At 46.4% G+C, this 144,179-nt stretch overlaps 2 protein-coding genes across 4 annotated transcripts; one reads left to right on the top strand and one right to left on the bottom strand.

Annotated features, from left to right (window-relative positions):
- Positions 1-56,199: 56,199 nt before the first annotated feature.
- LOC119661217 (lipopolysaccharide-induced tumor necrosis factor-alpha factor homolog) lies at positions 56,200-88,385 on the bottom strand. 3 transcript variants are annotated; one of them, XM_038070443.1, is made up of 2 exons: positions 88,099-88,385; positions 56,200-56,588 (listed from the first exon to the last, which is right to left on the bottom strand). In XM_038070443.1, exons 1-2 carry the CDS (start codon positions 88,257-88,259, stop codon positions 56,486-56,488), a joined length of 264 nt encoding a protein of 87 aa, XP_037926371.1. In that variant the 5' UTR covers positions 88,260-88,385; the 3' UTR covers positions 56,200-56,485. The 3 variants fall into 3 exon arrangements, with proteins under 3 accessions (XP_037926371.1, XP_037926369.1, XP_037926370.1); XM_038070441.1 differs by lacking the exon at positions 88,099-88,385 and adding an exon at positions 81,008-81,380; XM_038070442.1 differs by lacking the exon at positions 88,099-88,385 and adding an exon at positions 65,930-66,478.
- A 10,941-nt stretch (positions 88,386-99,326) lies between these two features.
- Positions 99,327-100,983, top strand: LOC119646788 (lipopolysaccharide-induced tumor necrosis factor-alpha factor homolog). Its single transcript, XM_038047373.1, has 3 exons — positions 99,327-99,782; positions 99,917-100,055; positions 100,520-100,983. The coding sequence occupies exons 1-3, from the start codon at positions 99,623-99,625 to the stop codon at positions 100,620-100,622; spliced, it is 402 nt and encodes a 133-aa protein (XP_037903301.1). The 5' UTR covers positions 99,327-99,622; the 3' UTR covers positions 100,623-100,983.
- The last annotated feature ends 43,196 nt before the right edge of the window (positions 100,984-144,179 follow it).

The following is a 144,179-nucleotide window of genomic DNA, read 5'->3' as shown; positions in this document are numbered from 1 at the left end:
GATATGAGGAGGGGTCTCCCAATGGTTTACCTGGCTTCGGAATAAGTATCAACTTTTGCAGCTTCCATTGCTCGGAGAATCCTCCTTCTCTAAGGGATGCCGTAAAAACTTTAGCGAACATACCTGGTGCTGACCTGGCTGTCACTTTCAGGGTGATATTCGGGATTCCATCTGGCCCTGGGGTCTTATTTTCAGCGAACTTCCTTGCTGCATCAAAAATTTCCTCTTCTACCACTACAGGAATTTCGTCGGGGTTTACATGGACATTAGGCAAATTTGTGTAGTTCACATCCTCTGGGAAGAGAGTGTCCACTATGTTTTGTAGCAATTTCGGACAGGTAATCGGTGGGGAGCGCTTGCTTTTCAGTGATGATATTACAGACCTGTAGGCGCCACCCCATGGATCAGAATCAGCTTCAGTACACATCCGCTTGAAATGTTCGGATTTGCTCTTCGGCGACCTGTAAAGCTGTCATCTAGAAGTACCTCCTTGAACATTTCTTCATCGAATTTGTTAGTTACCCAGCTCATCGTTATTCTTTTTGGTGGCTTCATATATGTAATTCCTACGCGAGGTTTGGAAGACAATAGCCTGATGATCGCTGTGTGTGTACTCTTCGCTGACATGCTATTTTTCATTTCGACACAGAACACGCATTTGGGTCGCATTCCGTCGCAATCCTTCGCAAAATGGCGTTGCTCTCCGCACTTGCGGCACAGACTAAATCTGTCTTGTGAGCTGGTACAGCCTTTCGCAATGTGACGAACTGCCAGCACTTAAAACATTTATGCACTTGACTTTGCTCTCCAATACGAACTTTACCAGCTGCTATCGTCTTTTTTGCTGCTTCGACAGGAAGCAGTATCCCCGTACGCCTCTCTAAGTCGTAGCACGTTGGCCTCGCTCACTGATTGTCTGTCCGTCTGTCTGTGCGTCACACACATTTTGGTGGAAATCGCACTATTTGTAACAAAGTAATAATACGTCAAAGTTGTCACTTCTATGCAAATTCAAGACTATAAATGTCAATATCATCCGAAAGTGGACATTCTCACATAATATATGCACATATTACGTGCTACGTACTGAGAAATACACAAAACCACTCGTACCTGAAGCGTCCAGCTTCCGGTTTCCCGACTTGTTTCATTCTTATCCTTAGTTCGGCGGCCCGGTCTGATTATGCTTCAGGTTAAAGTTGCATAATTCGGCAAGTCCTCACACGACCTCCGCGTGGTGGCCACTGGAAACCGTCTTCGGGCGGGCCAAGAGTGTGTAGGGCCGGGCTGGGAGTAGGCTCATCCAACTGACAAGGATCTGCTTGTCTGCCGGTCATGCGTTAGGGGCAAGCAGATCTGGCGGAGGGGATGGACTGAAGCAACAGCCCGGGGATCGTCCTCCCTGCACCGGAGAAGGTGCTAATAGGACCCCAAGCCAAGGTGGAACAGCATACGTCGAGGGCTGCGTGGAAAATGGGGGGCTTGGTCTTTAGTATGCGAACTCTGAATAGCTTGGGCACCTGCAGTTTCAAATAAGACCCTTACCCTGCACACCCAGCCAGGGTGGACATTCTTCCCGGACTACTCGTGGGACCAAGACATGGACTCAATTAGCAAAAAAACTAAAACGATGATAGAAGAGAAGGCAATGATGCCAGGCGCATCATCGAAGGGCGAGCTGCTGGCCTCCAGCCAGGAGACAGTGGCCGTCGAGAGCAGTACACTCGGTGCCAGCCGTAGCACCGTTGTGCTGAAACCAACCGCAGGGACCTCCCGGAGCGAGGCGTCAGACGGACTAGTGGCTTCCAGCCTGGAACCCACTGCCGTCAAGTTGGGTGTAGCGAGTACCAGACATAGTACTCCTGACCCGAAGCCGTCAGCGTCGGGGGATCCCTCGAAAGCGAAAACCGACAAGAATGTCGGTCGCCGGAAACCGGCTAAGAAGCGATGGTCCACGGGTGTCCTGCTCAAGAGCCAGTACCAGAAGGCCATGCATATTCTCGGCATGATTGCCAAGAATAAGGAGGCCGGTACTGTCGACGAGCGGGATGAAAAAGACCTCGATAAATACCAAGCGATTATTGATGAATACAATAGCAAACGCCGGGCTGACGAGCAGAAGGCCAAGCCCATCGTTCTAAAACGCAACCGATCTCAAGACGAGGTCGAACAAGATAAGAAGCGGAGCAGAGTGGGCAAGAGCGCAGACGCCAAGCAACATCCGAAAGAAATTGTACAGCAACCGTCAGCTGGCGGGCCACGTGCTGCGAAGCCCTTCAGCGACGTGGCCAGGAGTCACTTACGTGTAGCGCTGACGGATGGCAATTCTGCTAGCGGCAAACTAACGCTGGAGGTGTGGACCAGTGTTGAGGCTAGACTGTCGGGCATGGTCTATGAACCGGAGCCAAACACCCGGGACTCACTCCCTACTTTGATTCATCTCAGGTGGTCCGTGGGTTCCACGTAATAGCTTGCATGGACCAGTTCTTTAAGGACTTTCTCGGTTCATGTGTCGCTAAGATCAGCGACGCCTGGGAGGGCGTTAAGCTCAAGATTATCCCTTACGACGAGTTTCCCAGGAGTCCAGTCGCTCGCATCTGGTTGCCGAAGATCCGCATGGAGAAGGACATGCTTGTCCATTTCCTGCGCCTTCATAACCCCGGGATTCCCATGGAGGACTAGGTTGTTATCAAGGAGGAGGAACCTCAGATAAACAGCCAGCCCGTACTACTCCGCATAAACGAGGAGTGCCTGGAGGCACTGAAAAAGGCTGATTATAAAGTGTGGTTCGGAGTCAGGAATGCCAAAGTAAAAGTGTTCCGCACTGCAAAACTGGACGACGACCTTGACCCAATCGACGCCGCCAACGAGCTGTTGGAGGAGATGACGATCGACGGTCCGTCGGGGACTGACAAACCCCCCACGCAAGCAGAGCATGTTGAGGGTAACGCAGATAAATCTGCAGCACTCGAAGCCTGTCGATGGCTGGAGCGTGATTCGAGCCCCAAGCGTAACATAGCCATTCTGACCGACAGCCAAGCGGCCATCAAGGCCTTGTACTCAACGACGACATCTTCCCAGCTGGTGGGGCAGTGCAGAGACGCGCTCAACCATCTGGGCGGCACGCTCAAGGTTCCTCTCCTCTGGGTTCCCGGGCATAGCGACATAGAGAGGAATGAGCGGGCTGACGGATTGTCCAGGCAAGGCTCTGCTCTTGGCAGTCCCTCAGCGAATACAGTCGGTGTTCCGCTGGCGGCTGTCGGGGGCCGAGTCTACTCGCACTACCTAGCAGCCGCGGGCCTTAGATGGCGAAGGCTTACAAGCTGTGCCAAATCAAGGAGAATTTGGCCCGCTTATAACATAGCCCGATCACGAGAGCTCCTGTGCCAGACGCGTGCAAATGCATTCAAGATTACGGCGGTCTGCACGGGGCACTGGCCCATAGGAGACCATGCCGCTAGGCTCGGCTTACCCTACAACTCGCATTGCCGAAGCTGCGGAGAAGGAGGGGAAACCCTCATGCACTTTCTCTGCGATTGCCCAGCTCTGGCTAGAGTCAGGCTGCGGACACTGGGTAAACCATTCTTTGGGGACCTCAGCGAAATTTCTAGCTGCAGGGTGGGAGAGCTGCTTTCCTTCGTGAATGCTACGGGCTGGCTCTGAAGATCCGAGCCAGCTGGACTCTGTTTCCCTGTTCCTATAACAACAGTCACGGTCTTAGGAGTTTGTGGCATCAAAACGGCACACCAATAGCGCTAATTGGGCTCCTCGGAGCGGCCACTGATACCTACCTACCTACCATCCTCAGTTCAATTTTGGTGCAAAAGGCTCCCTCCCTTTTATTACATCATATACATCTCCATTTAAAGGACGCCTCCAAATATCCAAGAAAATGGCGTGCACCGTGGATTGTCCGGAAAAGAGAGGTTTCACTGTACATACCTAAATAATCAGATGAACGTTTCCGCCGTAAGGGTAAAAAAGTATACATAAATCTAATCTTTATATAAGGAACCTAAAATGTAGCACTAGCAACAGTAATTACACAAACTATCTATTTTAAACATTTTATCACATCCTTCCATCCATCCTACAAAATTGATTTCACTTTTCCTGATGTTCCAATATAACAACCGCAGTGCCTGCAATAATGATTGCGTTCGAACCCATAAGGCAGCCTGTCCTTCCTGAATAGATACTCTTCACCACTGGAAAGATAAATAATTTTTAGTTGTCAACCCTTTGATAAACAAAAATCTGACTTACGTGAAAATGGACAAAAGGATAAAGATAGAAGTTGCGTGAAGTCGTCCTATTTCGTCGTAGACATCAGACATCCCTGAATGACCGCAAGACGGACATGCAACCATAATTGCTTCTCGGTGAGTTGGACGTTCGGGAAGTTTAGGTACATTGTCATTAGCGGTCATCATTCTGTGAAGAATTCGAACTGTTTTCCAAGGTCCAAATAGATAGTAATGAACAGTTACGCCTGGAAAAGCTGCAGAATAAGTTTATCTAATTTTTTTACGCAAAGGTCGATGGTATACAATAACCTCCACTATTTTCTAAAATCTCTTCTTCAACTGTCTGTAACAAATAGTTCTAGGAACACCCGCTTCCTCCAGCCCATTACTATCATAGGTCATTTTGCATTAAAAAAATCTCTAAAAGTTAATCCTTGTGTCTTCACGGACATTCTCACTTTGTCCACTGCTTAGTGGGTCACATCTAGCTGCCAAAAATCTGCATGGGTAACGAGCTTGTGCAATCCCTGCATCCTCAAAACCCTAGGAACCCCATGGACGCCTGAGTGGTGATTAAGAAGGAGGGACCTCAAGGGGAAAAGCCAACCGTTTCTAAACTGCATAATTACGATTTGAGGAGTGACGGTCCGACGGAAAATAACGACCTCCTACGTAACATACTGATGGTTTCGCAAATAAATCTGCAGCATTCGAAGTGCGCCTCAACTATTCTCCTGGTCATCCCCCAAAATCAGAGGACTGCCTCGCCCACCACCCCTCCCAACAATCGCCCGACTGTGACAATCAGCACCGGCCTGACAGCCATCCGCGGCGGAGCCCGAATCGCCGTCACCGCCGGGTGCAAAATCATGCTCAAAAATCCGGCGAATCCGATGAACGATCCGGCAATTGCCTGCTGAAATTCCTGCGGCTTCTGAAGCTTCAATTAGTAGGATTTTGAAAGAAAAGGTAAGCTACCGCAAAATGTGTGCCCGCTGGGTGTCATACATGCTTTCAGAAATCCAAGACTGTGCTCAGCAGTTTTGGAGTGAATGCGACGAGAATACCGAAGACTTCTTAGACTCCACTGTTACGGGGGATGAAACGCCATTACGTTACTCCGGTCATCCAAATCAAAGAAGTTTAAGCAGAAGCTGTCAGCGGGAAAAGTCGTGGCAACGGTGTTTTGGGACCGGCGTGGTATACTGCTTATCGAGTTTCACAATAAACTCGATAAATTAAAAAAGCTCAGACAGACAATCCAAAATCGTCGTAAGAGAAAACTAACCAAAAGTGTAAGACTACACCATGAAAATGCGCGTCCGCATGTCTCGCCACAAACGAAGAACTTAATCGAGGGATTTGACAGAGAAGTCAGCCCATTCTACTTATAGTCCTGATATTGCACCCAGCGATTCCCATCTGTTTCTGAAGTTGAAGAAGCACGACGAGTTCAAGACGAAGTTTCCAGGTTTCTCAACGGGTTCGCGGTGAACTTCATTGAAGCGGGAATCCAAAAGGGGATTACCCGTCAGAAAAAATGCGTAGAAAAAAATGACGACTATGTAGAATCATAGTTTAAAGGTCAACGTTTCCAAAGGTGTATTCGTTTTTTTCTAATAAGAAATCCTTGTACCCGAAAAAAATGTGGAAACCCTATTTTTGAAACAACCCTCGTACAATATACTCTACGGCACAAGAGAGACTGACCAGAACAGACTACCTTTTTGAATCCAGGGTTGAGTACCAACAAGCTAAGCGCGGGAAAACTGAAGCAGGGTTTACGTGAATCGTGATCAACCCCACCAGAAGGCATCATCATCTAACGTCCATTATTGCAGTAGGAAAATATAAGTCTCATTTAGACTTATTATTAGCACAAACCTATCAATATACCATCTGTTAACTTCCCCAACTCGGAGAACTGTGACTGTCAAGAAGAGGTCCTTGATATCACCGTCTGACCAGAGATCCTTCTCAGGCCACTTGGATGCTTTCCAGCTGATAACTTGACCAAACTTTCTCCAGTCGACCCTTGTGGTGTCTAAAAAAGGGGAGGACACATTTACGCAAGATTTAGGCTGTAGATGTGCCCCACCCTTTCTAAGACCCCAGGAGGATCGACTGGAGAAAGTTTGGTCGAGTTATCAAGAACCAAATCTCCGGCCCTCGCAATGGTAACATTGGAACGACAGATCAACTGATGTCAAAAGTTGGGGCTCCTGAAAAGGTATTTGAAACCACCTTTAAAGACTCGTGGCGTGGTGAAATAAAGGTTTGTCCAACTTCCGGAAGCTGATTAGGGGGATCCCCTCCTCTTATTCAGGCACAAATGCATGGCTGCCAGCATTTATACCTGAAGAAGTACATTTCGATCATCCAGCCAGCTAAACTATTGTCGGAATGTTGAAAGTATAAGCGAGTCTGCGAACAATATTTTGGTCAAGGAACATATGAGCCCATTCCTCCTTTCAAAATCGGAAGGGATTTTCTGATTGAACCCTTCAACTGGAGCCTGAACATAGGACAAAGAACTAAGAAAGCCTTTATAGCCTTCTACGGCTATAAGAGGGTCGTTATAAAGAAATGGCATCTCCGACCGTAGATGGTTTTTTGAATGTAGCCGTGTTTCATCCCATCCTAATACACCGTTCTTTTGTGTGCCGGTGCTGAGCAAGAAATGCAAGAGAAGCAAACTTCATAGGATTCAAAAAACCGCGTGTACAGATGCTACTGAGGCTCTGTAGTCCTACCCAGATGATGCTCCTAATGCACTCCTCTGCCTCTTCCCGCTGGACCTGAACATTAGATAAAGTACAGCATGCAATGTCGTCGGCTAGATGAGTCCGGATGTTGAACAGCGAAGCCATTGGGCCTTAGTCCTGGTTGAAATAACTTAGGAACGGCATTTCTAATCGATTACGCGACGCAAGGTCTTACGGGTTTCGCCAGTGTATTCCAATCGGAAGTGCTGCGACACTAGAAACCTATCATTGGCTGCAGCATGATCCGAGCCAAAAGCCTAACATACCCATTTTAAAGAGCAGCCAAGAGGCCATTAAAATTTGTTGTCGTCTGAGTTTTCGGTCATAGAAGTATAGAGCCAAATGAGCGCGTAATCAGACTGATCACCGAGACTGGGCGGGGACAGTTTTCGTCCAGCTAGCGACTGTTGCAGGTGGAATATATTCTCCCTACTAACCAGCAACTGACTTCAAATAGCACAATAGCGGTAATTGGCCACCTTGAAGCGGTCACTGATAAGTACCTACCCCAAGCCTTAGAGTTAGAGATGAAAGCTGGGCTAATTGAAGACAAGCTGAAAGGCTTTCCAAGGCTAAGATAAAGGAAAAAAGCTGGTTTTGCTAAACCAGGGTGTCAAGAAGAGTCGAAAAATTTCAAGTGGCCAGGAGGGCTATCACCTTCCCTTGAGGTTTATACACAGCCTGGTCATCATGTTCATTGCAATGAAAGAGGCTGAATTTTATTAACAGATTTTGAACAATATTTTATCTATTGAACTGGAGCTTAAAAATAACCCCAAAGCATTTCTTACCAATCCGCAAATTTCAAAACTGGCTTGCCACCGAAACGTCAACAGCACCTTCTAATAGTGACTGTCCTCACGGCTACGACCTTTGGCTATCGGTTTATAGTTGGATTCTAGAATATGGTATGGTATCTAGGCTCTGACAGACAATTTGGACTGTTGCTGACGGGGAAACAGTCTTCTGGCAGGACCCAACCTACCAGATCTCAGCCCATATTAACGGGCATCACAATTATAAACTGCTACGCATCGACGGAGATTTTACATTATGATTTCTTTGAGCAATTACATGCAGTTCAGGAGAGGGTTCTTAATGGTAACATTGTGATCGTCATGAGTGATCTGAATGTCAGGATGGAGGAAGAAATGATCGCTATAACGACAGAGAGATATGAAATTTCAAATGAGCTGCCAACCCTTATGTGCACGTTTGCGAGGTTGTAAAATCTTGAGGTATATAGCAGTAGTTTTGTCAGCCTCACATGATTCCACAGATCAAGAGAAGTACAAACCATTAGAACTTCATTCAAGCTCTTCCAAAAGCAATCCTCTGAGGACCTTCCAGCCACAACAGAGCAGAGGAACCTTTAAGTATAAAAAAATAACTTTTGTATTGAAAATAACTTGAAGTCCGGTTATGAAAATGTGGCGGTACATCGGAGGTACGAACCGCGAGCACATCGCCGTGGTGAATTCGCCTCTGCTGACGCATGGAACGGCCACGGACACAGCTCCTGACAGGAAGCTGGGGCGAGAAAATGTCAACGGCCTGACACTCTCGAGATTGAACGGTTAGTTTCGTCTGAGATGTCTAATTTTGCTATTTATTTAACTTAAAATGCGATTATATAGTTGACGTAACTATTGTACATTTAGACAAATGAAGTGTTCATTCATAAGATCAAGAACAAAAGGCTAACGAATTGAGAGGAAAACTCAAGTAGCTAATGCAGGTGGAGGAAGTGCAACTCCATTATGAGTTAAAAGTTTGAAAGTCTAGTTGAGAGTTAGAGTATCAGACTTTAAATCGCGCGTTATCTTCCCGGCCCCTTTTCAGAAAAGGGAAGTCAAGGCTTTCCATAAGCAGGATATGGTTAGTATAGGTTTTTTGTTTTTAAGGCAAGCAAATTATTCCTTTTTCATGTTAATTTTATTTTATCCGATAAATCACATCACATATCAGTCGTCAGTTTTGAGTATCTTCCGCTTATAAGTTCCCAAATATTGTTTACAACTCGGACAGCTCTGGTCGATGTGAAAGAAGCAACCGCAACAACAGGGCAGGCAACAACATCTAGAAGAACGAAAAAGGCTCATTAGAATTTGTAAGTACACAATTGAATATTATTTCGTACGGATCATGCCTTTGGAAGGTACCAAGAAATCAGGGTGGGTACAATTCATCAGATATAAATTTATTGGAAGGACAACGTGGCTAGATTTGGGGAAATTGTCCAATTTTATATTGCATTGCTTCGTCTGCCCCGAAAAATGAGCCACTAGCTAACTTCGTCAAGGACCCAACATCAAATAGTTCCTTTTGGTACCAAGGGCCTAATTTAGGGTTGCGTATTATTTCTTCATGTACTTTCCAATGGCATGACCGAAAACATAAAATTCATCATTGTGTACTTACAGTATGGGACATAAAAGACAGGATAACACATAAGTCCAAGTAGTAGGTTTATAGTCAACTTTCGTTCTTACAGATTCCCCGCAATGTGGACAAATCACCATATGTGAAGATGGCCCTGTGGCGAAGTTCTTAGCTTTCGAATCTGCATTATTATCCATTTTGCCTACGTGATTCGAAAGTTTACGCATGTGTTTTTATATGTAGCAACTTGGTATCGCCTAATCAGGTTGTCATGACAAAATTCCAATATGACAATGAAAAGAGGAGAGACAAAATGTTAATGTGTATATTCTAAAGAAACGTTTACATTGCTTTTTAAGAAAATCCTATAAAATCGCATTTACTAATAGTTAACACAATTTATTCTGCTTGAGGAAGTAGTCCTACCCACTTAACATCAGGATTATGAGAGTATCCAAATAGGGGAAATAAATGAACCTAAAACTTATGGGCTGAGACGCAAATTTGAATGACATCTATTGTAGGTACAGAACTGTGCGCATTCGCACCCCTGGACCATAAGTTTTCTGTTGCTTTCGTCAATGCCTTTTTTAATCGAAAAAATTTTCTGACTGCTGTACTAAGAGCAAGAGGGCAGAGTCCAGTCGGCTGAGAACTTAGAGCCAGCCCATAGCATTCATGAAAGAAAGCAGCTTTCCCACCCTGTAGCTAGAGATTTCTTTGAGGGTCACAAAGAGTGCTTTATCTAGTGTCCGTAGTCCGGCTCCAGCTAGAGCTAGGCAGGGGGCAATGGAAAGACCTGACGGTTTCTCCTTCTTCTCTGTAGCTTCCACAATGCAAATTGTAGGGCATGCCAAGTCTGGCAACGCCGTCCCTATAAGCCAGCGCCACGTGCAAACCGCTGTAAGCTTGGATACACTTGCGCGCGTCTGACCCAAGAGCTGTCAAGGTCGGGTTCTATTGAAACCGGACCAAACCCTCCATGACTTGGCAGAGGTGGTAAGCCTCCGTCATCTGTGGTCCGCGGGTACTAAGTAGTGGGTAGATTCCTCCCTTAACAGTCACCAGCGGGGCATTGACAGTACCCACCAAAGGACCAGGAGCAGAGTCACGCTTGGCCAGTCCGTCAGCTTGCCCATTCCCCTATGACCGGAACCCATAGAAGGGTGGCCACGAGAGTTCCGCCGAGACTATTCAGCGTATTTCTGCATTATCCAATCAGCCTGGAGAATGTCGTCATTGAGTATAAGGTCTTAATGTCCACCTGGCTGTCGGTTAGAATGGCTATGTTACGCTTGGACTCAAAACATGCACCAGCCATCGACAGGCGTTTAATATTGCCAATACTTCCTTTTGGAATACACTGGCGAATCCTGGGGGACCGTATTACGTACAGTCTGTATATCTGAGAAATACCTCCCACCGACTCGACAGACCATTTTTCATCCGTCAATGATGAATACGGTGACATAGCCTTGCAACACGCCGCTGGTCTTCCACTCTGCGCTGATTGGAAAATCCACAGCGAAGTTTTTCGTAAAGTACGATTCGCGTGTGGCGTAGTCCGCGGGGAGTGACCAGAGTTCAAGAGGTGCTTCGTCTATGAAGTTACTATGGCATATGGCATCGCTGTCCAACATCCGAGCTCACGTAGGATGATACCACCATACTACCGCGTATTTAAGGTGAAGGTCTAACGGGAGGAGGTACTGGAGTATATTGAAAGCATTTGCCAGGCAGGGCTGCAGATCCCCGGTAAGACCTGAACAAGCTGCTTTGAATCCTTTTCGTTTTATTGTACTTTTGCTCAGCGCCTGCCAATAAACAGTTGAACCGGACGTTAGGAGTAACTACTGATTCTATTCTAATTTGATGTCAAATAGAATGTCACTTCTCAGAAATATACTGTACATTTGGTCCGGTTTGACATCAAGTGGATGCTAGGTTAGGTCTCCTAAATCTCAAAACAAAAATTGCCAAGCTCCGGCAAAACTTTGGTCTGAAATGTGGGCGTAATTATAGTCGATAAAATTCGAACCTATGCTGTGTTGAGCGAGTTATAAAAAAGAGCATACAAAATCTGCGAACCGCTCTGGTCATGCTGCTCCCATAGCGAAGGTAAGCCAGCGTCTGATGAAGCCATCTTCGTCCCTCTTTTAACTATCCAATCCATATTTTTTGGCCAATTTGGTAGGTAGAGCAGAGAGATGGATTACTACCCAAATAATTACACATATGGTTATAATCCTCGGATATAAACCCTGTGCTCCAAGTTTTGAAAATAAATGGTGTATGAACTGTCAAACAGTCCCGAAAAGAGACTGCCCAGTACGGCGTATTAGGTCCACTTGGTATTATATTACAAGAAAAGTTAACGCTACAGGGTCGCCAGCAGCTAAGTACAGCTCTATTAAATTGTCTCATGGACACGAGTTTACAAACCCCTTTGGTTACCTACTTCATTACAAACAGTGCCTCCTCCAATTCCTGGGTTGACCGAGGAGGGACTACCGAAGATCTGTGGACGAATTGCGGATAATAAGGCTGGACGACGTATTGGACGACATTCTGACCAAAGCCCTAAAGTTGGCTGCTAAGATCAGGCCGGCATGGTTTACAAGCACATTTGAATCGTGTATGGGGGAAGGAGTGTTTCCTGCCCAGTAGTTCTGCTACCGACGCCCAACCCCGTGAGGAAGATGTTGGAGAAAGTGATATACAACAGGTTGTTTCCGTTCGTCTAACTAGCGGATGGGCTATCGGGGCGGAAATATGAGTTTCGGAGATCGCGTTCTACGATCGATGCAGTTAGAGTGGTCGTAGAACTGGCTTGGAAGGCGTTGACCGCCGGTAACTAATGCGCGGTTATGACGCTGGTTGTCAATAATGCCTTTAATTTGGCAAGGTGGGGTTGGATTAAAGTCGCCCTGGCTAAACTGGGTGTTCCCGGATACTTAACTCAAATAATCGAGAATTACTTCTCGGAGGGACTTCCTTGGTACGAGACTGATGACGGCCGAAAAAATATGTTGTGACAGCACGTGTTCCCCAAGGCTCTGTATTGGGGCCCCTGCTGTGAAACATAATCTCTAATGGAATGCTTGTCCCTCGCGTGCCAAAGAGTAATAGGTAGTAGTTGCGAAATACCCTGAAGACGTGTACGGAAGTAACATCATTCACGCGATCAAAGCATGGTTACAGGTGATCAAACTGGACCTGGGTCTGACCGATAAGACGGAGCCAATCCTTATTGCCAACCACAGGAAAAACAATACTGTCAAAATCCGGGGAATTAGGAGATTTACGGGGCAGTTTCAAAATCGATCATTAGATACCTGGAAGTAATGATCGATGCCAAGTTGAGCTTCAAGAGGCACTTGGACTTCTTCTTCTTCTTTTTCTTTAGCCTTTGCCCCGTTCACAAGCAGGGTCGGCTCGTCGTGACCGGTTTCGCATTTGGACTATGCGGACGAAAAGGCATCCAAGACTAGTTTATCTCTAGCAAGGATGATGTCCAATATTGAAGAGCCAAAATCTAGTCGCCGGTTGCTTATCGATTCTCGCAGGGGGTAGTGAAATCCGTACTGCTATATGCCGCGCTAGAACTGGACAACACGGTGAACCAGAGGGTCGTCAGTTCGGCATACCATACTAAGGGTGTGCAGGGCATATATCATAGGACAGTATCCGGTGAGACAGTATGTGTTATCACGGGAATGATTCCCTTGGATCTTCTAGCAAATGAGGCGCTGGGTTTACCAGAAAAGGAGGGTGAATTCGCCCGATGTGCCTGCTAGCTTCTGAAAAGCCACTAGGAAGGACACGTACAGGAGAAGGCAGCAACAGTGAGGTAATTCCGAAAAAAAGCCGCTAAACTCATATACTGATTCGGAGGTACATCGAGCGAAAACACGGAGAATCCCGTAAGGAAGTGTTTTAGGCAGTACTAACACAGTTCCTTACGGGACACAGTGGATACAGAAAGCACTTGGATCACTTTGGATTAGATGAATCAACAGACCGTCCCGAATGCGCAGCTACACCCGAGAACCCTATGCTTGCTATTTTCCATTGTCCGAGATTCACGATTGAAAGAGGGAGGTTAGATGATGATGATGAGATACTGGGGTCGAAAGCAGACTGGAGCATGGTGAAAGCAGCAATGAGCTCTCTTGGCGAAGTAACGCTTCAATAAGGGCAGAAAATGAAAAAATAAAGGAATATCCGATCTCGTCCAGTAGTTCAATAAAATATGTAGGTAGACGGACAGCCCCGCAAAAATCACCCCTTAGCGATGCATAAACGGCAGAAGAGCCAATTTTGGTGAACCAAAGCAGACAAAGAAGGTTGATACCGTCTGGTCACCTCATCAATGTACTCGGAACTAACATGAAACGCCTGCATCAAGTCAGAGTATGGGGTCAATGGTTATGCGAGAAACATCACCTATGGCTATCTGACAAGTTGAAGACGGACATGCCAGGTGATCACAAAGAGACAACCCTGGCTGGTGCGTTAATATGTGTCTCATTTACGATCCACACAGCCTCTTCATAGTTGTATCGTTTTTGTTTCTTGTATTTTAATTTTTTGACATTCCCAGCTGTCACCTAAAATGATATCCGATGACAGAGGCAACGTTCAGCTCTTAGTGCTCTAACCTAACTTCACGAGGGAAATAATATTTCAGCATGGTTCCTCAGAAACGTCCCGTAATGCGGGTTTTGCAGTGTCAGATCTGCCAGAAAAAACGTAGACAGATCAGTAGGCGGAGAAGCAAACATTGAATCGAGTAGTAGTATTTACGTGACTCATTACAACCGATAACAGCTACGACGAGGTAATCCGCTATTTCAGCTGTTCCACTGGAAACGTCTCACCATTGGGTCAAAACTCCTACCGTGCAAGACAATGATTTTGCCAGTCCTCGTGTATAATATTTCTCTGGGTTCTTAACAAGAAAGATTGCGCTTTTGGCCGCGATCGAGAGAAGAATCCTCTGAAGAATTTTTGGCCCCCAACATGAGGATGAACGATTCCGCAGCCTCTATAACGACAGAAATACCATGATCGTCTGGTCATGAATAAAATCCGGTTCAATCGGTTGCGCTGGGTGGATCACTCAATAAGTATGGATGAGGATTATCCAGCAGGAAAATTCTAAAAGGGCAATATCTACACTAGAAAAAGAAGACGTGGTAGACCCTATCTACAGTGGAAAAATGAATTAGGCCAGAATGCCAAACACCTGTTATGGAGATCAAATTGGTGGACCTCGGCGCAAAACCGGAATGCCTGGAATTCCTTGCTAAGATAGGCCTAGAATGAAAACCGGTTGTTGCGTCGTTGATGATGCATATGTCTCACCTTTACTATTATGGTGTTCAGAGGTGGCGGAGAGGAAGATGGGGCGATAACCCTGTGGGCCAAACCAAAACCAAGTGGCCAAGGAGAACCTCCATAATGGTGGCACCGGGAGACGCTGTACTCACTTTGGTTTGCCGACCGTCATGCAGTAGCCGAATGCTCCAAAGGCATAATCAGGGCGATCAGACCCGAGTCTGCACGGGGACTCATCTGAAGTGGTAAATTGGTTACGAAACCTCACCAGGGGTATTCTGGTACCATGGGAACAAAGATAGCTCCTGGACTCTCATACTTCGGGTGAACTCCCGCTGTATGTAAATACAGCTCGGTTATTTGCGGTTGTCCCCTTAGTGGGAACTTCATGGGGGTTGTTGGTTATGCTCAAGCGAGAAGAGACCTTCGGGCCTCGGCGTGGTGTTGCGTTTCAACACGGGTGCCGTACTCCTTAGTTCGGTAGAGATTTAGGTAGGTCTTGCATCCACCAGTATGAATGCTAAGCGATGCACTTGGTATAGACTGGTACCGTTGTTGCTTGTCTCAGCGGGGCTCTGATTGTGGTCACAAAATCAATCCGTGTCTAAAGAAGACCGTGGGATTAAGTCGTCCAGACAGGTGCTCACGATAAACCCTCAAGGACTTAACCTTTACTATTTTGTGGGGCATACGGAGTCCACTGATTCTCTTCTTTCTTATTGTTATTTTACCAATTTTATTCTCAATGGTTCAGTAACTTGGTTTCATTAATCAATTAATGATATGTAAGTGATAAGTCTGAAACCTTGTACGGCTTAATATTATTATCTATTCATAACTGATTATAGTCCAATATCGTTTGATTAAGAAAAAACGTGAAATTCCCCGTTGATATATTGTTTTAATTTTATGCTTTTGGAGGACCGGAAATTCCATTGGTTCCATAACGTTTGATAATAAAGATTGCTACGCTGATCTTGATTTTATTGGATGGGATTATTTTTATCCGAATGCTTCCAATAATAGCTTTTCTCTTAACATGGAGGAGATTAATTATCGATAATCAAATAGCTAATTTTAGATATATTTACACCTTTCACTTCAAATTGTTCGGCTCGATCTAGATAACAGTCAACTCTGACAACTAAAGCCACTTGAAAATTCTTTCGGAACACAGAATTTGAAAGTGATTAATTGCAATTTGTTGGAATGGTCTGCTCCCTTGAATTCATACACTCGAAGATGCCTTTCTCGCAATTTTTCCACGATCGGTGCAATCCCATATCGACCGCAAATATCCACATTTTGCATGTGATCAAGGTGTATTGCACCTCTAGTCTAAAGCAACATCTTCGTCTCTATTACCAGAAGACGGCGTTCATTGTCTTTTATAGTCGGCCAACACTCAGAACCATTCTCATAACCACGAGACTAAACAAAATTATATTCTGCTCCTAATCGTGATGAAAGAATGGAATTAGAGATGGCCCAACGACTTATTGAGAAGGGCGCTGGTCAAAAAAACAGCCTGAGTGGCCGGAGACGACCAAGAGGGGAGAGTTAACCTAAAAACCTAAATAAACCGTAAAATTCCGCCCGCAAATAATGAAGTTCTATCAAAGTGCTCCGTGGAAATATGGTTGCTTCCCTTCTGCTAGCAAAGCTCGGGAATGTGGGAGCTCTTCCCGGTAAATTACGCCAAAGGACCCCCTTCGCCCCTGATTTGAACATATTGTGTTTCCAAGAAAACTTTCGCCCCAGCTCCGGATCTAACTTTTTTTCATCAGTCAGAAACAGAACAGAGTTTCCCTTAAAGCTCACATTTCGTATCGTGTAATTCGATAGAGTGTCAATAATCCCTTTGGCAGAGTGGCTAGGGTAAACGCCTAATATCACAGCTGGATAGAGTACATTTGACATCGAGATAGTGTGGAAGGGGGCGAAACAGTATGGTTCCTTTGAACATAAGAGCCAGATGCGTAGAAAAAAGAAGCCACCCCTTTCTTGTTCAATTAAAGAATTATGGCAGTCATCCCCCACCCCTTCCTTGAAGTAATTGTGCCTCCAAGTATGGCTATTTTCGCAACATAACGATATGGTTTAATTGTAAACAGGGGAAATGCGGGTATGAAGGGGAAAGTGGGAGATTGTCTTTTTCAAACTATGTTGAAAATTTGCGGCAGTCACGCCCTTCTTAAAAAGTTATGATGCTGCAAATGGGGTGTATTTTGAAATCTTCATGGTAAAGTTTGATTTACTAACATCAACCCGGAAAGGGAGAGAAGAGAAAGGAAAGGGTCCCACTTTTTCATCGCCACTCCTTCAAATGTTACGTCACTCGAAAAGAGGCTATTTTCGTATGATTAACAAGTTTGTTGATGGAGGGATGGACTGAGGGTCATAACTTTTCAACGAGGAATGACCGCCACCATTTTTTAATGGTATTAGAAAGGAAGAGCTGCTTTCTTCGTTCCCATCCCCCTCCCCTAGCATTTCCCACCCATCTATTAAAGGGGGGGGGGGGGGGGTTTGCATGCCTGGAAACATTGTTTGACTCACTCACGTAAGCTGGCATCGGGGAACCCCTGGAGAACACAGCCTTCATAAGGAAAGCAATCACATCGGGCAACGATTATTTGACTTTGTCAGCAGTAGAAGCATTGTCGTAAGCTCTACATGCTTCCCACATCAGCGCGGTCTAAGACAGGCCTGGAAATCACCAGACGCATATGCCTTCAACCAAATTGACCACGTCCCCATTAGTGAAAGATGGGCGTCCAGTGTATTGGTTCCACGATCCTATCGAGGAGCAAACTGCTATTCAGGCCATCATAATCGGGAATCAGCCCTACCAAAATATCCGTGGCTGTTTTTTTTTTATGATGATGCCAAAGCTCAGCGGATACCCTATGATGCTATAAAGCTATAGTGCAGCCTTAGCTAGGAGGAGGGAAGTTAGGGGCTCTTTGCCTTAACATCTGCATGTTGTAGTCAGATGATGGTAGTCAGTTCCACATACGTACAGTTCAAGATAAGAAGGATTCGTGGTATTTCACGGTGCGGCTAGCAATGACCATTAGAGTATGGGGATGGGCGGAGCTACTTAGCCGGGGGTTGCGTTTGGGAGAGGCTCTACAAGGGATAAGGCCTGATATTTCCCGGTAGCAGTGACCGTTATAACAACGATAGAGGGGAGAAAGACATTCAACATTTCATCTGTCCTCAAGGAGCTCAATTGGGGGGGGGGGTCAGATGGGGTCAAATAGTTTATTCGAAATGAGACAGCATTGGATTTTAGGAGCACTGAATTGGACACGATAGACGATATGTCCTCATTCAATGACTCAAGCATGTGCTCCCGATTGACATCCAATGTACCACGACGAGAGTCAGCCAGCAAATCAAACGAATACGCGAATACACGGCCGGAAAAGTGCTCGAGAAGCTCATCAGGGGTAGACTCGCTGAAGCGATCCGTGCTGCCGGGAACTTATCCGCAAGACAGTTCGGGTTTAGAACAGGGAAATCTACAGTGGATGCTGTTATGGAGGTCGTAGATGCGTGTAATCGAGCCGGGGCACACAGCCGCCGATCTCGACGGATAGTGCTCCTCATAACGCTTGATGTCAGAAATGCCTTCAATTCCGTAAGATGGACAGATATGCTAGGCACACTAGAGAACTCCTTCCACGTGCCAAGCTATCTCTTGCGGATATTGAGGGATTATCTGAAAGACCGCTCCCTGTTCTATGAGACGCTAGAGGGCCAGAGGAGGATGGAAATCACGTCGGGAGTAGCGCAGGAATCCATCCTAGGGCCGGACCTCTGGAACGCTTCCTACGATAGTCTGCTGAGACTCGATATGCCTGAAGAGTCGCGCCTGGTCGGTTATGCAGACGACGTTGCGGCACTTGTTGCCGGACGCACTGTTGAACAGGTGCAAAGCAGACTTGGCATATTGATGCGACGGGTAAGCGGATGGATGACTGCTCACGGTTTCAACCTTGCGCTGGAAAAAACCGAAGTAGTCATCCAGACCAGAAGGAGAATCCCAACCTTGCGTCCCATATCGATTGGCGAGTTGACTATAGAGTCAAAACCAGCGATTAAATACCTTGATTTAATGCTCGACTCGAAGATGACCTTCTTCGAGCAAATGAAAGCAGCGGGCAGGGCTGCAACAGGAATCGCGGCCTTGAGTCGGCTAATGGCGAATGTCGGCGGCCCTATATCAACTAGGAGACGTCTCCTCATGGGAGCAACGCAGTCCGTCCTTCTCTATGGTGCGGAGGTATGGGCTGATGCCCTTGACAAGGAGGTGCATCGTAAACGTCTCGCTCAACTGCAGAGGCGGGGAGCTTTGCGAGTGGCGTCTGCTTATCGCACCGTCTCCGAACCGGCTGTGATGGTGATTGCGGGAGTGATCCCCGTTGCCCTTCTTGCCAAGGAGCGCAAAGCTATCTATCGCCGTAAGGGCGAAAACTTAAGAGAAGTGGTTGCCCGTGAAGAACGTCAACACACCCTTAACGAGTGGCAACTTTCTTGGCAAAATGAGCCAAGGGGCAAGTGGACTGCGCGGCTCATCGACAAATTAGACCCATGGTTGAACAGAACGCACGGTGAGACTGATTACTTCCTTACCCAACTTCTAAGTGGGCATGGAAGTTTTCAGTCTTACCTGCACAGGGTTGGGAAGGCGCGATCTCCTGATTGTGTGTTCTGCAATAGAGTGGCGGATGACGCTGAACACACCTTTTTCTCTTGCGAGAGGTGGGACGGCCTCCGCCAGCAGCTTTATGCAGACACAGGGGAGTTCTCTCCAGACAACATTGTCAGAGAGATGCTGAAGAGCGCTGGCAGCTGAAACCGTATTGCGCATTATGTTCGGGCTCTTTTTACTACGAAGAAGATTGAACTCGACCGGCAGAGGGATTGGACGGTAAGGGGTTCCCTGAACTAGCAACTCTCTTCCTCCCCTCCCCTCCCGTTGGTGAAAGGAATTTCCCGACTTGAAGGCTCCCAAAGCCGGGAGAGCGAGAGGGCTAGCCCGAAGTAATGTGTCAAACGGTTCCAGGCTAGTTCTCTGATGACAGGGAGGTGTTCAGTTGATAGTCCGCCAGCGTGCTGTTGCGGGAGTCCAACACTCTGTGCGTAAACGCATTCACCTACCCTACTCCCAAAAAAAAAAACCCCTTGTTTTAACGAAGTCGAACTTGACCGACTTGATAATAAGGCAAGTGCACGAGCGGAATCAACATTGTGGGGTCGGTCTCACAATGGCGATAATACGGGGAAAATATTACATCCCCGCATTACAGCAAAGAGTTAAAAACTGGATTCGGCAATGTGTCAAATGCGTCAGAATGCGAGGGGTGGTGGTGCTACCGAAGATGGCCGATCTTCCTCTGGAGAAGGTTGAAACGTTGAAACGGATCTCTGTGGAACATTTCAGGTGAAAGCTTCAAATCTACGGACACCAAAAACTAGCCGTGTTTGTATGTATGGCTACAAAGGCCGTACATCTGAAGATATGTTCAGATTTTACGACGAATGCATATTTGGCGGCTTTCCAACGATTCGTGTGTAGGAGAGGTCAAGCTAGAATGATTCATTCCTACAATGGCACAAATTTAGTGGGAGCCTCGAAAGTGCTCCGCGGAGCGTGGCGAAAGGTGGGGCAAGAATGTTCAGAGTCCATGAGCCAGAGGCAGTTTATATGGTATCACAACCCCAATAGTGTTAGTCATTATGGAGGGTTATTTGAGACCACTATTTCAAGCAAATGTCCTCAACATCTAACGTATCTTGTGAAGTTTTTGTACCGCCCTTTATATTTGGGAGGCAATACTCAAGGGCAGACCGATGTACCCTTTGGTGGACAACAGTAGTGATTTTGTAAGTGTTGACTCCGGGTCATTTTCTGATTCAAAGAAGCTTATTATCTCCCCTGATGGGCGATTGTTTGCGCGAGAATCTGTCAGTTACAAAAAGGAGCTTCAAAGGCATTTCTAGGAAAAGTTTGAGACTGACTATTTGAAGTACTTACAAAAGCGGTACAAATGGAAAAGGCTGGGCCGGCAGATCGCTCAAGGAGATCTAGTAGCCATAAAGGAAAGTGGTCACAGTCCTCTAAGTTGGAAAATGGCCCGTGTAGTTGAAGCGTATCCGGACCCTAAGGGAGTTGTGCGGCAGGTGAGGCTGAAAGCAGCTGCCTGGGACAACGTTCATCGGGCTGTGCACCAGCTCGTCCCTCTTCTTAAGGAAGGGGAGAAGGAGCTACCCTCACAGGAAGAACTCGATCTAAAAGAGTAGGCTCCAGAAGCGTCTCATGTTCCTCACCAGCGTCGGACACGAGCTAGAACAAGAGCGCAACAATTGTCGTTATCGTATGCTGCGATGCTGCTATGTATGTGCCTCTTAGTCAATAAAGTCAGCTAGCTAGCGATTAGTAAAAGAGGAGACACGAAGCCATTGTAATAATTTGTAATATTCAGTTCAGGTGCTAACTGGCAATATTATCAAAGAATTAACCGAATTATACAAAGATAAAGGAGTCCAGCGGGCTCCGTTCGGACTGGCCTTAGCTTCCAGAGGGCTCCTGAGGCTAGGGGCCAAGTATTTCGTCAGGTTAACCAAAACAGGAGCCGTAGGTTATTTGAGCTATCGGGATATAGCCATTCGTAACGAGTTAGAATCAATGAGGCATCATCAAACAAGGATTGCTGCTCTGACGCTGTCAAACCTCGAATCTAACCAAATGGAAGAGCAAGTCAATAAGGTAATGGAGCAACAAGGAGAATCTATGCTTCGGCAGGAAATTATGGAATTTTCTACAGGTGTCAAGAGTCCCCCTACATGAGGATGGACGATTCTATAGCCTACATAACGACGAAATCTATGACCGATACCATGCCGTCCGGTTGTGGATAAAATACGGCTCAATAGGTTACGGTGGGCGGGTCACTTAATCCGTATGGATGAGGATGATCCAACCCAGAAAGTCTATAAGGGCAATATCTATGGTAGAAAAAGACGACGAGGCAGACCCTGCCTAAGATGGAGCGGTGGCGTAAGCCAGGACGCCAGACAGCTTTTGGGGATATCGAATTGGTGGACCTCGGCGCAAAACCGGGATGTCTGGAGTTCTTTATTAAGGCAAGCCTAGACCGGATACCGGTTGTTGCGCCGTTGATGATGATGATGTCAAAAGTTTCTAGGGGAAGTTGAAGCGAACCATAAGCAATTACGAAACCTTTGACCCACAAAAGAGTTGGCGGAATACGTGAACAAAATCAATAAGGTTTCTCACATAAAATTGCCAGAGTTAGAGGATTCGGGCAGAATCTTCGACGCCTATCCAATGGTTGTATGATTAAGGGACGGGCTGGTAAGTATCGATTATAGAATTCCTCTGGTTTACCGAGAGAAATTTAAACGCGTTCCAATCAGTGTAACTCCCCACAAACAGCATAACAACTGGGATCTTGGGGTGATGGGTCCTTTCCAAGTATTGTAAGTTTGTAGGACCCAGTAAGGACAAACTCTTCTTCGAGGAATAGACAGAGGAGATCCGACCCCAACTGTATGAGCTCAGGTTGATGCGCACCGGTCCGTCGTGTATCAGGAAAAATGTAAGAGGAAGTCGTCGGTTGCCAGGCTGGTGCTCTCTAAAGGAGTGGATCACAGATACATATATCGCTCTTGTTTCATCTAAAACAAGAGTGATCTTCAAGGGCCGGTTAGAAAGTCTACCGATAACTTGCAACGATGTTTGAAAAGAATTTTGATGTTGTTTCCTTTGATATTTGGGAGGTATCTCGCAACATTACGGAGAATTTAGCCGAAATGTATAGTGAAGTGACTTCGCGTTTTAACCTTTTAGCGATGAATTTCAGTTCATCTAACTCCGAAGAGCCAGGTATAGAAACCATGAAACAGGAGCTTGTAGAAGAAATTGGTAAGGTAGAGACATTGAAGCAATATATTCTACATGGTTGCGCAGGAGGAGGATTCCTGTTAGGGGTCTAAGAAGAAAGCAAGGAAGGGTGTAAAATCCTCAAAATTTATAACCTACCAATCACCTCAGGATCAATGACTAGGGCGTTGGCGGGAAGTAGAGTCAAACGGGGAATCCTAGGGACATGTTCATCGAACGTCAACGGCTTACCCTGCCTCAAGCAATGTAGTAACGGCCGATGTACATAGTTATTGTAAATAGCAACCAAATCCCATACCGATACAGAGGAACTAGGACGCCAACTCATTCGAGCATCAACGCCGGGGGTCTCAACATCGAATTCTTAGAAAGCTTTATTTGCCTAGGTACCAACCTGTCAAAGGACGCCAATGAGACTGACGGGATTCAGCGACGGATACAGCTAGCGAATAAAACTTTCTTCTTGATCTATCCCATAACGAAAACGGAGTATGTGCACAGAAACTTGAAGCTCCGCGTATACGAAACTGTCATAGAACCAGTGCTATGTTATGGGTGGGAAACCTGGACCCTAACCCAAGCCTTCGAAAATTTGCTAAACTCATTGGAATGGGAAGTCCTTCGGTGAATTTTCAGAGCAGTTTGCGGTCGTGGTGGATGGCACATCTGGTACAACCGTGAGATGTATGAACTATACGATGAGCTAGGAGTCTCGAAATTCCTTCAGTGGGCAGGACATGTTCAGCGAATGAGTCACGAACTCATGCCTAAAAAGGTAATAAATGGACAACGTGTCGACGGAGCGAGATTGAGAGGAAGACCGAGAGCACGGTGGGAGAGCATAATGTATACGGACGCCGAGCAACTACTAGGCTTCCGAGATTGGAGAATGCGGTCACGTGACCGAAATAATTGGAGAACAACGACCCAGGCGGCCAGGGTCCGAAGTCGAGCTGTAGTGTTACGATGTTGATAATGCCAAAACGTTAAGTATCTACAAATTGGGGACGCTCTAGTTGAAAAAGAAATATCCAACCGTTTTAATATTCACTCAAATTGTCTACCCACGGGGTAGTTTCCGGCAAGTAATTACTTCAATTGAGAATAAAGATTTCCCATCCACTTCTCCAGGCCAGATATCCAGACCAGATATCCAATACCTAACAATAGAATAAACTTTCGTGATTTCTAGACAACTGAACTTGAATCTCCCAGCACCATGGGAACTTCATGTCAATGGCTCCATCATGCTTCCCACCACAAACAGCGTCCAAAACATTTCTGATGTAGTTCGATCTATTCTTAACAAATTTTTGTGAATCCAAGGTAGATACTTAGGGGTTGACAGAACGACATTTTGGGTATGAAGGTCTGATTCAACGTCGTCCAATACAAATCGAATGGAACGGCCATTGACGATGCTTTCAATCCATTTGACAAGCGTGTCATCAAGACCAAATGCGAGACGTTTGGCTAGGAGAGCAGGGTGCCATACGCTGTCAAAAGACTTCGAAATATCAAGGGTACCAAATTTGGTACCTCGCCGTGATAATGAAAACAATGATTCTGAGAAGTGACATCTAGTCAGCGGTCGAGCGGATAGAACGAAATCCGTATTGCTTGTCGTTGATAAGGTGGTTTCAGGCAAGATAGGTCATTAATTTAGAGTTGATAAGTTTTTCAAAAACTTTTGACAGAATCGAAGTTAATGCTATTGGTGAGTAGTTAGAGGAATCACAAGTCTCTCCTTTTTTAGGTATGGGCAGGACATGAGCCATTTTCAAAGCCAATGGAAAGATATCCTGAGCGTAAGACAGATGAAAAAGTTTGCGCAGAGGTCTAGCCAGAGAAGAAGCTCAGCTTTTCGGGACTATAGGCCGGCAGCCCGGTATCCCGCTCCTTTCCCATACATAGCTATTTTGCAATCGTTTGTAAACCAAGGCGAGGTGGAAGATTTAGGGGTTTTAAAACTGTGTGGATGCATACCATTTTGAATTATATTATTCATGCAATTGCATAAGAAGTCCACATTCTTCACAGCGAACACCACAGACCAGTTTACCACTCTTCGGTATTTATTAAACGTGACCCAGTTACGACCCACTAAGCGCTTGGTGGAATAAAGGCGCGTTTTGTTTAGAAAGGTGGTCTTCACTATTGTGGAAATAATGCAGTGGTCCGAACTCCCTAAGGGCGCTGCTAAGGAGACTGTCTATTTTCCAGGGTGTGACGACATGAATTGATCCAGGAGATGGGCATTTTCACTTGGTTTATCAGGGATTCTTGTTGGCCAATCCACTAGTTGCCGTAAGTTATGAGCCTCACACAGAAGCTCGACATGCCTTCCCACCAGGCTTGTGGTAGCTGAAAATCTGAACCACTGTACATTATGCACGTTCAAATCGCTCGCAATGACGATTTCAGACAAGGGGAATTGTTGGGTCAAATTATCAATGTTTGAAGAAAGTGTGTCAAAGAAACGTACAACACTGGCATCAGATGAATTAGGTCTGCGATATGAGAAACAGAGGAATATGAGGTGCTTCGAGAGATTAATTCTAATCCAGACGTAAGTGAACTCGGGATTAGCGAAGCTCCTGGCTCCCGGTGCTGGCATATACAGCGGTCCCAGAGGAAAAACTATCACCTATGCTATACGACATCAGCAACGCAGATGTTCACGGATTCGGGGGAGAACTTAATGGCACCATCAGGAAAGTTGCAGGATACAAATCCTGGCGAATGCGAATTGACTGGTTTGACAATGAATGCAGAATATCAGTCGACGCAAAGAAAGAATCCTACGGCGAGTTTCGAATAAAATAATTAAACGAAAGAAACGGAAATATTTTGACGAGCAGTTGCTAAACATTAAAGAAACTTAGCTAATATGAACACCAGACAAGCAAATAGACTAGCGAATACAATTAAGAACGGTTATTAACCCAGGACTAGCCTCTGTAAGGACATGAAAGTCCTGGGGGTTTAACGTGAGTACCTGCCGTGTAGGCATAATCCCACGGTCCTCTTCGGACACAGCAGTTCTGGTTTATACTGAGTGCAGGCTCAGCATCATACCAGTGGATGCGAGGCCTATCTAACACCTCTACCGCAACTAAGGAGTACGGGACCCGAGTTGTACAGCGCAACTCCACGCTTGAGCTCCGAGGAGCTCTGCCCGCGATGTAGGCATAACCACAACCACCATGAAACTCCCACTAGGGGGCCAACCGCAAATAACCGGGCCGAGAACACATCCTCCAGGAATTCTCCTGGAGCAAATGCTCTCAGAGGGCCGTCCCGGTTTCCATGGTACCAGATAACCTCCGGTGAGGCTTCGTGGCCGAAGCCACTTCAAATGAGTCCCTTGCAGACTCGAGTCTGATCGCCCTTCTGGAGTACGTGGGGACGGAGCCTCTGTAAGGACAAAGACAGAAACATCATTAGCGATGCCGATAGCATCAACAAACGGTGGACGTCTTATTTTGAAGAACTTCTGAATCCGACATCTGGCACCCCATTACTTGTAGCCTAAATAGTTGGCGGTATTGGTGACCCTAGTTCCACTACACATCCTCCGACAGTGGAAGGAGTTGATTTTGCCGTACGGTTACTGAAATCAAAGAAAACACCAGGCGCGGACGAGATTCCAGCCGAGCTGTTAAAATCCGGTGGAACGAGTCTACTAAATGCGATACACCAACTACTGCTGCGAATCTAGAAGGACGAGAAGATCTCAGACGACTGGCGCATGTGCCATTCAGAAAAACGGAAATAGATTGCGTTGTGGAAACTACAGAGGCATTTCACTTGTCTGTTGGTCCTATAAATTACTGACGAAAATTTTGGAGGATAGAATAAGACCATACGCTGGAAGACCCATTGGCGAGTACTAAGGCGGTTTTAGGTCAGATTTCATCAAACCCCAACCGTTAAACTAATCCTACAAAGGTGCCGGGAATATAACATTGATGTGTACCAAATCTTTGTCGACTTAAAGCAGGCATACGACAGTATAGATTGTGGAGTACTGTACAACATAATGCTGCAATTTGGTATACCAGCCAAACTAGCACGACTAACAAAGAAGGGTATGACCAATTCCACCTCACAGGTCAGGATCCGAAACAGGTTGACTGATCCTTTTGAATCAGGGCGACGGAATCGAATACGCTTCCGAGCAATGGATACCAACACCAACGGGACACTACTCATCAAGTCGGCACAATTGTTAGCGTACGCAGATGACATCAAAATGATGTCCCGAAAACTGACCGACGCAGAAGAACTTCTGCATACTTTTGACACTGCTGCGAAAGAAAGTTGGACTATGCATCAATGGCAGCTGAATCGAGTATCAACGTAGGGAACCTCAACATCGAATTCGAAGACAGCTTAATATATCTGGGTAATAACCTGTCAAAGGAAACCAAAGAGACTGGCGAGGTCAAACGACAGATACAGCTAACGAATCAGACTTTTTTCTCGGTCCTTGTCATAATGAAATCCAAGCATGTGCACAGAAACATGAAGCTCCGCGTATACGAAACCATCATATGATCAGTGTTATACTATGGGTGGGAAACCTGACCGTAAAGCCTCCGAGAATTTGTTAAACACATTCGAAAGGAAAGTCCTTGGGAGCAGTTGGCGACCGTGTTGAATGGCGCATCCTATACAACCATGAGTTGTACGAACTATACGATGAGCTAGGAGTCTCGAAATTCATTAAACTACAAAGGACTTCAATGAGCAGGACATGTTCAACGAATGAGCTTCGATGGCATGCCTAAAAAGGTTATGAAAGGGCAACGTGCCGACGGAGCGAGACTACGAGGAAGACCGAAAGCACGGTGGGAGACCACAGTATATACGCACGCCGAGCAACTACTGGGTTTCCAAAATTGGAGGACGCGGTCACGTGACTGAGAGAATTGGAGGTCAACGATCCAGGCGGCCAGGGTCCGACGTCAGGCTGTAGTGCTATGATGTTGATAATGCCAAAACGTTAAGTATCTACAAATTGGGGACGCTCTAGTTAAAAAAGAAATATCCAACCGTTTCAATATTCACTCAAATCGTCTACCCACGAAACTCATACAAGGGGTAGTTTCCTGCAAGTAATTATTTTAATTGAGAACAAGTCAGGAAACCGGAAGCTGGGCGGTTCAGGTATGAAAATATGGTAATACATTATTATTAACTTAATTTGAACAGATAACGATTTGGAGAGTATTTTGAGACCTGGGCACCATATAGAGGCAGCTTCATGATTTTTTCAAATTTTTCGATTGTGTAGTTTCTGAGAATGGGTCCGTTCAAGAAATAATCACTTTCCACCCCTCTCACTCCCCGCCTTTCCAACAAATTTCAAAACTAAGACCAGTTTCGAAAAGTACTTATCGTGACCTTTAATTTGATACCCCACATGACTATATTCGGTGAAACAAAATTGTACACCCCCCTTTTACATGTATGTATGTACCCCCCCCCTAAATCTCAACGTAGGAGGATATCACTCACTGCATTTCTGGGGGTCTACAGTTCCCACCTTCTGACCAAATTTCGTGTCAATCGCTATAGCCGTTTCTGAGAAAAATGTCTGTGACAGACAGATAGACAGAAATATTGTCTGGTGGTCACCCTGGATGTGAGGAATGCATTCAACTCGGCCAATTGGAACCTTATACGAAAGTCTCTGGCGACGATTGGTGTTCCCACCTACCACGCCGCTATTATAGTTAGCTATTTGCGTGAGCGAACACTCTGGTATAATACCGATGGTGGACCCAAGGAGTACGTTGTACCAGCGGGTGTCCCACAGGCCTCTGCACTGGGCCCACTACTTTGGAACATCATGTGTAATGATGTGCTTAACCTTCCGGTTCCGGAGGAGGCCATGGTGGTGGGTTACGCCGATGATATAGCACTGGTTGTGGTCGCAAAGCATCTCGAGGATGCTGGGTTGTACTCAAGCAAAGCAATCAGTGTTGTTAAGGCTTGGTTAGAGAGTGTTGGACTGGCACTCGCGGAGGAAAAAACGGAAGTGGTCCTCATCACTAAACGCCACAAAAGAAATTACACCTGCATCAGAATCGGGAATCGTATCATCACTTCCCAACCGGCCATCAAATACTTGGGGGTGATAATAGACGGAAAACTCAATTTTAAACAGCACATAGAGCCTACTTGCAAAAAAGCATCCATCACGAGTACGGCTCTCACAAGGATGATGCCGAACGTAGGAGGACCGCGGCATACTTACAGGCTGATCATAGCCAGGGTGGTGAGTTCTATCATGCTGTATGCAGTCCCAGTTTGGGAAAACGCGCTGCAGGTTTTAGACAATGCATATAAACTGAGTACGGTTTACAGAAGAACAGCCTTAAGGGTGTGTTCTGTCTTCAGGACCGTCTCAGACGATGCAGCGTTCGTCATCTCGGGAATGATGCCGATTGACATCCTGGCAACCGAAATGATGAACATTTACAACACCAGGTCCATCTCTCCCTTATCGCAGGTGGAAAAAGCAGAACGAGAGAGATCCATAAGCAGATGGCAACAGCGATGGGACCAGTCAGAAAAGGGTCGTTGGACTTACAGGTTGATCCCTTCCATCAGGGAGTGGCTGGAGAGAAAGCATGGGGAGATCAATTATAATCTCACCCAGTTTCTCACCGGCCATGGAGGATACCGTCAATATCTGTACAGGTTTAAATTGGACACCTCCTAGAGGACCCAGCGCACGTATTCTTCCAATATCCTAGGTTCGTGGAAGAAAGTAGGAACCTAGAGGAAACTCTAGGTGAAGTGCTATCACCGGAAAATTTTGTCCGGAGAATGGTAGCTTGCCAGGAAGAGTGGGATGCGATCAATTCCATGATCACCCGTAATCCAGAAGAAACTGCGAAAAGCAGAAGAAGTAAGGAAGGCGCGATTACGAACCCCGCAGGAAGACGGAAGGAGACCTAGCTAAAGTAAACTTACCGAGGTCCCTGAAGAAGTCGCGGAACCATAGAGGCGGAAAGAACTGGATCAACCAGGGAAATAGACCTACTGCCCCGTGAAGAGCAGAAGCTGGACGACCTAGAACTTCTAGGGCTCGGGGTGGACAGCAACGCGCAGGACAGCGCCATGTCGGAGGAGGAGGGTGACACTCCGCCAGTGGAGAAGAGCTCCAAACAATAACGGAGCCAATGGCCAGGACTAAGATAGCCCAGATAAACCTCCACCATGCGAGAGCTGCATCTGCAGTGATTGCAAGGGCAAATTCCAAGGAGAACATTGGAATAGTGCTGGCTCAAGAGCCCTGGGTGTACCGGGGGCAGATTCTCGGTCTGCAAGGAGAAGACATGCAGGTAATTAGGGACTGCTCTTGTGAAAAACCAAGAGTTTGCATAATTCTCAAACGTAATTTAAAATACATATGTCTTTCAGAGTTCTTAACCGGGGACCTTGTGGCTATCCAAGTCTCATTGGAAGCCGGGAGGAGCACTCGAGAGGCAGTTGCAGCATCGGGATACTTCCCAGGAGACGAGAGCCGGGCTCCACCGGAACAAATCGCGAAGCTGGCGAAGTATTGCGAGGAGAGGGCGTTACCACTTCTTCACGGCTGCGATGCCAACGCCCACCACGAAGTGTGGGGAAGCAGCGACACTAATAGTAGAGATGAGTACCTTCTCGAATTAATTCTTAGCAATAAGTTAGAAATATACAACGTAGGGAACACTCCAACATTTGTGACCAGCACCAGACAAGAGGTACTAGATATAACTCTAGGAAATACCCTAATGAATGGGATGGTCAGGAATTGGAGGGTGTCGGATGAACCCTCAATGTCTGATCACAGGATAATCAGATTCGACATTGAGGGTAACTCCGAAATAAAAACAATAATAAGGAATCCCAAGAGAACAGATTGGGAATCCTACACAACGCACCTGAGCAACAACATTGCCCACCTTCAAGGGGGCGGTGACATCAGGAGCGAACTGGAATTAGAAACGGTGGTAGAAAACCTCAACACAATCGTCATTGACGCATATGAGGCTAGCTGTCCGGCCAAGATAGTCAAGTCATCAAGGGATGTACCATGGTGGAACAGGAACTTAGCCAGAATGAGAACGGAGGTACGAAAACTCTTTAACCGGGCAAAACGAACCGGGGACTGGCAGAGGTATAAAAATGCACTGACTGCGTATAGCAACGCGATCAGGGAAGCGAAACGGAGCAGCTTCAGGAAATTCTGTGAAGGGATTGAACAGATCACAGAAGCAACCAGGGTGTACAAGGCTGTAGCCAAAGAAGGGGGAATATCCTCTGTCTGCTTGAAAAAGGAAGATGGGACATTTACCGAGAATGAGAAGGACAGGGTACACCTGCTTCTCAGAACTCATTTCCCGGGGTCCTACCCCTCGGCGGCAGGCGACAACAATCTGCCTGACACCCCAACAACGAATAAAAGGGGAAGGAAAGAGAGCTGGAAACTAGCAAAAGAGGTATGATCAGAAGCTAGGCTAAGATGGGCAGTGGGAACTTTTAAACCAATGAAATCTCCCAGAGTAGATGGCATTTTCCCAGCACTTATCCAGAGAGGCCTAGGAATTATCTTAGAGTCTCTTCTGAGGGTGGTAAGGGGAGCATAGCACTGGGTTACATACCAAGGGCATGGAGACGGGCAAAAGTTGTCTTTATTCCGAAAGCGGGTAAAAAGGATCCTTTTCACCCTAAATCTTTCAGACCAATCTGCCTAACATCGTTCGTACTCAAAACGGTGGAGAAGGTCATAGGCAACTATATTAGAACTAACGTTCTAAAGCGTAATCCCCTACATCACTGTCAATACGCTTACCGGGCAGGACGGTCAACTGAAACTGCTCTGTATCAGCTGACAGAGGTACTACGGGACGCCATAGAAATAAAAGAAATTGCACTGTGCGCGTTTTTGAATATCGAAGGAGCATTCAACAACACATCGCACACAGAGATACAGGATGCCCTGAGCCGCAAAGGAGTGGGAAACACCCTGGCACTCTGGATGGGCAAAATGCTAGAAAGCAGACAAATAGAGGTACAAACAGGTATAAATTCTATTATCATGAACACCACTCAAGGCTGTCCACAGGGTGGAGTACTATCGCCGCTGATGTGGAGTATGGTAGTGGATGAACTCCTGGACGTGTTAACTAATACTGGAATACAAGTCCAGGGCTACGCGGACGACATTGTTCTAATCTGTAGGGGCAAATATGAAGACACCCTATGTGATAGAATCCAAACTGGACTAAGGGTTACTAGTGCCTGGTGCAGGAAGGTGGGACTGCGGATCAACCCAACCAAAACCACCATAGTACCATTTACTAGGAGGCGTAAGCTGGATCACCTGAAAGCCATAACATTACATGATATGGAGGTGAAACGAGAAACAGAGGTCAAATACTTGGGAATCACGCTAGACCAAAAATTACTCTGGAAGACACATGTCGGAAACACTTGTCGGAAAGCCACGAGGGCTCTGATGATTTGCAAATCCATAGCAGGAAAAAAATGGGGTTGCAGCCCGAAGATACTACTTTGGATATATACTTCAATAGTAAGGCCAATGATTACCTATGGAGCGGTAATCTGGGCACAAAGAACCCAACTCAGCATACAAGCCAGAGAATTACATAAGCTCCAAAGGCTGGCTTGCGTGTGTATCAGCGGGGCAATGAGGACATGCCCAACAGCATCCCTGGAGGTCCTTCTGGGATTAACCCTTCTCCACCTGCACATACAAATGCAGGCAAGGAGATCAATATTCAGGATGGCCGGTAGTATGAGTGAGGCGGGGAGCTGCCTAAATCGAAGGAAGATTGATATCCTTTCTAGGCGGTATCCCGAATTACTGATGCCGAGGGACAACATGACAACGAGGTTTCACTTCGATAAGAAGTTTGAAACACGTTGGAGTAACAAGGCAAACTGGGAGAGCGTGACTGCAACATACGGCTTAAACCAGCAACTGATTACTTGGTACACTGACTGATCCCTGACAGCAGAGGGAGCGGGTGCCGGTGTCATTGGTCCAAGGAAAATGTACTTTGAGCCAATGGGCAGGTACACTAGCATATTCCAGGCGGAAATTTACGCCATAGACAAATGTGCCTCCTTTAATCTGCAAAGGAACTACAGGGGGCAGAACAAGGCTATTCTCACCGATAGCCAAGCAGCGATCAAGGCACTTAGGTCCAACCAGGTGAACTCTAAACTGGTGTGGGAATGCCTTGAGAGACTGAATACACTCGGCTCGTCCAACAAGGTCTGGATACTTTGGGTTCCAGGCCATGCTGGGTTGGAAGGCAATGAGGCAGCGGATGAAATAGCCAAGAAGGGAGCAGGGATGCCTTTACATCGGCCAGAACCCTTCTGTGGAATCGGAAACGGTTTCATGGCTATGAATCTAAGAAATGAAGAGAAACGGTTGAGGGAACTGTATTGGTCGGGCCTACGAGGGATGGAGCAGTCCAGAGTGCTTATTGGGGGATACGAACCCATGCGTACAAAGGATTGCTTAAACCTCACCAAAAAGAACCTCCGAATCATAGTGGGAATTCTCACTGGTCATTGTCGGCTGAACTACCACCTAGGGAAGCTAGGGATATCTACGGACACTGCCTGCAGGTTCTGTGAGGAGGATGACGAAACCTCTATGCACGTCCTGGGACAGTGTCCGGCACTTGTGCAAAGTAGGTTGATACATCTGGGAGAACACTTAATACCAGATGCAAAGCTGAAACATCTGGAAATGGGGAACATACTAAAGTTCCTAACGGTTACAGGCCTGCTTGAGATAGTATGATCAACAGGTACACTGTAACCAGTAAAAGGGGCACAATAGTTCTTCAAGGACGCGGTGCGACTTTCCCTTAACAGAATAATAATAATAGCTAAAGTAAGCTAACTCCGCCCCGTGATGTAATACCTAAAAATGGTTCCGCGGGATAGGAGGGGGAGTCGGAGGTGGTTTTAGTGGGTAAAAATTCCACACTCTGGCGTGCCCAGGCCAGAGTCTTTTGAAGATTTACACCTCCTTAAGAAAAAAAGACAGACAGACAGACAGACAGACATACATTGAACCGATTTTAATAAGATTTTGTTTTGCCAACAAAATCTTAAAAATGATTCCCGAAATCGCTCTCTAAGACAAGATATCAAATACCGAACAGTAGAACAAAATTTCCTGATTTCTAGATGGCTGAACTTGAATCGCCCAGCACCATGGGAACTTCATGTCAATGGCTTCATCACGCTTTCCACCACAGACGGCGTCCAAAACATTTCTGATGTAGTTCAATCTATTCTTAACAAAGTCCAAGGTAGATACTTAGGGGAATAAATCTTAACGGAGACTTCAAAACAAAGGATGTTTCTATGTTTCGTTCATACAAATTTACACCCCCATCAGCCCTCAAACTTGCCTCCAATAACGTTTGATCTATTTTGGATGGGAAAATTATGGTCCATCAAGTATTTTTATGAAAACAGATTTTTTCGATATCGCAATAATAGAACTCCAAGCTGTTGTATGATTTTTTTTTTGCTCCAATTTGGACGTGGGCCAGTGGCCATAGCTTTGAATTCGAATTCGGAAAAAGAAGCAAAAATCATTTGTATTTATTTTCAGCTCCCGTTCAGTATCCACGACATTTTCTTCTAGTTTTTCTCCGGTTGGTGATGGAAACGATGACTCAAACCCGAAAATGAATGTAATTATTATTAATTATCGATGGTGCATGCAAAGCTCTAACCACAGGTGGAACACTTCCCAGTCTGGAGATTCGTAAGTCACTGGAGTTTGCACAAATACTCAGTTCACCACTCAAACCATTTTTCAAGGTAATCGTTGACTAATTGCTGCACGTATCCACTATTCACCCAATTACGGCATGACTACCTCCGGAAATAGCAGAATGGGGGCGTGAGGCGACTTTACAAAAATGCTTCTAATTTAGATACTCAAATCTACTTTTTTTTTAAATTTCTATTTTATTAATTTTATTATATTTTTTTATTACTTTGTTAATTTCAAGCAGCTCACAGCACGGAAACTTTTCACCAAGTTCGATGTCACGGTCCGACTGTGGCTTTTCTGCTTGATGCCAGGAAAGCATCATCACAGCCACTTTTCGGGAATCTCTCAGCGGTTGTCTCTTTAGAGACGAATCTTTTACAAAGCCAGAACTAATTTATTACCCACGCATGCTAATCAAGTTTTTGCTACTTTATTCAGTTGGATTTGCAGCGGATTTAAGCCTAGATTGCTCATAAGAAGACCTTTTCAACGAATCAAAACTACACTGCTGAAGAATTCGCTTATACAATAAAGATACAACGGAAGCATTTAGATACATAGAAAGATGCAATTTTAAAAGTGTAATCAAAATATGTAAAGTCATTATCAAAATGAGCCTTTTGTTGGTCCAATGTTCCATGAGCCAAACAGAAGTTTTGGATGACCCACTTTTTTTCTCAAAGCACAATTCAACGATTAACCGACAAATTCAAGAAATGAGTTCAGCTGGCGGAACAGATGTATCAAAACAATCAGTGGAAGACGTTCACGCTTCTGTTGTCGAAAGTTTACTTTTACTATTTTGGACTTAAAAATATTGGATTGGGGATATCAAATCTGAATAGAACTTCCAATATTTAAACAAAAAAAACAGATTCTTCAAAACAATGTCGCTGTCATTATTATCTATTTTTAAGGTTTTGTTTGCAAAACAAAACCTTATTAAAGTCGATTCATTGTCTGTCTGTCTGTCTGTCTTTTTTAAGGTTTTATGTGAAACAAAACCTTACTAGAATCGATTCGATGTCTGTCTGTCTGTCTGTCTTTTTTTTTCATCGTTGGAAGTTGGAAAGGTTCAAAACCTACTGCTGGCTCCTGCCATACAGTTATGTGAGATTTCTACTCACTAAAAGCACCTCCTTCTTCTTCCACTCTCCCCACGGGACTGCTATAAGCATTGCATCGTGGGGCTGGATCAGTTCTTAACTGCGACGCATTATTGTTCGCTCCCTTTCTTGATTTCTTCGCAGTTCTTCATGCCTTAGCTGTTGATGAATCATTTTCAGCTCAATTACCATTTGATTCGAAGCCTCCGTTGATTCCAATATAAACTCCGCTATATTTCCAGGTGTCAAGCGCCTGTCTGCGATCGCCTCCAGCCTAGTTCGGTGTGCTGTAAACCTTGGGCACTCAAATATAACATGCTCCGCATTCTCAGCCACGTTACCACATCTTGGGCACCATGGTGACTCGTCATGTCCAAATCGATAAAGATAAGCCCGATAACCTCCATGTCCACTTAAAAACTGTGTTAGCTCGTAGCTTAGTTCCCCGTGATTCCTTTCCATCCATCTTCGAATGTGTGGAATGAACCCGTAGGTCCAACGGCAAGTTTGTGCCTCGTTCCATCTCTTTTGCCAGTTTGCGATGGATTCCCGCCGTGCTAGCTGCCGTCGAAGTACAAAAGACTCCCCGATAGAGACACCGACCTTCATCCGCCAAGATGTCTATGGGGAGTTTCTCTGCTACTACATATGCTGCTTCTCCTGATGTCGTTCGATAAGCACTGCATACCCGGAGTGCACTTAGTCGATACGCCATTCCTAGTTTTCCACAGTTTGATTTGTTTTCCAGAACGGTTGCCCAAACTGGAGCTGCGTAGAGTAGCACGGAACTAACTACCCTTGAAATAAGACTACGTCGACTTTGTCTTGGTCCACCAATGTTCGGTAGTATCCTCGAGATCGTTACAGCGATGGAAGATGCTTTAGTTGCAGCGCACTCAATTTGTTTTTAAAGTTGAGTCTTTTGTCAATCATTACTCCCAAATATTTAAGCGACTCTTGGGAGTAAATTGTTTTTTCACCAACTTTAATTTTCACGGTCGTGTCTTTCCTTTTTTGCTGATTAGCACTAGTTCCGTTTTATGTTCAGCAAGTGAGAGACTGGACTTTTTCAACCAGGAATTGATCTCCCATATCGCTTCATTTGCATAGATTTCGATCTCGTCTAGGCGTAGCGTCAGCACTCCATTGTACATAATTAACCACAGCAAGGGACCTAAGACAGACCCCTGTGGTACGCCACACGCCATTGGAAATAATTTCTCTCCATCGTCCGAGTCGCAATATAATCTTCTTCCAAGAAGAAATGCAACAACGATGCGTACAATGTACTTTGGAGCCTGTAGTTTGGTTAGAGCCACTACGATTTTCGTCCACTTTGCAGTGTTGAATGCATTTTTTACATCGAGTGTCACCACTGCGCAGCATTTGTCATCTTGTATTGCAGCGTGATGATTGCATCGATGGTTGATCTCCCCTTACGAAACCCGAATTGCTTATCGGATAGGCCTCCTTCCTTTTCCGCATCAGCGAGCAGCCTGTTGTATAATACTCTTTCAAATAGTTTACCAATGGTATTGACCAAACATATCGGTCGATATGAGGAGGGGTCTCCCAATGGTTTACCTGGCTTCGGAATAAGTATCAACTTTTGCAGCTTCCATTTCTCGGGGAGTTCTCCTTCTCTAAGGCATGCCGTAAAAACTTTGGCAAACATACCTGGTGCTGACCTGGCTGCCACTTTCAGGGCGATATTCGGGATTCCATCTGGCCCTGGGGTCTTATTTTCAGCGAACTTCCTTGCTGCATCAAAAATTTCCTCTTCTACCACTTCAGGAATTTCGTCGGGGTTTACATGAACTTTAGGCAGATTTGTGTAGTTCACATCCTCTGGGAAGAGAGTGTCCACTATGTTTTGTAGCAATTTCGGACAGGTAATCGGTGAGGAACGCTTGCCTTTCAGTGATGACATTACAGAGCTGTAGGCGCCACCCCATGGATCAGAATCAGCTTCTTCGTGATAGCTACTTGCAATTTTTTCCTCGCGTTCTTGTATTGCATGTGTAGCTCAACGAATTCAGGTTGATTTCTCCTGCGCTGGGAGCATCTCCTAGCTCTGAGGCAGTTTTTCCGACATTGCTCAATTTCTGAATCCCACCAGAAATTGGGATTTCGTTTTGGGAAAGCGCTACGCCGTTGCATAGAGGCATCGCATGCCCGCTGCAATTTTTCCGCGACCTGTAAAGCTTTTTCTTGTGCGCTTCCCGATAATAATGTGTCATCTAGAAGTACCTCCTTGAACATTTCTTCATCGAATTTGTTAGTTACCCAGCTCATCGTTATTCTTTTTGGTGGCTTAATATAATTCCTACGCGAGATTTGGGAGACAATAGCCTGATGATCGCTGTGTGTGTACTCTTCGCTGACATGCCACTGCAAGTCTTTGATAAGGGTGTCACCGACGGTTGTAATTCTCCCCTCCGGTATGTGTTGGCTCCCCCAGAGTTCGCAAGTACGACATTTAGATGCAAGAATGTCTCTAGCAGTATTTGTCCCCTTGCATTTGTTTTTCTGCTTCCCCATTCTTCTGCCCATGAGTTGAAATCACCGGCAATTATTTTGGGATTATAGCGCCTGGCATCAAAGGATAGTTTATCAAGCAACAAGGTCAATTCCTCCAGCGTGAGGCTCGGGGCTGCGTAACAACTATAGATGTATATACCTCCTATTTTGGCACGTGTAAATCCGTTCTCTGGATGTTTTTTTACATCTTCTATAGCACGACTTCCGCAGCTCCATATCGCGGCTTTGCTGTTTTTGTCAGCTGCCCATACTCCGCTATGAAGATTTTCATATTGTTCGCATACAATAGCTACGTGGACATTATTTTCAAACACGCTCTAGGAGAGCAGGTTTTGGGCCGCTCGACAGTGGTTCAGATTTAGTTGCATAAACTTCATTTGTACTTATTTATGAACGCCTTTCTGAATACTGGGCATTTACTGCTTCCTGCAATGTGGGCGCTGTCACTACTTTTTTTGCATGCAAAATACGCACTTGGGCATTCCGTTGCAGTCCTTTGCCAAATGGCCTTGTTCTCCATATTTGCGGCCCAGAATTGATCTGTCTTGTGAGCTAGTGCAAGCTTTCGCTATATGACCAACCTGCCAGCACTTACAGCATTTATGCACTGGATTCTGTTCCCGTAACCGACAGACCACCCATCCAATACGTACTTTGCCCACTGCAATCGCCTTTTTCGCTGGTTCGATAGGAAGACTTATCGACGCCATCTGCGTGAAGCCGTTCGCTTTTCTAAGTCGTAGTACATTAGACTCGCTCACTGATTGTAATCCCAATTAGGTTTGCAAGGCCTCGCAGATCTCAGATTTTGTGGTGACTTCATCCAAATCCTTGCATTCGATCACCCCCGAATCCTTACTCATTTTTACGGCCGCAGCCTTACTTAGTGATGCTTCAATTTTCTTCCGTAGGTTTTCGCCTCCGTCGTCACCAGTTTTAAGTTCGAACAACAGGTCGCCTTTCTGTGTTCGTCTTATCCGCGTGACATTTGCACTCAAATCCGTCAAGGAGGCATCTGCTTTAACCTTGCGTAAGATTTCCGCGTACGTCAACTCGCTGGTTTTTGTTATTATCAGCGCGTCCGGCCTGGCTTTTTTTTTGCAGCTTCTTCTTAGCTCCTACCTTAGTCCAAGTGTCTTCGGCGCTGTTAGTGGCTTTTTCCGTATGCCCTTCCCTTCCGTCATTCCTAGGTTGCGCCGGCATCTGTTTCTCTTTTTAAGGTTTTGTGTGAAACAAAACCTTATTAGAATCGAGACGGTGTCTGTCTGTCCGTCTGTCCGTCTGTCTGTCTGTCTGTCTGTCTGTCTGTCTGTCTGTCTGTCTGTCTGTCACACCCGATTTATTCGGAAACGACTGGACCGATTGTCACGAAAATTGGTGAGAGTATGTAATCTGGTGATCCCTTTACATGCAGTAAGTGGCGCCATCTTGTGTTAAGTTTAAGGGGGGGCTCCCCATACATGTGAATGGAGGGTGCAAATTTTTTTTTCAGAGTATGTAGCCATGTAGGGTATCAAATGAAAGGTCTCAATTAGTACTTTTCGAATCTGGTTCAATATTTGATATTGGGTGAAACATAGGGGAGTGAGGGCTGAAAATATGACCCCTAAAACGTGTAACAGGTCTCGTTCTCAGAACTTATCCAACCGAAAAATCTGAAAAAAATCACAGTGGTGCATCTCTGCGAAATCTAGGCCTCAAAATATATCCGGTTCCGATATCTGCACAAATAAAGTTAATAATAGTATATTTCCACATTTTAGAAATTTACCCGGCACCCCCCTTATGTTCATCGCAGAAGTACAAAATTTAGCATAGATGTAATGAACACCATGGTGCACAATTCGGTCAAGTTTGAAGAAAATTTAACTACTATTAACAAAGTTACAGGGGGTGAAACTTTACAATTTGTTGTGAATTTCGTGCACTCTACAACCTGCATGACGTCATCACCACATATCAATTCGTCAATACCACAACGAAATGAGTTCTTATGAATTGGGTCCCAGAGAATTATTTTGTTTTAGTTTTTTAGTTATTTGTCAGCCAAACATGTGTGTATGTAGGTATATAATAGATGCGTGCTAATGAACTTTGCGGGTAGTGCCTAATTCAAATAGATATAAGAAGTAAATCGGAGATATGGGTACGATCAATTTATATACGTGCATATATGTGTACAGTATTCGGTAATAGGCAGTTTGTTTGTTTAGGGTGAGCGTGATATCTGTGGCTGTAATATGTACGTATGTCTCGTAGTTTGGAAAAATATGAAGAATTATGTTGGATTTGTAGCTATATATGGACAGAAAAATGTGCGTTGAAGTTTCTCACATAAGATGAACACAAAACCTTTATACCCGAAGCGGGAGCTTCCGGTATTCCGACTTGTTTCCTTTTTGCTGTTCGTTGGGGAGATAGCACTTCTTCATTTGGATCCCTTAATCGTTTGTTCCGAATTTCCGAGATATCCTTTTCACTTTGGAAGAGTTCTTCGCCTAAGAGCTTTTTGGGAAGAGATGACTTCTGCGTGGTTTGGGTGGCTACGGAACCATCGGTTTTTGTTGGCTTATCGGCACTGTTCCTTCTGCCCGTGCTTTCACGTCCTCTTTGGCCTTGAAGTATGTTGCCCTGATAGAACGCACCTGATCTTTAATCGTGTGGTGTACATTATTGCGTTGGTTAACGTACTCCATTAGATTATTGATCATCGATCCCAGCCTCGTAAATGCGTCACCTTCGGCTTCAGCAGTAACTACACTGCTGCTACTCTTATGGCCCAATATGCGTTTTTCCGTCGAATTCGCTGCTGGTGATCTCACTAATTTTGCGCTCCGCTTGAAGGGATCACTCGCGCTAGAAGGTAACAATGGAGACTCCCCACTAGCCATTTTGCTAGTGGGAAGCCCACCGGAGTCCTCCACTTCCTCCACTGCTTACAGTAATTTAACTCAAAAAAGTGAAATTATAATAATGTAGTTTATAAAAACTTATCCGCTTTAAGTGGGGATCGAACTCGGGCTTCACTCACCAACCGTTTAATTGGAAATTTAACTTTAAATTTACTTGTTAAATTAAATTAAATTTAAATTTATTTGCTATATGTATGTAAAAAACAAAACCTTCCGCGCTCGAAACGAGATTTGACCCCAGATCACGCGTGATCTGTCGTGTCTGTCTGTCTTTTTTTTTTGTTTTTTGTTGAGGAGGTGGAAATCTTCAAAAAGACACTGGTCTGGAGACACACCAGCGTGTGGGATTTTTACCCACTAAAACCACCCCCGACTCCCTCCCTGCCCCGCGGAACCACCATAAGGTATTACATCACGGGGCGGAGTCAGCTCACTCTAGCTTTGTCACCTTTCTTCTATACGCGGCGCACGTGACCGCGCTTTTCTCCTTTCCTCTGCCTTTCACAATTTATCTTGAATAGATGCGATCATACAGTTGACCGCATCCCAATTCTCTCTCTGTGCTAGCATTTTCGGTACCAGATTTTCTGGTACCAGAACCTCTCCTAGAGTCTCCTCTAGATTCCTCCTTTTTTCCACAAATCTCGGATAGTGGAAAAATATATGCTCTGGATCCTCTGGGACTCCATCGCAATTTGGACAATCGGGTGAAGTCTCCAATTTAAACCTGTGAAGATATTGGAGATATCCTCCATGCCCCGTGAGAAACTGAGTGAGATTATAATTAATCTCACCGTGTCGTCTCTCTAACCACTCCTTGATGGCAGGAATGAACCCGTGAGTCCACCGACCCTTTCCCGAGCGTTCCCACCGCTCTTGCCATCTATTTATGGATCTCTCCCTTGCAATCTTCTTCGTCCGCGATGAGGAAGAGGTTGGCTTCGCATTGTATATGTTCGCCATCTCATCTGCCAAAATATCAATCGGCATCATTCCAGAGATGACAAATGCTGCATAATCTGAGACAGTGCTGAAGGCAGAGCATACCCTCAGGGCCGCCCTCCGGTAGACTGCACTCAGTTTGTTGGTGTTAACTGACCAACACCTCCCTCCAAACTGGGGTTGCATGTAGCAAGATCGAGGTCATCACCCTGGCTATAAGCAACCTAGAGGTATGCCGTGGCCCTCCCACGTTCGGCATCATCCTTGTCAGGGCCATACTTACAGTTGATGATTTATCGCAAACATACCGCACATGTTGCTTATAGCTAAGTTTCCTGTTTATCACCACCCCCAAGTATTTGATGGTCGATTTGGAAGTGATGATATGATTCCCGATTCTATTACAGGCGTAATTTCTCTTCCGGCGCTTCGTGATGAGGACCGCTTCTGTTTTTTTCCTCCGCAAGTGTCACACCAGAGCTCTTTAGGCAACTTTTAACAGCACTGATTGCCTCGCTTGAGTATAACTCAGCATCTTCGAGATGCTTTGCGACAACAACCAGCGCTATGTCGTCAGCGTAACTCACCACTGTGGCTTCCCCCGGAAGGGGAAGATTAAGTACATCGTTGTACATAATATTCCACAGTAGTGGGCCCAATACGGAGCCCTGCGGGGCACCCGCGGAAACAACGTCCGTCATCAGTGTCATACCAGAGCCTCCTTTCAGTTAAATAACTATCGACGATAGCAGCGAGATAGGCGGGAATACCAACCTTCGCTAAAGATTCCAATTGGCCGAATTGGATGCATTTTTCACATCCAGGGTTACTACCACGCAATATTTGCTAGTACTACCCTTTCCGTGGATTGCATCTTCGGCCAAGCCAGTAACCAATTTGATGGCATCAATGGCTGATCTGGCTTTACGGAACCCATACTGCCGATCTGAAAAGCCGCCTTGGCTCTCAACAACCGGGAGTAATCTATTATAGATTATCCGCTCTAGCATTTTCCCCACCGTGTCCAGAAGACATATGGGTCGGTATGAGGATGGTTCTCCTGGAGGTTTACCTGGCTTAGGCAGACATGCACGCTTCGAACAACTCAGCGAACATGTCCGGTCTGGATTTCACGGCAAGCTTAATGGCCTTATTCGGTATTCCGTCCAGGCCCGGTGCTTTATTGTCTCCTATTCTACGCAGTGGTTGGAATGTGTCGGTGCTGTCCTCTTGCTGGGGGAATAACCCCTGGATGATTTTTAGCAAGAGGGTGGGGCAAGTGATCTGCGGAGATGAACGGCCTCTGAATCGTCCCATCATGATTCTGTAGGCACCCCCAAATTCAAGACTTTGAATGAGTTACAATCTTTAGCTTCATAAAAAATCACACATAAGAACACTACAAAGCCTTTAATGCCTGAAGCATCAGGCTTCAGGTTTCCAAGCAGTTTATGCAAACCATTCATGCATAAAGACTCTATTGTACCATCATGAATCACTCCGCCTATTGATCTAGATATCTTAGAAACAAAGTTCAGTGTTAATTGTGGATGTTACATTATGAATACCACTTACCACTGATAAGATATCAATTGAGGAATATAAATAACATAAAAAGATACAATACTTTTCCTGAAATAGTAATGAATTGACTTGAAATTAGATTCTAAGGGTGTATATGGCGGTACCTATAAATAATATATTATTGCGGCTATAACCAGTAATAAAGTAAAGCTTTCAAGAAATATAAACTTCCGCTTGATAAGTACCTAATCTAATTAATGTTCAAACCTGCAATAGATAAAGTCAAAAATGAATGAAACAGTTGCATAACATTTATGATGTCATTCGTCATTCGGTGTCCAATGACGAACCAGCAAGAAAGTGAATGATAAGATGTTAGGCGGGGGTTTCCATTCCAATTTCAGTCAAAATATCAATGGATTTGATAAGATTTAAATCTTTTAATTAAGATTAAAGCTATGAAGTAATATGGAAAAATGAGAGTAACAGTCAAAAATCTAAAGATGTCCCATTACAAGAGAGTTTCATAAATTAATCTTTATTGAAACATATCAAAAAGATACTCTGTACACAATAGTCGACAATCTACACAGATTTTCCCTACAAAAATGATCGTAATCACTCAAATAAAAAATACTTTAAACTTAACCTTTTTTAACGACGTACAAAGATGATTTGATGATTAAATTTTCAAATTTCCCTCTCATTTTTAAGGTTTTGTGTAAAACAAAACTTTATTAAAATCGGTTTACTGTCTGTCTGTCCGTCACACTCATTTGTCTCGGAAACTGTAGCAGCGATTGACACCAAATTTGGTAGAAAGATGAGAACTGTGAACGCTCACGCATACAGTTACATCCTTTTACGTTGAATTTAAGGGGAGGTCCCCGTACACGGAAAAGGGGGGTGTACATGTGGGGTATCAAATGAAAGGTCCCGGTTAGTACTTTCCAAAGGGGGTCTTAGTTTTGAATGTTCCACGACGAATCACAGCCTCAATCATTGTTCCCTCTGCCCCAGTTTTTCAATGAGGTTCCCCCCCTTCCTTGACATCTTCCGGTCAATATTTGGAGGATATCCCTAATTGTTCAACTCCATTAATCAATTCCGCAAAACTCTTGGATGGCGAAAATTGCATTCCAATCTTAGGAAATTTGATTCACCTGTGCGCAGAAAAACTTCCGCCCACGATGTTTGTTAACGAAGAAACAACAATCGATTTGCTCCCCGTCACAAAGAATTAGATAACTAGAACAAATGAAGGGGATCACGAGAATTTGATCTTCTTCGTTTGGAGTCAGAAAACAAAGAGAGATGAATCGTATTCCATCAAGGACTCATCTTTTAATCCTCTTCGTAGGGAAGAATAAGGAAGAATAAGTATTTTTTCAAAATCAAAAACGAAGAGATAACCATTTCACAGAAAAGTAGGGGAAGACACTCCTCAGAAGCTCAGACGGCAATACCTTTCAACATATAGCCGCGAAGGACCGTAGATCCAGAGGCTTCTGGGAGGCAATCACCTACGAGACGTTAAGACGCAAAGACAAATACAACGAACGACTAGCTTTTGTGGTTTTCTACCAAGGATAGAGTAGGAAGCCCTACTTGCCAAAGTGGGAAAGGAAATTGAGGCTTAGGAACACTTGCTTCCGGCGGAAAAGGTGAAACCTACAACTAGAAATGTGAAGGCAAGTACGTGAAGCCTAGCCGGAAGCAATGTTAAGAATCTATTGATTCTCTATCCGACACGACAAAATGAAGTTGTGAGCCGGAATAGGCTATCTTCCACGAATTCAAGAAATCTGTAAATAAGAACTATTAGGCCTGAATCCAGGAAATTTTGGGCCCCATATTGGGCGCCATTTGCAATGAACTGTGATGGAAAATAGGATGGTCAAACAACCATCCTGAGTGGCCGAAGACGACCTACAAGGAAGAGCTATCCCAAAACTTAAAAGAAATTGGTTGTGAGTAACCGTGAAGGTCTGCCTGCAAAGTCTTACACATAGGGACATCTTCCAAATAATGGCCTAAGGATGTCAAAAATGGAAGGGAACCTCAGGGGCCGCGCCTCATTGAAAATCTGAAGTAGAGGAAACAATGATTGAGGTTGTGATCCATCTTGAATCCCCCCCCCCCCCCTTTGATCGCAGCACTCGGGTCCGGAAACTCAGGGCTCCACGCGTTCGGTCGACAAGTTTTTTTTTATTTTCCAGGTTTAGCTCGCGTTCTGGTATATCTCGTTAGACCGTCAGAAATTCCCTTGTGATTTACTCTCCCTACACCTAACCTCATCTAACCGCATCTCCTATCATTCCCTTCCTTATCTCTCTCCTTTTCGGGTAACCCATTGGCAAGCTTGACGTCAGTGTCGGCCTGTCTGATATGGTTACGATGACCCTCTAAATCCCTTTTTGATTGAAACTGGTCAATTCATCTCCCTTCCCCTCTTTATTATTTCCAACAAAAACCTCGAAAGGAACGATTTTCCTGGTTTGAGGAAAGAGGCTCTCATCATAGCCATTCGCAAGAGTGACGATCGGAAGGACGGCTGAGAATTGCCGTCCCATTTCCCACCTCATAGTGAAAAAACAGTACGGCCTTGTTAAGCGCAGATGCACTGCCTCCAACCCACTCAATTTCACTAACTTTGCCGCCGTGAAATTAGTGCATACCATCTGGATTAATTTTACTAAAGCCGTTAATGCTGTAAATCGCAAGATACTTCTATCCGAACTTTCGTCTCTAAGGTTCCCATACTACTTGTTTCATGGCTTGCCTCTTACCTTTCCAACCGATCCTGTCGCGTCTCTTTTGACGGCTGCACATCTCGGTGCTTCTCCCCCTCCTCTAGCATCCGCAGGGATCTATCCTAGGTCCTTTATTATTTTTATTTTTTATCAATGAAGCCTCTTCTTTACTTGTCTCTGTTTGCTCTATGCCGACGACGTTAAACTATTTTTCGCTACATCAACGCCTATGGACTGTACTTCTCTTCAATCAAATCTAGACACTCTGCTTCGCTGGTGCTCTGGTAATAGTTTAGCGCTGAATCTCAGAAAGTATCACTTTATGTGCTACTCACTTAAATCCTCACACCACTTCCCTTACTTACTCTCTTAACGGACTTGCCTTATCATATTAAGAACTTCACTCAAGACTTCAGTCACTTTTGATAATAAGTTCCGCTTCGACCCCCACTGCCTCGAAGGCACCATTCGAAAAGCAATTGTTGGGTTTTATACTTGGCTTCTCCTTTGATTTTGACTGCATCAACCCTCCTCAGCGACTCACTCGTGAGAAGTACCCTCCAGTAGTGCCCCGTGATCTGATCACCCTTCCGTAACTGTGATTGTCTTGCCCTTGGAAAGGTGCAACGTAAATTCACCCATTCCTTCCAATGTCAATCGGCACCATTCCTTAGATGAGGAACGCTGCATCATTTGGGACTGTCCGGAAGACAGCAGATAGCACTCAGTTTATGTGCGCTAGATAAGATATGCAGCGCTGAACCCCAAACTGAGACTGTAAACAGCAAGATAGGGTCCACTACCCTGATTTCAAGCAGCGTCCAAGTATGCCACGGACCTCCTACATTCGGCATCATCCTTGCCACGTGCTGCTTAAAACTGAACTTTACATCTATCATCTCTCCCAAGTATTTGAGGGCTGAACCTGGAAGTGATGACATGGCCCCCAATTCTAACGCGAGCGAAATTTCTCTTCCGGCGCTTGGTGATAAGGACAGCTTCCTTCTTCCTTCGCTAGTACCAGCCCAGCGCTAGCCAACCAAGTCTTAATAGCATTGATTGCTTCGCGTAAATACAACTCAGCATCTTTGCAACCACAACCAGTATAATGTCTTTAAAGTAGCCCCTACCGTGGCCTCGTTCTTAACCAGAAGATTAAGAACATACATCATATGGAGTACGGAGCCCTTCCGGACAACCGCGGAGACAATGTACTCCTGTACACCAATCGTCGCCACGGACTTCTGTATACGGCTCCAATTGGCCGAATTAAACGCAACCATGGTTACTACCACGCAATATTTACTGGTATTACCTTTTCCGTGAATTGCACTTTCGGCCAGGCCAATTTGATGGCTTCAATGGTTAATTTGACTTTACGGAACCCATACTGTCAATCTGAGAGATCTCCTTGGATCTCATCGACCGGAAGCAATCTATCATAGATTACGCGCTCCAGCATTTTTCCCAAAGTGTCTAGAAGGCATATAGGTCTATAGGAGAATAGCCCACCTGGAGGTTTGCCAGCGTTAGGCAACAGTACCAACTTCTGCCGCTTCTATGCTTTAGGATATATCCCCTCGTATATGCACGTTTCGGACCACCCGACGAACAGTCCGGTCTGAATTTCACGACAAGCTTAAGAGGGCCCCTATTGCATTCCTTGGCAATGTGGCCTTTCTCTCCGCACTTCCAAATAACCCCTACGATTCGAACTTCTCCTGCCACTAATCGCTTCTGCACAGCTTCTACTGGTAATCACATTGTGGCCGTTTTAGTACCACCATAGGGTTTCCTCCAGCTCACATCCAGTTCCTACAACTGAAATTGCTCTTTCGATGCAGTACAACTTCTTCCTGTGGATGTTACTTCGTTGGGATCTTTGCACTGCTAAGTTCAGTTTTGCCCAAGTTGGACTTTTTCAGCTCAAACATGAGATCCCCTTGCTGGGTCCTTCAGATTTCACTGACATTTCGGCCTAGATCTTTCAAATCACCTTTTTTTGTATCTTCGCGTATGACAGATTGCCTTTGTTAGCGATAACAATTCCATCTGGGCAAATTCGCACCTTCGATTTCTTTTTCTTTTTTCTAGAGGACCCTAATGGCTCTCACCATGTTTTTAATAGGTTTGAACACGTTGTGCTTGTTCTTGATGAACTCGGATAGCTTATCTATTTTTGCTCCAAGCTGCATGAAAGGTAGTTCCTCCTGTCACGGCTCTGTTCCCTATGGGTCCTGCCGGGTCACCCTCTTTAAACACTCCGTCACCCTTAGCATTTAAGATGCTTTTCAGACTTTTTGCCGTTTTTGGTACTGGTGGAGATGAAAGAATTCAAAAGCTTATCCTGAATCAGTCAATCCCTTCATCTTGGAGCGATTTCCTTTCAGCCCACCATTTGTCGCCGTCGTTATTGGTGTTATTGTCAAGGTCTTGCTTCACTTGAACACCTCTTCCTCAAAATCTACATCACCTGTAGCATTAGATGACACATTGCCCAAGTTGTCCCCCACCAAGGCACTGCGGCGGAGGGATATCGAATCTATCGATTCCTCCTTATCTCTTATTTTTACTTTTTGGTATCCTTTCCATAGCCTTTTTGGTCCACACACCACCAATGAGCAAACATTAGCCTATACATAGTCAGAAACGATAGATATAACCGAGGTCACACCTGATGGGAGATCTGGAAGCTCCTCACAAAAAGAAAGATTACTAACGAAGCTCCCGCCGTGCCTTGAAAGGTGCCCCTTATAAAGAGCGTTTTGTGGGGGACCTTCACGGTCAATTTCGCCACCTTTTTTCTAGTATTTGGGATAGTTCTCCCCTCTTGGTCGTCTTCGGCAAATTAGAATGGTCATCCCATCGCATAATGTCATTGCAACATTTCGAGCTCTATCTCAGGCATGACTTGACGAATGTTCTTCTTCAATAAGTCTAAAGCTTGAGGATTTTCCTTGTAAACACGTCCATTTCCTTAGCTTGAAGGAAAAAGTCTAGAGGTGTCAAATTGTATGATCTTCCGGCCAATCTATGTTGCCAAAACCTCAAACTACGCGTTCTTGAATTTTTTCATGGACTTGATTGTGATGGTCATTCTGTGACATGTAGCCCCGTCTTGTTGAAACCATATATATTATCTAGCTCAACATCTCAGATTCCAGGCCAAAAAATAGGTAACTTGGTCTGATAGCAGTCGCCATTGACAGTAAAGGTACCTTTTTCAACAGCCTATATTGCACACCAAATCATTACTTTCTGAGTATGCCATTCTACAATTTTTTGAGGATTCTCTGTTTTCCAACATACCCAGAAAGAGGAAGTGTCGTTTATACCGTTCCCCTCTATAGATCTAAGCAGAGCCGTTGAGTTAAAATCCGGTTACGGGTGAAAATTATCCGGGGTAAAAATTACACAGGTCTCAGGTGAAAATTATACGAGCCACATATTATCACTTCTCTGGTTGAAATTTCTATTCCAGGCTCACAGGAAAACTCCGTGTCCGGGCGAATCACCCATTTTTCACTCCCTTCTCGTCAAGCCTGGGTCTAAAATTTGGCAGACTACCATAGACAATGAACGCCGCCTTGCTGGAATTGACATGAAAATGTTGCGTTTCGATCACATCCAAAATGAGGGCATTCGCAATAGAAATGATCCATGGTTTAACCCATGGTGGAAACAATGATGTTTGATATGTTAGATGTTGACTGAAGACCCTTGTGACCCTCCCGGGCTAAATCTATGATTAAGAAAAGTAATGCAATCGATTTAGACGAATTAACGCCGCTACTGATAAGGGCTGAAGTAGAGTCATACTTAATCTCAAATAGACTGAAAAATTAGTTGAGTTTATTTGAGAACACATCTTTCATTTAATGGGGCAAATGGATTTTCCGAAGGAATATGGATTTTTCAAATTTATCCGAGTTTAAAGTAACTCTTTAGGATACGGCGGCCTGGTCTGATTATGCTTTCGGTTAAAGTTGCATAATTCGGCAAACCCTCACACGACCTCCGCGTGGTGGCCGCTAGAAACCGTCTTCGGGCGGGCCAAGAGGGTATAGGGCCGGGCTGGGAGTAGGCTCATCCAACTGATGAGGATCTGCTTGTCTGCTGGTCATGTGGTAGGGGCAAGTAGATCTGGCAGGGGATGGACTGAAGCAACAGCCCGGGGATCGTCCTCCCTGCACCGGAGAAGGTGTTAATAGAACCCCAAGCCAAGGTGGAACAGCTTACTCCGAGGCCTGCGTGGCCAATGGGGAGCTTGGTCTTTAGTATGCGAACTCTGAATACCTTGGGCACCTTCAGTTTCAAATAAGACCCTTACCCTGGTGGCCGGGCCAGCCAGGGTGGACATTCTTCCCGGACTACTCGTGGGACCAAGACATGGACTCAATTAACAAAAAAACTAAAACGACGATGGAAGAGGAGGCGGTGATGCCAGGCGCATCATCGGAGGACGAGCTGCTGGCCTCCAGCCAGGAGACAGTGGCCGTCGAGAGCAGTACACTCGGTGCCAGCCGTAGCACCGTTGTGCTGAAACCAACCGCAGGGACCTCCCGGAGCGAGGCGGCAGACGGACTAGTGGCTTCCAGCCTGCAACCCACTGCCGTCAAGCTGGGTGTAGCGAGTACCAGACATAGTACTCCTGACCCGAAGCCCTCAGCATGGGGGGATCCCTCGAAAGCGAAAACCGACAAGAATGTCGGTCGCCGGAAACCGACTAAGAAGCGAAGGTCCACGGGTGTCCTGCTCAAGAGCCAGTACCAGAAGGCCATGCATATTCTCGGCAAGAATGCTAAGAATAATGAGGCCGGTACTGTCGACGAGCGGGATGAAAAAGACCTCGCTAAATACCAAGCGATTGTTGATGAATACAACAGCAAACGCCGGGCTGACGAGCAGAAGGCGAAGCCCATCGCTCTAAAACGCAACCGATCTCAAGACGAGGTCGAACAAGATAAGCAGCGGAGCAGAGTGGACAAGAGCGCAGACGCCAAGCAACATACGGAGGAAATTGTACAGCAACCGTCAGCCGGCGGGCCACGTACTGCGAAGCCCTTCAGCGACGTGGCCAGGAGTCACTTACGTGTGGCGCTGGCGGATGGCAATTCTGCTAGCGGCAAACTAACGCTGGAGGTGTGGACCAGTGTTGAGGCTACGCTGTCGGCATGGTCTATGAACATCTCGTGGAGATCGGAAGCAAACACCCGGGACTCACTCCCCACTTTGATTCATCTCAGGTGGTCCGTGGGTTCCACGTAATAGTTTGCAGGACCACTCGTGTGTCGCTAAGATCAGCGACGCCTGGGAGGGCGTTAAGCTCAAGATTATCCCTTACGACGAGATTCCCAGGAGACCGGTCGCTCGCATCTGGTTGCCGAAGATCCGCATGGAGAAGGACAAGCTCGTCCATTTCCTGCGCCTTCACAACCCCGGGATTCCCATGGACGACTGGGTTGTTATAAAGGAGGAGGAATCTCAGATAAACAACCAGCCCGTACTACTCCGCATAAACGAGGAGTGCCTGGAGGCACTGAAAAAGGCTGATTATAAAGTGTGGTTCGGAGTCAGGAATGCCAAAGTAAAAGTGTTCCGCTCTGCAAAACCGGACGACGACCTTGACCCAATCGACGCCGCCAACGAGCTGTTGGAGGAGATGACGATCGACGGCCCGACGGGGGCTGACAAACCCCCCACGCAAGCAGAGCATGCTGAGGGTAACGCAGACAAATCTGCAGCACTCGAAGTGCGCCTCGGCTAATCTGCTCGTCTTCCTCTTAGAGGAAGACATCGACATCGCATTAATACAGGAGCCCTGGGTCGGAAGCGAGCGAACCATCAAAGGGCTCCAAAGCAAATATTTTAATTTATTCCACAGCACAGGAGACGCTGATCAGGCTAAACCTAGAGCATGAATTCTTGCGAGGAAGAGTGTGCGCGCTTTTCTGTGCCCGGACCTGAGTTCCAATGACCTAGTTCTGGTCAAGCTGGAGCAGGTGGGGGCGGAGAACATGTATATTTCCTCGGCGTACATGGTTCATGACCGACCAGCTCCGCCAGAAGAACTACAACATCTGACGAACACCATTACAGCAAAGAAAGCCAACCTGCTGATAGGCTACGCTTCGGGGCAGCTCCGAAATCAACGAAAGAGGTGAGTCATTCTTTGATTTTATTATTACTTCAAATCTATCGGTGTGTAACAGGGGCAGTACACCAACCTTCCATTTCCCCTGCTCGGAGAACTGTGACGGTTGGGATGAGGTCCTTGATATCACCCTAATAATCGACAACGGGATTCTTAAGGTGGAGGACTGGAGAGTGTCTGACCAGAGATCGTTCTCTGACCACAGTTGGATACTCTTCAGTCTAGATCTCGCCGCAGAGGTCTCCAAGCCCTTAAGAGACCCCAGGAAGATCGACTGGAGAAAGTTTGGTCAGGTAATTAAGAACAAACTCTCCGGTACGCAAATTGGTAGGATTGGCACGACAGACGAACTGGAGTCAAAGGTCGGGGCTCTGGAGAAGGTTTTTGATACCGCCTTCAAAGTCTCGTGCCCTGCTAAGTACAGCAAAAAGACCCTGCCACCGTGGTGGAACGAAGATCTCTCTAGTCTCAGAAAGCTGACCAGAGAAATCTTCAACATCTGCTACAGGCAAAAATACTGGCAGCCATACAAGGACTGCCTAAAGAAGTACAAGTCGGCCATCAGGACCGCCAAGAGGCGGTCTTGACTAGACTATTGTCAGAACATTGAAAGCACTAGTGAATCTGCGAGGCTCAATAAGATTCTGTCCAAGAAACATAAGAGTCCATCCTTCCTTAAAAAGTCGGAAACCTCCTGGACGGAATCTTCTAGCGAAACTTTGGAGCTGCTAGTGCAAACGCACTCTCCCTCCAGCGAGGAGGACTGTGAGTCAGAACCTCGCTTGGAGGGTTTGCGGCAACCCCAGCTGTGCGAGACTATCAAATCGGTAATTACCGGGGATAGGATCGGCTGGGCTATAAACAACTTCTCCGCATACAAATCTCCAGGCCGAGATGGCATAATGCCAGTCATGCTACAGAAGCAGCAGCAAAGGGTTGTGCCGTGGCTTGTTGAGATTTACCGGAGCTGCATCACTTTAGGATACGTACCGCAGTCCTGGAGGCGCGCACGGGTGGTTTTCATACCGAAAGCGGACAGGCGAGGTCATGAGTCCGCGAAGGACTTTCGGCCAAACAGCCTGACCTCTTTCGTGCTGAAGACCTTAGAACGCGTCCTGGACATTCACTTAAGGACGATTATGGAGAGAACGCCTTTCTCTAAGTCCCAGCATGCCTACTTCAAAGGAAAATACACAGAAACTGCCCTCCACGAGGTAATTGGCACGGTTGAGCGGTCGCTGCAATACAGACAGTATACCCTTGCTGCCTTCTTGGATATAGAAGGAGCATTCAACAACGTCAGTACCAACGCCATCAAGGAAGCCTTGACCGGTATTGGATTGGAGGGGTATCCCACGCATTGGATTATATCCATGCTGAGTACCAGGATAATCCAGTCCGATCTAGGAGGCAACCACTTGACCAGAGCTGTGAACAGAGGCACGCCCCAGGGTGGTGCTATCTCACCGGTGCTCTGGTTAATAGTAATGGACAAAATTTTACGTACATTGGACAGCAGCGGGGTGAAGGTGGTGGCGTATACCGACGACTTGGTGATATTAGTATCAGGGATGTTTCTGTCCATTATGAGCGACATCATGGAAGGAGCGCTGCGAAAAGTGTGCCTGTGGGCCGCAAGATGCGGACTCAGCATAAACCCAACCAAAACGCAACTGATGCTATTCACCACCAAGACAAGGATACCTGAATTCCATCTACCATGGCTGAATGAACAAAGATTGGTTCTTTCCTCTAATGTAAAGTATCTGGGTGTAATCCTGGATCTTAAGCTAAATTGGAGGTTGAACATAGAACTGAGGGTTAAGAAGGCCTGCATAGCCTTCTATGCCTGTAAGAGAACCTTTGCGAAGAAATGGGGTCTCCGGCCGAGGATGGTTCTCTGGATGTACACCGCGGTAGTGCGTCCGATCCTGACGTACGGCTCTATTGTATGGTGGCACGCTTTGAAGAAGAAATACAATAGAACGAAGCTTAATAGGATTCAAAGAACCGTGTGTGCAGGTGCTACGGGGGATCTGCAGTCCTGCCCGGCAGATGCTCCCAATGTACTCCTGCATCTCCTAATCCTAGACCTCCACATCAAATATGTTGCAGCGTGCAGTGCCGTCAGACTACGTGAGTCCGGATGCTTTACTGGGAAGTCCTACGGCCACAGCAACATTCTAGATGAAATACCTCGGGAAATCTGGGCATCCCCTACGGACTATGTCACACGCAAGCTGAACTTCATGAGAAACTTTGCTGTGGACCTTCCAACCAGGGCAAAGTGGAAGACCGGCGGCGTGTTGCAAGACTATGACACGGTATTCTTTACGGACGGATCAAAGATGGCCTATGGAGTCGGCGCGGGGGTTTTCTCGAATACACACGGTGTGTCCAAGTCGTATGGTCACCCAGGTTTCGCCAGTGAATTCCAGGCGGAAGTACTGGCGATATTGGAAGTCTGTCGATGGCTGGAGCGTGATTCGAGCCCCAAGCGTAACATAGCCATTCTGACCGACAGCCAAGCGGCCATCAAGGCCTTGTATTCAACGACGACATCTTCCCGGTTGGTGGGGCAGTGCAGAGACATGCTCAACCATCTGGGCGGCACGCTCAAGATCACTCTCCTCTGGGTTCCCGGGCATAGGAACATAGAGGGGAATGAGCGGGATGACGGATTGGCCAAGCAAGGCTCTACTCTTGGCAGTCCCTCGGGGAATACAGTCGGTGTTCCGCTGGCGGCTGTCGGGGGCCGAGTCTACTCGCACTACCTAGCAGCCGCGGGCCAGAGATGGCAAAGGCTTACAAGCTGTGCCAAATCAAGGAGAATTTGGCCCGCTTATAACAAGCCCGATCACGAGAGCTCCTGTGCCAGACGCGTGCAAATGCAAGATTACGACGGTCTGCACGGGGCACTGGCCCATAGGGCTAAGCCGCTAGGCTCGGCTTACCCTACAACTCACATTGCCGAAGCAGCGGATAAGGAAGGGAAACCCTCATGCACTTTCTCAGCGATTGCCCAGCTCTGGCTCGGGTCAGGCTGCGGACACTGGGTAAACCATTCTTTGGGGACCTCAGTGAGATTTCTAGCTGCAGGGTCGGAGAGCCGCTTTCCTTCGTGAATGCTACGGGCTGGCTCTGAAGATCCGAGCCAGCTGGACTCTGTTTCCCTGTTCCTATAACAACAGTCACGGTCTTAGGAGTTTGTGGCATCAAAACGGCACACCAGTAGCGCTAATTGGGCTCCTCGGAGCGGCCACTGATACCTACCTACCTACCCCTTTAGGGTACTTGGCTCTCTACAACCAAGTAACACTTCCCCAATCAAATTATCAGATTACTTATCTATTAAAACACGCGCTTTTTATGGGCTAGATAAATATGTGCATTTACTTTAAACTTCAGCGTGAATAGCGCGAATGAAAAGTATCAAAAATATAAAAAGTTTGCAAAAGGCAAACGTCAATACGTTTTAATGATAAAACCCTCAAGTACTTTGTTCTGGAACCGACAAAAAAGAACTTTATCTACGCGATCTAGATAAGATTGTATTGCAAAAAAAATAGTCAGAGTTGACTATTTCCATACATAATGGGTGGATCTTATCCAAGAATCTCTAAAAATGATTTCATATGGCAGACAATAGGCTGTTAATGGGTGTGCCAAATCATTTGTAAAGACAGCATGCAAGATTAGGTCAGAAACACAATAAAATAATTCAAAAAAGGTGACACCATCATGAACAAAGAAAAGCGCTTGAATAACATTTCTTATCTTTTATCTTTCAACCATATATCCCCCCGTATTCTACTCAAAAGTAGCTTTATGTTTACAGAATAAAAATAGAACGCAGTTAGGTATATTTTACATTGCTTATTAGACATACAATACTTTCTTTTGCTCATTGTCTTTGACATTTCAAAATACTCCTACACTGACATGTAGGAGATAATTTCACAATAGTAAAAGGTAATTAAAAAAAAAAATAACAAATACATTTTCCGATAAAAATATAAAAGATTGTAATTCGGTATAACATTATTTAAACTATGATTGATAAGTTCCGATGAACGCATCACAATTCGGACAGTAGTGGTTCGCATTTTGGCATGAATCCATGCAATAGGGAAGGCAGACACAAGGCCAACATCTGAAAAAGAAAGAAAAATAAATTTAATAAAATTAATTTTCCCGAGAAAATGGGCAATGTAATAGATTAAATTAATTATTTCATTTTTTTGTTTTTTTAATTTTTAATTTATCATTATTTATTAAATTATTAATTTAATTTATTAATTTTTCCCAATTTATTTATTTAAATTTAATTTAATTTTCCTAGTCAAAATAATGATACTAAAATTGGACCTCATTGATCATAGCGAGTTTTTGGGTAATATTTCCGCAATTGTTATTATTAAACCTTTAGCCTACAGCCGATGGACAAACACAAAGATGAACATAAGCGTCCATGACAACCCGTTGATAATAATTGATAATGATTTGTTCGACAACAGAAAAATGGTTCCCTATTTTATGTATCTAGGGAAGTTAATGTAATGTAAATATTTAGTAGGCTTATTGTAACCCCGATCACAAACATTCATGACCACTGCCGAGATTCAAACCCGAAGTTCAAAACCGCAATCATAAGACAAGCGGCAGTTCTACGGCAGCATAGCGGTAGCCATGAAAAACCACCCAAGAATGCTGTAAGGGAAAATACGAACCTTAGCAGTCAAGAGTGTGTGGCAGCCCTGAATTGCATTCTAACGAATACAGCGCCGTAAGAGTCAGTGCTTGATATTGGAAGTAATGCAAAGGGATAAACAACCGGCGATCGCGATACAAAGGACACTCATACGAAGAGAGTTGTTACGACAAGAGTGAACTTAGTTTTACAAATGTAATCGTATTAAAGCTAATAAACAAGTAAGATCCCGAGCCGTTCTAGTTTTAATATATATTGTAGTAGACACTACAAGTGTACGACACAGCGCACCCTAGATGAACACTTGATGACTACTTAAAAAACAAAAATTGGGCACAAGAAATAACATAACTTCCAAAGAAGGGAGGTGGGAGAGTAGGTAGCCAATAATAACAACAACAGTATAGAACAAGGTTCGCCAAGACATTCAGAATAAAAAAAGCCATCCGTAATCCTGTAGAACTAGTCCAAGTTGATACCAATATGGCATCCCTAGTCAGACTAGCCACTTTGTGGAAAAGGGTAATAGTCCTTAAACTTTGGAAAAAGTGCGGCATTAAGGAACTGCAGTAATTCGCTAGGCCATCCATTGGAAATGAACAACACATAATCAGCGAGAGAACAAGTTGGCTTGATAAGGGAAAACATCCTACATCTAATCCTAGAACAGTCGGCAAAATAGAACCCTTCCCTGCCCACTTGTGGATTTCGAGATAGCGAGCATTAGGCACACTTAACCTCAACAAAATACAGTATGCGCTGTTGGCGGAAAAAAATCTCAAATAAAATGATATCCCTTAGTCAGGCATTCTACAAAGAGGCGCATACAATGGTGACCTCAACAAATCCTTGTAATTAAACCTGGCTAACGCCACCATGTTGTAGGAACCCAGGACAGTCAATGACTGCAAACATGCGGGTGTTCATTCCTAGGGGTTCGGCTAAGACGACTGTTGTCATTAGTGATACGCATCTAGATTGAATCTCACAAATGAGTGGGGCGCATGTGTTTCAATCACGGGGCCTTTAAGACGCTTGTCCTGTCTGCCTACAGACGACTTAGAAAAATATATCACGCACCTGGGTGAGGTGGTATGGCTTCCATGCATCCTCGGCATGAACGTAAATGCGGTCTTCCCTATGTGACACAACAAGATTGCAAAGGCGTTTGTCCAGTCATGGGAATTGTATGCAGGTTGAAATTTTTGTGACCACACTCCTATTGAAGTCATGGTGGTCAATAAGGGTGTGAAGTGTTAATCCTTCACTTACCCCGACTCTTTGGAATACGCATGGATGTCACGCTCGGAATTCATACTTTTTTCAGCGGATAAGAAGGTTGAATTGCTCTATGAGCGATGTGTTCTGTAAAGGATGATATGCTGAGGGAGCCCGAACGGAGGGTTCCAAAGCATGTCAGGTGATTTACGAATGCTCTTCATAATAAATGAAGGGCAGTCCGCAACCTGAGGAAGAGATTCCAAAGGGTGCTTCGTCAATGTCAAGTTAATCCCCTTGTTCATGTCGACAAATTTAGGCTCGCCTATAAGCGGGGTGTATCCTCTTAAAAGGATCTTCTGAGGCAGGCTAAGGAAGAAGACTAAAGGTGATTCGTGGGTGTGCATAGCAATGACCCTTCGGGTAGGGTCTACCGAATATGCAAAGGGAAGTGAAGTCACAACATTGCCGACATTAAGGTGAACGGATAGCCTATGCTGACATGCGAGATAACGTTTGTGCCTTACAGGGAGAACTATTTCTAAGATCTGGGCCTTCAGTGTCGCCCGATGATCGCTCTGAAGAGTTTGAAGAAAGTCCTCATCTAAGGTCTTATGGGGTCAAGGAGAGCATGGTGAGACTCAGGTGTCGAAAGTCACCTGGCTAGAATCGGATATGTGCAAAACCGTCTGGCGAGTCATTCCCTCTCGTGTCCAGTATCTGAATGATAGTTGTCTACGAAAGGGCTATTTCCCTGCTTTCTCGAAGGTTTTTGTGTTCATGAAGTCAGCAGAGTGGGATAAAAGTAATCCACGATCGTACAAGACCATACCTTTTTGTCGCGACCCTTGGCAAGGTCCTAGAGAGGATTATGGCCAGGGAATTAGGGTAAAAACATCTCATCAGGTATCGGACAAGCAGTATGGCTTCCGTACTAGTAGGTCTACCAACAACGCCCTAATGCATATGAACAACTTTGTTGTCTGTTGTGTGTGCAATTACGTCCTTGGAATCTTCGTAGATTTCAAAGTCGCATTTGATTACCTGAATTGGTTCTCTGTGTTGTCCAAATTTCATGCCAGAAATTAACTCTGCGGAAGAGTCCAAGGTGTCAGTGAGCGTTAATAGGTTAATGTGGATCACGGCTGCGCACAGGGATATATTGCGGGTCCATTTATATGGAACCTGATGAGGGATGAACTGTTGGGTGAGCTTAATTCAGTGGTTGAATGCGTTGATTACGCGGATGATCTCCTCATCCTTGTTGCGAGGAACAGCCAACTCTAGCTTGAGCAGCGGGGTGCTGAGTGCATGGGCATCTTTTGAAGCTGGTGTTGTGGTCTCAAAGGAGAAAACCATGGCAATGTTTCTAAAAGGCAACCCACGTCATCCGGTCTTCATCATCATCAACGGCGCAATAACCGGTATCCGGTCTAGGCCTGCTGATTAAGAAACTTCAGTCATCCCGGTGCACTGAAGTCAACCAATTCGATATCCCTAAAAGCTGTCTGATGGCCCTCTGAGAGCAGTCTCTCCATTTATCAACGAGTAGCGCTGTTAGTGTGTCTTCCTGTGTCCCAGACGGTTTCGACCGACGCCATGCAGGTGTTGTTAGGTGTTCCTCCTCTTGATCTAGAGGTAATCCGGTGTGCCACGGCCTACAGGATCAGGATGAGCAAATCATTGCTGCAAACTGTTTTAGTTAGGGCGAATCAGGTGCAGGAGTAAGGACCACTTACGGTTAACAGGTTGTTAGACGAGAGTGTAACATCTGAGTAACAGCTTAGATAGAACGAAGGTGGGACAACTGGCCTCACATACTAGTACGTTAAAGGTGTATCTGACAGAGAAAGCTTCGTCGTAAACTTTGGGCTACCTCCTGATGGGGCATGGTCACCTGAATGAGTTTGTCTTCTCGCGGAACCTTGCTTCACGTCAAGGTTGCGTTTTGTGCGGAGCAAATTCTAAGGACTGGTTTTAAATTCTCTGTGTCTGTCCAGCGCACCGTGACATGGGCGACGTAGTGAACGGTATCTTTGATTTTAGTCAGTGCCTTGCTAGCAGCGATACAATTCGATATGCTCAGACATAAGCGGGTGCTGCTTTCTGATGAAGGAGGGAGTTCCTCGACACCGATTCATCTGCAGGATGATGGGCAAATGGCCATAGTGATCGTAGTGGACAGTCACCAGTCTCATGTGTTTTATGTTAATGATGCCTTGTGGCGTAACATGTGTTATACTGTACGCAGAGCTGGTACTCAGAGGTGGCGGGGAGGAGACGGGGCGACAACCCTGTCGGCTGAATCAAAACCAAGTGGCCGAGGAGAACCTCCACGTGGTGGCACCGGGAAACGCTGTATCGCATTGGCTTGCCGGCCGTGATGCAGTCGACGAATGCTCCAAGACTTAATTAGGGCGATCAGACCTGAGTCTGCACTAGGACTCATCTGAAGTGACTTTGGCCACGAAACCTTACCAGGGTATACTGGTACCATGAGAACCGGGGTAGCCCCTAGACTCATATACTTCGGGAGAAATCCTGTCGTATATGAGTACAGCTCGGTTGTTTGCGGTTGATCCACTAGTGGGAGCTTCGTGGGGGCTGTGGTGATGCTCAAGCGAGAAGAGACCTTCGGGCCTCGGCGTGGTGTTGCGTTTCAACATAGGTCCCGTACTCCTTAGTTCGGTAGAGATTTAGGCAGGTCTTGCATCCACCAGTATGAATGCTAAGCCGTGCACTTGGTATAGACTGGTACCGTTGTTGTTTGTCATAGTGAGGCTCTGATTGTGGTCACAAAATCAATCCATGCCTTAAGAAGACCGTAGAATTACGTCTCCACGACAGGTACCTACGTTGAACACCCAAGGACTTAACTGTACGTAGAGCTGGAATTGACTGGTAAAAAGGTTTGACTGCGGTTCCCTGCACACAGCTGATCCAGTCAACCCATTGGGGAGAGTCGTCCCCACGGTTGTTCGGATCGGATAGAGTCCTTGCTGTCTGAGAGTACAGATTTCTTTATAGAGATCCTTTAGGTGCCCTATATTTGGTCATTTCACAAAGGCATGCATCAGCGGCAGTGTTCGGTTCGATCGATGCAGAAGGTGTGGGGAGAATGGACATATTGCTAAAGATTGCGTTAGGAACCACAAATGCCTAATCTGTGAAGGAAAGGAGGGACGGAATAACCGACATATTGCTGGAAGTGTTAATTTCGCAGAAGTTAGAAAGGCGCTCACTCCAATGAAAAAATGAGGTTTATGCAAATAATCCTCAATATGTGTCGTTTAGGATTTACTCGAGGAGACCACCTACGAATCTGAGGTGGAAATTACCGTCATTAGCGAACCCTATAGAAACCGTCAGCGTATGGATTACAGATTCGACTGGTAGAACGACGATATGCAGTCGAAAAAACCGCACAAAGTACTGCGAGTCAGACAGCCAGGAGGTTTGCGTGAGGGAAAATAAAGGGGGCATATGTGTACAGTTGTTATGCTCCACCAAGTCTAACGCTGTCCGATTTCGAGGAAATGAACGTAAGGGGACGTAGTCCAAAAGTGATTACCGGTAAGATAGCAGAGAGGCAAATTCAAATGCTTTTGCGCACTTGGATATAGTTCTGGTCAACGAAGATGATATAAACACCTTTCTTAAAGGAGGGTCAGCCTCAATCGTAGACCAAACTTTTGTCAGCTTTGCACTGGCGAGAGCAGAGAACGTTTATCCTTCCTCGACTTACATTGCTTACGACCAATCAACTCCCCAGAAACACTGCAACATTTGACAATCATCATCAAAGAAGGCCAACCCGTCGATAGGCTGTGACACCTTTGCAAGGCATACGCTTTGGCGCAGCTCGGAAATCAACAAAAAATGTTTTCCATTTTATCTATCAGTATGTAACAGGGGCAGCACCAACCTTTCATTTTCCCAGTTCGAAGAACTGACACAGTTGGGAGAGGTCCTTGACAGAGAGTGCAGAACTGAGAGAAGTAACTAACTAGAGGTCCTTCTCAAATCATACTTGCATACTTTTCAATCTAAATCTCGCTATAGAGGTCTCCAAACCTTTCAGAGACCCCAAAGAGGATCGATTAGAGGAAGTTTGGTTAAGTTATCAAGAGCACACTCTCCAGTGCGCAAATTGGGAAGATTGGCACGACAGACAAACTGAAATCAAAGGTCGGGACTCCGTGATAAGTACAGCAAGAAGCATTGTGAAATGAAGATCTGTCTAACCTCAGGAAGTTGACCAGAGAGATCTTCAACATCTGCGACAAGCATAAATATTGGCGGCCATCCAAGGACTGTCTGAAGAAGTACAAATCGGGTATCAAGACCACCAAGAGGTCAACTATTGCCAGCACATTGAAAGCACCAACGAATCCACCAGGCTCAGTAAGATTCTATTCAAGGAACATAGGAGCCCATCCTTTCTTAAGAGTCCGAAGGCTCGTGGACCAAATCTTCCGGTGAAACCTTGGAGCTGCTTGTTCAGCCTCACTTTCCCGCCAGCGAGGGGGACTGTGAGTCAGAGTCTTGCTTGGAGGATATGCAGCCATCCTAGGAGAGGGGGGGGGGAGGGCTTTAAGCAGCTTCTCCGCATATAAATCTCCGGGTCCAGATGGCATAATGCCAGCCATGCTACAGAAGCAGCAGGGAAGGGTTGTGCCGTGACTTGTCGAGGTTTACCGGGGCTGTATCCATTCGAATATATAGCACAACCTTGGAGACGCGCACGAGTGGTTTTCATACTGAAAACGGGCAGGCGCGGCCATGAGTCCGAGAAGGACTTTCGACCAACTAACCTCACCTCCTTCGTATTCACGACCCTAGAGTGCGTCTTGGGCATCCAGTGACGATTATGGATAGAATGGACATAGAGGAAGCATTCAACAATGTTAGTAACAACATCATCAAGGAAACCGTGACCAGTATTGGATCTTAGGCATTAGATAATATCCATGCTAAGAACCAGGATAATCAACTCGACTCTGGGAGGCAACTACTTGAGCAGAGCTTTGAACAACGGCACGCCCCAGAGTGGCACCATTTCTCCAATGCTCTGGTTAATAATGATGGACGAAATTTTATGAAAATTGGACAGGAGGAGGATGAAAGTAGTGATCAGAAATTTTTCCCTCCATTATGGGTGATATCATGGAATGAGCGTTGGTGAAGATATGCCCGTAGACCGCAAGATCAATTGGAATAGGTAAAGACCGAACCAAAATGCAACTGATGCCATTCACTACCTAGACAAGGATACCTGAATTCAACCAACTGCGAAAAAAATTGGTTTTTTCCTTCCATGTATCTGGGTGTAATCCTGAATCTAGAGCTAAATTGCATATTGAACATAGAACTGCGAGTTAGGAAGGTCTGTATAGCCTTCTAGGCCTGCAAGAGAACCTTTGCGAAGAAATGGGGTCTCCGGCCGAGAATGTTTCTCTGAATATACACAACTATGGTACATCCCATTCCAACGTACGCATCTGTTCTATGGTGACAGGCTTTAAACAAAAAGTACAATAGAACGAAACTTGAAGGATTCAAGGCACCATGCATGCAGGTGCTACCGGTGCTCTGCGGTCCTGCCCGGGAGATGCAACTCCCCCCGCTAGACCTCCACCTTAAATACGACACACAGAGTTCGGATTTTGGATAGCGAAGCCCTACGGCCATAGTAACATCTAAGACAAACTGCCTTGGGAAATCTGGGCATTCCCCACAGACTATAATATGTTGCAAGGCTTCACGGATGATTAACGATGGTCTGTGGAATCGATGCGTGAGTTTTCTCGAACACACGCAATATATCCGAGTCGCATAGTCTCCCAAGTTTCGCCAGTGTATTCCAAGCGGAAGTAGTGGGGATACTAAAAGCCTGTCGATGACTGGGGCATGGCCCGAGCCCCAAGGGTAACATAGCCATTCTAGTTGACAATCGAGCGGCGATTAAGACCCTGTACTCAGCGACGACATCCTCTAGGCTGGTGGGGCAGCGCAGAAATGCGCTGAACAGTCAAGGTAGCTTTCTCAAGGGCTTCCCGGCCATAGGAACGTAGAGAGTAATGGGCGGGCTGACGTATTGCCCAGGCGCGGCTCTGCTCTTGGCAGCCCTTTGGTGGAGCCAGTCTGTATCCCACTGGCTAATGACAAGGGTGGCATCCTACTGGCAATTCTTTGCAGCCGCTACGCTTGGCATACCCTACAATTCGCATTACCGAAGCTGCGGAGAAGAGAAGGAAACCCTTAGGCACCTCCTTTGCCATTGCCCAGCTCAAGCTAGGGTCAGGCTATGGACACTAGGTGAACCATTCTTTAGGGACCTTAGCGAGAATTCTAGCTGCACGATCGAACCGCTGCTTTCCTCGTGAATGCTATAGGCTGGCTCCACCAGCTCCACAAAAAAAATACTGGTCCCTTTTCCCATGCATGGTAGGACCTCCAGAAAGGTTTCAGAATTCCGTCATAACCAATGAATTTCATAACAAAAAGTGTAGCTCTTTTTTGAAACCAGTGCATTTAACAGATAATCAGTTAGTCAGACAGACAAGTGAGCTGATAAACAGTCAGATCAATGTGGTATTGTCAAGGTCATGAAAGTATGAAAACATATTTTCGGACAATTATTGTAGGAGATAGCTCTGAATAAAATTAATCTAAATCTGCTATAAGCACATGAAAACACGCGTGTCCAAGCTAATTTGTTTAAGTAATTTGTTGAATGTGCTGGAATAAACACAAATACCAGTAACAAAACCCGCGATTCGGACGTTGCCTCTCTGCACTCACGTAGATATATTCTATTGCATAAGACCACTTCAGAATATAGCCCACTTGACGCTCTTGACTTTCGTCTCCATTTCGGTAAACACATCAATCGACAAATAATCTTTAATAGAAATTACAGGCCGCCTACTTCATATGTATGCACTCTATCAAAGCGGAACGTAAAAGTATATCTCTTCACGTTGTGCCCCCCCCCCCCCCCCTCCTACCGGCGTTTTGAGGTACAAAAAGCCTGTTTGTATTGGGAATACCCGCAACCATAGCATAACTGATTATTATTATTAATTATTTCATGCCATTAGTTATAATTCACCTTATTACGCTGATGGAGCTATTCGTTATCGCTACGAAAGATAGTCATACTCTACTTGTTCCTTCATAAATGACTCATTTTCGACCCACCCCATTTTCCAATCCATCTTCTATGAAATTTACAAGTTGACCTTATGTGTTTTACTGGTAATACCAGTTATCATTTCCAGCAATTATAAAAATTAATTCTGATATCTTCTCCACCCTCCCTGCAAATGATGCATCTTAGTAAGTGCATCTTCCGAGCAAACCTGTATCTGACACCTTGTCTCCTTTAGCTTTCTGCGCAGAGAGGTTATCAGATTAAAATGCTAATCCATGCAAATCAATTTTGATTAATCAGCAAAACTGTTCCATGCTCACTCCTCGTTCACTGGAGATAATTTATAATTTATGTTTCCTTACTGAGAAATTGATAAATTTTGCATATCTAAGTATCTTATATTACTTACATGAATAAACATAATATCAAAGCTACTACGTGGGTCCGAGTGTTGGGTTCATATTTCATCTTCGTCAAAATATGTGCACCACATGATGGACAGATACACCGAACAGGGTCAGGTCCCACTACAAGTGGGGTTTGGATAACAACTGAAGGTTGGCCCGGGGGCGGATACGGATAACCACTCATATTTCAAGGATATTTGGCTTATTCTTGAGTACTATCACTACACCGGACTAAATATCAAAATGAATGGTGACTCCAATAGGAATTTAATTGCACTGAGAGCTAATGTGTTCAGCAACGCGTTCAAATACACCAGCGTACTTTGCTTATACGGAGACCTCAGAGTCGAAAAACAGCTCCAACACTACATATATCATTTCATTACTCCATTATCACTTTGTGCCACTGATAAGACAAAATTCCATTTTGATTAGATTTATCTACGCACAAAAACAGAGGCCGAATTGTTAGAAGGCAGCAATATGGAACACTAACTACTTCTACTATTATTTCCTATCAAACCGTCGTCACTACTTGCTGATAACTACTCGACACCTATAGAGCTTACTTGCAGGAGAGAGAGCGCAAGAAAACCGCAATACAGGTGAGGAAAAATCGTTCTATTGAAAGCATCGGACTGAATTTCGTTTGTATCTTTCGGATTTTTATTACGAGTACAGTGCCACGAAACGTTTTCAAGCGCTGGTAATTCACATTCTAAGAAATAGTAGCGCATTTTTCCTCGATTGCCTCATTTCATTCGCTAGTGTGATATTCATTTTCCGCTCTCTATTTTTTGAAACCAACTTTGTTCTGTTCTTCAGAGCAAGGTATCTTTCCTTCCTACTTCCTGCCATCTTACAGATAATTTAGTTCCACCATTCTTCCTGTTTCCAAGCGTACCAAAAACTGAAAATTTGACTACGGCCCGTCCGCGGTATTACAGCAAAAATCTGCCAGTAAACGGAAACGGAAGGTTCGGCAGAAGGGAACTTTGGTCACTAAGGGAGAGGACTACATGCTGAATCCTGCCTGTCAGAACCTCCTCATTCACCCTTACCGGGAAGAGCGAAATAAAAGGAAACTGGTGACGTGGACACTACTGGTTCAACGCCAGTATGAGGAAATGAACCCAAGCAGCCTTAACACCGTGAACCTGGAAAAGACCCAAGCCCGCGGCAGAAAAAGACACTGCGAAGGAAAATGATGCACCTCGGGAAAAAGGACATGTAAGTGGCTGTATCACTAGGTTCAGTAATGTCCAGAGAAATTGGACGCAAGGAAGCGGAATCTTCGGTGGAAAGTGGTGATAAACTGGTAACCCCATTGAAATCCACCCTGGAAACAGTAGACTCTTCTATCAGCGGTGATGTGCACAAAGAAGCGTAAGACCAACATATCTGTGGTGGCCAACGCTTTGTTGTGCTCCGCACCAAGGCCTACATCCACACGTCCCGTCCCCGGGGATTAGGACCAGTGTGCCAGAAGGTGATCAAGTCACCGAGAGAGACTTCTCCATTTAGACTGCACTGATGAGGTTATCCGGAGATGTGCGTGTATGGGCATGCTTATGCGCAGGCCGGGTAGGTGGGAAGTAAACGCCCACCCGTGGATAAAAATTGGCTATGGGAAGCACACCCAGAAATTAAACCAAATATGGAAGAGGAGAAAAGTAGTTTTTTTACGGTGCAGGGCTTCGGAAACCCAGTGCCGGCGGGTTTTGGGAGTGAGCAAGCGGGCTCCCGGCCGTCGATATCCAACGACCGCAGTGCCTCAGTAGTGGGAAACTTGGCTACTGTAGCATCTAATGCTACAAGAGATAATGGTGGAGTGGAAATTAGGTCCACACCGGATCCTTTTAGAAGGAGTTCGAAGCTTGGGAGATCACCACCGAGAACAATGGTTCTTTTTGGTAGTCGAGATTCGTCGCAGGGCTCTGAAAGAAATACGAATAGTCCCTTAATCGAGATCATTCCTTGTGGCGCAAGGCGCGAAAGCAAACGGGAACATACCGGAATGGCGTTCGTTACACTCGGGGAACGAATAAATGAACTGTGCGAGTTCATCAAGAAGAAGCGGAATATCCACCAAAATATTCGAGCCTTGATAAGAGGCATTAAATTGTCTTATATCATGGCCTCGAAGAAAAGAATTCCCAAGCGTCAGTTGGCAAGGTCACAAAGGAAACGCAGGCGACGCCTCCCCGTGATAAAGCAGGCGGGAAGACAGGAAAACGGGCTAGAGACAGTACCAGCGAGCCTCTTGGACCACAGCAAGTCCCGAAGAAGAAAAAAGCCTCTTCACCAAAGAAGGCGGAGCCGGCGAGAGTACCCGCGAAAGTCGGTAATCTCACGATTGCAGCCACAACGCCTACAAAAGTGGAAGAAACCAACGCTCGGAGGCCCGAAAAATGGACTAAGGTGAGCAACAAGAGGAAAAAGGACAAAAAGAAGCTCCGCCCGGAAATAATAATTATTTCCAAGAAGGGAAATATATCCTATGCCGACATCCTCCGAAAGGTGAAGTCAGACCCGGAATTGAAGGATTTGTGGGATAGTGTGAGCCGTATCAGGTGAACACAGAGAGGGGATCTGATGCTGGAGTTAAGTAAATCCGCCGACAAGTCAGCCGATAACTTCCGCGGGAAGGTGGAAAGTGTACTTAGGGAGGAAGTTGAGGTAAGAGCTCGGAAACAGGAGATAGTGGTTGAATGCAAGGACCTAGATGAAGTCACCTCACGGGAGGACATCTGTGCTGCGCTAAAGCAACAGTTCAACCTTACCGATATAGACCAGAGTGCCATAAAAAGGATGAAGAAGGCATATGGTGGCACACAGACCGCTATTAGTAGTTTGCCGGCGGAATCAGCTATTAAGTTAATTATCACGGGCAAGGTAAGAGTAGGTTGGGTCGTGTGCAGGCTCAGGGAGCAAATATCTCTAAAGAGATGCTTCAGATGCCTCGATTTCGGCCATTTTGCGGCGGCATGCACTAGTCAGCATGATAGGTCGAGAAGTTGCAGGAAGTGTGGGAATGAGGGCCACCTCATCAAAGATTGCACCGGAGATCCACGGTGTATGCTATGTAGCGGGAAAGAGGGCGTGGACGACCGGCATGTTGCGGGAAGCAGCAGATGTCCGGTATATAGAGGGGAGCTGAACCGCACAGGGAGATGTTATTAATACAAATCAATCTCAATCACTGTGAGGCAGCTCAGGACCTGCTCTCGCAAACCATTCCAGAGTCGAATGTGGATGTCGCGGTTATTTGAAAGCCGTACAGAAACCACGGCAGTACGACTTGTGCGGTGTACACGTCTGGCAACGCCGCAATCTGGGCGTACAGAACACAGGCCATTCAGGAAGTCATGCCCCCCCCCCCCCGCCAGCCGGTTTCATAAGGGCGAAGGTCAACGGTGTCCATATTTGCAGCTGCAACGCTCCTCCTAGTGCAACCTTAGCACAATATGAAGAGATGTTAGACAGTCTAGTGTTGGACACTAGAGACCGCAGCCCTAAAATCATTGCGGGCGATTTCAACGCGTGGGCCCTGGAGTGGGGAAGCCGATCGACGAACACCAAAGGTCAAATTCTTTTGAAATCTTTTGCGTGCTGGCCAACGTTGGATGCAGGCCTACCTTTCGAGGAAGAGGGTCGGGTTCGATCGTTGACCTGACATTTGTTACCACTTCACTGGTGAGGGAGATGGCTTGGCAAGTGAGTGACCACTACACCCACAGTGACTACCAGGCCATCTTCCTCCGCATTGGGAACCGGGGAGGCAGTCAACAACGCTCTGGAGATGAAAAGGCTAATGCGGTTGGCTGGTCTATCGGAGCTTTCGACGAGGAGACATTCCTGGCCACATTGGAGGGAACCCATGATCCGGATGGAACAGCGGTGGAAAGGGTCACACAGCTGTCTCAGCGTGTAACCGAAGCATGCGACGCTCCGATACCACGTTTGGACCACGGCAAGAGGCGAAATTACTGGCGGAACACGGAGATCGCTGCCTTGAGATCCTCTTGTATCCGAGCGAGGAGACTTTCCCACAGGACAAGGGGAAGGCCAGAGCACCAGGAGCGTGAGGAGGAATACAGGGACCTGCGAAGCAACCTTAAAAAGGCCATACAAAGAAGCAAAGCGGGAATGCTACCAGAAGCTCTGCATAGAGGCTAATACGAATCCGTGGAGTACAGCCTACCAAGTTGTAATGAACAATCACCTCAAGTGACATGCCCACGGCTCGATGCTGCCTGAGAAGTGCACTTCAAGTAGATCGTTTGCCGCTCTGTAAACGTAGATCATTCAACTTTTGGCTACGTTCTTTGACAAGGATCCGCTTCAGCTTTGAGGTTGCCTCAAGAAAGTCAGTCTCTTCGCAAAAGTAATGATCATTTAATCGATCTTATGCCCTTCATTAAAGTTTTCGGTGCCTCATGACACTGATTCTAGCCATGGGCGGAAAAAGACTTCCCTTTACCCTTCTTTGGCGTCTTCAATAGACAGCTCCTTCGAAAACTTCTCTCATCCTAGTTGTGATCATCTGGGTTGTTCTCTCAATTCCAGCAATGGATTCGGTGCGTCAGCTACGGAACGTAACTCTGACATTTAGTTCTATTTTATACGACTCCCAATCTATCTTGCGCAAATTCTGGAATGGAGTGGTTGCAGGTAGATCCGTGCCTATTACAAAATCAATGCGTCTTTGGTCCGAGAGTGGGATATCTTTTGATACTCTCCACTCTCCGACAAGAGTCGCAATGTCAGGGGATGCCACCGTGATGTTGATGACCACTCGCCTAATTATGAAGGAGTAATTCGCCCGTACTCGCTGAGAATAAAGACCTGATCCAGAAGAATTGACTTTCACGCAGTCTGTAGGTCTTAGGATCAAGGACAAGGACAAGCTTGACTTCCGCGATACCATTCGGTTCCTATATAATGGGCTGCAGAGGGAGGAAAGAAAACCTCAGAAAAAGCCGAAATATGCTCTCCTTACAGTGACAATCCATGTGACAACAAACCGCTATCCACCTACGGGCAAACAAAAGAGTGCAAGGGAAAGAAAAAGGTATTTTGGCCGGCCGAGCGAACGGAATTAAAATTTCGGAGGGAAGAAGCATGTACTCCAAATGGAAAAGTTGGCCAGCGAAGCGAAAATTGGTGGCATCAACGCTTGGTCTCTCGAGTAGAATGGCAGAGAAGCCAATGCAAGGAGGCGCACTCTATTAGTAGCTTTTGTACAGTCGGATTTAATTCTAATGAAGGTGATGTAAACGCTTTTCGGAAAAGGATGGGAGTTGGCTAGCAGAGCAGAGGACTAGCATGCCCGAAACCAAGAAAGAAATCAAAAGACAGAACAACCATTGATACCATCTTAATCGTTACTGGCTTGGCCGAAGATGAGATTCACGGAAAACGTGACTCCCAAACCACCCTGGAACTAAGGAATGCATTCAATTCAGCCAATTCAAACTTAACATGGAAACTTTTAGCAAAGATTGGTATTTACGTCTCGAAATCGATGCGGATTCTCATCACAACATCATGTTCATGTCTCTTTGATCGCAGGTAAAGCAATCGAAACATCAGGAACGTCAGTAAATAAATGGCAACCGTGTTGGGATCACTCAAAAGCTTTGTTGGTCACACAGGTTGATCCCTGCCATCGAAGAATTGCTGGGAGGAAATCGCGAGGAAATCAATTATAATCTCAGTCACTTTTTAAAGGGTCACAGAGATGCACAGGTTTAAAAATTTAACACCACCCTTGATTGTTCAAACTGCCATGCGGATCCCGGGTATCCAGCGCTCGTATTTTTCCAGTGCCCAAGATTCATGGAAGAAAGGAGAAAATGGAAATTCTAGGTGAAATTCTATCATCATCATCAACGGCGCAACAACCAGTATCCGGTCTAGGCCTGCCTTAATAAGTAACTCCAGACATCCCGGTTTTGCGACGAGGTCCATCAATTCGATATCCCCAAAAGCTGTCTGGCGTCCTGGCCTACGCCATGACTCCATCTTAGGCAGGGTCTGCCTCGTCTTCTTTTTCTACCATAGATATTGCCCTTCTTTCAGCCGTCCTTTAAGGTATATATCAGAACCAATACCAGTTTCAGAAACTACTAATCGAGACCATTGATTTGATACTCACTGCCTGCTTTCAGTGGAAAATTCCCCCTAAAACCAAACGTAGACGATCCACGCTTGGGCTTTTACAGTTCCAAACTTTTCACCAAACTAGTTGTCAAGATCAAGGTATAACCGTTCCTCAGTGAAGTGAGTGTGACAGACAGACAGATAGCTAGGCGGACAGACAGGCAATGCATCGTTTGTTTTACACAAATTGAAAGGCAAATATTAAAAAAGGCCCACGTGAACAACGAGGCTAACTAGACATATCTAACCTGGCAATATGGCATCAGCAAACGAGCTTTGCAGAGTTACGGCCAAAACGATAACATAGTGGACAGCTTATCGCTCCTTAAAATGTATCGAATATATTTCAAAAGGATTGTCAATTCTACGAAGATTATGCGAATGACTCATTTAATGACCGAATGAAATTGGTGATGGTCAGAAAACCATTCTGAATAGCCTGCCGAAGACGATCAAGAGAGGAGAGCTATCCGAAAAACCCCACCGCCCACAGATATTGAAGCTCCATCGAAGTGTGCTTGCAATCCTCTTTGCTAGCTAGGCTCAGGAATATGAGGGGAGGGGTCATAATACAAGAAGTCACATATCCTTGTAACTAATTCGTGGGTCCGCGCCAGATCCTAAAAATGCACCAAACAGCAAACAGAGAGATTCGCGGGAGCCCACAGAAAAATCAACATAAAGAATAAAAAAGCCACGATCGAAAAGGATGAACCACGATGGATTGCATCTGCAATCGATGCTATCTCAGGATCAGATGTATTTTGGGGCGAGCTCTTCGAGGTTCCCGTCTTGCCTTGGCATCCTTAGACCATTCTATTGGAAGATATCCCTTTATACATGTGAGCCTTGTAGATGTGATCGATAAGAGCGAAACTAAAAGAGAATAAAACTAAAGGTCATATATGAAATTCTTACCGAAAACGGCAAAAAAAAATAACAAATAATAAAAAAAAATCGATGCAAAAATACAGGCCCCCCGCCCCCCTCCTCCAGGGCTCTAAGGGTTGAGTTTCCGAGATATAACAATTTGTCCCCTTTCTATCAAGTTTCTTAGGAAATTATTAATAAATCCAAATTCGAATTATTCAAATGATCTTTGGGTTTAGGGGAAAGCGACCAGTTGTTAGGTTCTTTTAAAAAACAAGTAAAGCATGTTGGATGTAGGAATTGAGAGGGGTAATTGATAAAAGCAAAGGGATTAAAATGGGAGAAAAGAGGGGAATACAACATATGACTAAAAGCACTCACTAAACTAACTAACTAACTAAAATATGCCACTTACGTCAAAAACTCCATTATTTCGAAGAAAAACATATAAAGCTACAAAATTGCAACATTGACTCAATTTTGCTTTTAATTGTATATTGCCGCCAGATAAAATTATCGATATCTGTGGTATTCGACAAATATTTCCACTAGATTTGATGATAAAAGGTATGAATACATGCTAGTTTCGATTTTCCCAATAAATACCATTGTCAATGCGTTTATTGCTGTATTTTGTGTGGAAGATATGATGAGACATTTCCATGTAGAATTCCTGCCCGCGGGACATTGTTTTGGCACAACTGACTCTTACTGAGAGTATGTACCATTGACGAAGTCTATTTACTAAGTCTAGACGTAGAAGTGCCCATTACTAGTCAACTAATTACTATCGTATGTACGCCCTCGACGCCATCAAGCCAGCGCACAAATAATCAATTCGAAGAGTACAATATACACACATAGATAGTGTAGCAATTGATAGCGAGGTGACGGAAATGATTCACCTGTGAACCATTGATTGCTAAGATACTCTTGATACGGATAGTGAGCAGCAACTATATCCCAGCTGGCTACGCTAGCATGACTCATTTCTGCAATACTGACTCATTTTGAGCCTCAAGTATACTCTCATTGCCCCACATCTAGAAGATATGTAGCAAAATATCTAGATACTGCACTAGCATGCGTGTCAACAAGCACACATACCAGCCACAGTAAACACCAAAGTTATTTTTACCGTCGTAGTCGACATGCCTGTTGGAAGCTTACTTGAGAGAGACCAAACGAAAACAAATCTGACCTGGTCAGGTGGTTCGTGGATTCTATGAAAAAGTGCAACATTACAACGGACATTTCTACCTGATACACCTGAAACATACGCAATTGGATAAGTCGAAAATAAGCGGAACTATCTTTTTGTTGTTGCAAACCACACGAAGTTGCTTGCTCAGAGTTTGCATCTTCGGAGACGGAGCGAATTAAAATCAAATTAACTTTTTGACTCCGCCATATTATTTAGATATCATTCTGGTCCTAAGCTCAAGTAAAAATATTGTTTGAGGCATCGTACTTTGTACTATCTTCAGCAAAACAAAAATAAAATGCTGAGATCAGGGAAAGATATAAATAAAGTATAGTTCGATTCATCCTACTATGCTAAATCCTACCTGATCTCTCTTGGTGACAGGTCCCGTGACAGACCGACCAAGCAAATGCATCCAATATCGTTAGACACAAAATAATCGTGTTGAATCTTAAGTCTCGGAAAAATGCGGGGGCGTTCACCTCAGCCAACGCGTCAGGATGGGCCCCGGTCCAATCGAGAAATGGACGTAAATTAATCCGAGCAAAATAAATATGTGTCTGCACGTCAAATATTGGCACCCTCACTGGAAAAACCGAGAAACTCGCAAGAGCCCTTCGGAAAAGGCGTACTGATATCTGCGTCCTACAAGAAACCCGATGGTCTGGTGCCAAAAGCATATGGTAGAACACGAACGGGATAAAAATGACTATAAACTTCTTTATTTCAATTCGGTATTGGCATTGCCATCTCAGAGGGTTTCCATGATACTGTGCCTACCGGAGGTTGCTGCACTCACTGTCAGGGGTGCGAGATATTTGGCAACGACGCGGGTATCGACCATTGGAACTGGAACCGCCATCCGGTTAACACCTAACCAACAATGCGTTAAACTTGTTAAATTCCTTTTTGCTTAAATAAAACCGTTCTTGCTACCTTTTTAAATGCTGAGTTTATGATCATGGCCGTATGCCGTATCTAAGGACTCGAGAGCACTTTGGTGACCCCGCTCGATTTGCATTCAAAAATGCCGAGTGGCAATTTCTACGACGCCGACGAAGGCCAGACTTCTGCTGCCTCAAGCGCCATAGCCACTCTTGCTGATCTAAATGCAATTATGCTCAAGCTACCCCTCTTTGGCAAGTCAGGTCTGCGTTTCATACGCGTCGAGTCGCAATTCCAAAACAACCGTATTACGAACGACGCAGCGCGATTCGACAGAGTTGTAGCCGAGTTAGATATGTCGATTCTGACCCACGTGGGAGACATTTAAGAGACGCTGCCCGACATTCATAGATACCAGGCGCTTAAACAAGAGCTTCTCACGGTGCTTGGCGTCACGGAAGACGAGAGGATGCGCCAATTTCTTTTTGATCTGGAGCTGGAGGACCAGCGCCCGTCGCGATTCCTGCGGCACCTACAGTGCACCGCCGGAAGATCCGTGCCAGAGTCTTTGGTGAAACGCTGTGGTTAGATCGCCTATGGCCCCACGTCCGCGCCATCGTAGCCGCTGACGACCAAGATGACCTGTTGAGGTTAGCTATCGCTGCAGATCCCGTCTCCATCGTCTCCGTGCCAAGTGTCATATCGAGCATTCAGAACACCACTAGCTCGCAGCCCGTTCTCGAGGTGGACTCCCTCGCGAAGCAGGTTGAAAAGCTGCGGTTGGAACTAAGCCGCATCAGCGCACTATCTCGCCCGGGCAGCTCATCAAATTGTACCACGTGCAGCCCCTCATGGCAAGTGCCTCCCCAAGCTAGCAGTTCCTTGACGAATCGTCTGGAGGTCTATGACCCAACGTCGCGGCTGAAGTTCCTAATGGACACGGGGGCCGATTTTTCCGTTGTTCTAGCCTCCTTTGCACGCAATGTCCAGAAGTCCTCGTACAAGTTATATGCAACCAACGGAACCCCCATCAGTATGTATGGTACTAAAATCCTCACCCTTTCGGTAGGTCTCACGCGTCCGTTCCACTAACAGTTTTGCATCGCCAGGGTGTCGCATCCTTTTCTAGACGCCAATTTTCACAAGCATTTTGGATTACTCGTCGACATCCAAAACCGGAAACACCCCCCCCCCCCCCCCCCGTAACTACCTAGAGGGTTCCGAGTTCTTTGTTTTAATAGACCATAAGCCGCTGACATACGCGTTTGTTCAGTCACCTGACAACGATTCGCCGCGACAGCAGCCACACCTCTGCTACATATCTCAGTTTACAACGGACTTCCCTTTCATTTCTGGCTCAAGCAACGAACTAGCAGATGCACTCTCCCGTATCGAAACCATGGAAATGCCTGCGAAAATAGGCTGTTCCATGAGCGATCTATACGGAACCTGCTTTGTGACAACACCGTATTCCTGAAGGTGATACGCAAATGGAAAACGAAAAGTGACGGAGTTCTCGTGGAACTAGGACCGCAGACAACTTATAAGAGTACGATCTGCAGTCAAAGTGCTACTGAGGAAGAAGGACCTTCTAGTTTAGAGTCTAGAAATCCGAAATCGTAACTACTTCACAGAAAAGGTCGAAGTGAAGAAAGACATAAAACGTGAACCTCCAAAGGTGACTAATGCCCGAATAGGTGTCACTTCTGTGAATGCTCGGGGCCAAAAACTCGCCATGGTGGAAGTCCCCGAACAATAGGCGAGGAATCTTCTTAACAGCGGGAAAATCAGAATGGGATGGATAGTATGCAGGACACAAATGGACTATGGACACATGTCAACATTTTGCAAAGGACTCGACAGGATGACAATATGCCACAAATGCGGTCAGGTAGGTCACCAAGCGAAATCTGTGTTCTCTTCAATGATCGTGACACGTCTGGTGAAAACGTTATACACACTAAGGGTTCGGGGCGGTGTCCAATTTTTAGCCGAACTAGAATGGGCCAGGACTAGCATCTGGGTTCGGGACGGCGGTCACCTTCGCGTCCTAGCCCAAGACCGAGGGAATAACTTCGTTTGGATTTGGTATTTATGGATAACGTTTTTTAGCATTTACCTGATGCCAAATGAGGGTCAGACCTTCGACGCCGGCTTGATGCGCTGGAGGACGCCGTTTCAGGCACGGAGAGGTGAATGCTGATAAGAGATGACTTTAATGCTAGGCCCCTTGAATGGGACATGTCTCAGCCAGATTTCAGAAGGAAAGGGAAATGGCATCGAGATCCGAGCTCGTAGATTTAAACACTGCGAAGGAAGCTGACATAAGTTTTGCATCAGAATTTCCGGGACCGCTGATGGATGGGTAGCGAATCCTAGAAGACTTCTCGGCAAATGATCATCAGTACATCGCATTCAAAGTGGTTGATAACTGCTTGTTGGCGTGCTCCAAACCCTTTCTGGGAGTGGTACGCCGCGAGGATGAATAGATAGAGTCATCCTGGAGGGCGCTTCCGGAATGGGCAACATTGCAGCTGACACTGCTATAAATTCCGTGATGAACCTGATAACTCAGTACTCGTTGTTGACCTATGGAGGGAATGATATAAGCTCCTCTAAGTGGCACGACGTCTACAAGCCCGTGAGGAAGCATGCACCATAAAAGCAAAGTAGCAGTAGTAAGCAAAAAGGAGACTTCGCAGTATGATAAATAAAAACAAAGCTCGTGGCTGGCAAAACCTAGTCAACCAGGAGCTATAAGCTTATCATCCGGAAAATCGGGGCTCTGCTGCGTATTGCATTCTACGGGTATTATTCCCCAGACATCCCGTACGGATCGATGTCAATAGCACGGAAGGTGTCCACGACTACCCCTTTTTACAATAAAAGAATTCGAGGAAGCCCTTCTTACCATGGAAAACAAGAAAATGCTCGGTCCTAATGGTATCCCGGCGGAAGTTTACAAACTGTCCTTCCGCCAATGGCCAGACTTGCTGCTCGGGATGTTCAACGCTTGCCTGTAGGAGGACATTTTTTATTGTGGTTAGAAGGTTGTGGTTGGCTAATCAGCAAAAAAAAGGAGGCCCTGAGATACCGTCTGCATACCGACCGCTGTGTATGCTTGACATAGTCGGCAAAGTACTCGAAAAGCTCATCAGGAGTAGACTGACTGAAGCGATCCACGCTGCCTGGGACTTATCCTCAAGGCAGTTCGGGTTCAGAGCAGGGAGATCCACAGTGGATGCTATTATAGACGTCGTGAATGTGGTTCATCGAGACGAGACACACAATCGCTGGTCCTGAGGGATAGTGCTCCTCATAACGTTTGGGGTCAGAAATGCCTTCAATTTCGTAATATCGACAGATATACTAGGCACATTAGAAAACTCATGCCACGTGCCAAGCTATCTCCAGCGGATATTAAGGGAATATCTGAACGACCGACGGGATCACATTGCGGGTAGCACAGGAATCCACACTAGAGCCGAACCTCTGGAACGCTTCCTACCGTAGTCTGTTAAGATTCAACATGCCAGAAAAATCGCACCTGGTCCTTGGTGTTGCCGGACGGATGGCTGCTTATGTTTTCAACTTTACACCGGGAAAGAACCAAGCGCCCCATATCGATCGGCGAGTTAATTATAGATTCAGAATCAGCTATTAAATACCTTACTTTAGTACTCGGCTAGACGAAGAGCTTCTTCGAGCAAATCGAAGCACCCCCGGACTGTGGTGCAGCTGGAGTCTCGGCCTTAAGTCGACTAATGGCAAATGTTGAGGGCCTATATCTACCATAAAAAGACGTCTCTTTTATGAGCACAACGCAGTCCATTCTGCTCTACGTCATGGAGGTATGGGCTGATGCCCTTGACAAAGAAATGTAGCGTAACCGCCTTATCAAAGTCCAGAGACGGGGAGGTTTGCGAATAGCAATAAGCGATAAGCACTGTTTCAGAAACGGCTGTGATGATGATCGGGGGAGTGGTTCCCGTTGCTCTCCTTGCTAAGGAATGTAAAGCTATCTACAGCCACAAGGATGAGAATTTAAGAGAGGTTACCCGAAAAGGCGTCAAGGCACACTTACCGTGAGGCAACTCTCTTTGCAAAGTGAGTCAAGTTGAAGATGAACTGCACGGCTCATCGACAATTTAAATCTGCGGCTGAACCAAACGCATGGTGAGATTATCAACGTCCTTACCCAACCTCTAAGTCTTACCTGCACAAGATTGGTGGGATGGCTTTCGTCAGAATCTTTATTTCAGACACAGGGGAGCTACCTCCACACAACAATGTCAGAGAGATGGTGAGAAACGCTGGCAGATAGAGTCGTGTTGCGCATCATTATTAGACTTTGCTTGTTGTCAAGAATATTGAGCTTGACCGGCGGAGGGAACTAACAACTCCCTTACTCCTTCCTCCCTCCCATTAGTGAAAGGAATTCCCTAGCTTGAAGGGTCCCTAAGCCGGGAGAGCTAGCCCGAAGTAACGTGTCAAACGATCTTCAAGGAGTTCTCTAAGGACAAGGAGGTGTTAAGTTGGCAGTCCCACAGCGTATTCTTGGGGGAGTCCAAAACTCGGTGCCGAAACGCATTCATCCTAGACCCAAAAAATTCGGATTATTCAGGTGGAACACCATCTGACTGGCAAGAAAGTATCACAGTTCCAATATGGAAAAAGAAAGGTAGTTCAGCACAATGTTCAAATTACCGTCCGATCCGGTTACTTTCCCACACCATGAACGTATTCTTGATAACCGTATACCCGTGCATCAAGCCGGGTTTGTCAAGAACTGCGGAACTACAGACGCAATACACCCTACACGGTCAATCATGGAGAAATACCACCAAGCATCAAACTCTTCCATTGCATTTTTTTGGATCTGAAGAAAGCGTTTGACCTTGTGTCACACGAACTTATCAGATATACTCCACGACATTGAAATTACTTCAGGCATTGGCACAACCAAGATGAAGTGGCATTCAACAACTGGTACTCTTTTTGGCCGATGTACTAATGAACATCTGAAATCTGAAATTCACCGCAGTGTTATGTACTCTGTCGCGTACTATGGTTCTGATTGCTGACCGAATATAAATCACAATGAATGGTGCCTGGCGGTAATGGAGGCGAAGATGTTGCGTTGGACTAGGAACACACCTTGATCACATCCGAAATGAGGATATCCGCCATCGATATGGGGTTGCACCGATCGAGGATGAATCGCAAGAGAGACATCTTCAATGGTATGGTCACGTAACTCGCACTAAAGAGAATTGACTTGCCAAGATTGGTCTGAACATCAGAGTCGATGGTAAGCGACCAAAAGGTCAGTGGATTGATACGCTGGACTACATCCAGATCAGGCATTTGGTAGAATAAAATGGCGCAATCGATCCCGACGTGTCGACCCCACTTGTGGACAGGATAAAGCCTAAAGAAAATGAACTACTATTTCAAGAAATCATGACCCTTCTATTCTATAAAGAAATATAGGTATGTACAAGTATTAGTCTGCTATCGCTGTAAAGAACGTCGATGAAATGGACGAGTTAAACCTCAGTAATCTCTGGATTGGTCATTTTATACCCACTAAATTTTATAGGTATTTTTATCACTATTATTGGAAATTATTCTTCAATTTCTAGGGAAAGCTCTTATTTGAAAATATTCTGGATTCGCCATTGTTTGATATATATCACTCGTATATAAACCACGCTCCAGTATCACTTCACTCAGATATGTCACTATCTTTTGTTTTTTTTTTCGTGAAAGACTTAGATTTAAATAGATACACGTTATTTCGGGAACCATTTCACTCCTTTTCATTGTAAGATCTACTGAACATTCAGGGCTTAATAGATGGGCCTAAAGATGGGATTAAATGGTTCCCGAAATATCGTGTATCTTTCTAAATTTGTTTAACCATTTTATATCTAAAAAAACACATTTTACTTACAGGAAGCAGCAAAGAAGCAAAGCAATCACATGGGTCCTGGTATTGGCCTCAAATTTCATTTTCGAAACGATTTGAGCCCCGCAGGAAGGACAAACACATCGAACTGGCTCAGGTCCAACAGCGACCGGTTGTTGAACGACAACCGGTTGACCTGCTGGTGGCGGGTAAGGATATCCACTTTTTTGTGCCATCTTTTTTTGCAACAATTACCGATCACTGAATTTCAACAAGTAAACCAAGTACAGCAGAAATATTTACGTTGAAAAGGTCTATTTATTTAGAAAACTCTGGATGCCACGTCCAAACACTTCGAAAATGCCTAACGATATGATAGAGCTAATGGTAAACGCCCAGCATAACAAGCTTTTCCCCTTTTGCTGATAACCGATTACTGTAGCTGCTTATCAGCGTTCTATGTTACTTGGGCCCCAAATGAATTCAGTCTTGGTATAGAAAATATGATAATTTTTAATCTTCCGCTCTTGTCTGTCAAATAGCACTTATGAGTAATTCCCGAAAAGTACCGGGAAACCTAAAAAATACCATGAAGTCACGAGTATGTAACGCATACCTGGAGATGATTCATAACGATGGAGCCGAAATCCTTAAAGTGAAAGATACGATATCAGAAGCAATCAAATTTTAATAGAGCTTGAATAATAATTGTTGGAATCCACCCTCACTACATTTGAATTGCTTGGATAATGATAACATTTATATAAAAACCACAAACCGAAGTAGCCGCGCCTATGCGCCAACATCGTCGGTCCAGGCTACAAACTTAAAATCTACCGAAATTTATCAAATGTACCACTTAAACTTAGAAAAACATGCCAAGTAAATCTACATAGAACAGCGCTCTTATCGACCCTGTTGGAAAAATTCGACCTTGAGGCTGAAAATTTGCGAACACAACTGTGCCATTTATGCATAGCTAGAATTTAAGCAGAAAAGTTAAACATTTTAATAGCAATATTCCTAATTGGTCCCCCATCAAAGAACTATTTAAACTTCGAGCAACGCTTAACTGAGGTGATGAATCACCCCCAAAAATAAGTTGATCAAGTTTAAGTTTTTATATAAAATCTTATTAGAATCGGTTCACTGCCTGTCTGTCACATAAGATGTATTTTTTTTTTCAGGATATTGGAACTCCAGGGTGCCAACTTTCCAAAATACCATTGGACTTACGCCGTTTGAAGCCAGCTTTCCTAACTCCGCGAAAAGATCCCCAATCCCCCAATCCCTGGAATACCAAAGCGCGGAATCCACTCTCATCAGGGGGCCTCGGGACATGATTGTGCCATATTGTTAGACAGAGCTATTGCTGCCTCTGCAACAAAATTATCTTTTCCAGACACGTGTTGGATATCAGAAGTAAACTGGCCAAAGTTGACGAGAAAACTCTTTGTCAGGCTTTTGTCTAAACGCGAAAGTAAGGGGCTTCTGGTCCGTACACATGGTGAACCGCCTGCCCTTGAGGGAGAAACGGAAGTATTTTATAGGAAGGTACGCGGCGAGTAGCTCACGATTATAGGCGCTATAATTACGTTGAGCTGGGTTGAACTGTTTTGAAAAGAAGCCCAACAGTTGCCAGATTTGATTCACCAGTTGGAGAAGAACGGCGCCTACTGCTGTATCTGAGGCATCGACGAACATAGCTAGGAGTGCATCTGGCTGAGGAAACCCCAGAATATGGCATCAACAAGCTGTTGTTTGACCGACTCAAACGCTTTGACAGCCTCAGCAGACCACGCAAACTCGCGAGAGTCTTTAGTTTTGGGCCCAGACAAGTAGGCGTTCGCGATCGCTTGATGCTGAGAGGCATTGGACAAAGAACGACGATAGAAGTTTAACATGCCCAAAAACCTTCGCAGATCCTATACCATGGTTGGTAGGAGAAAGCTCTTTATCGCCTCAACTTTGCCTGGATCAGGATGGAGACCGCCAGGGATAAACAAGCGGCCGAGAAATTTTACCTCTGGAGGAGTCTGCACTTTGCAACGTTTAGAACGATTCCGGCCTCAAGGAGACGTTGAAAAATGCACTCGAGATGGTCAAAGTGCTCAGATTCTGAAGCGGAAGCGACCAAAACATCATTCATGTAGACGAAACAAAAGTTTCGCAAAGCAAAGTGGGTGAACCTCTGAAACGTCTGCGCAGCGGTGCACAAGCCGAAAGTCATCCTGGTGAACTCGAGAGTCCGAAATGTGTGCAGATTGACGTCTTCAGAATCTCTTCGGGAGCGACAGGAATTTGGTGATATGCCTTGGCTACACCCAAGGTCGTAAAAACACGGGAGTTTGTTAGCGAGTACGCAAAATGATGGGTGAGTAGAATGGGGTATCAATCTAAAACTGTCTGAGCATTCAGACACTTATAATCTCCACATGGTCGCAATTCCCCGTTTGCCAAATGAAGTGGAGATGACCAAGAGCTATAGGATGGTCTGGAGATACCCTGTTTCATTAAGTCTTCAAACTCTTTCTTCGCAACAGTGAGCTTCTGGGGTGAAAGTGGACGCACTTTTGAGAAGATTGGAGAGCCGGTAGTGTTAATGTGGTGCTGTACATCATGCTTAACCGGCCATGGAGAAACTACTTTCCTTAAAAATGTTGCCATTCTGAGGAGTGCGCGAATGTGCCGGTCGGCAACGTCCTCGAAAATTATCGAAAGAGGGTAATTTTGTCAGATAGAAATTTTCCCTGACGTCTGTAATGAGGTTGCGAGGTCTATCAAAGCCTTGTTCTTCAAGTTCACCATCATCTCATAATGACATAGGAACTCTGCACCTAATATGGGGATGTTAATGTCCGCTAGAATGAAACGCCATGAAAACGCGCGGCGCAGTCCGAGGCTCACGTCCACCTACCTACACACAGAGGTGCGGATAGGAGAAGTCTTCACGGCCGCCAGTTAAGGTGTTCGGACGGGGTAGAGGGAGAACCGACACCTAAGCACCCGTGTCAAGCAGGAACGTCTGCTTAGGGGGTCGAAGATTGTAAGACGACGTACTGCGCCTCGGGTAGCCGTCGCTGAGGCACCCAGCAAGCCTAGTTTTTGGTTGCGTTAAACGCACATCTGGAGATACATTTAGTCGCTGAAGCTCCGTATTTACGATGGTACACACAATTCGTCGAGGCCGATGAGGGTCCCGGCGTGCAAATATCCGAACGCCCATTTCGGGAAGCAGACCTCGACCGTGATTACGATCGAAATTTACCTCCCGAACGCAAAGAACTAACCGTCACTGCGAACTTTGTGGCCGCGTCGGCCAGTGTCGTCACCATGGACTTAAGCCTCCATTTCCCGAGTTGTGCCTCGGGAAACTTCCGCGACCACGGGGCGCGCGTACACTTCGTGTGCTTTGTCGGCCGTGGCGGACAACACCTCCAGCGATTCCAAGCCCGCACAGGCCAAGATGCTGCGGATGCTCTCCAGGAGTCGTTGCAACCAGAGGAACTTCAACAGCTCTGAGCCAATCTTATCCCCACCTAATTGCCACATTTGATTAAGCAACTGGCCGGGAACACGGTTGCCTAACGTCACTTCATTCAGCAAGTGATATAGCTTTGCTTCCTCCCTTACTGAAAGGCGCCGAATTAGCTGCTCCTTCTAACAGACCCACGAGAACTCGTACGTCCGAAACATGCCCGTTTGTCTCCTCGTCGAAACCGATGAGTCCATGGTTGAACCGTGTGGCGTCCGTCATGACGCCCGCCAGCGCAAATTGTGCCTCCAGCTGTCTGGAACAGGGTGGTTGATGTTTTAATTGCAGTTAGGTAACATCTTCCTATTACCCCCATCATATCCTTAAGCTCCCGTTCTTATGAGTCGCACATTGCCCTAATTTCTCCTCCAACAAATGCCCCGTTTGTAAAATCGTGTATCTACTTTCCTTGTTCATATCCAGTCAATGTTCTCTTAGTCAAATATCCTGGTTTACCCTTCATCTTCTGCGGAGACTTCAACTTTCCTTCCATTAAATGGCCAGATTCCCCTGATGCTTGCATCCACCGAAATAATTTGATCTCCTTCCCCGTTTCTTTCCCGTCTCTCATCTTAGTTTGCGCTAATACCCTGCCTGGTACACTGTTGAGGCCTGTAATACTCTTCATGATAAAAACAAAGCTCGTCTGAGGTTCCAACGTTCCAGTAATGCCGAAGAAAGGCAAGTTCGATAACTCTACGTTCGTCTACGAAAATTCTGATCAAAAATGCACACTCACAATATTTAAATGGCCATTCGACCGACAGGAATTCAAACTCGTCTTATCATATGTCTACAATTTACGCTCTTCGTCCACTTCTTCCGCTAAATAAGCTTGTGAACTTCTTCGGGATTATTTCTCCTCGGCTTTCACTCCTAACCATTCATCTTGCGTCTCATCCGACATATTTGCTTCCTCTTCGGCCAATATACCCATCATTCATTTTCTCAATCCCTCTGTTGTCGAATTCCTTCTTGGAAACGTCCACGTTAATGGCGGTTGCGATCTCAATTTCTCTCCCATTACTATCATTTATGATAAGAGCTTGCCCGAAGGTATTTTTCCGGATATGTGGAAGGAACCTCGTAGTGTACCGTTACACAGAAAAGGTGACAATACCCGGGAAGAAAACTACCGAGCTATATCCATGATTGATGGTCAGCCCTTAGCCGTGATTGCCTCTCACCAGGACCTAGGTGTAACCTTTGGCAGCACACTCCGATTTAATTTTCATTATGTCGATGTACTCTGCCCCGCTTCCAAAATGTCCGGCTTCATCCTTCGCTCCTCCTATCAATTCCTGGATATCCATTCGTCAGTCATCCTTTATAAATCGTGTCTGTAATATTCTTGAATATGCTCCGGTAGTCTGGTCCCTTTACCGTAATTGTGATTGTGATGCAATTGAATCTGTATAAAGGAGATTTTCTCGCTTCCTAGCTTTTAAAAAGAACGTTACAAGTACGTAACATCCTATTCTGAACCTCTGAGTCTCGTTTTCCTTAACCTGACATCTCTGCAATCCCGTAGATCTGTGGCTGACACATACGTCCTTTTCGAATGGCTTCATGGACAGCTCTGTACTGCAATGGCTTGATGGACCTTGATGGACTATACCCTCCAAAATCCATGAACAATCACACAATATTTGCAACCTCGCGAGGCGCAGAATCATGAAGCGAAGAGTCTACCTAATCCTAAGTGTAGACGTTTTCGGAATTAGAGTTTGAGTTCAACTTGTCCGCCTCCTTTTCTAACTCCGGTGACAGAGGGACTAAATGATGTACAGCTCGGACGAAGTTTTCTTGCCCAGCTGCTTCAGATCGTCAGATTTGTCTAACGATAACCTTTTGATCTGGATAAGTTTCCAGTAGCCGAGCTATTTTCCAATTTAAAGGATTAATGCTTAGGTCCTTGATAACCACCAAATCCTCATGCGTCAGCTGACGATTAAGTGTCTTCCACTTGCATGTTTTCAGCCGGAAATAGCCGCTGATAAATTGTTTCCAAAACTCCCTCTGGAGCTTATGAACCTGTAGCCATCGTTTTACGGAAGGCAATAACAAACATCTCTGAATTGTAAGATGAGCCAGCGTCAGTGCCTGGAAATCATGGTTATTGTCGATTACCGAATATCAGACCAGCTGTTCACCGTGTGAAACTCCTCGTATGCTACTAGGCGACATTTAACTAGAATGATTTGATGTTTCTGAGTAAACGGCAGATAAGCCCGGTCCAACCTTTCTCCCGAACGAAGAATTTCGGTTCTATTCCCCAGAAATGTATTGTGTTTCTACTGACAGGTCCTTTTTAAAACGTCCAATCTATTTCCCTAACAGTTCTAACTGCTGCCCGATGATGATGCGTCGTTATGCATTCTCAAAGTCTCCAACCGAGAATTGACCTTATTTCCTGATTCTCCACCTCAAGCACCATGCGATGATACCAACCAGCCTGTTGAACTTGGAGAATCTGTCTATATATTGCTGGACAACTTCTTTGAGTTTTATCACCTGGCTTTCTTTTGAGATTTTTGTTAGAGTGACAGTGAATGTTTTCGCGTGACGAACAATAACTTTTCAAAAAGCAACCGCAGGACACTACGATTGGCCTAGTTGACCGTTTCCAAATTTAGAGTTCGTTTCCTGCTTAAATTATGACACCCCTGAAAATGTTCACCGAATCCCACCAATCTTTCACCTCTTCGTGAAATTATCTCTCAATAAAATCTCACGATTTCGATCCACTTCCTTCATTTCTAGGTGTACTTTCTCGCGGTCAAAATCCTCCTCCTCCTTTTGTTGGGATAAAAAACGGCACAACTGTCAAATCGCACTCACTTCTAGCAAGTTTGAAATCTGAACCCTCTTCACCAACAGCGAAAATGATCTCTCCTGCCCATCAGCTGTCTCTCGATCAGCCGGTCCCGCTAAACCTAGCCATGAACTTCATGAGTTCATGTTGCCAGCAACATATGCAGTAGCGTTGAGTGATGCAGCAGATCACTCTATCTCTCGATCAATTTAGATCCAATTTGATTATTTTTACCCACATTGAGGTTCATATTCTTAACAAATAAGATAGTGATGTAAAATTAAAAGCTCTTTGGTTTCAGATACTACACGCCCCGAATTGCGAGAACTCCAGTTACGACCTTCAGCATATTGTCGCGTTACTGTTTTATTTTAAACTTTTCAAAAAAAGTTGTTCGGAATATGTCCAAATTTGTCTGAATTCTGAATAATTTTTCTCACTAAAAAAAAGTCCCCAAAAAAGTACGTGAAAAAAGGCCTTCTAATGTGGTTTCCGCTTTAAGATAAAATTATAAATCTTAACCGACAGTGGCGTTATATTCATAAGATGCGGACAAAATTAGTTTAAAGGATAGTGACTCAGTTTAGATCTATTATGGTACAAGATATCTAGCGGAATTTAGTTCAAAATTATCAAGTACCGAGCGAACAAAAGGACGAAAATACATTTGCACTAACCCACTGTAAACATCCCCTAATATTGAACTCCTTTGGAAAAATCAAACCAAACACTCAACAAACACAAAAATCAACCCTTAATCACATCTCCTGCAATCTATTTACTCACATGCAACAGCAAAGTAACAATGCAATCAAATGGGTCTTAGTTGTGGGTTCGTATTTCATTTTCGAGATAATTTGAGCACCGCACGAAGGACAAACACATCGAACTGGCTCAGGACCAACGGGGATAGATTGCTGAACTGCAGCCGGATAAGTGGTAGCCATCTTTTCGGTAGTAACTGTTCACTACACTTCCACTAGTGAATCCGATCGGGGGTGCACGTTGCGCGTAACGATTGGAAGTTCAGTTGGTAATGACAATAGATCTTACTAGAGCCAGTCACAAGTACCCTCCGAAGCTACTCAGTAACATAATGCTATAGAAAAACCCAGCAACGCTCAGCATTTGTAGAGATAACCGGTTCTGATATCTATTGCGAAATTCCGCTGAAACAAAACAATTGATATCAAAAATGATTTCTAGTAAAGACCACCAAAGCTAATCAAAAAGAACAAATTGAGAACCGGAAGATCGACGATTCAAGTATGAGAGGTTTTGTTTATTCCTTAATAAACTTGAGAGGTTTTCCACTGTTAACTTTATAGCAGATATCCTCCAGATATCACCTGCTATGCTCAACACTTAGATATCACAGAAGAGCGGAACTATTAAGCAGTTTCTTAGAAAGTATTGTTGATTTAGGTTGGCGCTTTCTAACAACCCCCCCCCCCCTCCCCCATACCTTTGTAATAATTGGCAAAACTTAGACTGATCGAGGCCTTTCAGTTAATACCCACATGGTAGAGTCTCCTTTAAGTGATGTCATTCAGTACATTTGGAAGGGATTACGTCCTGCTGGTTTTAGGTGAGTACCTGTCATCCCGACCTAATGTCATGGTTTTCTCGAAACATGAATTCGTGACTCCAATCAAAGCCCCGCTGAAACAGGCCCAATGATGCCAGTTTATATTAAATGAAGGCTCAGTATCCATACTGGTGGGTGCAAGAAACCATGAAATTCCCACAAGCGCGCGAACCACAACTAACCGGACCGAGAACACAGGCCTCAGAAACAGTACAGATGTATCCACGTGTAGACTCAGGCCGGATCGCCCAAGGCCTTGGAGCATACGCCTACTGAATAGCGACCAGCAAGTCAATTTAAATACAGCGCTTTCCGATGCTAGGTTCCTTTCCGTCGGACACCACTTACTACAGGCTAAATCCCGCCTGTTAAAACCTTCTCCTTCACCCTTACCGGGAAGAACATAAGAAAGGGAAACTGATAACCCTACTGGTTCAACACCACTGGTATGTGAAAATGGACCTAAGCGGCCCGGACACCGTGAACCTGGGAAGGCTCCAAGCCGGCGACAGAGAAGGCACTGCGAAGGAAGATGAAGCACCTTGGTTATGAGGGCATAAACGTGGCTATACCACTAACTTCGGTATAAAACGGAAACTTCGGTGGAATATGGGGATCAACTGGTAACCTCGTGAGACACACACTAGATGCACCAGACTCCTCTGTCAGTGGTAATGCTCAAGATCAATACATCTGTGGTGGGCAACGCTGTACTGTGTTCTGGACCAGGAACAACATGCACACATCCCGCAAGAATTAGAACCAGTGTGCCGGGAGTGATCAAATCAGCAAGGGAGATCTTAACGAAGCTGGTCCCTCCCACAAAAATGCGTACACGAAGGCGAGAAGGAAGAGGATGTTTACGCAAACTGCAGCCATATTTCTAACCGCTGCCGTGGAAATTTCCTCCAAGGATAGCAAAATGTCAGAGGAATAACACGACTACGAACACGGTCATCAAGGTGATGCAACGCCGAACTCTCATCGTAACAAAGTTGACGCTACAGTTGTTGCGTGCGTAACAGACTTCTCGCCCAACATGGGGCTCGAAGGATGGCACTCCCGCTATCTTTCGGGATTTACACCCACCGAGCTGATTAGTATTAGGATCAGTGCTTAATCCGCTAGCGAGTACTCTAATGCCTAAACGAACTTAGGAGGATTTTGTTCACCAGGTGGACATTAGAGGTCTTCAGCGAATTCCTCTCCCCAGACAGCTGAAATTATTGCCAAGGATTGCCAAGTGAAGGATGTAGAATAAAGTAGAATGCACTTTCCGCCACCTTTTAAATGTTTGCTGTTTGGCAGTTTAGCTCCTTTAGTAAAAAAAAATGCGTGGTATCAACCAGCTTCGAAACTTCACATCTCTATTAGAGTAGTTTGCCCCCAGTGTATTCTTGTATGGAGTCTAGCAGTAAAATATTTGCGTACTGACAGAGAGATAGTCTCTGAGAACCAAGAACCCCGGCCCTCATCTCGCCGAACTACTAGCATTCGGGTTAGCGCCAGCACATGTCATCCGCTGCCAGCATTGGTGACCGCGTTGGTGTCAAGGTGATGCAAAGCGGGACTCTTATCGTAACAGTTACCTGGCCCTCGAAGGAAGGCATGGGATATCACCCACGTGTTTGGTGAACGGAACCCGAGACTGACTTCGGACACTGGAAGGTAAAGTTCATGAATGCCAGGCAGAGCAAATCTCAGCTTGGTATTCGAACTGGGCCAAAAGAATCTGAATATTCTCAGGGACAGTCACCATATGGTGATTGCAATTCTACCTTATCAGGAAACCGTAAAGCATCATCTCCATTTTGAGAGCAAAGGACGATGATAGTCTTGGACTTATAAAAAGCAGAGTAAATTGCACTATCTTCCGTACGCCTTCCCACAATGGAGCTGCGCACGGAGAATAGTGCATACAGTGGCACTGGCGAAGGGGCTGCAGATTGAATCCCAACTGCTTTTCCCCTCCTTCTCCTACATCATTTACGGATCAGGCGGAAATAGGGGAAAGCCAGAAACGTGAATGAAACTGACTTGATGCCAGTTCGAGTGATCGGATCTGTGCACACCGGACACCGCAAACCAGTCAAGGTGGTAAACAGACCAAAACTCTGCGGGATGAGATGAGACCTTTTCGTGGATGAGGACATGGAATCTGCTGTACCTCCAAGTGCGGCTTGTATCAGAGAAATCAAACACGAAGGGACCGAATCTCTAGCGGGACGATGTGATCACATTGGTCCGGTCACATTAACCTGAAGCATGCCAAAGCTCCCTCCTATCTGCTGGCAGCGAGGCTGACAAAGCTGGAGGACTGCCCCTACATTTTTCTGATGCAAGAGCCATGCGTTCGTTTTAACAGAATCTGTCGAATTGAATCAGCAAAGGGGGCTAGGGATGGAATTACAGCCGAATTGGTTAAATATGGAGGCGACCAGTTACATCAAGTGATTCATCAACTTGTGCTTAAGGTATGGGACAGCGAATCAATGTCTGACGATTGGCAACGAGGCATTACCTGTCCCATACATAAAAAGGGAGATATCACACAGTGCAGCAATTATAGAGGTATCGCCTTGCTGAGTACCATCTATAAGATATTCTCCGCCATCCTGCTAGGCCGGATAGCCCCATACGCACAGAACATTATTGGCCCATACCAAAGGGGCTTCACTCCAGGCAAATCAGCAACAGATCAGATTTTCTCTCTGTGCCAAGCGATGGAAAAACTGTTGGAATATGGACTACCGTTGCACCATCTGTTCATCGACTTTAAAGCCGCCTATGATAGCATAGGCAGGGTAAAACTGTACACGGCCATGAGAGAATTCGGTATCCCGACGAAATTAATAAGACTGACTAGGCTGACCCTGACCAATGTGCAAGGCCAGATAAAAGCAGCAGGATCACTCTCAACACCATTTGACATCAACAATGGTCTACGACAAGGGGATGCCCTATCATGCGTCCTCTTTAACCTGGCCCTCGAGAAAGTGATGCTGAGGTAAATGCAAGAGGTGCGATCCTCTTTAAGTCCACCCAACTACTGGCCTATGCTGACGATATCGACATCATGGGAAGAACCACCCGAGACGTAAAAACTGCCTTCATCCAAATCGAGCAGGCGGCGCGAGATCTTGGGCTGCACATCAATGAAGGCAAGACAAAATATATGGTGGCAACGTCAGCACCGAAGACGAATCAACCAACAACATCAAACCGCACTGGTCAAACACGAAGAAGAATAAGGACAGGAGAATACAACTTTGAGACCGTTGACAATTTCTCCTATCTAGGGTCGAAAATCACAACCGATAACAGCTACGATGATGAAATCCGCGCACGGTTGTTATCAGCCAACAGAGCCTATTTCAGCTTACAAAGACTGTTCCGCTCGAAACGTCTCACAATTGGGTCAAATCTCTTACTGTACAAGACAATGATCTTGCCAGTGTTCATGTATTCCTCGGAAACTTGGGTTCTTAGCAAAAAAAATTGCGAACTCTTGGCCGCGTTCGAGAGAAGAATCCTCCGAAGAATTTTTGGCCCCCTACATGAGGATGGACGATTCCGTAGCCTACACAATGACGAAATCTATGAGCGATACCATATCATCCGGTTGTGGATAAAATCCGGCTCAATAGGTTACGGTGGGCGGGTCACTGAATCCGTATGGATGAGGATGATCCAGCCCGGAAAGTCTATAAGGGCAATATCTATGGTAGAAAAAGAAGACGAGGCAGACCCTGCCTAAGATGGAACCATGGCGTAGGTCAGGACGCCAGACAGCTTTTAGGGATATCGAATTGGTGGACCTCGGCGCAAAACCGGGATGTCTGGAGTTCCTTATTAAGGCAGGCCTAGACCGAATACCGGTTGTTGCGCCGTTGAGGTACGCACCTACGTTCATGAGACCCAGAAGAAGTGAAGCAATTGCCCTAATAAGATCACCAATACCAAGAATTCAATCTGACTATTGCAGGCGAACAGTCTGTAGTACAAAAACGGAACCCTAGGAAATCGGATTGGACAAAGTTCAATGAATTTCTTGGCAATAAAATGGATCTCCCTAGGCGGCTGAGGACTCCTTTGGGGCTTGAAGATGAAATAAAAACTCTAAATTGCCCACTTTTAGAGTGCTATGAAGAGGCTTGTTCTATTACCCGAGGCCAAAGCGATAAAACGGTTCCATGGTAGAACCAGGACTGGAAAAACTCAGGAAATCAATCAAGCGACTTATGAATCAGTACAGACCCTCTTAGAAGAACACCATCCAGGAAAACCCCTTCAACGTTCGAGTATTGCAAGGTGAACTTGGACACTGCTAAAGCGGTTGTTACCAATCAAAAGGTAACAGGTGCCATACTGTCCTTTGAACACTTCAGAGCACCTGGCATAGATGGCATCTATCCAGCAGTGCTAAAGGAAGGTATGGAGCACTTAGAGCGATTGCTATGAAATATTCTAGCATGTCTTGCTTTGGGCTATGTGCCTACCTCTTGGCAGAAGGCTAAAGTAGTTTTCATACCGAAGCCTGGGGAAGATGACTATTCTAATCGAAGGAACTTCAGACAAATCAGCTTGACTTCATTCTTGCTAAAAGGTTTGGAGAGGCTGGTTGAGCGTCACATTCGTGGGAAGGCGCTTAGGTCGCATCCACTTTGTGAAAACCAGCATGATTACCAGCGGGGAAAGTCCTGGGAGTCTGCTTTTCATTCTTTAGTTTCAAAGATAGAGGATGCAACTCTGAAGGGTAAGATGGTGAGTACGCGATGGGAGCGTTCGTGGATATTAATAATAATAATCGTTGGCGCAGCAATCCATATTGAATTAGGGCCTTGAAATGTGTTAGAGCACTTCATCCAAGACCGTAACCGGCTAGATTACCGAGCTTCAGTAGACGGTGGCTACCCTCGGCTACCATCAAGGGCAACGATGGAAGCTTCGCGTTCAAGAGGTTGGTCCCGACCCTGCTCTCGATCCACCAACCGAAATGCGTGATCAAGTAGCCGCGAGTCAGGGACAACGGGTCCTGCAGTTTGGTGGTGCCACAGCACATTTGCCGACAAAGCAAATAAGTGTATCAGCCCGTGCACCAAATAACCAAATTCGTTAAGAGCTCCAGCGGCGGCTTCCCAGGACGCAGCTCCACGCAGCCTAACCAGCTACGACCCTTTCAGCAAGCGCCATTACCTAATCGACACAGGCGTTGCTAAAAAAAAAATTGACATACTTTTAAAGCAGGGTATTTACAATCCATTAAATAGCTGCTGATCTTCTCCACTAGACGTGGTCCCAAAGCGCAACGGCGAATGGAGAATACTCAAACCATTCTAGACCGCTACCCCATACCACTCATCCATAACTGTGCGCACAACCTCGCTAACTGCCGTGCTTTCACGACCTTGGACTTAGCCAAGGTCAAGCGAAACAAAAAAAGGGTGTATAAATTTAACTTGAGGACGAATTTTGTAATGAAAAATATAAAAGCCATCGTTTATTTATTTGATTAACAATAAACAGAAAGTACTTGAATTACTTAGTGCATTTATCATAAGTGCATATAGCAGATAAAAGATCAACCCAATCCCAACAGTGGTGATCCCGATCCGTTGGAAAAGGCCAGTTCTTACGGTTCTCTTATGGGACATCAGCCTGAAGATATATTGCGCGCGTCCCAATGCCACGGCGGGAAAGATAATTTATGACGAACTTATAAGAATGTACGTTCGGAAGACATTCCCTCATTCGTGACTTTTGTACCATCGTACGCACGACGCGGACACCACCAGGTTCAACGCGCTCACCGGTCTCGACGAGGAAACCATGGGACTCATCACGGACATGCTGGAGGAGTTCTCGTACGTCCACTTGAAGGAACAGCTGATTCGGCGCCTTTCAGTGGGGGAGCAAGCAAAGCTTAGTCACTTGCTGAATGAGATTACGCTAGGCGACCTTACCTCCAACCAGTTGCTACGAGAAATGAAGCAGCTAGGCGGAGATAAGGTCGGCTTTGTGTTGTCCGGACTTGTGTTGTGCGCCGGATCTAGCCAAGGCGTACCACTAAATCCCTGTCGCTCCCGAACGTACAAAAAACGGCCATCTTCACACCTTTCGGAATCTTCGAGTTCACTAGGATGACTTTCGGCTTGTGCAACGCTGCGCAGACTTACTAGAGGTTCATCCACTCAAAAAAAATATTCATCCACTCTGTCTTTCGAAGATTCTTGGGCACGTTAAACTTCTATAGTCGTTTCCTGCCCAAGGCCGACCAAGCGATTCTGAACGCCTACTAGCCTGGGCCCAAAACTAAAGACTCTCGCGAGGTTACGTGGTCTGGTGAGACTGCATTTGAGACGGCCAAACAACAGCTTGTTGATGCAACACTGCTAGCATTTCCGCAGCCAGATGCACCCCTAGCTGTGTTCGTCGATGTCTCAGATACATCGGCTGAATCAAATGTGAGCTTCTTTTCAAAACAGCTCAACCCAGTTCAAGGCAACTACAGCGCCTACGATCGTTAGTTGCACGCCGCGTACCTCACTATAAAATACTTGCGTTCCTCCCCTCACCAACTTCGGCATATCAACCGATTTGCTTCTGATATCCACCACGAATCTGGTAAAGACAATGTCGCACGGATTCAAGTATTGCCTCACAAACATCGACAGGTTTACGCGGTGACCAGAAGCAATACCTCTGTCTGACATTACGGCCGAGGCCCCCTGTCGAGAGTGTATTCCGCGCTGTCATTGTCGGGGCCCTTGCCTTTCGTCCTCCTCAGAATCCGTACAGCCCAACGAGGGGAGTTCACGGTCAGCCCCGCGGAGATGGTGTACGGGGAAAATCTGCGCCTCCCCGCCGACTCTGCGCTGGACATCAGAGCAGGGTTAGGCGATTATGGAATGCTACGTCTAGTCAGGGACGCGTTTCCGATGATGCGATCGATTCCACCTTCGCGACAACGGAGGTCAACACCCTCAGGGACCTCGAGACGCGTTCACAGGTCCTCATTCGGGTGGACGCTCCTTGGCAGCCGCCACAACCACCATACGGGGGCCCCTTTAGAGTTCAAGCTCGACCTTCGAGGGCGGCTTCCAGTGGGTGTCCTTGTCGAGGCTGAAGCCTTTCAACGAACCGACGGCCGGTTCGAAAAAACGCCCACGAAGCGTCAGATTTGCCCGGTGACACCCCATTGGCGGGATCGCGCGGATGACTTACTTCGCTGAACCCGCGGTTCGGCTGTGGGCGGAGTGATGTGGCGGAATATCGGAGACGCGAACCTGAGTGCTATCCCTTCTGCCACCGCATTGAACGACCGTGGAAACAGCTGGCGGCCTGACAAGATGCTGCGGCAACAGATGTCAGAATGACATGAAAGGAAAACACTCTTGCGGAGATGGATGTGACAATAGGAAGACAAAATTTAAACAGAAATAAAAACAACGGGATTTAATTTAACTTATTATTAAGGACGAATTTTATAATGAAAAATATAAAAATCTTCGTTTATTTATTTGATTAACAATAAACGGAAAATATTCGAATTCGAATTACGTATTGTATCGAAGTGCAACCAAACAACCAACCAACCAAGCCGCACTGGTCAAACGGGAAGAATAAAGATAAGAGGCTGCAACTTTCAGACCGTTGATAATTTCTCCTATCTAGGGTCGAAAATCACAACCGATAGCAGTTACGACGATGAAATCCACGCACGGTCGTTGGCAACTAACAGAGCCTATTTCAGCTTACAAAAACTGTTCCGCTCGAAACGTCTCACCGTAGGGTTAAAGCTCTTACTGTACAAGACAATGATCTTGCCAGTCCTCATGTATTCCTCGAAAACGTAGGTTCTTAGCAAGAAAAAATGCGAACTCTTGGCCGCGTTCGAGAGAAGAATCCTACGAAAAATGTTTGGCCCCTGAGGAGGAACGATTCAGTAGCCTGCATAACGACGAAATCTATGACAATAGGCTCAATAGGTTGCGGTAGGCGGGTCACTTAATCCGTATGGATAAGGATGATCCAGCCCGGAAAGTCTATAAGGGCAATATCTATGATAGAAAAAGAAGACGAGGCAGACCCTGCCTAAGATGGAGCGATGACGTAGGCCAGGACGCCAGACAGCTTTTAGGGATATCGAATTGGTGGACCTCGGCGCAAAACCGGGATGTCTGGAGTTCCTTATTAAGGCAGGCCTAGATCGGATACCGGTTGTTGCGCCGTTGATGATGATGATGAATCCTGTTGAAGGGAAAATTGGCCAGAAGGTCTACATCGCCGGCATATGATGGAGGCAGCAGGCAAAGCCAAAAGGATATTCAGCAACCTTGTTGGACTTGGTAACGCTGATTGAGGATTAGGTCATACAGCCAAGACCATCATATATAGAGGATTGTCGGTACCCGTCCTAACATATGGAACGGAAAGGAGCAACAGCGAGATCTGCCCACCGAATGGCACTCATGACAATAATAGGTGTATACCGGACTGTCTCAACGGATGCTCTGTGTGTAGTAGTCGACGAGCTTCCGATAAAGTTTGCGGCGATTGAGTGACATGGATTTTAGGAGCAAATTAGCTCAATTTGGACTCAACAGAAGCAGTGACTGCAACTGCGAAGGGACTGCACTACACGTGCTCTTCGAATGTCCCACGTACGAGGATAAGCGACATAAGGTGGAAGTTAGATGTATAAAGGAGCTGGGGAGATGGCCTGTTTTCCCTGAGGAGCTGGTGGAGGAGAAGGTCTTCCCCGTATTTAATGATTTCTGCAGGGAAGTGCTCAAAACTAAAAAGGCTTCTAGGCAAACAATTTAAGGTCGTCTGTGTAAAGCAAATACGGGCAGGTGAGGATGAAGGCGAGGTCATTGATAAAAAACAGGAAGAGTAGGGGGCCAAGTGTAGAGCCTTGGGGAACACCAGAGGAAGAAGAGAAGGAACCAGATGAGTGACCATGAAAAAAACTTTGCAGGAACGGTATGAGAGATAGGAGGAAAGCCAGGAGATGACTGAGGGAGGGAAGTCTAGTAATGAAAGTTTAGAGAGGAGAATATGATGGTCAACGGTGTCAAAGGCTTTGGAGAAATCGGTATAAATAGCATGTACCTCCTGTCGTGAATTCAAGTATTTAGCAACAGTGTTGGTAAAGACCAGAAGATTTGAAGCCGTTGATCTATGTTTCACGAAACCATGCCATGACCGAAGTGCGCGGTCAACCAGTCGTTGACGTATCTTTCTCTGATTTTGGAGCAAGAGGAGAGAAGAGAAATGGGGCGGTAGTTCACAGCAAGGGAAGGGTCTCCGCTCTTGAGGATAGGAATGATAAGGGCCTCTTTCTAGAGACGGGGAAAGTAGCATTCATCTAGACTTTTGTTGTAGATTATTCTTAGGGGGAGGGAAATGTGTTTTCTACAGTTAAGAAGGAAGAGAGATTATTAAGCCCATCTGGGCCAGGTCCGACATTGGGGTCAAGATCACCAATGGGGAACTCAATCAAGGAAGGAGTAAGGAAAGAAATGGCTAGAGATTCGGAGGAGTCTGTAGTTATGAAACGTGTTGAGGGTGGAGGGCTCGAAGGAGAAAAACCTGAAGAGAAGTAGGTGCAGAGAAGGTCGCAGGATTGTTGTGGGGAGTTGGCAGTGCAGTCAGCGAAGCTGATAGAGGAAGGGCGAGATTGAGTTGGATTACGAGAATTGCGAGCGTGAGACCAAAAGGGTTTTAAGTTTCCGCGGGCAAGGGTGGTTTCGACGCTCAATCGGTATCTTTTACGCGCTTTTCTGACCATTGACTTCACAGTAGAGCGTATAGCCTTAAAGTGAGCAAGGTCGGCGTCATTCTTAGAAACCCGAAACTTCTTCCGCAGTGTATGTTTCAAGCGAATCTTAATAAGAATTTCCGTTGTGAACCAAGTTGGGTACGAACGTAGGCAGGGAGGGGAAGAAGGGACATAACCGAAGAAAAGATCAGAGGGGTTCATTGAATTGACAGTTCCCTTCCTCCTCTCCCCTCCCGTTGGTGAAAGGAATTCCCTGATTTGAAGGTTCTACGGAATAGTTCAGAGGCTAGCCCGAAGTAATATGACAAACGGTTCCAGGCAAGCTTTCTGACGATGGGGAGGTGTCTAGTTGGTAGTCCGACGATGTATCGTTTGGGAAATCCAACACTTTAAAGGAAATGCACCACTTCAAAAAAAAAATACCTTCCTCCTTTAGCTGGGCTTGGAACTACTACACATACATGGCGAAGTCTCTAAAGTGTTAAATTAAATAATTACCAACCCCTGCCCTCCACTGATTCCAACAATGTATCATAACATATAATTTCATAGTTTTTATTGATTCATAGCGTAAACAACAATCCATTAAAAGTTCCAAACATCCATTGAGTGAGTTAGTAGTGCTTTAGCGGAGAGTCGCCATTTTCCACACTCACTCCGGAGCGACCACACAAAGATAAAAATTTGTAAGAAAATAACTTCATCAGTGGGGGAAAAACTTTTTGGCTATCATTGTTTATATTTTATCTTCTTCTGGCGTCACTGGAAAGTATGATAAGAATTTTATTTGCCTCAGTAACTTGGAGCTGATAGCGTGGCCAATGAACAGTTCATATTCGTTGAATCCGTAGCCGAGAGCACAGTCGAAACCAGTTGTTTGTTAATTATATCGTGATTCGTGATAAAATTAGATTTCAGATAACATCTAATTAGTGAACATGGACCAAAAGGAAGGATACCAGTATCAACAACCTCCACCATCTTATGAATCTTCGACCGGAAACTACCAGCAACAGGCCTACACACCTGGACCACCACCAGTTGTTCCTCCCCAGCCAGCCCCAACAACAACGCATCACGTAACATATCACATGCAACGTAAGGGTAATTTGTGATATTTGGTTTTCTCCATTTTTTGGAAGAAATCCATTTAAAAAAGTGTTTTGTGGGATCTATCCCTGAGTCAACCCTCTCACCTCATATCTAATTGACTCCTTTTTGTTTGCCAACAGCAACGGTAGTCATCACCCCTGTCGGACCGCATCCCGTATACGTCACGTGCCCCTCATGCCGCCAGTACACCCTCACACGAATGGAATATGAGCCAAGCTCAAAAACGCATTTAATGGCTGCTCTGCTGTGCCTGGTCGGGTGAGTTTACTTTTTCCAATTCGTCAAGTCACACGTCTCCAAATTGAATTACCCAACATCGTTATCATCACTTCATGATTTATTGAAAGCCGAGTAAATGTGAAGTAGATCGAACGCGAATACTATCTGAATCTGAGCTGGAAAACACAAATAAACCTTGATAATGCATGAGTCATAGTGCAAGGGTTGCGAGAGAAAGTGGAGAAATTTTTTTAAGATTGAGAGTGCAGAGTGTGAAAACTATGCTATCCAATATATCGAAAAAGTTCACTTGGGACTATGTCCTTAAACAATTTGACCACTCACGAAGGACTCCAATTGACTCCCTTGCTCACCATGGACGAAAAGGGGGAGGGGTCGATGGAGGAAAATACTCTCAAGGACGAACAGTGCCCAACAACACTGCATTTATCTAACTCCTTTGCACCCCCACCTGTACTAATGAATTAATTTTACAATTTCAGATGCTTCATCTGCGCATGCTTACCGTATTGCATGGATAGTTGCATGAATGGCAATCATTACTGCTCCAACTGCGGTGCTTTTATTGGCACCTACAGTAATTAGCATAAATCAATAGATACACGTCATTTCGCATTCTCAACCACCCAACCGGAACCAGATATATTTATTTAGTTGATAGTGTATGATAGTCGCACCTGTGTGAATTATGGCGGAATGAAAACACCGTGAAGATGTAGAGAAAATTCACGAAATTTAACAATTTTCAAAACTCCTTGTTTTCAGATATTTACGACGCAATTAAGATTAAGATAAGAATATCTTACTTTTTACAAGGCAAACCTAGAGATAAAATGTTATAAAGAAATTATTACAAATATTGTAAATTTTATGCTAAGCTTTCATAAATATTATGAATATTATGAAAATGTGATTTTTAAGAATTATAACTGAATAAGACTCCTAATTCGTCATTTTATTTTTTAAACTATGGCTAGGCAATACCTCGGTTGTGAAATAACTTAGAAACGCTTCAGGTATGAAAGATTTTGTGTATTTCTTTTATAATGACATTTGGTGTCAATCGGTATAACCGTTTCCGAGACAATAGCGTTTGACAGGGACAGACCCGTGATGTGTTGCCAGATCTCCCATCAGGCGGAACCCCAGGTGGCGGATAGGAGCATAATTATTGATACGTAAATATGTGTTCATGTGCTTTTCTTTTCTGACTGTGCATGGGCTAGTGTTTGCTCATCTCTGGTGCGTGAACCAAAATAGAAGAAAGTCTTCAAAAGAAGTACAACTCTGCCAAGAACACCAATTGCAAACGCAAAGAATGATGGGCTGAAACAAGATAACTGGCCATAAAGGGCGATTTTGACACCTATCGGATTTGATCAAGAGATACTCCAACAGCAGTGAAATAAATCCATTCAGGAGAAACTCATCAATTTTACAATCTCCTCCAATACCAAAGACGGCAAAAGAGAAAACTCATGGGAGCTTAGCAATTGCAAAATGTGAAAAAGACAGTAAAAGGAGTAATCTGACAGAGACTGACCGAGAACAGAGCCCTGACCCAGAAGAACTACCTTTTATACAGCTTGGGGCTAAAATAGTTGAGCTGTCCGAATGCATCAAGGACAGGCGCAACGTGCACCAAGCCATTGAGAACATGGTGAGAACCATCAGGGTGTTTTACAATAGGTCGCAGAAAGATGAAGAAAACCTAAGGAAAAGCCGAACAGCACAGACCAAACAATGTCACAGGCGACCCAGGTGGCATCAGAAGACAAGGTCTTCGACCTTCGATCAAGTAAGAGAGTGCCAGACAAAGAGGGAGAAGCTTTAAGGAATCAACAGGCGCCAAAAAGTAAAAAAGACGTCTTGACCAGTCCAACAAACGGAAATGTCAGCAAAATCCGGAGAAGCCAGAAAGTGGATCTCATGTTTGAGCTGAAAAAATCCAGCATGGGAGAAACTGACTAAATTCTAAGTAACGGTGGTCTGAGAGTTAGACTTCATCTAGCACTCGCCAGTTTCCAATCAACTCTAACAACTTTGAAGCGCATATTATTAGGTCAATTACTTCACTTCTTCTTGGCACCACGAACGTAGGGGCGCACCCTACGTAAGCGGTCATTTGACTAGCTGAAGTGATAAAATCAAATGGCTTCTCCCCCTCTAGGGTTGCTTTTGCTACTGCCCCAACAAATATGCTGAGCGTTCGCATCACAACCTGTTACAAGTTCAAGGCCACTTAATTCTGCATTCACTACTAGATCCCTTAGTTCTTGTGTCTGCGGAGGACACAAAGAATCATAGGGTAAGTAAGCAGAGGCAACTATGACGTTTCCCCTCTTACTATTAACCTGGTATTATAAGTTGACGGCAACAAGGTCCTGGGAACAGAACTGTCTCAGCATGGTTGCCTCTAACAATTTGACATCAGAATGCAAGCCCTCGGTCTCGAGGATCTTTCATCGAATAAGCCCCCTTGACGGATCCAATACCACAGATTCTGGTAAAACGAACCCATGGCTCTTGAACCAGAAATATATAAGGACAGTCCTGCAACTTTGCCAGCCTTGCCGCCAGTAGTTAGGAGGCTTTGGCATGCTGCAGGTTAATTTGACTGACTCTTACGTCTGTAGACATAAGTGCAGTCTAATATGAAAACCGCCGCTAACTGAAAAATCTGCTACGTTCAGTGTGGATCTCACCGGGATTACCAGCTTGTTCTCACCTTCTGCCGAAAATTGCACTTTCTTGCGTTCGATTTCTCTGGATATCGCCACACTTGGTGGTGTAGCAACGTCCATATCGTTATTCCCAAGAAACTTTGCCTTCTTTCACAGTGCTTTCCGTTGTCGTCGACTGGGAGCCCTCCCCGATTCACGGCGTCCGGGCTGCGTGGAACTGTTTTCAAATACCGGCATTAGACCAGTTGCGTCCACTTTATTAGGTTCCCTTTCTTCCGTTTTTCCATGTACAGCCGGAGGAGAAGGTTCTGACAGCCAAGCCTGTAGTCCCTTTTCCTTTGTGACTTAAGTTTCCTTCTGCAGAGCCTTTCTTTCCCGTATTTTAGAAGAGTTAGACAACAGCATCATTGACAGGCCGGCCGTAGTCAGGTTTTCAGTTCCTCTCATTAAGGGAGTTACTGTACTATCTATTCTAGCTGACCGCGCCGTAAATACCGGGTGTAGGTTTTCCACTGAAGTGGAGATCCTGTCTTATATAGATTTCTCCATGAGGGAACATCAATTTGGTAAGGCCTCCAAAATCCGTGTCACGGCCAGGACCTTATTTCTCAAAGTCGCGGGTGGATTCGAATTCTGTGACTTCTTACCACTTGAAGAGTTACCATCCTTTGTCTCCATCTTCATGTGTTTTTGGACACCCTTAGTATAGTAGTAAACTACCACAAGCTCCCCCACCACGACAAGGTGGTTTCCTACGGGGAGCCTTTTTGGGGAAGTGGGATCTGTTATGGCGAAGTTCAAGTCTTTATTGCCAAGTAAAAGCTGTTCGTTGTTCGTTGGATTTTTTGATCACATAGTTGAGTATGAATTCTTCCTTGGGTTTCTCTATTGCACCCTGGCTTGCTTGTATTGTGGTGAACGCCTTTAATTTATTTTCCAGTATGGTCCTCTTTCTCCCCCTTTTGCAGGTGTGGGCCCTCTTGGTTTTTCCCCATATGTCGGTCATGCCGCCCTTTCTTCCATGGGTGTTCTTATGATTTTTAAATGTGCAGAGTAAGCATGGTGTCCTTTTGCCTAGCTTCGTGTAAAGTGACTTAATACTTTGTGTTATGGCCATAATTTCCATCTTCTTTCTTTGGAGTTTAGCGTTGGGTAAGGCTGATGAAATATGAACTGTATGGCTTTTAGGTGTAACGTTCTGTTTGATACACCATATGAGGACAGCAACTTTCAACACTCCTCCAGGACGCGAACACAGAACTTAGGGAATTTACAATATTAACTTACTCGGGTCGGATGCAGAACATGAAAAGGCTACACAAACATGGATTTCGGGTCACCTCGATCAGCAGACGATACCTACTTAGGACCCGATTACAATCAGTCAAGGGCAAAAAAAAGTATGTACTGGAAAAAGCGGCATTCATAAGGTTTGCTACCTAGACTGCGAAAAGATTTATGTAGGGTAAACAAAACGGCTAGTCCAGAAGAAGGTTTTTTCTGGGAGTAAGGTAGGTGAGTGCATTTATGCACAAAGTGTTGGACTCCCATAATAGTACTTTGTCTGACTACCAACTGCCCTGTCATCAGAGACCTAGCCTAGAACTGTTTGATACATTACTTCGATCTAGCCTTCCCCCTCTCCCGGCTTTGGCCTTCAAGTCGGGGAATCCCTTTCACCAACGGGACGAGAGGGAAGGAAGGGAGTTGTTAGTTCAGGGAACTCCTTTCCATCCAGTCCCTCCGCCGGTCAAGTTCAATCTTCTTGGCAATAAGAAGAGCCCGAATATAATGCGCAACACGATTCCAGCTCCCAGCGCTCTTCAGCATCTCTCTGAAAATGTCTGGAAATAATTCTCCTGTGTCTGCATAAAGCTGCTGATGGAAGCCTTCCCACCTGTCGCAGGAGAGAAAGGTGTGTTCAGCGTCGTCCGCTACTCCATTGCAGAACACACAATCAGGAGGTCGCGCCTTCCCAATCCTGTGCAGGTAATACACACCTCCATGCCCGCTTAGAAGTTAAAGAAGTAATCAATCTCATCGTGCGTGCGGTTCAGCCACGGGTCTAAATTGTGTTGTTGTAAAATCTGCCCCTTGGCTCATTTTGCCAAGAGAGTTGCCACTCGGTAAGGGTGCGTTGACGTTCTTCACGGGCAACCACCTCTCTTAAGTTCTCGCCCTTACGGCGGTAGATAGCTTTACGCTGATTGACAAAGAGGGCAACGAGGATCACTCCCGCGATCACCATCATGGCCGATTCGGAAACAGTGCGGTAAAGAAATGCCACTCGCAAAGCTCCCCGTCTCTGCACTTGAGCAAGGCGGTTACGATGCACCTCCTTGTCAAGGGCATCACCCCATACCCGCGCACCATAGAGCAGAACCGACTACGTTGCTCCCATAAGGAGACGTGTCCTAGTAGATATAGGGCCCCCAATATTCGCCATAGCCGACTCAAGGCGCGACTCCAGCTGCAGCCCTGTCCGCTGCTGCTTTCATTTGCTCGAAGAAGCTCATCTTCGAGTCGAGCATTAATCCATGGTGTTTAACCACTGACTTTGACTCTATAATCAACTCGCCGATCGATATGGACCGCAGGGTCGGGATTCGCGTTCTGGTCAAGAGGAATATTTCAGTTTTTTCCAGCGCAAGGCTGAAACCGTGAGCAGTCATCCATCCGCTTACCCGTTGCATCAATATGCCAAGTCTGAGCCCCGCCATGACTAGCACAGCGGTACTGGTTTATACTGAGTGCAGGCTCAGCATTCATACCAATGGATGTGAGGCCTATCTAACACCTTTGCCGCAACTACGGGGTACGGCACGCGAGTTGTACAGCGTAACTCCACGCTTGAGCTCCGAGGAGCTCTGCCCGCGATGTAGGCATAACCACAACCACCATGAAACTCCCACTAAGAGCCAGCCGCAAATAACCGGGCCGAGAGCACATCTTCCAGAAATTCTCCTGGAGCATATGCTCTCAGAAGGCCTTCCCGGTTCCCATGGTACCAGATAACCTCCAGTGAGGCTTCGTGGCAGAGCCACTTTGGATGAGTCCCTTGCAGACTCGGGACTGATCGCCTTCCTTGAGTACGTGGGGACGGCATGGCCACAGCGACAGTTAAGTCCTTGAGGGTTTAACGTGAGCACCCGTCTGGATGGCTTAATCCCACGGTCTTCGTAAGACACGGATTAATTTTGTGACCACTATCAGAGCTCCGGTGAGACAAACAACAACGGTAACAGTCTATACCAAATGCATGGCTTAGCATTCATACTGGTGGATGCAAGACCTACCTAAATCTCTACGGAACTAAGGAGTGCGGCACCCATGTTGAAACGCAACACCACGCCGAGGCCCGAAGGTCTCTTCTCGCTAGAACATAACCACAACCCCCATGAAGCTCGCACTAAGGGGCCAATCACAAACAACCGAACTGTACTCACATACAACAGGAGTTCACTCGAAGTAAGAGAGTCCAGGGGCTATCCCGGTTCCCATGGTACCAGAATACCCCAGGTAAGGTTTCGTGACCAAATTGCCACTTCAGATGAGTCCCTTGCAGACTCGGGTTTGATCGCCTTGATTAGGTCTTTGGAGCATTCGCCTGCTGCATCACGGCTGGCAAACCAAAGTAAGTACAGCGTCACCTGGTGCCACCACTACGGAGGTTCTCCTCGGCCACTTGATTTTGGTTTGGCCGACTGAGTTGCCCTCCTTCAAGCCAGCGTTGAACGCCTCAAGCAGCAAGTCTGGCCGCTGGCGGCACACCAGTTTGTAAACTTCCGCCGGGATGCCATCAGGACCTGGCGCCTTCTTGTTTTTATAGTGCGAACCGCTTTTTCGAGCTCTCTGTGAAAAGGAACAATCTGCGACGCTTTCCGCGCTATTGACATCAACCCGTACAGGATGTCTAGCGAACAATGCCCATATAAGCGGTCCATCTGGTCGGTACTTAGTATGCAGGGCCTCCGCAGAGCCCCAATTTTCCGGGTGACAAGCTTATAACCAAGTCCCCGCGGGTCCTCATTCATGGTTCTGCCAGCCGCGAGCTTTGCTTTTATTTATAGCGCTGCGGAGTCTCATTTTTGCTTAACTATACTCTGACTTTATGGCGCATGCCTCTTCGTTAGCGTGCAATCCTCCGTAGGTCTGCAATTTCTGCTGTCCACCAGCACATAGAAGGCTTGTCGCGGCTAGGCCCCTCCGAAGCATAGAAGTCTCACACGCCATCCTTATCAGGTTGATCACTGAATTTACCACCGCGTCAACTGTGACGCTACCACCACCCTTTGCCTGCTCCAAGAGATTCGACGAACTTCCCGATATTCACTCTCGCGACATTCCACAGACAGGGGGAACGTCGAGTTGGTGCTCACCGACAAGTAGCGTCAACCACTTCGAACGTGAACTACTGGTGATGCCGAGAAGTCTTCTAGGACTCGCCATCCCTCCACCGGTGATGACAAAGATTCCGACACAAAAGTGATGTCAGGAATGCTTCCTTCACAGCCCGGGTCCCGAAACGTTGGCGTGAATCCGATGTTTAAAACGACGAGCCCGGTTCTCACCGCCATTTCCAGAATCCGTTTCCCTCTGGAGTCTGCCCCATTCAAAGGTCCTGGCATTAAAATCACCGCCTACCAGAATTTTTCCCTCCGTGCTCAAAACGACGACCTCCAGAGAATCAAGCCGACGCCGAAAGTCCGGCATCGTCTCGTTCGACAACAGGTAAACGCTAAAAAACGTCATCCTTAAACACGAAATCCAGACAAACCCATTCTCTCGGTCTTGGGCAAGAACATGCAATCGAACGTGGTCCTGAACCCAAATGGCAGCGGTACCCGATAAGTCGAGATGCCATAAAACCGGCTCCGTGTTTCAGTATTGCTCGCTAATTAGCATTAAATCAGTATTTACTTCCGCAGCGGACTGTGTTACCAACTGGTGAGTGGTTACACTCCAGTGCATGTTAATTTGTAAAATGTGGATCATGCCATTCGCGCTCTAGCTCCTTCCGATTCTGCCCTGAACATTCGACACCATCCGGAGCCCGCAATGTGTGCGACGCTCTCACCAGATGCACCACGATCCCTGCAGAAAACTCAACTTTCGGTTTCATTGCAGATCTTCGCTTGATGACCTACTTGCCCGCATATCCAGCATGCTATCCTCCTGTCCGGTCCCTTGCAAGCTGCTGACGTATTTCCATAGTCCAGACAGCTGTAGCATTTGGTGGGGACTATTCGTATTCGTACCCTGCATACTATCCATCCAATTTTGATTCTCAAGCTGCTAAGGAGTTTCCCCGCATATTACTCGGAGACTTCCACCACGGTGAGTTTTTGACCTCTAGCATTTACAGAGGTTATACCTATACGGCCATTGGTTACCTCTGGACATTCACGCTTTATCGCCTCCTCCACTTCGACCTTTTCTGTGAGGCTGTCAAGATCCTGGATTTCTAGAGAGCCCATGGGTTCTAGGCTAGAAACAAGAGTCTTCTCTCCCAATGCCACCTGGACCGCTTCGCAGAATGTACTCTTGACAGTCGTCTTCGGACCTAGTTCGACGAGGATTCCGCCACTCCTCGTTTTCCGTATGGAAGACACCTCTGCTCCGTTATCTTCGGGTTTCATCCTGTAGCGGATTTCACCAAGACCTTCCGCAAATGTCTTACCTTCCTTCGACTTAATGAGCAGAGCCGACGATCAAGTCTTTCTTCGTTTCCTCGTCTTTTCTGCTCCTGGCTTTTGGTTTGCAGTTTCCTTGTTTTTGGAAAGACAGGTCTCTGGTGACATAGTCAGTTGTTTCCTTTTCTCCTTCTTCCCCTTCTTTTTCTGGGTCCTAGAAACTACTTCGATAAAGTCTCCTTCAGGCACGCCGTCTTATTTGGCTTTTTACCAATTCGCTTTGCAGTGGGCTATCTGCGGCCCGTTTGACGCAAGTAGCATTTTGAGCGGAGAGTGCGGCTATTTCTGCTCTCAAATTGTCTTCCGCTGCTTTCCACGTTCCCCTATAGAAGGAGATGCGGTCCAATAGTTCCTCCAATTCCATCAGCCCATTTTTGAAGCCTTTGCTTTGACGTTGCTCTGGAGCTTTACCACTTCTGCGCATTTCCTGATGAGTCTTACCTCTTCGGCTTTAGCTAGGCCGGTCGACTGCGATTCCAAAAATATGGATAGCAGTTTGCCTCCCAGTCATACTTCAAAACAAGGCTTTGATGAAGAATCCTACAGACGAAATTATGATGACTAGCACACTCGTTAGTGCTCAACAACTTGCGCTCCGATGCTATGTGGTTGCTATCATATTTTGCTTCAAACCGAGCGCAATCCAATTATATTTGCAAAGCTGGGTTACCAAGCCCCACTCTGTATAAGAGAATCACAAAACCTTTCATTTCCAAACTTTTTCTTAAGCTGCTGGCCGCTTATCACTCATCAAGGTCTGCCCCGGTTGTGGTATCGAAATAAGGTTGATACCAACCTCAGCAATCTCCCAATTTTTCCTAAGCTCATAAGTTTTGTCCAAATACACCAACCGAGAATCTGGAGCTTCCATTGGAAAAATGAAAAGCCTTTCTGAACACTCCCTATTTCCCCTTCCATGGAGAAACTACATCGATTAACCTATTTCTGGTGTGTAAAAGGAGGGACGCAATTGTATCTAGAAAGCTTAACTAAAGCACTTGAGCGGACGTTTTCTCGTGGATGAGTGTACGTGCCTATGCATATGTGTAAGTTAAAATTTCTGTTATGAAATGGAAACAGCCAGCTTTGAGCTTATGGATTCCATAATGGCTGAGAAAGCTTATTTTGCGATGTTACCGAGCGTAGTACATAAGATTGCAACATTTCCGAGGGAACTGTAGACATACATACAAATGACCATGTATATTTCAATGTTTGTAGGGTTTTACGGTGCATGCGTATACGAGTGAACGAATGCATGTGTATGCGCTATGTATGCTTAGCTAATGTGTTTACTCCACTAGTTTACTCTATTTATGTAAGAAAATTCGTTTGGTTTTGAAACGCCATGACGGCACCGAAAGCACCAACTCCACTTGGACGACAAATTGCTCAAACAGGCAACCCAACACATACAATGCCAAACGCTGCTGGAAAAGCGAACTCTACAGAATCTGCAAGCGGCTGAGGGAAGGGGTGGGAAGAAGTGCCATGCACGCGCCAAGTTGTTGGTACTGCAGATAAAAATAGGGCGGCTTCCATGTAATCGCTACGCTGACCTAATTCCGCCTTCTGTGACCTAGTTTCCATGCACTGCAGAGGGCAAAAAAGGAAAACTATGTTGGTTTTGTGGTTTTGAAATACTTATGGACGTGTGTGTGGTAAATTTGTACAGCTGAGCGTGTAATTGACCCCTAGTTTAATGAGCGGCAATTATCATTAATCTTTGCAGGATGTTTATTAATCGATCAGACCAAGTGTGTGCCCTGGCAATTAAGCAGCATCCTGTCACTAGGTCGATTTGAAATTGAGATGAAAATACCCCCACCCGCGACGAAATATCATAATTTAATTTTGATGATACTAAGCAGTTAGTTTTGAATGCCATTGCAACAAGAAAATCAAAATAGAAGATTTCAATTCTATTTTTGATTATTGAGTTGGAACTCAAGAATATTTATATTCAAAGTATTCCTTGCTTATCGTAAAAGGCGACTAAAAGCGATAGAATCAAACAGATCGACCAGCAACCTTCAAACTTCAAAAGTTTCTTCCTGCCGAAACGTCAACTACGCGTCAGATAAGGACTGACGTCACAGCTACGAGCTTTTGCTATGGAGATCGATTTACGTTTTCTACAATGTGCGTACGCTTCTTGACAAGGGTATTGATAGCTCCCAGAATTCTCACCTTATCCAATTCGAGCAAATAGCGGAATATTCACCGCCTGATACGAACCGCACAAGGGCAACCTAGTTAACAACCAAGTTCTACGTCTGTGGACAATTTGCAGCCTTAGCAAAATGTCAGTTAATTGAATGGCCGACTACGAACATCTAATCAAATTAACCATATTGCGTTCAGCAGTAGTTTTAGGAGTTCTATTTTGAACATGCATAACAGAAGGGGTGCTGATATCAACCGTCTACCGTCTGAGGATCGCTTAAATTGACTTGTCGGCCACTACTGTCACGGCTCTCAGTGCAGCAGAGAAGTATGTATCTGCAGACCGGGCTGACAAGTGGGGGTGGAAAGGGGGTGATTCCCCGGGGTCCAAGTATTTCACAGAGTGATTGCTATTCACTCTGAGTTTTGTCTCTACAATGCTGCCGACCGGACTGTCGGGTACTTGCAATACCTGTTACCTGGATTTGCATTTTCTGGCCGCTGGTGCACTTCAGCCCTTCAGAAATCTTTGCAATGAAAAGACAATACACAAAAAGTAAATTCATAATTGCATATTGCCCTCATTGGAAGGAGCAAGTTGCTTAACTTACGCTTAAAACTAAGGAAATACCTTCAATTCTATCCTTGATCCGGAACTGGCAACCCTTCATACGGTCTGCTGTGACACGAGGTCCTTGATATTTGGTCCAATACGCGGATGATGTTACAATACTGGTCGCACGTGATTATCATCAACGGCGCAGCAACCGGTATCTGGTCTAGGCCTGTCTTAATAAGGAACTCCAGACATCCCGGTTTTGCGCCGAGGTCCACCAATTCGATATCCCCAAAAGCTGTCTGGCGTCCTGACCTATGGCATCGCCCCATCTTAGGCAGGCTCTGCCTCGTCTTCTTTTTCTACCATAGATATGATAGGGCATCACCTTCTCGCAGACCGTTGTTGATGTCGAATGGTCTGAGAGTGACCCTGCTGCTTTTATCTGGACTCGCACATTGGTCAGGGTCAGCCGAGTCAGTCTTATTAATTTTGTCGGGATACCGAATTCTCTCATGGCCGTGTACAGTTTTATCCTGGCTATGCTATCATAGGCGGCTTTAAAGTCGATGAATAGATGGTGCAACTGTTGTTCATGTTCCTACAGTTTTTCCATCGCTTGCCGCAGAGAGAGAATCGGATCTGTTGCTGATTTGCCTGGAGTGAAGCCTCTTTGGTATGGGCCAATGATGTTCTGGGCGTATGGGGCTATCCGGCCTAGCAAAATAGAGGAGAATATCTTATAGATGGTACTCAGCAACGTGATACCTCTATAATTGCTGCACTGTGTGATATCTCCCTTTTTATGTATGAGACAGATAATGCCTCGTTGCCAATCGTCAGGCATTGATTCGCTGTGCCATACCTTGAGCACAAGTTGATGAACCACTTGGTGTAACTGGTCGCCTCCATATTTAACCAATTCGGCTGTAATTCCATCAGCTCCTAGCGACTTATGATTTTTTAGCCGATGAATTGCACGGACTGTTTCTCCTAAACTTGGTGGTGGCAGTATTTGTCCGTCGTCTTCAGTTGGCGGGACCTCCAACTCGCCGATGTTCTGGTTGTTGAATAGCTCATCAAAGTACTCAACCATCGCTCCAATATGCCCATTCTGTCAGAAATCAGATTTCCCTCTTTGTCTCGGCAGGATGAGCATTGAGGTGTATAAGGCTTCATCCTGCTGAGTTGTTGGTAAAACTTCCGCCTTCTGTGCCTGGTGCGGTTGCTCCCTGTACTTTTCTAGTTCGCAGACTTGTTGGTTCTCCCAGGCTTCCTTTTCCCGTCTGTGAAGTCGCTTCTCCGCTCGCCGGACTTCGTGATAAGTCTCTGCGCGTGCCCGCCTTCTTTGCCGGGTTCTTCGTTGTGTAATCGGTCCAGTCCGAGGCTCCTGTTGTGGCTTCGTAACAAGTTGTTTTCCGTGTAAGGTTATCAACCCTACCCAAACCCCAACCTGGAGGACCAGTTGGTACAATTTGTCCCGTTTTTAGGCGCGGGAGACTCGCCTTCATCCTTCTCCATCTGCACCTTTCGTTAAGAAAGATCTCCCAGCGGTCATCACGTGCAGGTGGAGATAGGGTTTGGTAGTAGAGCTGCTGGTGTTGGTTCAGCAGGCATTTCCCAGGTTTTATGCTCCATCGTGGGTACCAATCCACATTTCACCCTGGGACCTATACTACCCTTTGACCACATGCCCGACAGCCTAGTCTCAACACTGATCCACACCTCCAGCGTTAGTTTGCCGCTAGCAGAATTGCCGTCCGCCAGCGCCACACGTAAGTGACTCCTAGCCACGTCGCTGAAGGGCTTCGCAGCACATGACCCGCCGGCTGACGGTTGCTGTACAATTTTCTCCGTATGTTGCTTGGCGTCTGCGCTCTTGCCCACTCTGCTACGCTTCTTATCTTGTTCGACCTCGTCTTGAGATCGGTTGCGTTTTAGAGCGATGGGCTTCGCCTTTTGCTCGTCAGCCAGGCGTTTGCTATTGTATTCATGATAGCACCACCTTGGGGCGTGCCTCTGTTCACAGCTCTGGTCAAGTGGTTGCCTCCCAGATCGGACTGGATTATCCTGGTACTCAGCATGGATATAATCCAATGCGTGAGATACCCCTCCAATCCAATACCGGTCAAGGCTTCCTTGATGGCGTTGGTACTGACGTTGTTGAATGCTCCTTCTATATCCAAGAAGGCAGCAAGGGTATTCTGCCTGTATTGCAGCGACCGCTCAACCGTGCCAATTACCTCGTGGAGGGCAGTTTCTGTGTATTTTCCTTTGAGGTAGGCATGCTGTGACTTAGAGAAGGGCGTTCTCGCCATAATCGTCCTTAAGTGAATGTCCAGGACGCGTTCTAGGGTCTTCAGCACGAAAGAGGTCAGACTGATTGGCCGAAAGTCCTTCGCGGACTCATGACCTCACCTGCCCGCTTTCGGTATGAAAACCACCCGTGCGCGCCTCCAGGACTGTGGTACGTATCCTAAAGTGATGCAGCTCCGGTAAATCTCAACAAGCCACGGCACAACCCTTTCCTGCTGCTTCTTCTGTAGCATGACTGGTATTATGCCATCTGGGCCTGGAGATTTGTATGCGGAGAAGCTGTTTATAGCCCAGCCGATCCTATCCCCGGTAATTACCGATTTGATAGTCTCGCACAGCTGGGGTTGCCGCAAACCCTCCAAGCGAGGTTCTGACTCACAGTCCTCCTCGCTGGAGGGAAAGTGCGTTTGAACCAGCAGCTCCAAGGTTTCGCTAGAAGATTCCGTCCAGGAGGCTTCCGACTTTTTAAGAAAGGATGGACTCTTATGTTCCTTGGACAGAATCTTATTGAACCACGCGGATTCACTAGTGCTTTCAATGTTCTGAGTCTAGTCTAGTCAAGACCGCCTCTTGGCGGTCCTGATGGCCGACTTGTACTTCTTTAGGCAGTCCTTGTATGGCTGCCAGTATTTTTGCCTGTAGCAGATGTTGAAGATTTCTCTGGTCAGCTTCCTGAGACTAGAGAGATCTTCGTTCCACGACGGTGGCAGGGTCTTTTTGCTGCACTTAGCAGGGCACGAGACTTTGAAGGCGGTATCAAAAGCCTTCTCCAGAGCCCCGACCTTTGACTCCAGTTGTCGTGCCAATCCTACCAATTTGCGCACCGGAGAGTTTGTTCTTAATTACCTGACCAAACTTTCTCCAGTCGATCCTCCTGGCTTGGAGACCTCTGCGGCGAGATCTAGACTGAAGAGTATCCAACTGTGGTCAGAGAAGGATCTCTGGTCAGACACCCTCCAGTCCTCCACCTTAAGAATCCCGTTGTCGATTATTAGGGTGATATCAAGGACCTCATCCCAACCATCACAGTTCTCCGAGCAGGGGAAATGAAAGGTTGGTGTACTGCCCCTCTTACCCACCGATAGGTTTGAAGTAATAATAAAATCAAAGAATGAAGTATGCCTTGCATTTGCGGCGCAGCCTATCAGCAGGTTGGCTTTCTTTGCTGTGATGGTGTTCGTCAGATGTTGTAGTTCTTCTGGCGGAGCTGATCGGTCATGAGCCATGTACGCCGAGGAAATATACACGTTCTCTGCCCCCACCTGCTCCAGCTTGACCACAACTAGGTCACTGGAACTCAGGTCCGGGCACAGGAAAGCGTGCAAACTCTTCCTCGCAACAATACATGCTCTAGGTTTAGCCTGATCAGCATCTCCTGTGCTGTGGAATAAATTAAAATATTTGCTTTGGAGCCCTTTGATGGTTCGCTCGCTTCCGACCCAGGGCTCCTGTATTAATGCGATGTCGATGTCTTCCTCTAAGAGGAAGACGAGCAGATTAGCCGAGGCGCACTTCGAGTGCTGCAGATTTATCTGCGTTACCCTCAGCATGCTCTGCTTGCGTGGGGGGTTTGTCAGCCCCCGTCGGACCGTCGATCGTCATCTCCTCCAACAGCTCGTTGGCGGCGTCGATTGGGTCAAGGTCGTCGTCCGGTTTTGCAGAGCGGAACACTTTTACTTTGGCATTCGTGACTCCGAACCACACTTTATAATCAGCCTTTTTCAGTGCCTCCAGGCACTCCTCGTTTATGCGGAGTAGTACGGGCTGGCTGTTTATCTGAGGTTCCTCCTCCTTTATAACAACCCAGTCGTCCATGGGAATCCCGGGGTTGTGAAGGCGCAGGAAATGGACGAGCTTGTCCTTCTCCATGCGGATCTTCGGCAACCAGATGCGAACGACCGGTCTCCTGGGAATTTCGTCGTAAGTGATAATCTTGAGCTTAACGCCCTCCCAGGCGTCGCCGATCTTAGCGACACACGAGTGGTCCTGCAAACTATTACGTGGAACCCACGGACCACCTGAGATGAATCAAAGTGGGGAGTGAGTCCCGGGTGTTTGCCTCCGGTGTCCAGGAGCCTAGTCTCAACACTGGTCCATACCTCCAGCGTTAGTTTGCCGCTAGCAGAATTGCCATCCCTCAGCGCCACACGTAAGTGACTCCTGGCTACGTCGTTGAAGGGCTTCGCAGCACGTGGCCCGCCGGCTGACGGTTGCTGTACAATTTTCTCCGTATGTTGCTTGGCGTCTGCGCTCTTGCCCACTCTGCTCCGCTTCTTGCCTTGCTTGACCTCGTCTTGAGATCGATTGCGTTTTAGAGCGATGGGCTTCGCCTTCTGCTCATCAGCCAGGCGTTTGCTATTGTATTCATCAACAATTGCCTGGTATTTAGCAAGGTCTTTTTCATTCCGCTCGTCGACAGTACCGGCCTCCTTATTCTTAGCAGCCTTGCTGAGAATATGCATGGCCTCCTGGTACTGGCTCTTGAGCAGGACACCCGTAGACCATCGCTTCTTAGCCGGTTTCCGGCGACCGACATTCTTGTCGGTTTTCACTTTCGAGGTATTCCACGACGCTGAGGGCTTCGGGTTAGGAGTACTATGTCTAGTACTCGCTACACCCAGCTTGACGGCAGTAGGTTCCAGGCTGGAAGCCACTAGTCCGTCTGCCGCCTCGCTCCGGGAGGTCCCTGCGGTTGGTTTCAGCACAACGATGCTACGGCTGGTACCGAGTGTACTGTTCTCGACGGCTACCGTCTCTTTGCTGGCGGCCAGCAGCGCGTCCTCCGAAGATGCGCCTGGCATCACCCCCTCTTCTTCTATCGTCGTTTTTGTTTTTTTGATAATTGAGTCCATGTCTTGGTCCCACGAGTTGTCCAGGAAGAATGTCCACCCTGGCTGGCCCGTCCACCAGGGTAAAGGTCTTATTTGAAACTGAAGGTGCCCAAGGTATTCGAAGTTCGCATACTAAAGACCAAGCTCCCCATTGGTCACGCAGCCATCGGCGTATACTGTTCCACCTTGGCTTGGGGTCCTATTAGCACCTTCTTCGGTGCAGGGAGGACGATCCTCGGGCTGTTGCTTCAGTCCATCCCCCCGCCAGATCTACTTGTCCCTAACACATGACCAGCATACAAGCAGATCCTCGTCAGTCGGATGAGCTTACTCCCAGCCCGGCCCTACTCACTCTTGGCCCGCCCGAAGACGGTTTCCAGCGACCACCACGCGGAGGTCGTGTGAGGACTTGCCGAATTTTGCAACTTTAACCTGAAGCATAATCAGACCAGGCCGCCCTATTACAAGGTACAGCGAAGAAAAATCTAAGCAAATTGTCTGAAATATAGTCGCAGCCCAAAATGGCTCAATGCCACAGCTCAAAAATAACCGCCCATAGAATACCTAAACCCTGGTGGAATGTCAAAGTCAGGCAACTGCATGCCAAATGCCTGCGAATAAGAAGAAATTGTCAGCGTATGAATGGAGAGCAGGAATCCACAGGGAAAAGCGTGGTACAAAGTTTGTTGGAGAGAGCTGCGGAAGGTAATCTGTGAGAGCAAATGGAATTACTTTAAGGAGCTGTGCAAAGATAGCACCCGAGCGAGAAAGCAGGAAAAGTGGTAGCTACGCTAACTGGCATGATATCTACTATTGGACATCGAGGATGTAGTGACCGCGGCTTCGCGACGGGAGCGGAATCTCATTCGGCTCTTTCTGAATTAATTTGCTTAAATAATGCATTTCATAATGTGCAATTACCCTAATGTTCGCTGCAGATTGCACATTATTCAATGCATTCGGGCGAATCAATCTTGACAGAGGCGAATGATTTGCCGCATTCGCAGGGGCATGCGCATGTTGCCGCAACATGAACTGAAGAGAGTTCAAGGAATGCAGCGGGAAGTGAAGCGGTGCTGGGTGGAGGAGAGAAAAAAAGCCTGGAGATGATAACAGTGAATTGAACGAATTGGTAGTTTCCCCAAAATAGATTATATTTCAATATTTCAATTAAATAATTATTTTAAAAACTCGAATTCGTGACGAGGAAGTAATTTAGTGGAAAAATTAAAGGAAATTGTGAAGGGGCGTGAACAGCGCCCTTTGAACCCTTTGTCATCTCCGTTCCAAACAAAACAAACCTCAGGGACAGACTCAAAAAGACAAACTGGCCTGAGGATGTCAAGGAAGGGTGGGAACCTCAGGGGCTGCGCCTCATTTAAAATTTCCCGAGCCAATACTCACTCGGGAGGAACAGGAAATCATTGAGGAACTTGTCGTCAAGCAGATGATCAAGGGTTGGACATCGAAACTGGTGTTCACCGGAATACGCTTTCGACCAGGCCTTATACTGGTGGACTGCGCGACGGAAGGCACCGCAGAATGAGTTAGAATCATAATTCCTAGATTGCCAGGCTGGGACGGGGTAGAACTGTCAACATGTGCTGGGGATGATATACCAGGAGCCCACATGGTGACAGTTTTTCTGCCAAAGGCCGCGGCAATAGAAACAGAAGACCTTATGAGACTCCTAATTGCTCAGAATGAAGATCTCCATACTCGACTATGGAGAGTCTTCAGAAGCAAGGTGGAGGGAAAAGGTAAACTCCTCACGATCGGGGTAGATGACCGATCCCTGGAGGCAACTAAACGTCGGAGTTGTCATATCAACTACCGATTTGGCAACATACCCGTGCATGTGCACAAGGAAAAGCCAAGGAAAGAGACCTCGGAGGAGGCATCGGGTGAAAAACTTACCGAGGTCCCTGAAGAAGTCGCGGAAGCCATAGAGGCGGAAAGAACTGGATCAACCAGGGAAATAGACCTACTGCCCAGTGAAGAGCAGAAGCTGGACGATCTAGACCTAGGACTCCTAGGGCTCGGGGTGGACAGCGACGCGCAGGAAAGCGCCATGTCGGAGGAGGAGGGTGACACTCCGACAGTGGAGAAGAGCTCCAAACAATAACGGAGCCAATGGCCAGCACTAGGATAGCCCAGATAAACCTCCACCATGCAAGAGCTGCATCTGCAGTGATTGCAAGGGCAAATTCCAAGGAGAACATTGGAATAGTGCTGGCTCAGGAGCTCTGGGTGTACCGGGGACAGCTTCGCGGTCTGCAAGGAGGAGACATGCAGGTAATTTGGGACTCCTCTTGTGAAAAACCAAGAGCTTGCATAATTCTTAAACGTAATTTAAAATACATATGTCTTTCAGAGTTCTTAACCGGGGACCTTGTGGCTATCCAAGTCTCATTGGAAGCCGGGAGGAGCACTCGAGAGGCAGTTGTAGCATCGGGATACTTCCCAGGAGACGAGAGCCGGGCTCCACCGGAGCAAGTCGCAAAGCTGACGGAGTATTGCGAGGAGAGGGCGTTACCACTTCTTCTCGGCTGCGATGCCAACGCCCACTATGAAGTCTGGGGAAGCAGCGACACTAATCGTAGAGGTGAGTACCTTCTCGAATTTATTCTTAGTAATAAGTTAGAAATATACAACGTAGGGAACACTCCAACATTTGTGACCAGCACCAGACAAGAGGTACTAGATATAACCCTAGGAAACACCCTAATGAACGGAATGGTGAGGAATTGGAGGGTGTCGGATGAACCCTCAATGTCTGATCACAGGATAATCAGATTCGACATTGAGGGCAACTCCGAAATAAAAAGAATAATAAGGAATCCGAAGAGAACGGATTGGGAATCCTTCACAACGCATCTGAGCAACAACATTGCCCACCTTCAAGGGGGCGGCGACATCAGGAGCGAACTGGAATTAGAAACGGTGGTGGGAAACCTCAAACAATCGTCATTGACGCATATGAGGCCAGCTGTCCGGCCAAGACAGTCAAGTCATCAAGGGATGTACCATGGTGGACCAACAACCTAGCCAGAATGAGAACAGCGGCAGGCGACAACAATCTGCCTGACACCCCAACAACGAATAAAAGGGGAAGGAAAGAGAGCTGGAAACTAGCAAAAGAGGTATGCTCAGAAGCTAGGCTAAGATGGGCAGTGGGAACTTTTCAACCAATGAAATCTCCCGGAGTAGATGGCATTTTCCCAGCACTTATCCAGAGAGGCCTAGGAATTATCTTAGAGTCTCTTCTGAGAGTGGTAAGGGGGAGCATAGCACTGGGTTACATACCAAGGGCATGGAGACGGGCAAAAGTGGTCTTTTTTCCGAAAGCGGGTAAAAAGGATCCTTTTCACCCTAAATCTTTCAGACCAATCTGCCTAACATCGTTCATACTCAAAATGGTGGAGAAGGTCATAGACAACTATATTAGAACTAACGTTCTAAAGCGTAATCCCCTACATCACTGTTAACACGCTTTCCGGACAGGACGGTCAACTGAAACTGCTCTGTATCAGCTGACAGAGGTACTACGGGACGCCATAGAAACAAAAGAAATTGCACTGTGCGCGTTTTTGAAGGAGGAGCATTCGACAACACATCGCACACAGAGATACAGGATGTCCTGAGCCGCAAAGAGGTGGGAAACACCCTGGCACTCTGGATGGGCAAAATGCTAGAAAGCAGACAAATAGAGGTACAAACAGGTACAAATTCTATTATCATGAACACCACTCAAGGCTGTCCACAGGGTGGAGTACTATCGCCGCTGATGTGGAGTATGGTAGTGGATGAACTCCTGGACGTGTTAACTAATACTGGAATACAAGTCCAGGGCTACGCGGACGACATTGTTCTAATCTGTAGGGGCAAATATGAAGACACCCTATGTGATAGAATCCAAACTGGATTAAGGGTTACTAGTGCCTGGTGCAGGAATGTGGGACTGCGGATCAACCCAACCAAAATCACCATAGTACCATTCACTAGGAGGCGTAAACTGGATCACCTGAAAGCCATAACATTACATGATATGGAGGTGAAACGAGAAACAGAGGTCAAATACTTGGGAATCACGCTAGACCAAAAATTACTCTGGAAGACACATGTCGAAAACACTTGTCGAAAAGCCACGAGGGCTCTGATGACTTGCAGATCCATAGCAGGAAAAAAATGGGGTCGCAGCCCGAAGATACTACTTTGGATATATACTGCAATAGTAAGGCCAATGATTACCGCTCCATAGGGTAATCTGGGCAGAAAGAACTCAACTCAGCACACAAGCCAGGGAATTACATAAGCTCGAAAGGCTGGCTTGCGTGTGTATCAGTGGGGCAATGAGGACATGCCCAAGGGCATCCCTGGAGGTCTTTCTGGGATTAACCCCTCTCCATCTGCACATTCTGTATGTGCAGGCAAGGAGATCAATATTCGGGATGGCCGGGAATATGAGTGAGGCGGGGAGCTGCCTAAGTCGAAGGAAGATTGATATCCTTTCTAGGCGGTATCCCGAATTACTGATACCAAGGGATAACATGACAATGAGGTTTCACTTCGATAAAAAGTTTGAAACACGTTGGAGTAACAAGGCAAACCGGGAGAGCGTGGCTGCGACATACGGCTTAAACCAGCAACTGATTACTTGGTACACTGACGGATCCCTCACAGCAGAGGGAGCGGGTGCCGGTGTCATTGGTCCAAGGAAAATGTACTTTGAGCCAATGGGCAGGTACACTAGCATATTTCAGGCGGAAATATACGCCATAGACAAATGTGCCTCCTTTAATCTGCAAAGGAACTACAGTGGGCAGAACATAGCTATTCTCACCGATAGCCAAGTAGCGATCAAGGCACTTAGGTCCAACCAGGTGAACTCTAAACAGGTATGGGAATGCCTTGAGAGATTGAATGCACTCGGCTCGTCCAACAAGGTTTGGATACTTTGGGTTCCAGGCCATGCTGGGTTGGAAGGCAATGAGGCAGCGGATGAACTAGCCAAGAAGGGAGCAGGGATCCCTTTACACGGGCCAGAACCCTTCTGTGGAATCGGAAACGGTTTCATGGCTATGAATCTAAGAAACGAAGAGAAACGGTTGAGGGAAGTATATTGGGCGGGCCTACCAGGGATGGGGCAGTTCAGGGTGCTTATTGGGGGATACGAATCCATGCGTACAAAGGATTGCTTAAACCTCACCAAAAAGAACCTCCGAATCATAGTGGGAATTCCCACTGGTCATTGTCGGCTGAACTATCACCTAGGGAAGCTAGGAATATCTACGGACACTGCCTGCAGGTTCTGTGAGGAGGAGGACGATACCTCTATGCACGTCCTGGGACAGTGTCCGGCACTTGTGCAAATTAGGTCGATACATCTGGGAGAACACTTAATACCAGATGCAAAGCTGAAACTTCTTTAATTGGGGAACATAGTAAAGTTCCTAACGATTACAGGCCTGCTTGAGATACTATGATCAACAGGTACACTATAACCAGTAAAAGGGGCACAATAGTTCTTCAAGGACGCGGTGCGACTTTCCCTTAACAGAATAATAATAATAACTAATTCGAAAAAAATTTGAGGTCCTTGGTATGTATCGTCCTTGGTATGTATCTTCTTACCATTGTCAGCAGACAGCCTGAAATGATTTCTAGATTCCCCTGGAGTAGTGCCAGTGATTTTAATGATTTAGAGATTCTCACTGCCCACCTTCCTCTAGCATCTGAGGATATATTTTCTACTATTTTTCGCCACCGTCACCGTCCTTTAATAACTATATTTTCACCGGCTTCTTTTTGGCCAGCTTGGAAAAGGGAGAGGAATGTCCTACTTTTCTTGGGAACTGAATATCAAAGTGCCAGAAACTGGATATATGATAGTCACTAATAAACCTGGCGCTCCTTTCATTTAGACCCCAAATGCGGGGATTCCAAACTCGCCCTAACAATCTAAATTGACAAGCAAATAACATAGATCTGCAGCCAATTGATTGGATTGGGTATGCACATGTCCTTCCACGTAAGCAGGTATGGAAAGGAGAGTCTTACTAATTGAAAGAGGAACTAGCCATTATGTGAGACTTTTACAATTCTATCCACAAGCCAAGCGATCAGTCGAGAATATGTCCTGATGTAGATTAAAGTAGAACAAAAGCTCTTAGAACTAATTAAGTGAGAATGAATTCTTCCAACAATTGACCCAGTTTTTTTGTTCGTATTTGGCTTCACTCTCCCGTCCTCGCGCGGTTGCAGGCTTATAATTTTCATGCCGTGTGCTTCACTACAACCGAAATGTCCTAGTTCCATTGTATGGTGCCTGATTCACTCTTCGCTACATGGTTATCGCGTTTTTCCTTTGCAAAATTCCGTTGCCGTTTGTAGAAAGCCTCTCCTCATCCCAACCCTCTCTGCAGATCCTGTCGACCATCAGCCGCCTGGCTCCTACCTTACACTTTTGATTCGTTCTTTGCTTCTTGCATTCAGCCCAACCTTTTAAAACGCTCCTCGAACTAATGATATGTATGACTATAGGCCTGGAATCCGCATATGTACTATCTAGTCATTGAAAGGATACAATACTGGGCAAGGACGAGGTAGCATGTTTGTTGTGCGGCGAGAAGGCGGATAGATTCATTGTGTTCTCGTGAGGAATCATATAATGTTGGGAGTGCCACGGAACTTTTAACTAGGTCAGAGAGGGTGATACTTGCTGCTATCAAACCATCGTCCTTGCGCTTTGTTTGGCGGAAGGGGCTGGCGGGCGGTTGGGTGGCCCATTCCGGGTCGATAAAAGAGCGCCGTTGCCGGATTGCAGGTCAGAATTCTTATAGCGGTTAATAGTGATAGCTATTATGCGGATATATGAGCGAATAGCATATTCCGGAGATGTATTCAGGTCAACAGAAGCTGCTCATGGAGTAAGGAATTATGTCATATTTCGTTGAGAATTCAGAGCATTTATGGAGAAATATGATATGTGGGTGTGGAGTGCGACATCCGCAATATGTGATGTCAGATTTGAAGAGATTGAAATGCAATAATTATGAGCCTTGAATAATTCTGTTCTCGATCCGAAGGGAGATTTCGGAGTTAAAGCATAATGCCTCGAATTCAATATCCTTAGAAGGGTCTGGCTTCAGAAATTGAAGTCTTGAAAATTATAGGAGAGTAGGACAGATTCCTCCTGGTCGAGGTCCTGAAAATAAGAAATAGAAATTAAGATATGAAACATAGTTCAATCAAAAAACGATTCAAAACAAAAGGAGAAAAAAGGCATTGAAGTAACTCCAGCCTTTCAATACGACCGCTGATTTGACAGAATTAGAATTAAAAGAATTAAAATTTGACACAATGTCTCACAAAACCAGAATGCCGTGTTGTAAATAAAAATTACTTAGAATTGCTACGAATGGGAAAATCCTAGTGATGAAGACTTGACCTGCAAAAATCCTTCGTGACGGCTGATGAAAACTCTGTGCTTTCCCCACCGTAACCAACAAGCAAATCACCCGATATGATATTGACACTTTAGGTCTTCTGAGTCTTCACTGTCAGCTTCAAAGCTTTGTTGAAAATGCCATCCAATCCGGGGACCTAATTGCCGTCGACTCCTCGAAAATATACAGCAATTCAATAATTGAAGGTGTCACACACTCGTTGGATAGAACATCTGTGCAGGGGAAAGGTGCTGAGGAAGCTACGTAGAACACCTTTTCTATGAAACTACCTTTCAGGGAGGAGGGGGATTGTGTCTCCATAAAAAGTCCCTGCCATTCATCCAGGCAGCTCGCCCGGTCTCCTATGCAAGTGTCCTTTGATCTTCGTACAGATTGACCGGTGGCCACTGCGACTGTTATCCCCAGTAACATGCCAAATGACTCTCCTATCTAATATTGCACTTTCAGAGACCTTTGCCCCGAAAAGTGCATGAGGTTCCAAAATTCACCGAAACCACGCGCAGCTTACCGAATGCTTCAAGTAGGACAAGTCTCCTCACATTTGTTAATCTGCTATCTCACTCAATAGTTCACAAATAAACATCCTCTACTTTGATTTTCAAGCCACCCTCAATGATCGATTTGGTTCGGACTTATTATTATTCTGTTAAGGGAAAGTCGCACCGCGTCCTTGAAGAAGTATTGTGCCCCTTTTACTGGTTATAATGTACCTGTTGATCATAGTATCTCAAGCAGGCCTGTAACCGTTAGGAACTTTAGTATGTTCCCCACTTCCAGAAGTTTCAGCTTTGCATCTGGTATTAAGTGTTCTCCCAGATGTATCGACCTACTTTGCACAAGTGCCGGACACTGTTCCAGGACGTGCATAGAGGTTTCGTCCTCCACCTCACAGAACCTGCAGGCAGTGTCCGTAGATATCCCTAGCTTCCCTAGGTGATAGTTCAGCCGACAATGACCAGTGAGAATTCCCACTATTATTCGGAGGTTCTTTTTGGTGAGGTTTAAGCAATCCTTTGTGCGCATGGGTTCGTATCCCCCAATAAGCACCCTGGACTGCTCCACCCCTGGTAGGCCCGCCCAATATAGTTCCCTCAACCGTTTCTCTTCGTTTCTTAGATTCATAGCCATGAAACCGTTTCCGATTCCACAGAAGGGTTCTGGCCCGTGTAAAGGCGTCCCTGCTCCCTTCTTGGCTAGTTCATCCGCTGCCTCATTGCCTTCCAGCCCAGCATGGCCTGGAACCCAAAGTATCCAGACCTTGTTGGACGAGCCGAGTGTATTCAATCTCTCAAGGCATTCCCATACCAGTTTAGAGTTCACCTGGTTGGACCTAAGTGCCTTGATCGCTGCTTGGCTATCGGTGAGAATAGCTATGTTCTGCCCCCTGTAGTTCCTTTGCAGATTAAAGGAGGCACATTTGTCTATGGCGTAAATTTCCGCCTGGAATATGCTAGTGTACCTGCTCATTGGCTCAAAGTACATTTTCCTTGGACCAATGACACCGGCACCCGCTCCCTCTGCTGTGAGGGATCCGTCAGTGTACCAAATAATCAGTTGCTGGTTTAAGCCGTATGTCGCAGCCACGCTCTCCCAGTTTGCCTTGTTATTCCAACGTGGTTCAAACTTCTTATCGAAGTGAAACCTCGTTGTCATGTTGTCCCTCGGTATCAGTAATTCGGGATACCGCCTAGAAAGGATATCAATCTTCCTTCGATTTAGGCAGCTTCCCACCTCACTCATACTACCGGCCATCCTGAATATTGATCTCCTTGCCTGCATCTGTATGTGCAGATGGAGAGGGGTTAATCCCAGAAGGACCTCCAGGGATACCGTTGGGCATGTCCACATTGCTCCACTGATACACACGCAAGCGAGCCTTTGGAGCTTATGTAATTCCCTGGCTTGTGTGCTGAGTTGGGTTCTTTCTGCAAAGATTACCGCTCCATAGGCAATCATTGGCCTCACTATTGCAGTATATATCCAAAGTAGTATCTTCGGGCTGCAACCCCATTTTTTTCCTGCTATGGATCTGCAAGTCATCAGAGCCCTCGTGGCTTTCCGACAAGTGTTTCCGACATGTGTCTTCCAGAGTAATTTTTGGTCTAGCGTGATTCCCAAATATTTGACCTCTGTTTCTCGTTTCACCTCCATATCATGTAATGTTATGGCTTTCAGGTGATCCAGCTTACGCCTCCTAGTGAATGGTACTATGGTGGTTTTGGTTGGGTTGATCCGCAGTCCCACCTTCCTGCACCAGGCACTAGTAACCCTTAATCCAGTTTGGATTCTATCACATAGGGTATCTTCATATTTGCCCCTACAGATTAGAACAATGTCGTCCGCGTAGCCCTGGACTTGTATTCCAGTATTAGTTAACACGTCCAGGAGTTCATCCACTACCATACTCCACATCAGCGGCGATAGTACTCCACCCTGTGGACAGCCTTGAGTGGTGTTCATGATAATAGAATTTGTACCTGTTTGTACCTCTATTTGTCTGCTTTCTAGCATTTTGCCCATCCAGAGTGCCAGGGTGTTTCCCACTCCTTTGCGACTCAGAGCATCCTGTATCTCTGTGTGCGATGTGTTGTCGAATGCTCCTTCGATATCCAAAAACGCGCACAGTGCAATTTCTTTTGTTTCTATGGCGTCCCGTAGTACCTCTGTCAGCTGATACAGAGCAGTTTCAGTTGACCTTCCTGCCCGGTAAGCGTGTTGACAGTGATGTAAGGGATTGCGCTTTAGAACGTTAGTTCTAATATAGTTGTCTATGACCTTCTCCACCGTTTTGAGTACGAACGATGTTAGGCAGATTGGTCTGAAAGATTTAGGGTGAAAAGGATCCTTTCTACCCGCCTTCGGAATAAAGACCACTTTTGCCCGTCTCCATGCCCTTGGTATGTAACCCAGTGCTATGCTCCCCCTTACCACCCTCAGAAAAGACTCTAAGATAATTCCTAGGCCTCTCTGGATAAGTACTGGGAAAATGCCATCTGCTCCGGGAGATTTCATTGGTTGAAAGGTTAACACTGCCCATCTTAGCCTAGCTTCTGAGCATACCTCTTTTGCTAGTTTCCAGCTCTCTTTCCTTCCCCTTTTATTCGTTGTTGGGGTGTCAGGCAGATTATTGTCGCCTGCCGCCGAGGGGTAGGACCCCGGGAAATGAGTTCTGAGAAGCAGATGTACCCTGTCCTCCTCATTCTCGGTGAATGTTCCATCTTCCTTTTTCAAGCAGACAGAGGATATTCCCCCGTCTTTGGCTAAAGCCTTGTACAGCCTGGTTGCTTCTGTGATCTGTTCAATCCCTTCACAGAATCCCCTAAAGCTGTTCCGTTTCGCTTCTCTGATCGCGTTGCTATACGCAGTCAGTGCATTTTTATACCTCCGCCAGTCCCCGGTTTGCTTTGCCCGGCTAAACAGATTTCGTACCTCTGTTCTCATTCTGGCTAGGTTCTTATTCCACCATGGCACATCCCTTGATGACTTGACTGTCTTGGCCTGACAGCTGGCCTCATATGCGTCAATGACGATTGTGTTGAGGTTTTCCACCACCGTTTCTAATTCGAGTTCGCTCCTGATGTCACCGCCCCTTTGAAGGTGGGCAATGTTGTTGCTCAGGTGCGTTCTGTAGGATTCCCAATCCGTTCTCTTGGGATTCCTTATTATTCTTTTTATTTCGGAGTTACCCTCAATGTCGAATCTAATTATCCTGTGATCAGACATTGAGGGTTCATCCGACACCCTCCAATTCCTGACCATCCCATTCATTAGGGTATTTCCTAGAGTCATATCTAGTACCTCTTGTCTGGTGCTGGTCAAAAATGTTGGAGTGTTCCCTACGTTGTATATTTCTAACTTATTACTAAGAATAAATTCGAGAAGGTACTCACCTCTACGATTAGTGTCGCTGCTTCCCCACACTTCGTGGTGGGCGTTGGCATCGCAGTCGAGAAGAAGTGGTAACGCCCTCTCCTCGTAATACTCCGTCAGCTTTGCGACTTGTTCCGGTGAAGCCCGGCTCTCGTCTCCTGGGAAGTATCCCGATGCTACAACTACCTCTCGAGTGCTCCTCCCGGCTTCCAATGAGGCTTGGATAGCCATAAGGTCCTCGGTTAAGAACTCTGAAAGACATATGTATTTTAGATTACCTTTGAGAATTATGCAAGCTCTTGGTTTTTCACAAGAGGAGTCCCAAATTACCTGCATGTCTCCTCCTTGCAGACCGCGAATCTGCCCCCGGTACACCCGGGGCTCCTGAGCCAGCACTATTCCAATGTTCTCCTTGGAATTTGCCCTTGCAATCACTGCAGATGCAGCTCTCGCATGGTGGAGGTTTATCTGGGCTATCCTAGTGCTGGCCATTGGCTCCGTTATTGTTTGGAGCTCTTCTCCACTGTCGGAGTGTCACCCTCCTCCTCCGACATGGCGCTTTCCTGCGCGTCGCTGTCCACCCCGAGCCCTAGCAGTCCTAGGTCTAGGTCGTCCAGCTTCTGCTCTTCACTGGGCAGCAGGTCTATTTCTCTGGTTGATCCCATTCTTTCCGCCTCTATGGCTTCCGCGACTTCTTCAGGGACCTCGGCAAGTTTTTCACCCGATGCCTCCTCCGAGGTCTCTTTCCTTGGCTTTTCCCTGTGCACATGCACGGGTATGTTACCAAATCGGTAGTTGATATGACAACTCCGACGTTTAATTGCCTCTAGGGATCGGTCATCTACCCCGATCGTGAGGAGTTTACCCTTTCCCTCCTTGCTTCTGAAGACTCTCCATAGTCGAGTATGGAGATCTTCGTTCTGAGCAATTAGGAGTCTCACAAGGTCTTCTGTTACTATTGCCGCGGCCTTTGGCAGAAAAACTGTCACCATGTGGGCTCCTGGTATATCATCTCCAGCACATGTTGACAGTTCCACCCCTTCCCAGCCTGGCAATCTAGGAATTATGGTTCTAACCCGTTCTGCGGTACCTTCCGTCGCGCAGTCCACCAGTATAAGGCCTGGTCGAAAGCGTATCCCGGTGAACACCAGTTTCGACGTCCAACCCTTGATCATCTGCTTGACGACAAGTTCTTCAATGATTTCCTGTTCCTCCCGAGTGAGTATTTGCTCGGGAAACCTTTTTGGCAGTATGGCCAGTCGAATGTCCTTGACCGCACTAGCATAGCTAATGCCGGGCTTCCTGGGTCCTGCCTTCACTCCTGACCTGCCCGGGTTTTCTCCTCCCGTGGGTTCAGGTCTGGGTTTTTTGGGAGCATTCCCTTCATGCGGGCTGATCTCTGCTGCTGCCCGCTTTCTCGGCTCCGCTAGAGATGGCTTATGTCTTTCCTGAGCCTTATTAAGGGCTTCTTCTGGTTTCAGGCCTTCCTTCAGATAGCGCAGGTACCATTTAACCCCGGCGCCACTGAGACCTGTCTCCTTCCTGACGTCTGTTATATTTATCTCAGACGTGCTTTTGCTGGTCCCTGCTCTTTGAGCAGTGGTGTTCGTTGGCTGTAGTCCACGCAGTATACCAATGCTCACCTTGGATCCACTGCTTGACGTCCCAACTTCTCCCTTCTTGGATGTAGTCAGCTGGCTTTCAGTAATTCGGAGACGTGCCTCCGCCTGATTAACCAGTTTTGGTGCGGTACGGGGCCCCGCTTTTTTGGTTTTTGTTTTTTTTTCCAGTTTTGTACTCATTTGATTCCCACGAGTATGGGGGTTAAGAGGTCCGCTGTGCCATAGCCCCCCGTAGCACAGTAAGGTCTAACTTACTCACTGAGGCGACCAGGTATCAGTGAGGCTCCGTTCGAATACAGTCAGTTACCCCCGACTGCAAACTATCCAATGGGCACGGTTCGCATGACACCCTGGATTGGGGGAGGTGTTTTTCGACTCCCCAGTCTAGATCCGTAGCGTTTTGCTAATAGTAGGGTCACCTCGTACAGGGTGTGGCTATCACCACTCACTAACGGTCTTGGTAGACGAGAGGCTTGGCCCCTGAAAAGGCACACACCGTCCCAGAGGAGAGACAACTCATCCTTAGAGAAAGATAGGTTGGCCTCAGAGAGCTATGTTCCGCATCAGTCTATCCTGCAGTACCCCATATGAAACATAACATTTCATCAAAGAACAATTCGAAACAGAGGAAGAAGAAAAGCATTGGAATAACTCCAGCCTTTCAATACGACCGCCGATTTGACAATTTTAGGAAAGAAAGCAATCCAATTAAAATTTGACACAATGTCTCACAGAACCAGAATTCCGCGTTTTAAATAAAAATTAATTAGAATTGCTACGAATGGGAAAATCCTAGTGATGAAGACTTGACCTGCGAAAATCCTTCGTGACGGCTGATGAGAACTCTGTGCTTTCCCCACCGTAACCAACAAGCAAATCACCCTATATGATGTCCTCTTTAGGTATTCTTAGTCTTCAGTGTCAGCTTCAAAGCTTTGTTGAAAATGCCATCCAATCCGGGGACCTTATGCGTTTGACTCCTTTTTTTTTTTTGAGGAGGTGGAAATCTTCAAAAGACACTGGTCTGGACACGCCAGCGTGTGGGATTCTTACCCACTAAAACAACCCCCGACTCCCTCCAAGCCCCGTGGAACCACCGTACGGTATTACATCACGGGGCGGAGTCAGCTCATTTTAGCTTGGTCCCCTTTCGTCTCTACGCGGCGTACGTAACCGCGCTTTTCTGATCTCTTCTGCATTTCGTAGTTTGCTCTGGATAGATACGACCATGGAATTGATCACATCCCAGTCTTCCTGACATGTTAGCATTCTTCGCACCAGATTCTCTGGTACAAGCACCTCTCCTAGAGTCTCCTCTAGGTTCTTCCTTTCCTCCACAAACCTTGGACAGTGGAAGAATACATGCTCTGGGTCCTCTGGGATTCCATTGCAGTTTGGACAGTCGGGTGAGGTATCCAGTTTAAACCTGAACAGGTGCTGGCGGATATCCTCCATGTCCCATGAGAAACTGGGTGAGATTATAATTAATCTCACCGTGCCGTCTCTCCAACCACTCCTTGATGGCGGGGATGAGCCTGTGTGTCCACCGACCCTTTCCCGAGCGTTCCCAACGCTCTCGCCATCTATTTTGCGATCTCTCCCTTTCGGCGTTCTTCGTCTACGATAAAGGAGAGATAGACTTCGCATTATATATATTCGTCATCTCATCTGCCAAGATGTCAATGGGCATCATTCCAGAAATGACAAATGCTGCATCATCTGAGACAGTCCTGAATGCCGAGCACACCCTTAGGGCTGTCCTTCTATAGACTGAACTCAGTTTGTTAGCATTAAATGTAACCTGCAATGCCTTTCCCCAAACTGGAGCTGCATAGAGCAAGATCGAACTCACTGCCCTAGCTATAAGTAACCTGGAAGCATGCCGTGGCCCTCCCACGTTCGGCATCATTCTTGCCAGGGCCACATTCGCAGTGGATGCCTTGTCATAGACATACTGCACGTGTGTCTTATAGCTAAGCTTCCCATCTATCATCACTCCCAAGTATTTGATCTCAGGCTTAGAAGTGATGATATGATTCCCAAATTGAATACGGGCAAAATTTCTTTTACGGCGCTTGGTGATAAGGACCGCTTCCGTTTTTTCCTCCGCAAGTGTCAGACCAGAGCTCTCATGCCAGCCCTTAACAGCACTGATCGCTTCGCATGAGTATAACTCAGCATCTTCCAGATGCTTTGCGACAACCACCAGCGCTATATCATCGGCGTAGCCCACCACCGTGGCTTCCTCCGGAAGGGGAAGATTAAGAACATCGTTGTACATGATGTTCCACAGCAGTGGACCCAGTACGGAGCCCTGTGGGACACCTGCGGAGACAACGTACTCTTGGGGTCCGTCATCGGTGTCATACCAAAGCCTCCGTTTTTGTAAATAGCTGTTGACGATAACTGCAAGATAAGCGGGAACACCAATCTTCGCCAGAGATTCCCATATTAGGTTCCAATTGGCCGAATTGAATGCATTTCTCACATCCAGGGTCACCACTATGCAATATTTAGTACTGCCCCTTCCGCGAATTGCATCTTCGACCAAGTCAGTAACCATTTTGATGGCATCAATGGTTGATCTGGCTTTATGGAACCCATACTGCCGATCTGGGAGACCTCCCTGGCTCTCAACAACCGGGAGTAATCTATTATAGATTACTCACTCTAGCATTTTGCCCACAGTGTCCAAAAGACAAATAGGTCTATAGGAGGTTGACTCACCTGGAGGTTTGCCAGCCTTCGGCAGTAGCACCAACTTCTGTCGTTTCCATGATGCAGGAAATATCTCCTCGGACATGCACGCTTCGAACAACTCAGCGAACATGTCCGGTCTGGATTTCACGGCAAGATTAAGGGCCTTATTCGGCACGCCATCCACACCCGGAGCTTTATTATCTCCTATCCTAGTGCAGATCTCCAGCAGCTCGTCACTGGTGACTGGCGGTATTGCCGTGTCGTTCAGAGGTCGCTGGAAGCTGTCTATGCCCTCCTCTTGCTGAGGGAATAACCCCTGGACAATTTTTAACAAGAGTGAAGGACACGTGATCTGCGGGGATGATCGGCCTCTGAATCGCCCCATCACGATTCTATAGGCGCTGCCCCACGGGTTTACGTCCGCTTCTAAACAGAGCTCCTTAAAGCATTCCCTCTTGCTCTGTTGGATGGCGAGCTTGAGGGTTTTGCGGGCTTCCTTATAGGCGCGCTTTTTTTGCCCTTGGTCGATTCTGCCTACCGTTCTTGGAGCCGCTCTTCTGGCTCGGTGACAGACTGATCGAAGACTGACCAGTTCAGCATTCCACCAGTAGTTTCGTCTTCTACTGGGGAATGAGCACCTCCTCGGCATGGACGCGTCACACGCTTCGGCGATGCATTGAACCACATGGACAGCTCTTTCCGTAGAGGCGCCTGCTTTATTAGGTTGGTCTAACCACACCCCCATGAAGGTCTGCTCATCCAAAGCTTTAGCGGACCAGCCTGACATCTTTCTCGGTTTCGGGCATGATGATCTTATGCCCGGTGACTCCACCCATAGCCCAAAGAAGACGACCTGGTGATCGCTGTGGGTGTAGTGGTTGCTAACGCACCAAGGCATACTACGTGCCAGTGCAGGGCTGACAAAAGTTAGGTCTACGATTGAGGTAGACCCCCCTTTCAGAAAGGTGTTTATACATCCTTCGTTGGCCAGAACGACATCCAACTATGCGAAAGCGTCTAATAGACTGCGGCCGCTTGCATTTGTCTCTCTGCTACCCCACTCACGGGCCCAAGCATTGAAGTCACCAGCAATCACCCTTGGACTACGACCCCTTGCGTCGAGAACAAGGCTGTCAAGCATTTCTTCAAATTCGGGCAGTGTCAGGCTTGGTGGGGCGCAACAGCTGTACACATATACCCCGTTTATTTTCGCCCACACAAAGCCGCTGTATGTCTGATTCCCAGTACATTGTATGGCTTGTCGACCGCATGCCCATATCTCCGCTCCACCAGACGAATCTATAACCCACACGCCACCGTGACGGTTTCTATAGGGTTCGCTAATGATGGCAATTTCCACCTCGGATTCGTAGATGGTCTGCTCGAGTAAATCTTGAGCGACCCTACAATGATTGAGGTTTATTTGAATAAACCTCATTTTTTCATTGAAGTCAGCGCCTTCCTAAATTCCCGGCATTTAGCACTTCCGGCAATATGCCGGTAATCCCGTCCCTCACTTCCTTCGCATAATAAGCATTTGGGGTCCCTATTGCACGCTTTGGCAATATGGCCTTTCTCCCCGCACCTTCTGCATCAATCGGACCGATCAATGCCGCTCGTGCATGCCTTCGCGAAATGGCCAAACGCGAGGCACTTGAAGCACCTCTTTAGAGAAATCTGCTCTCTTAGACGGCAAATAACCCATCCGATTCGAACCTTCCCGGCCGCCAATAACTTCTGCGCGGCGTCCACTGGCAATCGCAATGTGGCCGTCTGAGTATTGCTATAGGCTTTCCGCAAACTCACAATGGAGTCTTCGGCAAGTTCCTCCAACTTGAACTGTTCCATCAACGCAGTGCAAATTTCTCCTTTGGATGTCACTTCATCGAGATCCTTGCGCTGTATATAGACCTCATGTTTTTGGGTCCGTACTGTGACATTCTCCCCAAGTGAGTTCTTAACCTGAGTTCGGAAGTCATCAGTTTTCCCCAAGCTGGTTTTTTTCAGCTCAAACATGAGGTCACCCTTTTGGGTCCTTCAAATCTTGCTAACATTTCCACCTAGATCTTTTAGGTCGGGGTCAGCTTTGATCTTTTTCAGTATCTCCGCGTAAGACAAACTTCCATTGCTGGAGATTACAATCGCTTCTGGGCGAATTCGCACTTCTGCCTTTTTCTTCGCCTTTTTCCTAACTACCTTGGTCCAATCACCTTTTTCATTCCCCTTGGATTTTGTCGGGTCGATTGCCAGAGCTCGCACTTGGGGGACCTGCTTTCTCTCTTCGGTGCCTTTAGTTCCGTTTTTCGGAACTATTTGTATGGCTTTTTTCCTTTTAGGTGCCTGTTGACATCCCAGAGGATCCACATCTTCTTCCCGCACTCTCTTGTTTGGTGGCAGGCCGATTGCAACAAGATTAGGTGTCACTTGGGTCGCTTGTAACACGGTTGGGGAAACAGATTTCGACTTGCCCTTGGAATTTTGTTCCTCCTGCTGCGATTTGTTGTAGAGCACTCTGATTGCTCTGACCATATTTTTTATGGCTTGGTGGACGTTGTGCTTGTCCTTGATGAACTCAGACAGCTCCACAATTCTTGCACCAAGCTGTGTGAAGGGTATTTCCTCTGCTTCAGGGCTCTGCTCTCCATGATGATTCCTAACCAGATTACTACTTTTAAATACTCCTTCACATTTGGCATTCATTGACCTTCCCTCCGTTTTATCTTTTTTGATGTTTGGCATTGGCGGAGATCCCAAAGTTGACGAACTTCTTCTGAATGGGTCCTTTTCCTGGTCCTGGAGTACCTCCTGTTGCTACTCCTCTTGAATATGTTGCTGTTTTTGTTGTCCAACGATCTCCTTTCAATTCACCCTTCTTCGGTTTTGTTACTGGTGTCCTTGGTAGAGTGGTACTTCGCTTGAACACTTCCTTTTCCAAATCTAAAACACTTGTAGCATTAAATGCCACGGTGGCCAAGTTGTCCACCACCGAGGCACTGCGGTCGAGGGATATCGACGGCCGGGAGTCCACTTGCTCACTCAAGCCGCCGGTACTGGGGTTCCGAGCCCCTGCACCGTAACTTTACTCCTTCTCAATTCGTCCATATTGGTTTTATTTTCTGGGTGTCCTTCCCATAGCCATTTTGGTCCACGCACCAGAGATGAGCAAACACTAGTCCATGCACAGTCAAACAAGAAAAGTGCATGAACACATATTTACACATCAATAGGTATGCCCCTATCCGCCACCTGGGGTCGCGCCTGATGGGAGATCTGGCAACTCCTCACAGGATAATGCCATCCAATCCGGGGACCTTATGCCGTCGACTCCTGCAATTCAGTAATTGAAGGTGTCACACACTCGTTGGATAGAACATCTGTGCAGGGGAAAGGTGCTGAGGAAGCTACGTAGAGCACCTTTTATATGAAACTACCTTTCAGGGAGGAGGGGGATTGTGTCTGCATAAAATGTCCCTGCCATTCATCCAGGCAGCTCGCGCGGTCTCCTATGCAAGTGTCCTTTGATCTTGGTACTGATTGACCGGTGGCCACTGCGACTTTTATTCCCAGCAACATGCCAAATGACCGTCCTATCTAATATTGCACTCTCAGAGACCTTTGCCCCGAAAAGTGTATGAGGTTCCAAAATTCACCGAAACCACGCGCAGCTTAGCGAATGCTTCAAGTAGGACAAGTCTCCTCACATTTGTTAATCTGTTATCTCACTCAATAGTTCACAAATAAACATCCTCTACTTTGATTTTCAAGCCACCCTCAATGATCGGTTTGGTTCGGACTTACAATCGGATCCTTTTGATTGCAGATGTTTCATTACTTCCTCAAACTGCTTCTCCAAGACTTCGCGAACCTCCTCCTCCATGTTCGCTATATCCTGCATTCTATAATGATTTCCAAACCACCAGCACCCATGTATGCCTCCTGTCCTTTTGACTTAAGAAATTTTCCGCGATTATATCTTTTATTTGTTTGAGCTTCGCCCTGTGAGTTGGGGTTTAGGAAAACAGTCAAAGTCTCTCTATCGAAAATGGACTATAATTGCTTTCTGGAAAGTGCGCACGCTCGTCGACAATGGTAGCGAGAGTTCTCTGAATGTTCGCTTTCTCTAACTAGAACGGGAATTCCAACGATATTAACTGGACGTCCTGGGCCTAAGCGAAGTAAGATGGTGGGTCTATAAAGAGTACTCCTCTCCCTCTTGGGGCAAAGTGATTTCATTCTCTGTAAAGCCAAGTTGTAACAGACGCGAATCCGCTGTCGGGCTGCTTCTGATGGCTACCACAAGGCGCGCTCTCTTGACCTGGGAGCCGGCTTTTGACAGACTTCTAACTGCAAGATTCCGGTCCAGGTTAACGAGCATTACAATTGCTACGTACCAACGGAGAGTTCCGATATAATAGAGAAGGATGCTTTCTACGAGCAATTACACGCCGTTCAGGGGAGGATGCCTAAAGGTGACATTGTAATCGTTATGGATGATCTGAATGCCAAGGTGAACTATGACATTACCTTGCTCAGACATATAATGAAATACGGTCTTTGTGGGTTTCTGCAACTTCCACCGCCTCGTCATTGGTGGCACAATATTCAAGCATAGAGCCTGCCGTAAGTTCAGTTGGGATTCAACTGATGGACACCAGACGAGCTGTCAGTTTGACCACTTTCCGATCAACAGTAGATTTAAGAGTTGTCTTCTGGATGTGCGTAACAAGAGAGGTGCTGACTTCGACCTTAAAAGAGATCACCATCTAATGGTCGCTTGCGCGTTGCGTGCGCCATTTCTCGCAGGCCTAGAGAGCTGTGACTCCCAACTTCAATATTGACCGGTAATATGATCCAGCTGTTGCTCGACCGTTGAAGAGCTACCTTGCTGATCGCACAGTAGATATACTGAGTAACCCAGCTGGAAATACCGATAATTATGGGGTCGCCATCAAAATCGGACCAGATAAATTATTTCGGGTTGTAGTAGACTATCATATGAAACGTTTCAAAGGTCCGGATCAAAGATAAATTTCTGAGCCGCGCCCGATATGACCCTCATTCTACTCTATTTTTCCTGGGTCTGGTAGAGCAATCTACAGCAGTTCGCAGCCCTTCAAATACTCCCTTAAAATCCACAGAAGGTAGCCTGGCATATGGAAATAGCGCGTTGATCATGTACCAGTACCTCGTGCAAAGGTTGTCGTCGACAGTGTCCATTATATGCCTCAGCCAGTCTCACCGTTTGGTTCACTTTCAATTGTGGAGAGCCCCGCCCCAAAACCATATTGTTTTGGCGGGAAGTCGAGTGGCCTGGTAAGCTTCTCAAGCATTTTCCCACACTGAGGGGACGGTATGCTGACGGCCTTTGCCACGTCGCCTTTGCCTATGCCTCGCAGCCTTCCAGCGTGAGGGAAAATCACCCGCTGTCATACTTGACACTTGAATACAAGTTTCAGCACCTTGTTAGGAAAGCCTGAGGTTTGCATTAATCAACTTATACTCGAGACTCAATGGGTCCCTGTTGATGTATCTAACCAGCTCCTGCCAGTAGTGTGCTTTTTGTCAATTGATTCCTTGGCGGAGTTCCTTTTCCAATCACTTGTATTCTATAGATCTAAGGGTTACCTCATCTTGCCCTCTGAAGTGCTGTGCAATCTGCCGAAGTCTGGGATAGTTTCTCAATAGATTGCAATTTCAGCCATCCACAAGTATGTACACAAGTGACTACGCGTGACGGAGTCTTCTTTTGGATGCCGATGTGTTGTTGTGGTCACTAACGATTTAGCCGCAAATCTTCGATCAGCGACCAAGTCTTGTGGCCTACGTATCCCTCTTGAGAGAGCTTTAGCAAATTTGTCGACTTAGATTTTTCCGATGTTCCACCTAGTAAGTATTGATCATAATCATCAATGACGCAACAGTCGGTATCCAGTCTAGGCTTGCCTTAATAAGGAACCCCAGACACATCACCCCAACCTCCCCCACCACCAATTCGATATCCCTAAAAACTGTCTGGCGTCCTGACCTATGCCGTCGCTCCATCTCAAGCAGGATCTGCTTCGTCTTTTTTTCGAATATAGATATTACCCTTATATACTTTTCGGGCTGGAGCATCCTCATCGATACGGATTAACTGAACCGCCCACTGCAACCTACTTATTGGATTGGATTTTATCGCTCATAGATTTCGTCATTATGTAGGCCGGCGGTCCTCTACTCCCGTGGCGAGCTCCGCAAAGTGGATAGATCCGCGCCATCTATTCGTTCGCATTCGCAACATTCGAAATAAATTTCCGTCACGCGCAACATTCGAAATAAATTTCGAATGCTGCGAATCCTGCCGCGCCACATCACTCCGCCCCCAGATGAAACCTAGGGGTTTCGGCGACTGATCCCGGAACTTCGTTCGCCGTCAATCCACAAAACGGACACGACGCTGCTTCGGGGCGGACACGGGTTTCAGCCTGGACAGAGAGACCGCCTTCCTGTGTCTACCGATCTCGAGCTGGAAGAAATGTTCTCCCCGCTCGAGAACGCGGTATGAGCCCTCATATGGAGGCTGCAGCGGCTTCCGGACGGCATCCGTCCTGATCAGCACGTGCGTGCATGTGTCCAGCTCCTTGGGCAAACAAGCAGGTATGGACGAGTGTCGAGTGGGTGGTGGCGCTTTGATGCGTCGGAGATTGTCCCTCAGCAGACGCACCAACCCCGACTCCGTGAGACCCGATCTCTTGTCGAAGACCGGATCGCTTGGGAGTCTTGGGTTCTCCCCGTATACCAGCTCTGCGGGGCTGGCAACAAATTCCTCTCGTCGGGTTGTACGTAGGCCGAGTAGAACGAGAGGCAAGACTTGGGACCAGGACGGATCGTCACGTGCCATAATGGCGGCTTTCAGCGTCCGGTGCCAACGTTCTAGCATCCCATCGGATTGCGGGTGGTATGCAGTAGTCCCTTTTCCGAGTCTTCGCAGCAGAGAGAGAGGTTTGAGCCGAAGATGGGCAACTCCCGAAATTTGTATTTGGGGTTGGATTTGAGGCTCTGAAATGCTGCGTCATCCTCCTGCGCCTTGGCAATAGCCGAGAAATCGAGTGATGCGGGGATGTTAACCTCGGAGACACGAGACAAAGCGTCAGCAACTATGTTGTCCTTGCCGGACACGTGCTGGATGTCTGACGTAAACTGGCTTATAAAGCTCAGATGACGAAGCTGACGAGGGGACGCTTTGTCGGGCTTCTGTTTCAAAGCATACGTGAGAGGCTTATGGTCCGTGAGCACTGTGAACGGCCTGCCTTCTAGGGAGAAACGGAAGTATTTGATGCTCAAATACGCGGCGAGCAGTTCGCGATCGTAGGTACTGTAGTTCCGTTGAGCGGAATTCAACTGCTTCGAGAAGAAGCTCAACGGCTGCCAAACTTGATCCACCTTTTGGTGAAGGGCAGCACCTATTGCGATGTCAGAGGCATCAACAAAAACGGCTAGGGGTGCATCTTGCAGAGGGAATGCCAAGAGTGTAGCGTCGGCCAATTGTTGACGGGATTTGTCAAACGCGCAGATAGCCTCTTCAGACCACACGATCTCTCGTGTGTCCTTAGTTTTGGGGCCAGACAAGTACGCGTTCAAAATGGACTGGTGATGGGCGGCCTTGGGCAGGAAACGACGGTAGAAGTTCAGCATGCCCAAGAACCTCCTCAACTCCCTCACTGTCTTTGGACGCGGCAAGCTTGTTATCGCGTGTACCTTGTCTGGGTCGGGCTGTATTTCGGGCTGTATATCCTTCAGGGGAAATGAAATGGCCGAGGAATCTCACTTGTTTTTGGAGAAATTTGCATTTCTCAACGTTTAGGACTAAACCGGCCTCAAGGAGACGTTGAAAAATGCACTCGAGATGGGCTAAGTGCTCAGACTCAGTGGAAGAAGCGACCAAAACATCATCCAAATATACGAAACAGAACTCGAAGTTTCGCAGGACTGAGTGAATGAACCTTTGAAAGGTTTGCGCCGCATTGCACAATCCGAAAGTCATCCGGGTGAACTCGAAGAGTCCAAAGGGTGTGCATATTGCTGTCTTTGGAATGTCTTCAGGAGCTACTGGGATTTGGTGATAAGCCTTGGTTAAGTCCAAGGTCGAAAAGATGCGGCAATTCGCGAGGTGATGCGCAAAGTCGTGGATGAGTGGAATTGGATATCGGTCAGGAACAGTCTGTGCATTTAGCCTTCTGTAATCCCCACATGGGCGCCATTCGCCGTTTGGCTTAGGGACCATATGCAGTGGGGAAGACCAGCAGCTGTTTGAGGGCCTGCAGATACCCTGTTGAACGAGTTGTTCAAACTCTTTCCGTGCAATAGCCAGTTTCTGGGATGGTAGAGGACGCACCTTCGAGAAGACCGGGGAACCAGTAGTGATAATGTGGTGCTGCACATTGTGCTTCACTGGTTTCGAGAGACTACACTCGGTAGTAATCTGGTTGAACTTTTGGAGGAGTGTCCGAACACGAGAGTCGGTCATGTCTTCTAAAAGAACGGAAAGATTATTGCCTGGGTGAGATACCATTTGTCCCGACGAATTAAGGTTGGTCGTGGAATCTATAAGAGACTTGTTTTGCAAGTCCACCAGCAATCCATAGTGACACAGGAAGTCTGCGCCTAGTATGGGGAAGCTGACATCCGCCAGGATGAAACGCCACGAAAACGTCCTACGCAAGCCAAGACTCACGTCCACTTGCCTATACCCGTACGTGTTTATGCGGGAGGAATTTGCTGCCGCAAGTTTGAGCGGTTGTGGGAAAAGTTGATGTTGCCGAGGTACGGGAAGAACCGAAACCTCCGCACCAGTATCGATGAGGTAGCTGCGCCTGCTGAGGGGGTCGAAAATAGTTAGGCGACGTGGCGCTGCGTTCTGGGTGGCCGTCGCCAAGACCCCCCGCGGACCTAGTTTTTTGCGGTAGGAGCGAATCTACACGGTAGCGTACATCTTGTCGCTTTATCCCCGAATTTGCGGTGGTACCAGCAAATCCCTCGGTCCGCGGACTGTCCTGACGACCTGCTACCTGATCGCCCTTTTCGGGTGGCAGACCGCGAGCGTGCTCGCGATCTGGCGCCCGAACGCTGAGCGTCCAACGTCGCCCGCATCTCGGCCACACTGGCTGTTAAAGCGGCTATCTCGCGCCTCAAGTCACCCACCTCATCCGACTGTGGTTGAACGGCCGCCAAGGTTGGGCGTACGTACACCTCCTGCACCTGGTCGGCCGTCGCTGCCAGTTCCTCCAAGGAACCGGAGACGCAAGCGAAGATCGCCTGGGTGCCCTCCGGGAGCCGTCGCAGCCAGAGCGACTTGATCAGGTCATCGCCAATCTTGCTCCCACCCAATTGCCTCATTTCGCGAAGCAATTGGCTGGGAGTTCGATCACCCAACGTTAAACCCGCCAGCAAGTGGTCTAATTTTGCCGACTCGCTTGCCGACAGGCGCCTGATCAACTCGCTCTTGAGCTGTGTGGACGATGCCGACTTCACTACGTCGGACACCAGAAGAATAGACTCCTCGTCCAGGCCGACCACCGCGTAGTTGAAGCGGGTCGCGTCCGATGTGATGCCGGACATTTGGAACTGCGCTTCCAAATGCACGAACCACAGCTCCGGGTTCCGCCGCCAAAACGGAGGAACGCGTACGGCGAGGGCGGTCACTTGCGGGTCCGATGGGCCTGCCGCGTCTTTACTGTCAAACGACATCTCGAGTAACAACAAAAAAAAAGTAATAGTTTTCAATGAACACCCGGTGAGTTTATGATGAAAGGCGGTGAATTTTGCTCCGACACGGCAGGCTGCACCCACAAATGCACGCAAGAACAGAGAAATGACGACCGAAGCGGACGCTCTCCAGTGCAGACCAAAAGCACCACCAAGGAAACGGAGAACCCGCGATGTGAAACACCTAACGCCGTCTCTTGCAGCGATTTTCAATTATTATTATTGAAATATTATCACAATTTTAACTTTTAACACTTAAATTTGAAGATTGATTGCCAAATAATCTATAACCTAAGTTGCTGCTGCCAATGTTGAAAGGTGGTCGCGCTCGTTGAATTTCTGATGCGGCAATAATGCTGGTGTCAGCTACGTTTGAGATGGTGATGGCTGCGGCTGCGGCGGCAACGATGGTGGCTGCGGCAGTGATGCTAACGTCTGGCGCTGCGGTGCTGGCGTCTGGGGCTGCGGTGCTGATGTTTCGTTAACTTGATAAAACGCGCTCGAGATCAGAGGAACAGAACGAGTCATCTGAGGTATCGGCTGCACAGGTTGTTCAATAGTTATGTTTACAGGTGAGGGTCCAGCCTCTCTTTCTTCACTTTGGATACTGATAGTACTAGGGCTTTGTGCTTTTCGAGGTCACCAATTTAACTTTAATATTAATTTCTTTGCAAACCACACTTTTAGGTACACCGAAACATAGACTGGGTTTTTACAATCAATACTCGACAGATTTAACCATTAGTCTTTATTAAATAATTTGTGTGACTGTGACTGTTTGCACGTTAGAGGCAGAAGAGAGTCTCTCGCTGCATGTGTTTCTTTTCTGCCCCTAACTCATGGCACACTTTTCTCGCCGGTCCTCCACTCCCGTGGCGAGCTCCGCAAAGTGGATAGATCCGCGCCATCTATTCGTTCGCATTCGCAACATTCGAAATAAATTTCGAATGCTGCGAATCCTGCCGCGCCACAACTTCACTGTTAACTCTCACCTGTCAGAGGAAATTCTAGATGGTGTTGTTATTCGAGCCCGGAGCACCATGCCAACGAGATAGTGAACAGAGTCTATATTGGCCCCTCCCTCGAAGTCCTGACATTCATCAAAGCTGAGAGGTTACGACGTTGGATCAATACGTGGTCAATTTGGTTGAAAGTGGTCCCGTCTGGAGAGGCCCACGTTTATTTATGGACCGCTTTCCACGCAAACTTACTTCCAACAACCATTTCGTGTGACGCTGCTAATTGAATAATCCGTAGTCCGTTATTATTTGTATTTTAATCTAAGCTATGGGTACTAACGTATCGCCTGAATATGGGCTCCATCCCTACTAAGCTGTTAGAATCTCCAAGTATGAATTTGATATCATACCTGGGACAGGCTTCGAGGCTTAGTTCTACTGTCTTATAGAAGTGATCCTTCTCTGACTCTGCAGTTTCTTCTCTTGGGGAGTGAACGTTAATGAGACTTATATTTCAAAACTTACAAGCACAGAGTGTCTAGCTATTCGCCTACATTTTCAAAGCCGATAACAAGAGGTTTCATTCTTTGGCTGACTAAGGAACCTACTACGAACACATGATTTACTAGATGGCCACTATAATACATTGTGTAGTGGCTTTTCTCCAGGAAACCGGTTCCTGTCCAATTCATCTCCTACAACGCTGTTACATCAGCCCTATATTAGGGCAGGGTATCGGCTAGCCCATAGTGCTTTACTCTTCTTTAGCAAATCGAGTGGGCAGATCTCTTTGAAAGCTTGTCTCATGTTAGTTGTGATTATCTGGGTTGTTTTCTCAATTGCACCAATGGATTCAATGCGCCTTCTAGGGATCGAAACTCGAACCCTCTGTTATATTTTCAACGTCGTCCAATCAGTCTTCCGAATATTCCTGAAATAAAGTGGTTGGAGGTCGATCAGTCCCCATTAACACTTGATATTGTCTCCGTCATGTCAGGGAAAACAACCGTGATGTCGATGGCCTCTCACCTAACCACGTTGTCGAAAGCGAGTTCACTACCCAAGTTGAAAATTTGCAGTTCGGTTTCTACCAGATACTCAAATAGTCTCAATCCTGGAATTTCCCCAGCTTATATGGTGAGCTTTAACATTACATTCTGCCAATATCTGTATGTCTTTCCTTTTGGAAACTTCGTTCACGTCGTAAGGGCATAAGCTGAGCACCAGAGAATCTCCTTATCTCCCAGCTAACCTTTAATGGTTAGTTTGGTCGTTGTGGAACCTAAAGGTCCTTTGAAACCAGCATACAGGAGTGTCGTTTAGCACTTCTGTCGACATATAACAAGTTGTCATGTAGGAAGTTCAAACCCCCGAGGGTAACTGTGGAAACTGAATCTTCGGGACATGATCGGGACCAAAGACAGATCCCTAAGTCACCCCAAGTGACCCGCATTCTTCGCTGTCCTTCTCGGATCTCTTGAAGCAGGGCACCCTCAACATCCCCAGAAAGTAGTCTGAAATATAGAAACAAT

The sequence above is a fragment of the Hermetia illucens genome, chromosome 1, assembly GCF_905115235.1.
Source record: "Hermetia illucens chromosome 1, iHerIll2.2.curated.20191125, whole genome shotgun sequence".
NCBI lineage: Eukaryota > Metazoa > Arthropoda > Insecta > Diptera > Stratiomyidae > Hermetia > Hermetia illucens.
The sequence above is the reverse complement of the archived record's forward strand: the minus strand, read 5'-3'. Positions and strand labels throughout refer to the sequence as shown.

Bases quoted from the DNA above. Each gene is read 5' to 3' on its own strand.
- LOC119661217 (XM_038070441.1), bottom strand. From the start codon at position 81,198: ATGGCACAAAAAAGTGGATATCCTTACCCGCCACCAGCAGGTCAACCG. The intron at 56,589-81,007 runs GTAAGTAAAATG...TTTCTTTTTCAG, and splicing joins TTGCTTCTTTGCTGCTTCCT to ATGTTGGCCTTGTGTCTGCC.
- LOC119646788 (XM_038047373.1), top strand. From the start codon at position 99,623: ATGGACCAAAAGGAAGGATACCAGTATCAACAACCTCCACCATCTTAT. The intron at 99,783-99,916 runs GTAAGGGTAATT...GTTTGCCAACAG, and splicing joins CGTAACATATCACATGCAAC to CAACGGTAGTCATCACCCCT. The intron at 100,056-100,519 runs GTGAGTTTACTT...TTACAATTTCAG, and splicing joins GCTCTGCTGTGCCTGGTCGG to ATGCTTCATCTGCGCATGCT.